Below are 144179 nucleotides of genomic sequence, written 5' to 3'. Positions count from 1 at the left end.
GCTTTTTCTTCCTATTCTACTCAGTATTAGAAATGTGTTGTTGTTATTGTTTTGTCTTATTGCCCCTCACCTCTAACACTCTGTCTATGGGAAAGATAAACACTATCAAAAGAATATAACTCCAATTATTTATTCTATTTCTTTATTTTCTAACTTAGCTGAGTTCATGAATTGAATATGTGCTCCTGAGATTTCTTTCACGTTGTGTTCTGAAGTCACTTTCTTTTTTCTCTCCAAAATTTTATTTTCTTCATAATACAATTTTATTTTAAGTTAATAAGTAAGTGCTAAGTAATATTTGAATGTAGCTATTATGGATTTTTTTATTATGGACTATTAGTTATGCACAAAGAAATTCTATCCTCCTATTTTCCTTTTTAAGCAACAATAAATTTTAAGGGCTTAGCACAAGTTAAATACTGTAGGCAAAGGGAAAACAAGAGTCTGGAAAGATTAGGAAATGAAGATTTATCAGGCATACAGATGCAGAGAAAGCTGATGAATAAAAGAGGAAAATGGAGAAATCAAAGGATTATCTGATGAAAATAACTGGATATTTATTTTCATTTAACTACATTGATAGCATAAAAAATTGGGCCTTTTCTTCTTCTTTAAAAATGAGCTGTTGGAAATGTATTGCTAAATGTTATATGCTTGTACAGTGTTGCCAGTGAAATACAGAAGGTCAGTCACAGTGTTTCTTTAAGAAGCTAATCTAAATGGAACCAGTAGCCAGGTATATGGCTATTGTGTTTCTAACATGTAGAAATATCAAATGGGTTATTTGAAATGCAGTGGGTGATACAATTTTATGCTAACGCTCCCCTGCCTATGAAGCTCTCTGGAGGCAAGAAAGTGGCAAAATTACCTATAGAAATCTCTTTTATATATTCACCATTTAAATGTTTTCAATGGATTGCTTTGTTGAGGGAAAAGAAAAAAAACCACTAAGCAAAATGCTTATCTGTTCTACGATATCTTTAATACTTCTGTCTTTATTCTTTATCCTCATCAAATTATATCAGTGCTTTCTTCCCTTTCAGACTCTGTACTGGGTTATGAACACGGATTTTGTTGTTATGTCTCCAGCATCTAGTGTTCTACCTTTCCCCTAGTAGGTACTCACTAATTAATTCATTGTAAATTATCTTGACCTCACCCAGCCATAAAAGACACAGTAGTTGGACTTTCCTTTCTATATTCTGTAGTGTTGATTTAATGCTTTAATTACTGAAATTGAAGATGAAAAATGATTGTTGAACTGAGTTGTCAGCAAAAAGTGGTATATGTTTAGTGAATAATAATTGCAATGTTACCTTATTTCACTGATTTAAAAAAAAAAAAAAAACCCCAATACACATTGTAACATCTTTGAAATTGAAATATATCTGTATTGACGGAAAAAACTAAAAAAAAAAAAGTTTTTTTTTTTTAATTCAAAACTCTTTTTTTTTCTACCTTGGTGACACATAATAAAGTGGCACGTTTTAGAATCAATGCAGACTTTTACTTGATGAAATAGCATAGCTACAATTTGTTGAACTCCTACTGAATATTAATGTACATGATTTTTTTTCTCTATGTTCCAGATGAGGAAACTAAGGGCCAAAATCTAAGTAATACCTCCAAAGTTATATATCTAGTTCCATTCAAAAGATCGTTCTTTTTACATAAATTAAAGATGTATGTGTTCACCATATGCAAAGTACACCTGAACAGAGCTCTGAAATTGTAAAAATAGAATCATACATGCTAGAGAATATTTAGGGGACCTCTATTCCTGCTCTACAATTTTTCACATTAGAATATAATTCCAGATAGGCTAAGTGATTTGTTATAGGCACTAAATCTAGAAATTTGTATACACAGGCTAGGTCAAAAATCGTGCTTTCTTTAAGTAGCAAATCCAAACACAACAGAAATGTATTAAAAAAGAAAACTCCCTGCATCCCGTTCTGGACAAATTCCATCCATCACTTAAATAGCATTTATCCTCCAGTCTTTTAAATAAGACTAAAGAATGAAGACCATGATGTTACCGTCCATAAAGCTCATACTTAAAATTATTTTGGAAGTCAAAAGGAAAAATATTGCTTTAGATACAACTCTTCAAAACTGTCTCCTGCTACCTGTATTAAGAGAAGAAGAATTGAAGCAGATAAGAAATAAAATGACTTTCAAAATTTCTGCTACGAATTAGGAACTCATCACACCTTAACTCATTTACTCCTCACCAGAAATTTTCTAGCTGAGAATTCGCTACTTTTGTTGTCATTCATGAATGAGGTAACTAGAATTTAGAGAGGTCAAGTAGCACAACAAAGGTTTGAAGGTGGAACAACTGAGTGCATTCAGATTTGTTGAGGATGAAGGTTTGTGTCACCACATAAGGGAAAGAATTACACCCAACTGAGATTATGGATGGAAGGACAAAAATGGGTAGTGGAAAAAAGGAACCCAAAGATAGCCATCACAGTCTTGTGGTCAATTACAGAAGCAAAGACTCATACAGCTTTGGATATTTTTATTTGACTTCTATATTTACGTTTACTTATTTGCTAACCAGTTTCTTCATCTCTTTCATTCTCTTATTTTTACTTTGAATTTACAATTTTATCTTTAGGTAACAGAATATGAAGTGAGGTTGTAACTGAATTGTGATGGATACAATGACTTTTGGGACTGTTTTTCATTTTGAGGAAAGGGTAGAATCTTCTCTTAAAAAAAGTATAACTATACGTTTTTACATAGTGATATTGAGGTGTTTTGTTTTGTGGGATTTAAAACGCGTGTTATGGGCAGCACATGGAGGCTGAGAGTCAAAGGAACCAACTGTACTGCTTATTTATTTATTGCCTCTTATCTCCAATCCACCCATTTTGACTACTCTGTGAAAATGGATCTGGGCCCTTTCAATTTTTTTTTTTTTTTTTTTTGCCAGCTGGCACACCATTAATCTTTGTTAGTGGAGGACGATGGAGCAACATTGTAGAAGGAAATGGTTTGGCTTCCTGGTTTTGGAGTTCTTGATCAGCAGTCTCCACAACATAAACAGCTTCTCCAGCCCTCACTTCCTACAGTCCCCGCAATGTGCATTGCTTCTTTAGCACTTGAAACCCGCAGAGTGGGTTGCTTCTCCAACACCCAGATCCTGCAGCGTATGGCAGCCAGCAGCACCCCAGTGACCAGTGGCTTCCCCTCCATGGTTTTGTGGTGGGAAGACATCGCCCTGTGATCGGCTCTCACAGGCACACCAGGGCACAGATTTCCAGTCAATTTTGCCAGTAAGAAGCCACAGCAACTTCTCTGCCATTCAGCGAGCCGCAGTGCGCCCAGCCCGATGAGGCCCGCACCCCTGGTAAAGGAATGCGGGTGGCGTTGCTATAGCATTCTACCTCATTCTTCGGGGTAGTGACTCCTTCTTTCCTCTGATGTCCATATTTCATTTACAGCTCTTTACTTCTCATATTCAATTTTTTGTGTGTTTTCTGTATCTGATTAGACCCCAAAGGGTCTGACTTCATTGTTCATGCCTTTATAATACTACCCTGAACTGCCACTTTTCACCATGAACACAGACAGCTTAGTGCTGATTATAATGTGGCTTTGAAGAATTTTTAAAATGATCAAAAATGAATACTTAAGGAAATAGAATCATACCATTTTAGAGCAGCAAAAAATGTTAGAAGTCATTCAGTCCAGTCATTTTGTTTTATAGATGTGGAAACTGAAGGCTAAAAACAATAGCTTGGATGATTATTTTGTCCATTTTGATACCAGCGTTGTCTATCATGGAGTGAGTATTTAGTAAATGTGTACAGAATTGGAATAAAAAAAAATGAGTGAGGTTAATTAGTCCGGAAATATTTACTGAGCTCTGTGCTTGTAGGTACATATGGAGTGATGACTGAAATAAACATGATTCTTGTGCTGAAAACATTTTCAGCCAAGTAGCAAATTGGAAATTAAGGCTATAACTTTGATTAAACCTAAGCCATCATCATTTTGAATACTACGTTCAAACTGAATTCTGGTTTGAACTTACCCGTACCCATTGCCCTCCAGTCGATTCTGACTCACAGCAACCCTATGGGCAGTGTAGAACTTCCCTATAGGGTTTCCAAGGAGCAGGTGGTAATTCTCGAACTGCTGACTTTTTGGTTAGCAGCTGTAGCTCTTAACCGCTGCCACCAGGGCTCCAGTTTGAACCTGGAAGCTTGGTTTCCTTTGTGTGGTCTTGGCACATAAGTCTTAAGTGTCTTAGGCAAGAGGGCTTAAGTTAGTTTAACTCTGACATAGTTTTTAGAGCCTGGTGTCTTCAGGAGCAAGAGTTGTATTCTTATTACTAACAGCTCAATTCCCAAAGCACGAATATGGTTACTTAGTTTCACTTTTTCTCTTATGCGGACATCAACTTTGTGTAAGAGGACAACACCAAAAAAACAAACCTGTTGCTGTTGTATTGATTCCGACTCACAGTGACCCTATAGAACAGAGTAGACCTGCCCCACAGGTTTTCCACGGAGCGGCTGGGGAATAGAGCTGCTAATCTTTTGATTAGCAGCCAGCTTTTAAACCCTTTATAGATTTTAATTAGGTAGAACTTCTTACTCTACTTCTTAGAATTGTGGTGCCGGTAAATGAAACCACAATCTAGTGGGATGAGATCTTGAATACCTTGAATATTTAGCTTATGTGATTTTAATAATAAGCCTTGGCTGACTTGGTTTATGAATTCTGATAACCTTTAAGACCTTAATAGATATCTATCTTTAGCATGTCTCTTCATGGACATATTTCTTTGATTATGTAGTTTGTGATAACCCAGACCATTTTACTTTGTTTCCCTCCTTTGGAAGAGAGGTTAGGAAGTACTAGAATCCATTAAGTTATATTTAAGACAAGTTTTAGTTGAACTTTAATCAAAAGGATTTTTTTTTTCTCTAATTCTGGGCATGGAGAATGGGGTATTATAACTTTGCCATCCTCACAAGTGGTTATGTTATCCTGTATTTTATACAAATGTTTTGTCCCTAATTGTTGGGAGGAATAAATCATACCTTTTAAGAAATAAAATTTCTAACAATTAAAACATATATTAGAGATGATTATTTATCTGATAAAAGTTTTTTTTTTTTTACATAACATTCATTAGCAGATAGGCAAATTAAGAGACTAGTAATTAAGTGGTTCTTATAATTCCATTTCATAATTTTGAAATAAATTAGAAAGCTAAGAAAAATGAAGCTATTGGGCTTTATATATATATATATATATATATATACAGCCTTTTCAAATAGTAGTTTTAATATTTCCTTGTTTCAAGTAACAGCTTACCATAAAATCTTAATTTTGACCATTCACTTTGTGCCCAATATCATCAACTTTTTAAAAAACATGTTACTACTTAAATTGGTGATGTAAATGTAATATCTAGGATATCATGAGTATTTTTTAAAATTATTGCCTTGTCTGCTTCCCTGCCCTCCTCTGCTTTGTGTTTCTGATGGCCACTTCTTGATGATTCTCAGTTGTTAAATTCATTTCCCCTGATTCACACTTACCCCTTGAGTATCCAGAGCTTCTGCTGACATCTAAAACCTCATGCCAGGTACAAATTCTACAGGAATATAGGAGATTAAGGAATTGTTTTCTTACTTCCACTGGTTTCTTCAGAGATTTTTCCTTTTATGAGGATACTATAAAAATGCTTACTGTTAAAAAATATTTTAAAGTACTATATGCAAAGTATATAAAAAATCACTTGTAATTCCATTGATGAAGTAAACCATATGTAACATCTTTATGTATTTCCTTCTAATTTGTTATACATTTTGGGGAAATAATTAGACTACGTTTTGCAAGAAAAAATGTATAATTTTATTTTATATTATATTTTGGGAATTTTCTTATCTATGAGTACTTTTCAAAAACCTGATTTTTAATAGCTTTCCCATCTTTTGTCATACAGCAGAATATCTTTTACTTGATAATGTAAGTGAATTTCTAAGTAACTGCATAGTTTATACAGGAGGTAGGCTGTTCCATAACGGACCTTGGGAACATGTGGGCAAGTTGCGTGTTCCTTGGGGAAGACAGCAGTCAGAACTCCTGCTTATTGCATTCTTTACTAGCAAGAACATGCCCCTCTCACATAATGATTGACCTGGAGGGATCTCGCATAATGATTGACCTGGAGGGATCTCACATAACGATTGACCTGGAGGGATCTTGCATAACGATTGACTTGGAGGGATCATATATGGAGAGACACAAACCTTCCTCACTGGGTTGTTTCATTCAGTGAGCAATGGAGAACACAGCTAAAACTTCTTATTCTCCCTAATGTGATAATTGCTAAAGATGGAATCCAACAAAAAGAGCAATGGAAATGTAAGGCAAATTATATGAATAATTAAATGGAATTTCCATCATTCACCTATCAAAGTAAATCAATATCATGTTTCGATCCTAATGCACTAAGAATGATGCAATCTTTTCAATCCTTTTTTTCAATTAATCCCCCCATACCTCACTTTTTACAATGAGGTGATACCCATCAAAGTGACCTTTAAGTTGCCAATGTGCCTGGCACACTCTAGATGGCTAATCAAGGTAAGAGTTAAATGTAGCTTTTCTCAAAAATGTTTATTTCCATAACATCTAAACTATTTCTTAGAATAGCAATGCTCACAATAACAAATCGAATGCTAAGCAGAAAGGGACTTTTCGAGGATGGAGCGTTTTATTTTCCTTTCCCGGTAATAACGGCAGGCAGACACTCCCGCCCAGTCTTCTTGTTGTCGGTAGTGTATGTACTGGTGTTGGGCAGCAGGCACAGACATGGTGGACATCAGTGAAGCTAGTAAGTATTTGAAGACATTTATTTTGCATATTTTAATACCTCATAATAAAAAAGCTTCTGTGACTAATGTTTAGATTTCCAAAGCCTTTTTATATGAGAAATATTAATGATTTTTTCTGGCCTTAGAGTTCACAAATAGATGATAAGCTATTTTGAAAGCAAAAACTAAAGTGAACATAAATGTATCTGTTCAAATGACAGAGTAATTTAATGGTTTTCATGAAATATATTTGAACTAGATTGTTTTGGGACAATGATCTATATTTACATAATGTGAATGTTATGTGCTTAATAAATATTTGAACTATTTGAGTTCCGGTGAGCATCTTTTATTGCGGTTTACCTAGATGTCTAAACTTAGCATTTGGAGTTCCCCTCCCTCTGCCCCTGAGGGGGTTGCCTTCAGACCTTGACTGTAATTTCAGTTTAAATCTTTTTGCAGAATTATTTTGAAGCTGATGTAATGAAGGAAAACAAAAAGCACATGTGAAGGAGAGAGAAAGATATCTAAAATGTTAGGCAATATTTTAAAATAAAGTTTATTAAGAAAAAAGGAAAAAAAAATGCCCAAAACATTAACAAACACCAATTACAACAACTCATGCAAGGATTAAAATTCTTATGCATTTATTCCCTATTATCCTTACAACGTGCAATAATTTTAACAGGAAGTATTTATTTCTTTGCTGGTTTGTTTTTCATTATAAGATTCACTTTGGGACCAATCATTTCACTGCAAAAGTGAATCTGTTTTAAAGGTATGTGGTCAGAGCAATAAATTAAAAAAAGAATATCCTTTTTATTGGAGACTACCTGCAATCATCTGTTAAACAAACAGGTAATAAAAAGCAAAAGAAATAAATTGTCGCTAGTTAGACTGATGTGAGCCACAAATCTTTATTAGAGTTTGAGTGAACTTAGAAATCATGTAGTTCAAGATTCTCCCGTTTACAGAGGAGATTACTACTTCCAGAAAGGTTGCCTGAGGGTCGTAAAAGACAGAATTGGGGGATGTGAGGTCTTTAGAGCCCCAGGCTGTTGGTTGGTTAATATGCAGTGAAGACACATTTGTTCTCTTTATTTTGTTTATTTTAAGCCCTTGTGTATTTGTAGACCTCATGCAAGCAAGTATTTTATCATAACAATTATGGTAAGTACTTTATCATAGCATAGATAATAGATTTATTATCTATTTCTAATGATATTCATCACTAACATTTATAAATCTTTTCATTTTCTATATTAGATAAATGGATCTCAGGGTGGCACAAACAGTTTGCACTCAACTGCTAAGCTAAAGACTGGTGGTTCGAACCCACCCTGCAGTCTGTGGAAGAAGAGCCTGGTGATCTGCTTTCATAAAGATTACAGTTAAGAAAACCCTATGGAGCACTTCTACACTGTAACACATGGGGTTGCCGTGAGTTGGAATGAACTTGATGGCCAAGGGCTTGGTTAGTTTTTTACTAACTGAAAGGTTGGATGTTGAACCCACTCAGGGGTGCTGTGGAATAAAGGCCTGGCTACCTGCTCCTGTAAGATTACAGCCATTGAAAACCCTGTGGAGTGCAGTTCTACTCTGCAACGCATGGTGTTGCCATGGGTTGGAATTGACAATACTTGATATGTTAGATAAGATTCTTCTTAAAATCATAATTTAAAAACAAAGTATTCCAAACGAGTGTATTTTAAATATCAAAATGAAGAAATAGGAAGATTTTGTTGGCATTCAAAAGCAGGCAGTGCTGTCCTGTGATTACAGCAAATAAGGAGCTGGGAATGCTGGCCAGATCTTCTCCTTAACACCACTTGAAATTTTTTAGAATGACTTCATGTAAGTGTATTAAGCTTTTAGTACTTTTGTTTCTTTATATGGAAAAAGGTGACAATAACTGTCTTCTTGTAGTTAACCTTTAACCAATATGTTGTGCACATATTGATTTCTCTTTTATTGTCAGGGTTGTATCCTTCCATCATACTTATTTAATCTGTTTGCTGAGCAAATAATCCAAGAAGGTGGACTATACAAAGAACAGGGCATCAAGATAGGAGAAAGACTCATTAACAACTTGTGTTGTTTATGACACAACTTTACTTTCCGAAAATGAAGAGGATTTGAAGCACTTACTAATGAATATCAAAGACCATAGCCTTCCGTATGGATTACACCTCAACATAAAAAAAAAAAAAAAATCCTCACAACTGGACCAATAACCAACATCATGATAAATGGGAAAAGATTGAGGTTGTTAATAATCATTTTACTTGGATCCACAATGAAGACCCATGGAAGTAGCAGTCAAGAAACCAAAAGACGCATCGCAAAGGGCGAATATGCTGCAAAAGACCTCTTTAAAATATTGAAAGGCAGAGACTTCACTTTTAAGACTAAAGTGCACCTCACCAAAGCCATGGGGTTTTCAATCACCTCATGTATGGGAAAGCTGGACAATGAATAAGGAAGACCAAGGAAGAATTGATGCCTTTGACTTATGGTGTTGGTGAAGAATATTGAATATACCATGGACTGTCAAAAGACCTAACAGATCTGTCTTGGAAGAAGTACAACCAGAATGCTCCTTAGAAGCAAGGATGACGAGACAGCGTCTCACATCCTTTGGACATGTCATCAGGAGGGATCAGTCCCTGGAGAAGGATATCACGCTTGGTAAAGTAGAGCTCATTGAAAAAGAGGAAGACCCTCAAAGAGATGAATTGACACAGTGGCTGCAACAATGGACTCAAGCATAACAATGATTTTGAGGATGGCATAGGACTGAGCAATGCTTCGTTCTGTTATACATAGGGTTGCTATGAGTTGGAACTGACTTGAAGGCACCTAACAACAACAACGACAGGTAATTTTGGATCCCTGATGTCACAGTGGTTAAGAGCTCAGCTGCTAACCCAAAACTTGGCAGTTAGAATACAACAGCTGCTCCTTGGAAACCTTATGTGGCAGTTCTGTTTAGTCCTATAGGGTCACTATGAGCCAGAAACGACTCAATGGCAATGAGTTTGGTTTGGTTTTGGATTTACAGGTAATTTTGATATATGCTGAAGTTTGAGAACCATTGGCCTAAATAAGGGGAGTCCTTGGGTAGTGCAAACAGTTAAGTGCTTGCCTGCTAACCAAAAGGTTGGAGTTTTGAAGCTACCCAGAAGTTCCCCTGAAAAACAGGCTTGGAGATCTTCTTCTGAAAGGTCACAGCCATGAAACCCTATGGAGCAGTTCTACTCTGGAACACGTGGGGTCACAATGAGTCAGACTCCACGGCAATTGGTGGGCTCTGAATAAAATTAAAAAAAAAAAAAAAAAAATTAAGGTAGACTCCTAGAAGTCGAATCATCTTGGGCTTGAGAACAAAAATTATACTTTACTGGGTATATATATTTTTGACATTCCCTCAGGAGGGTAAGAGACTTTGTATCAAGCCCATACGGATTGTTTACCTAACTTTAATATATCACTGAAAATGTTGAAATCAGCCAGGGAAATCTGACAGTTTTTTGATAGCCAAGTAGTCAGGTATCAAAAAAAGCAGATGGAGGTCATTAAGGGAAAGGTGGTTGCCAATAATATGCAAGTATCAGAAACCAAATCATTTTTATATGTAAAAATAAAAGCTAAGAAAGGATATAGAGCAGTCTAAAATATTTAGCACATGTGAGAAGATTAGGATCATCAGAGGATGTACCCATGTTCAGCATTTGTTTTTATAAATAAAAGTTTAATTTGGTATTAAAATAATGATAATTCTTGAGTGTGTTGTCGTTGTTGTTAGGTAGCATCAAGTCAGCTACGACTCATAGCGACTCTGCATACAACAGAACAAAACACTCTCCAGCCCTGTGCCACCCTCACAATCTTTGCTATATTTGAGTCCATTGTTGAAGCCACTATGTCAGTCCATCTCACTGAGGGTCTTCCTCTTTTTCGAAGACCCTCTACTTTATGAAACATAATGTGCTTCTCCTGAAAACATTTACAAAATACATAAGATGAAGTCTCCTCATCCTCCCTTCTAAGGAGCATTCTGCTGTACTTCTTCCAAGTTAGATTTATTTTTTCTGGCAGTCTATGCTGTATTCAAATTCTTTGCCAACATCACCATTCAAAGGCATAAATTCTTCATTGTTTCCTTTTTCACTGTCCAGCTTTCATATGCAAATGAGGCAGTTCAAAATACAATGGTTTGGGTCAGGAACACCTTAGTCCTCAAGGTGACACTTTAAAGAGGTCTTTTGCAGCAGATTTGCTTAATGCAATGCTTTGTTTGATTCCTTGACTGCTGTTTCCATAGTCCTTAATTGTGGATCCAAGTAAAATGAAACCCTTGACAACCTCAATAATTTCTCCATTTATCATAATGTTGCTTATTGGTCCACTTGTGAGGATTTGTGTTTTCTTTATGTTAAGGTGTAACCCATACCTGAAGGCTGTAGTCTCTGATCTTCATCAATAGGTGTTTCAAGGCTTCTTCACTTTCAGCAAGCAAGGTTGTATCATCTGCATATTTCAGGTTGTTAGTAAGTCTTCTTCCAATCCTGATGCCACATTCTTCTCATATAGGCCAGGTTCTCAGATTATTTGCTAGGCATACAGATGAAATAAGTATAGTGAAAGGATATGACCCTGAAGCACACCTTCCCTGATTTTAAACAATGTTCTTGAGTTTAGTTCCTTAAAATTAAGGTAATCAAAGAAGATAGAAGAGTTTGCTTCATTACAAATATTTAATGCTTTATATACTTTATACCGGTAACAACTTTTGTCATTGTTTTTTTTTTTGTCTTTTTCATGGAAATGGTGTTATAAAAGAAGGGTCACCATGGTGGACAGGTTTCAACTGAGCTTCCAGACTAAGACAGACTAGCAAGAAGGACCAGGCAGTCTACTTCTGAAAAGATTTAGCCAGTGAAAATCTTATGAATAGCAGCAGAACATTGTCTGATATAGTGCCATAAGAGGAGCTCCCCAGATTGAAAGGCAGTCAAATTACAACTGAGGAAGAGCTGCCTCCTCAAAGCTGAGACGGCCTTAGTGACATGGATGGAGTCAAGCTTTCAGGACCTTCATTTGCTGTTATGGCATGACTCAAAATGAGAAGACACAGCTGCAAACATCCACTAATAATTAGAATGTGGAATGTACGAAGTACGAATCTGAGAAAATTGGAAATAGTCAAAAATGAAATAGAACACATAAACATCAATATCCTGAGCAATAGTGAGCTGAAGTGGACTGGTATTGGCCATTTTGCATCGAACAATCATGTGGTCTGCTATACCGGGAATAACAACTTGAAGAGGGATGGCGTCGCATTCACTGTTAAAGACAATACTTCAAGATATATCCAAGATACAATGCTGTCAGCAATAGGATAATATCCATATGCCTACAAGGAAGACCTGTTAATACGATTATTATTCAAGTTTATGCAGCAACCACTAAGGCCACAGATGAGGAAATTGAAAATCTTAACCAATGTCTACAGTCTGAAATCGATTGAACATGCAATTGGGATTCATCAATAATTACTGGTTATTGGAATGTGAAAGTAGGAAACAAAGAAGAAGGGTTGGTGTTCGGGAAATATGGCCTTGGTGATAGAAACGAAGCTGGAGATAGCATGACAGAATTTTGCAAGACCAGTGACTTCTTCATTGCAAATACCTTTTTTCACCAATATAAATGGCAACTATACACATGGATGTTGCCAGGTGGAATACACAGAAATCAAATCGACTACATTTGTGGAGAGAGACAATGGAAAAGCTCAATATCTTCAGTCTGAACAAGGCCATGGGCCAACCCCAGAACAGACCTTCAATTGCTCATATGTAAATTCAAGTTGAAGCTGAAGAAAATTGAAACAAGTCCACAGGAGCCAAAATATGACCTTGAGTGTGCCCCACCTGAATTTAGAGACCATCTCAAGAATAGATTTGATGAGTTGAACACTAATGACCAAAGATCAGATGAATTGTAGAATGACATCAAGGACATCATATATGAAGAAAGCAAGAGGTCACTGAGAAGATGGGAAAGAAAGAAAAGACCAAAATGGATTTCAGAAGAGACTCTGAAACTTGCTCTTGAATGTGGAAATGATGAAGGAAGAAATGATGAAGTAAAAGAGCTGAACAGATGATTTCAAAGGGTGGCTCGAGAAGACAAAGTAAAGTACTATAATGGCATGTGCAAAGAGCTGGAGATAGAAAACCAAAGGGGAAGAACATGCTCGGCATTTCTCAAGCTGAGAGAACTGAAGAAAAAATTCAAGCCTTGAGTTGCATTAGTGAAGGATTCTACAGGGAAAATATTAAGTGACACAGGAAACATCAAAAAAAGAAGGAAGAAATACACAGGGTCACTATACCAAAAATAATTGGTCAACATTTAGTCATTTCAGGAAGTAGCATATGATTAGAAATGGATGGTACTGAAGGAAGAAGTCCAAGCTGCCTTGAAGTCATTGGCAAAAAACAAGGCTCCAGGAATTGATGGAGTATCAATTGAGATGTTTCAACAAATGGATGCAGGGCTGGAAGTACTCAATCATCTATGCCAAGAAATTTGAAAGAGAGCTACCTGGCCAACTGACTGGAAAAAATCCATATATACACCTATTTCCAAGAAAAGTGATCCTACAGAACTTGGAAATTACGGAACAATATCACACCCAAGTAAAATTTTGCTGAAGATCATTCAAAGTTGGCTTCGGCAGTATATCAACAGAGAACTTCCAGAAATTCAAGCTGGATTCAGAAGAGGATGTGGAACCAAGGATATCATTGCTGATGTCAGATGGATCCTGGCTGAAAGTAGGGAATACCAGAAAAATGTTTACCTGTATTTTATTGACTATGCAAAGGCATTTGACTCTATGGATCATAACAAATTATGGATAACATTGTGGAGAATGGAAATTCTGGAGCACTTAACTGTGCTCATGAGCAATCAGTACATGGATCAAGAGGTAGTCATTCTAACAGAACAAGGGGATATACTGTGCAGTTTAAATCAGGAAAAGTGTGCGTCAGAGTTGTAGTCTTTCCCCATATCTATTCAATCTGTATGCTGGGTAAATAATCCAAGTAGCTAGACTGTATGAAGCAGAATGGGGCATCAAGATAGGAGGAAGAGTCATTAACAACCTGTGTTATGCTGATGACACAACTTTGCTTGCTGTAAGTGAAGAGGACTTGAAGCACTTATTGATGAAGATCAAAGACCATAGCCTTCAGTATGAATTACACTCCAACATAAAGAAATAAAAAATCTTCATGACTGGATCTATAAGCAACATCTTAGTAAGGAGAGAAAAAATTGTAGTTGTCAAGAATTTCATTTTACTTGGATCCACAATCAACACCCATGGAAACAGTAGTCAAGAAGTCAAAAGACTCATTGCACTAGGCAAATCTGGTGCAAAAGACCTCTTTAAAGTGTTGAAAAGCAAAGTTATCACCTTGAAGACTAGGGTGCACTTGACCCTACCCATGGTATTTTCAATCGGATCATATGCATGTGAAAGCTGGATGATGAATAAGGAAGGCCGAAAAAGAATTGATGCTTTTGAATTGTGCTGGCGAAGAATATTGACTATACCATGGAATGCCAAAAGAACAAACAAATCTGTCTTGGTAGAAGTATAACCAGAATGCTCCTTAGAAGCAAGGATAGAAAGACTGTGTCTCATATACTTTGGACATATTGTCAGAGGGGATCAGCTCTTGGAGAAAGACATCAGGCTTGGTAGAGTGGAGGGACAGTGAAAATGAGGAAGGCCCTCAACATGATGGATTGACACAGTGCCTGCAACAATGGGCTCAAGCATAACAATGATTGTGAGGATGGCACAAGACCCGACAGTATTTCATTCTGTTGTATATAGGGTCATTATGAGTTGGAACTGAGTCAATGGCACCTAACAACAATAACAACAATTTAGTACTGGACAAAATTGTTTTTACAGTTTTGGTATTTTGAAATGTGTTGCTCATACTAGCATAGAAGAATGATATTGGGAAATGTGGCAGCTCAATTTGAATATTGCCAGCCGTATTTTATACCAGTAGTTTTCAAAGTGGTAGCTTTGGAGAGATGAGGGGTAAAATGGTGAGTTTGTCAGAATTACCTGGAAATCTTCTATTAAACTGCTCATGTTCCTACATCCCCCACCATATACTTAATATCCCATTCATAAAAACATAACTGCCTTAGATTAAGTGAAATCCAAGAAGAACTGGTCTTTTAGCATAAGTCTTAGTTATTTGAATTGTCTTTTCAAGGTAAGAAAAAACTATTACATATTGGTTAAACATTAATATATGTTCTATTAAAATGGAGGAAGGATGGAAAGCCAAATACTTTCACACTCACTTTTGGCCTCTCTTGTAGACTAAGATATCAGGCTTTTTCTACTTACAATGGGTTATTTGTCCTCTAAATACTTCCACATTTCAGTTCTTATCATGAAGTTGTAAAGGATATTAAAGAGACTATAAGTGCAGCAGAAGTTGCCAGCCTACCTCAGCCAATCAATAGATTTTTATGAGGAAGACTCCTTTGAATATGAAGTGACCTATTGATTATTTAAAACCCTGCTGTTGCCCCTAATCCTTTGGATTCTTTATCACTAATGGTGTGATATGTTTGTTAATATGCAATTTTTTGAGGATGCTGGTTTTGTGGAAAAAAAAAAAAAAAAAGAAAGTGACTGCTTTACACTGAGAATTTGAAGAGCTGATGTAAGAGAGCTGGAGAGATTCCTTAATCCAATCTTCTGTCAACTGTTGTCAGTGCCCTCAACTCTTGGTTAACCTCTTCTTGGCTGTCACCTCTAGGGGAACTTCTACCCACTCTTCTCCACTTCAACCCTAGTTAGTGCTCTGGCCAGGGCCTTCAGTCGCCTTCAGTTCTTGCCTGACCCTATGTCTTTTACTGACTGTCCTAAGCTCTGTTGCCAGCCAGAGGTAAGGAGTGCCCAGTGGCAATCTCTAAGTTCGTGTGTGGGGGATGTGTGTGTGTGGAGGTGTGGGGAGTGGGACGGGTAATTTGCAGTGTGGCCTTGTCTGATGCCCCCTTGAACTTGTGCCTAGGGGCAAATGCCCCTAACCCCACCTCCCACCACTATGTCTCTATCACCAGTTACCCTCTCTTTTATCAGTGCCTTCAGTTGCATTATGAAGTCAAATTGAGAATTTCTTTTTAAGCACCAACTCTGTCCCTGAAACCATACTAGATACAAATGTAATGCTGAGTCCGGGCATAGTCCATGCAGATATAGCAGATATAAAGTTTGAACTTGAACAATGTAATATAATTTCAGATACAAGATAGACACCATACAATGGTAGAACACAAATCAAATCATCTGGGTTGTTCTCTTAACATCCTACTTAGTTTCTCATTATACCTTTCTATCATTTTTCAACTAATTCACAAAAATATGTTTTATAAGGGAATTGTGGATATTTTGTTTATTGTACATAGACTGTGATCATAGTGTCTGATACAAAATAATAGTTCAATAAATATTTGCTGAAGGAATGAATGAAAGCAGTAAATAGTGTCACAGGGGAGTTCTCAGAAGGAAATACCATTTAGAGATGGGGAGGCAAAGAAAATGTGAAACAAGGTGAGTTTGAACAGGACTTGGAAGTATAGATTGTATATAGAACTGTAGGTTGGCTGATAATCTCAGAAAGGAAAGCAGCGTGAACGAAAGGAACAAGCTCAGCATGTAAGAGATGCTATGGTCAATCCTGGGCAGAAACTTCCTGTAAGGAATAGTAGAGGTTGAGGTCAGACCTGTAAGGTGAACAGCTGATGGAGGCCTTAGATCAACGGTGTCTTGGAACTAGCTTGAATCAGATCAGGAAAGACTGTTGTGAACATTTCTTTTTACCTTCAAGAAATCAGTCATAGTGTGAGTATTTACACCATGGGAATTGGAAAATGGTACATATCAAGGTTTTTTTTTTCCCTTCCCAGAGATACAGTTAGTAAACATTAACTAGCAAACTACTGCTTTGGCTATTAAGGTATACAGGTGGTACTTGTTTATAAGTTCAAGTACAGAAATAGTCAGATGAAATGGAAATATTTGTAAGAATAAAAGCCACCACTTAGTATCATAATGTGGAATTATTGCAATGAATAGAAGCTAAAAATAATGAAGCTAGTGATCTCAATCAGAAGGTAACATGGCAAAATTGACGGTTTGAAAAGATTTGCTTTTTCTGCCATACCTCGATCCTAATTTTTGCCTTAATTTTTTTTCTTAAGTTCCTTCAGATCAGTGAAAATCCTTGTATTCTCAGAAAATAAGCCTGTTTTAGGATAATATGATCCTTTAAAAGACTATGACAATGGAGGTTTACAATTTTATTTGCTTTTATATTTATACATTTCCCTATAAAAAGAGGAAATGAAATGGTTTTCTAAATAATAACACATTATAAAAATTGGATAATGTATATAGGTATAAAAGAGATTGTACTCATATAGATAAAAAAAAAAAGATAGCCATTGTTAATTTTTTTAAGAATAATTAAGTAATTTCAATTTCCATTCCCTAATTCATTTTTCTTTGTAAAATTTACAAATTTCTAATAAAATGCTTATTTGTCAATTTACTCTTTCTCCTTTGTACAGATTGAATTATGCCATCTCAAAATATGTGTTGTAAATCCTAATCTCTATGCCTCTGGTTATAATCCCATTTGGGAATGGATTGTCTTTGTTATGTTAATGAGGCAGGATTAATGTAGGGTGTGTCTTCAGTCAATTTCTTACAAGATAGAAAAGGAGCAGATTAAGGAAGCAGAGATAGAGGAAAATACAATGGAACTTGTGAGATCCAGAACTCCACGGGACTGCCTTGTTTTTCTGGGTCTCACAAGTATTCTGCGTTTGACAGAGTGCAGTTTTACCACTTTCCTATCACTCATTTTAGTGGAAAATATTTGTTTTTCTTCTTTGATAGGTTTCTGCCTTACACAGATTCTGGCTTTCCCAGGTTTTACTGTAGATGCCAAGCCACACAGAGATCTCCAAGGAACCAGGAAATAAACTGAACAGACAAGGCCCATAACGAACAGAGAAAGAAAGTCTTTCCCTGGAGCCAGGGCCTTGAATTCAAACTTCCAGCCTCTTAAGCTATGAGAAAATAAATTTCTGTTTGTTAAAACCATTCACTTGTGGAATTTCTGTTATGGTAGCACTAGATAACTAAGATATCCCTTTCTAGAATATACGATTCACGATGGCAGGAATTTTTGCCTGTTTATTCACTGCAGTATCTCTGATATTTATAAGTGTTGTAGGTAATTGTAAAACATTTGACTACTCAATGTACATATATTTGGAATATATATATATATACATATCAAACATATTTGGAGAGAAGTGCTGTATTCTGAAGATACAGCCTGAATGTGGAATGTGATAAAAAGAAAAGAGTTAAAGAAAACCCAGTAATTTTATCCTAAGCTAATGATGGAATTGGAATTGAAGCCACAGCACACAACAATACCAACAACAATGACAGAATGTTATCAATAGCAACGGAGAGATCCAGATGAAACAGATGTGTGTGCAACATATTTTCTTATTTTGATATTATATTTGTTTTTTCCAGTTAGCTCAAAAATTAGGGATTTGCTTTAGGACTCATAAAATTTGAAATACCTGCTAGACATTCCCACTACTCAACTGTCAGTTTGTCATACTGTTCCGGCTTGTGTGTTGCTGTGATGCTGAAAGCTATGCCACTGTTATTTCAAATACCAGCAGGGTCACTCATGGTGGACAGGTATTAGCAGACCTTCCAGACTAAGACAGACTGGGAAGAGAGACCCTGCAACCTACTTCTGAAAAAATTGGCCATTGAAATCCTTGTGGTTTGCAGGGGAACACTGTCTGATATGCTGCTGGAAGATAAGCCCCTCAGGTTGGAAGGCACTCAAAGTGTGACTGGGGAAGAGCTGCCTCGTCAAAGTAGAGTTAATCTGAATGATGTGAATGAAGTAAAGCTTTCAGGACATTCATTTTCTCATGTGACAAGACTGAAAATGAGAAGAAAAATCTGCAAACATTCATTAATAATTGGAATGTGGAATGTAAAAAGTATGAATCAAGGAAAATTGAAAGTTGTCAAAAATGAAATTGAAGATCAATGTCCTAGGCATTAGTGAACTGAAATGGTCTAGTATTGGCCATTTTAAATCAAACAATCATATGGTCTACTATACCAAACCCATTGCCGTCTAGTTGATTCTGATGCATAATGACTTTATCGGACAGTGTAGAACTGCCCCACCGGATTTCCAAGTCTGTAACCTTTACAGAAGCAGATAGCCACATCTTTCTCCCACAGAGCAGCTGGTGGTTCGAACCATCAACCCTTCTGTTAGCAATCAAGTGCTTAACCACCACGCCATTGGGGCTCCTTTATACTATGGCAGGAAAGATTATTAAAAAGGAACGATGTCACATTCGTCATCAAAAATAACATTTCAAGATCCATCCTGAAAAACACCTCTGTCAGTAATAGGATAATATCCATAAGCCTACAAGGAAGACCAGGTAATACAACTATCATTCAAACTTATGCACCAACCACTAATGCCAAAGATGAGGAAACTGAAGATTTTTACCAACTTATGCAGCCTGAAATTCATTACATGATAGAATTTTGCAAGACCAACAACTTCATTGGAATACCTTTTTTTCAACAACATAAATAGTGGCTATACGTGTGGACTTTGCCAGATGAAATACACTGGAATTTGAGTGGAGCCAAGATGGCGGACTTTTCAGATGCACTAAGCCCACCTACTGCAACAAAGACTTGAAAAACTGAGTACATAAGATACAGATATCAATTCTGGAACACTGAACCTTAAACAAAGGGATAAAGTATTAGATTAGAAGTCACTGAGAAGAATGAAAACTGAGAGGAAATGGAGAAAGAAGAGAAATACAGAATGGAAGTTCCCAGCCAAATGGCACGACCCAGCATGGCCATCTTGGAATAAAACCAAAAACTCTGCATTCAGAAGGGTAACTCCATGGAATTTGTAATAGGTGATAGAGCTGAGTCACCAGCCCTGTACATCTAGACAAGGTGGTGAAAACCATTGTGTTCATAGACAAGCAAGCAGCAAGGCATGCCTGGACCATCAGCCCAGATATAACCAAATAAAACAAAAAAAGCAGGACAAAATTAGCAAACCTGCAATCAATAAAGAAAACAATACCTAAATGTCTTGCAGACAGCAGAAAATATCAAAACATATGAAGAAACAAGACAAAATGGTTCCAGTAAGCAAACAGAATCAAGCAGCAGTTGACCTTCTGGCAGAAGAAAGGACGCTGGAACTACACTGATTGATAGGGAATTCAGAAGTCTAATATTCAGGGCTCTGCAAGAGATTAGGAAAGGGATCAAGGAAAATGCAGACAAAATCATGGAAAACACAGACAAAACCAACCTAAAAATAGCCAAATTCCAGGAAAACACAGACAAAAGAAGAATTCCTAAAAATAATAAAACAAAATTCAAAATAATCAGAAATCATATAAAAAACAGCAATTAGAAATCCAAAAGATAAATAACAAAATTTCAGAAATGGACAATACAAAATCTTTTAGGAGAAAATTTGAAAAAATGGAAGGCAGAATCGGTGAAATTGAAGACAAATCCATGGATGTTCCTTTGTTTAAGGAAAAATCAGAGAAAAGAATGAAAAAAAGAAAAAAAAACTAAGAACTCTGTGGGATACAATTGAAACCAAAAACTTGCATGTGATCACAGTTCCAGAAGAGAGGGAGAAAAAGAAAAACAGAGAGAAGATCATTGAAGATTTGCTGACTGAAAACTTCTCTAATATCATGAAAGATGAAAAGCTGACCACCCAAGAAGCTCAAAGAACCCCATATAGGATAAGCCCCAAAATAAAATTACCAACAAATATTGTATAAGATCACTATTATAAGAACTCAAGAAATAGTTTAAACAAGAACAAAATATTCTTTAATGGCTATGAGAGTGGTGAGGAGGGAGGGAGGGAGAGGCATGTTCACTAACTAGATAGTAGACAAGAACTATTTTAATTGAAGGAAAAGTTGGCACACAATACAGTAGAGGTCAACACAACTGGACTAAACAAAAAGCAAAGAAGTTTACTGAATAAACTGAACACTTCGAAGGCCAGTGTAGCAGGGCTGGGAGTTTGGGGACCATGGTTTCAGGGAACACCTAACTCAATTGGCAATATAAAATCTACTAAGAAAATATTCTGCATCCCACTTTGGAGAGTGGCATCCGGGGTCTTAAACTCTAGCAAGTGCCCGTCTAAGATGCATCAGTTGGTCTCAACACACCTGGAGCAAAGGAAAATGAAGAACACCAAAGACAAAAGGTAATTATGAGCCCAAGAGACAGAATGGGCCACATAAACCAGAAACGACATCAGCCTGAAACCAGAAGAACTAGATGGTGCCTGGCTACAACTGATGACTGCCCTGACAGGGAACACAACAGAGAATCCCTAAAGGAGCAGGAGAGCAGTGGGATGCAGACCTCAAGTTCTCGTAAAAAGACCAGACTTAATGCTCTGACTGAGATTAGAAGGACCCCTGAGGTAATGGTCCTCAGACCTTCTGTTAGCCCAAGACTGGAACCATTCCCAAAGCCAACTCTTCAGACAGGGATTGGACTGGACTATAAGGTAAAAAATTATACTGGTGAGGAGTGAGCTTCTTGGCTGAAGTAGACACGTGAGACTATGTGGGCAGCTTCTGTCTGGTGGGGAGATGAGAAGGCAGAGGGGGACAGAAGCTGGCTGAATGGACACAGGGAATACAAGGTGGAGAGAAAGAGTATGCTGTCTCATTAGTACACAGCAAGATGTACATAAATTTTTGTACAAGAGACTGACTTGATTTGTAAACTTTCACTTAAAGCACCAAAACAAAAAACAAAAAACAAAAAAAACCCAACTAAACCAAACCCGTTGCTGTCTAATTGATTCTGACTCACAGTGACCATAGAGTACAGAGTGGAACTGCCCCACAAAGTTTATAAGGAGCGCTTGGTGTATTTGAGCTGCTGACCTTTCGATTAGCAGCACTTAACCACTATGTCACCAGGGTTTCCGTTGGCAGCTAGTACTCTTTTTAAAACAGAAATCCTACCATGTCACACCCATAAAAAACCCTTCAGAATTTTCTCATCGTCTATGGGATAAAGTTTACTTTCCTTAGGTTAGCATACAAAGCCTTTTTGTGATTCGGCCTACTTCTCCTGCCTATTTCTTGCTATGCAGTGCCTCATACTTCAATTTCTAGGAAAATTAAGTGGCTTGTAAATTCAAGACACCGCACAAGAGAATTCTCAATAAATGCTTTTTAAATGGAAGAATGAGATGCCCTGTTATAACCAGGGTGATGATTCTACCCACTTAGCCAAGGACAGTCCCTGTTTACTCTTATCATCCCAGTGTAATTATTAATAGTGTCACCTTTTACTATCAAGTGTGTTCCAGTTAGGTCAATAAATTATACGGTCATTCTAATCAGTCATCAAATTAGTTTCTAACTCTTTCTTTGTCTCCTCTAATAGATGGCAAGTCTTTGAGGGGAAAAATTTTGTTCATTTTATCATTCTCATTTATTCACTGAACCAACAGATTGACACTGTTAGGTGCTGAAGGTATAATGGTGAATAAAGCAAACATAGTTACTGTCATGAAGTTTATAATCCAGCAAGAAAGGACAATCTAATGGGAAGAAGAATGCCTATAACACATAAAATGCCAGCATACGAAGGAATCATTAAGCATGGATACTTAAAAATTGAGAGGTTCCTAAACAAACATTCTAATCCCATGAAGTATAGAGACAGAAATAGTCATAAACATAGAACTCTAGGTTGGTCAAATTAACCCCTTATTTAAAGAGTTGCTAATTTAAAACTTTAAGTACAGAAAACAACATACTATTCAGATGCTACCTTAATGTTAATTATAAGAAAAGGGGCTATGAAATAATAGCAAGAATGGGACTTTGAGAATTCCGTGCCTTTAAATAAATAATCTGTCATCCTTTGGCTCTTTGCAGGGTGGATTATCAGTAGAGTATTCCCTCCCCCCTTTTTTTGTTGACATGAGAAATGTGAGTGTCAGAAACTGAGCCACAAAACAAAGGAATGACTTCTTGAACCATGGTTAGATTTTGTTTGGGCCTTTGCTTTCAGAGATAGGATAACCTACTGTCCTAGGTCTGTAACTTGTTAATCATGTTCCCACGGACAAATTATATAAACCCTGGCAACCTCAGTTTCCTTTTCTATAAACTAGTCATAAAATTATCTGCAGAATTAATCTAAGGATTAAATGAGATTGTGTAAAGGCATTTAATCTCACTACGTGGCTCCTAGAAGGTACTCAGGGAATGTTAGTTCCTTATCCGTTTTCCCTTCTAATGGTTCTGTACTTGCTGAATTAAAGGATGATATAAAATGATTGAAAAGAAAGAACTGTAATATAAACATCAATAAAATTTTTTATTCTCAAAAAAAAAAAAAGAAAATCACCAAGACATATCATAATCACACTCAACAAAACCAAAGAAAGAATTCTGAGAGCAGCTAAAGAAAAATAAAAAAATCACATACAAAGGGGAAACAATAACACTATGCTCTGCTTACTTGGGATAAACCATGGAGACAAAAAGGCAGTGGAATGGTATACCTAACACTTGGAAAGAAAAAATATTGCCAACCAAGAATAATATATCCTACAAAACTCTTTCCCAAATACAATGGCAAAATTAGGACATTTTCAGATAAACAGAAATAAAGGGAATTTGTAAAAATCACCAAATTTATAAGAATTTTTAAAGGGAGCCATTTAGTTAGAGAACCACTAACATCAGACAACAAATTGAACCTAGTCCACAGGTCAATATCAACCAAATACTCCCCTAGATAATGAACTTGCAAGATAGAACAAAACCAGTAGATTCAAAACAGGGAAGAACTACAGGAGTCAATCTATAAATGACAACAACTTCAAAACAATAAAAAGGGGACTACACAGTGTAGATATAAAACTTTCAAATGGAGATGAAGTCAAGACGATATAAAGAAATAAAAGACAGTTCAAACTTAGGAATATAAGAGTAATTTCAAGGTAATCACAAAGGACGTTAGCAAACCTACTCATTAAAATAAAGAAGAAAACTTAAAGTCTTAGTATACACAAAACCTACAACAATGAAAGAAATGGAAATAAATTTCACAAACAAAAGAAACTCAGCACAGGAGAGTAAAAGAAACAAAGAAAATGTCAACACTACAACAAAACAAAATAAAATAAAACAAAACAGAAAACACTACAAAATGACAGCAATAAACTTACACATATCAGTAATCACACTGAATGTAAATAGCTTAAATGTACCTGTAAAGAGATAGAGAGTGACAGAATGGACAAAAAACATGACTCTTGAACATTCTGTCTACAAAAGACACACCTTAGACACAAGGGCATAAATATATCAAAAATCAAAGAATGGAAAAAAGTATAAGAAGCAAACAGCAACCAAAAAAAGGAAGAGTAGCAATACTAATCTCAGATAAAATAGGCTGGAAGGGAAAATTCACCATAAAAGATAAAGAAGCATATAATATAATGATCAAAGGGACAATCCACCATGATGACATAACCATAATAAATATCTATGTCCCAACTACAGGGCTCCAAAATACATAAAACAAACTTTAACAGCACTGAAAAGAAAAATTGACAGTTCCACAATAATAGTAGGAGACTTCAACACACCACTCTTGGTAAAGGACACAATATCTAGAAAGAAACTCAGCAATGGTACAGAAGACTAAAGGCCACAATCAACCATCTTGACCTCATAGACATACAGAACACCGCACCCAACAGCAGCAAAGTACACATTTTTTTCCAAAGCACATGGAACGTTCTCCAGAATAGACCACATCTTAGGCCACAAAGTGACCCTCAACAAAATCCAAAACACTGAGATGGTACAAAGTACTTCTCTGATCACAATGCTGTAAATGTTGAAATTAATAACAAGAAGAGCAAGAAAAGAAATCAAATACATTTAAGCTGAATAACACTTTGCTTGAAAACCAATGGGTAATAGAAGAAAACAAAGGTGGAATTAAAAAAATTTTTAGAACCAAATGAGAATGAAAACACATCATACCAAAACCTTTGGGACACAGCACAGGCAGTGCTCAGAGGTCAATTTATAGCATTAGATGCAAACATCAAAAAAGAAAGGGACAAAATAAAAATGTTAACCCTACAACTCCAACAAATAGAAAGAGAACAGTAAAAAAAAGCCCACAGCCACCAGAAGAAAGAAAATAATAAAGATCAGAGCAGAAATAGAGAATAGAAAAACAATAGAAAGAATCAGCAAAACCAAGGGTTGATTCTTTGAAAAGACCAACAAACCTCAAAAACCCATGGTAAAGTTGACAAAAAAAAAACCCAAAAAACAAGAGGGGAAGCAAATAACCAAAATAAGAAATGAAATGCGGGACATTATGAAAGACCCAACTAAAATAAAAAGGACCGTAACAGAGTACTATGAAAAACTGTACTCCAATGAATTTGATAACCTAGAGGAAATGGGCAAATTTTAGGAACACACTACGTACCAAAACTAACACAAACTGAGGTAAAAAATCTGAACAGACTGGTAACAAAAGAAGAGATTGAAAAAGTAACAAAAAAAAAACCTCCAAAAATAAAAAAGTCCCGGCCCAGATGGTTTCACTGGAGAATTCTATCAAACATGCAGAGGAAAATCTGCACTAGTACTGCTCAAACCATTTCAGAACATAGAAAAGGAAGGGATACTTTCAAGTTTATTCTATGAAGCCAGCATAACCCTGATACCAAAACTATGCAAATATCCCTCATGAATATAGATGCAAAAATTCTCAATGAAATTCTAGCCAATAGAATTCAGCACCATATTAAAAAAAAATACTCCAAGACCTAGTAGGATTCATACCAGGTATGCAAGGATGATTCAACATTAGAAAATCAATCAACATAATCCACCACATAAAGAAAAGAATCACATAATCATCTCAATCGATGCAGAAAACTCATTCAATAAAGGCCACCATCCATTCCTGATAAAAACTCTCAATAAGATAGGAATAGAAGGGAACTTCCTCAACACACTCAAGGACATCTGTATAAAACCAACAGCCAACATCATTCTCAACGGAGAGAGGCTGAACCCATTCCTCTGAGAACGGGAATAAGATAAGGATGCCCTTTATTGCCACTCCTATTTAACATTATGCTGGAAGTCCTAGCTAGAGCAATAAAGTAAGGAAAGAAATAAAGCACACTCAGATTGGTAAGGAACAAGTAAAGCTACCCATATTTGAAGATGATCTGATATTATACATAGAAACCCATAAAGACTCCACAAGAAAACTGTTGGAACTAATGGATTCATCAGGGTAGCAGGACACAAATATACAAAAGTCAGTTGGATTCCTCTATATCAATAAAGAGAACTACAAAAAGGAAATCAGGAGAGTGATGTCATTTATAATAGCCCCTCAAAAAATAAAATACTTAGGAATAAATCTAACCATGGACGTAAAAGATCTATACATAGAAAACTATAAAACATTACTGCAAGAAACCAAAAGACACCTACATAAATGAAAAAAACACACCATGCTCATGAATAGGTAGAGTCAACATTTTGAAAATGTCAATTCTACTCAAAGCAATCTACAAATACAATGCAATCCCTATCCAAATATCAACAGCATTCTTTAACAAGATGGAAAAAGTATTCTTTAACTTTTTATGGAAAGGAAAGAGGCCCTGGATGAGTAAAGCACTATTGAAGAAAAAAGTAGAAGGACTCACATGCACTACCTGATCTCAGAACTTACTATACAACAATGCTGGTCAGAACAGCCTAGTCCTGGTACCACAACAGACACATTGACCTATGGAATGGAACCGAGAACCCAGATTTAAATCCACACAGCTACAGTCACCTGCTCTTCCATAAAGGCCCAAATTCCATTTTACGAGGAAAAGACAGTCTTTTTAACAAATGGTGCTGGCAAAACAGGATGTCTGTCTATACAAAAAATGAAACAAGACCCATTCCTTACACCATACACAAAAACTAATTTGAAATGGATCAAAGACCTAAATATAAAGCCAAAAACTTTAAAGATCATGGAAGAAAAAATAGCATCGACAATAGTGGGCCTAATATACAGCATAAAGAGGATACAAACCATAATTAACAACACACAAACACCAGAACATAAGCTAGATAAAGGGGGTTTTCTAAAAATTAAACACTTACACTCATAAAAAGACTTCACCAAAAGAGTAAAAAGAAAACCTACAGACAAGGAAAAAAAAAAAAATTGGCTATGTTGTATTGGACAAAGGTCTAACCTCTAAAACCTATAGGAAAATCCAATACCTCTACAATAAAAAGACAAACAATCCCATTAAAAAATGGGCAAAGGATATAAGCAGACCCTTCACCAAGAAGACATTTAGGTGCCTAACAGATACATGAGTAAATGTTTAAGATCATTAGCCACTAGAGAAATGCAAATCAAAACTACAATGAGGTACCATCTCACCCTGACATTAAAGACAAAAATCAGAAAATCAGAAATATTGGAGAAGTTCCGGGAAATTGGATCTCTTATGCACTTCTTGTGGGAATGCGAAATGTTACAATCATTTTGGAAAATGATATGGCAGTTCCTTAAAAAGCTAGATATAGAAATAGAGTACAATCCAGCAATCCCACTCCTAGGAATATATACTAGAGAAATAAGAGCCATCATAGGAATAGACATATACACACCCATGTTCATTGTGGCATTATTCATAACGGCAAAAAGATGGAAACAACTTAAGTGCTCCTCAACAGATGAATGGATAAACAAACAATGGAACATACATACAATGGAATACTATGCAACGATAAAGAACAATGATGAACTTGTGAAATATCTTGCAACACGGATGAAACTGGAGGGCATTATGATGAGTGAAATGTCAGTCACAAAATGACAAGCACTGTGTGAGAACCCTATTATAAAAGCACATGAAAATGTTTCCATGCGTAGAAAAACAATCTTTGATGGTTATGAGGGGGGAGTGGTGGGGAGGGAAAAACACTAACTAGACAGTAGATAAGTAGTGACTTTGGAGAACTTTAAGGTGGTACACAAAACTGGGGAAGTCTGCACGACTTGCACAGGGCAAAGTCATAGAAGCTTTACAGACCCCTACAAAGGCCCTTAGAGAATGAGCTACTGGCTGAGGACTGGGGAGGATGGTCTCGGGGGACATCTAGCTGAAATGGCATAACCTGGATTATAAAGAAAATGTTCTACATCCTACTTTGGTGAGTAGGCTCTGGGGTCTTAAAAGCCTGCGAGTGCCCATCTAAGATATATCTACTGGTCCCATTTCAGCTGGAGTGAAAGAGAATGAAGAAAACCAAGGACACCAGGGAAAAACTAGTCCAAAAGACTGACGAACCACAACCACCACAATCTCCACTATGCTGAGCACAGAACCACTTTATGGTGCCCAGTTACCACCACCGAATGCTCTAACAGGAATCACAATAGAGGGTCCCAGACAGAGCAGGAAAAAAATGAAGAACAAAATTCCAATTCACACACACACAAAAAAGTACAGTCTTGCTGGTCTGACGGAAACTGGAGAAACCTTGAGAGTACGGCCCCTGGATACCCTTTTAACTCACTGCTGAAGTCACTTCTGAAGTTTACCCTTCAGCCAAAGATTAGACAAGCCTATAGGGATGTTATGAGTCAGATGTAACTGGACAGCAATTTTTTTTTTTTGGATAGGGCCAACAGCGACACACAGGAGGGGCACGCTTCATACTTCAATCATGTATAGAGGCTGATGGGCAGACCAGCCTAAAAGGAAAGACAAGGAGGCAGGAAGGGAGAGGAAAACTGGCTGAATGGAAACAGGGAACCTGGGGTGGATAAGAGAGAGTGTTGACACATAGTGGCGTAGACAACAAGTGTCACAAAACAATTTGTGTATTATCTATTTAATGAGAAACAAATTTGCTCTGTAAACATTCACCTAAAGCACAATAAAAAAGAGGAAAGAAGAAAGAGAGAGGGGGGAGAGAAAGAGAGAAAGAAAGACAGACAGACAGAAAGAAAAAGAAATGCACAGGAATTAAATTGACTACATCTGGGGAAAGAGATGATGAAGAAACTCAGAATCGTCAGTGAGAAGAAGGCCAGGGGCTGACTGCGGAACAGACCATCAAGTGCTCATACGCAAGTTCAAGCTGAAGCTAAAGAAAATTAAAACAAGTCCACAGAAGCCAAAGTATGACCTTAAGTACTGTGGTCGTTAGGTGCCATCGAGTTAGCTCCGACTCAGAGCAACCCTGTGTACCACAGAACAAAACACTGCCTGGTTCTGTGCCATCCTCACAACGGTTGTTATGCTTGGGCCCACTGTTGCAGGCACGGTGTCAATCCATCTCATTGAGGGTCTTCCTCTTTTTCCCTGACCCTCTACCAAGCAAGATATTTTTCTCCAGGAACTGGTCTCTCCTGATAAGATGTCCGAAGTATGTGAGACATAGTCTTGCCATCCTTGCTTCAAAGGAAATTCTGGCTGTACTCCTTCCAAGACAGGTTTGTTCATTCTTCTGGCAGTCCAAGGTATATTCAACATTCTTCACCAACACCATAATTCGAAGGCATCAATTCTTCTTCGGTTTTTCATATTCATTGTCCAGCCTTCACATGCATATGAGATGACTGAAAACACCATGGCTCGGGTCAGGCACACCTTAGTCCTCAAGGTGACATCTTTGCTTTTTGACACTTTAAAGAAGTCTTTTGCAGCAGATTTTTCCAATGCAATGTTTTGTTTGATTTCTTGACTGGTGTGCTTTCATGGTCACTGATTATGGATCCAAGTGGACTGACATCCTTGATAACCTCAACATTTTCTCCATTTATCATGTTGCTTATTGGTCCAGTTGTGAGGATTTTTGTTTTCTCTATGTTGGTGTGTAATTCATACTTAAGGCTGTGTTCTTTGATCTTCACCAGCGCTTCAAGTCCTCCTCACTTTCAGCAAGCAAGGTTGTGTCCTGTGCATATCACAGGTTATTGTTGAGTCTTCCTCCAACCTTGATGCTGCATTCTTTTTCATATAATTCAGCTTCTTGGATTATTTGCTCAGTATACAGATTGAATGAGTGTGATGAAAGGATACATCTCTGATGCACATCTTTCTTGGTTTTAAACCATGCAGTATCCCCTTGTTCTGTTTGAAGGACTGCCCCTTTGTCTAAGTACAGGTTCCACATAAGCACCATTAAGTATTCCGGAATTCCCAGTTTTTATGATGTGATCATAATGTGATCCATAATTTGTTATGATCCACACAGTTGATTGCTTTTGTGTAGTCAATATAATGCAGGTTAACATCTTGCTGGCATTCTCTGCTTTCGGCCATGACCCATTTGATATCAGCAATGATATCCCTTGTTCTATGTATTCTTCTGAATCTGGTTTGAATTTCTGTCAGTTTCCTGTGGATGTAGTACTGCAACTGCTCTTGAATGATCTTCAGGAAAATTTTACTTATGTGCGATACTAATGATATTGTTTGATAATTTCCACATTCTGTTGGATCACCTTTTTTGGAACGGGTGTGAATATGAATCTTTTCCAGCCAGTTGGCCATGTGACTGTCATCCAAATTTCTTGACATAGAAGAGTGAGCGCTTTCAGAGGTGTATCTGTTTGTTGAAACATCTCAGTTGTTATTTCTATCAGTTTCTGAAGCCTTGCTTTTCATCAGTGCCTTCAGTGCAGTTTGAACTTCTTCCTTCAGTATCATTGGTTCTTGATCATATGATCAAGACCTTGAGTCTATACCACCTGAATTTAAGACCATCTCAAGAATAGACTTGACACATAGAACACTAATGCCTGAAGACCAGATGAATTGTAGGATGACATTAAGAAAGCAAAAGGCCATTAAAAAGACAGGAAAGAAAAAAAAAAAAAGATCAAAATGAATGTCAGAAAAGACTCTGAAACTAGCTCTTGAACTTAGAATAGATAAAGAAAATGGAAGAAATGATGAAGTAAAAGAACTGAAGTTTTAAAGGGCTGCTGGATAAGACAAAGTGAAATATGGTAATGAAATGGGCAAAGACTTGGAGTTAGAAAACCAGAATGGAAGAACACACTTGGCATTTCCCAAGCTGAAAGAACTGAAGAAATAATTCAAGCCTTAAGTTGCTATATTGATGGATTCTATGGGCAAAAATGGAAAGAAAAAGTGTTCATTAAAGGAGATGGAAGGAAAACACAGAGTCACTGTACTAAAAAGACTTGGTTCACATTCAACCACTGTAGGAAGGATATCATTGCTGATGTCAGGTGGAACTTGGCTAAAGGCAGGAAATACCAGAAAGGTATTTACCTGTGTTTTATTGATTATGCAAAGGCATTGTACTGTGTGGATCATAAAAAATTATGGATAATGCTGTGAAGAATGGGAATTCCAGAACACTTAACTGTGCTCGTGAGAAACCTGTACATAGACTAAGAGGTAGTTTAAACAGAATAAGGGGATACTGTGTGTTTTAAAAGCAGGAAAGTTGTGTGTTGCGGTTGTATCCTTTCACCACACTCATCCAATCTGTACGCTTATCAAATGTTCTCAGAAGCTGGAGTATATGAAGAACAGAGCATCAGGATTGGAGGAAGACTCATTAACAACCTGTGATATGCAGACGACACAACCTTACGTCCTGCAAGTGAAGAACACTTGAAGCACTCACTGATGAAGATTAAAGGCTATAGCCTTCAGCATGGAATATACCTTAACATAAAGGAAACAAACAAACACAAAACCTTACAATTAGACCAGTAAGCAGCATTATGATAAACGGAGAAAATACTGAAGTTGTCAAGAATTTCGTTTTACTCTGATCCACAATCAATACCCATGGAAGCAGTAATCAAGAAACAACTGACGTCTTGCATTTGGCAAATCTGCTGCTAAAGACCTCTTTAAAGTGTCAAAAAGCACTAATGTCAGTTTGAGGACTAAGACGTGCCTGACCCAAGCCACAGTATTTTCCGTCTCCTCATGTGCATGTGAAAGCTGGACAGTGAATAAGGAAGACCAAAAAAAGGATTGATGCATTTGAATTACGGTGTTGGGGAAGAATATTGAATATATAGTATGAACTAATAAAAGAACAAAGAAATCTGTCTTGTAAGATGAACAGCCAGAATGCTCCTTAGAAGCAAAAATGGTGAGATTTTGTCTCATGTGCTTTTGACATGTTATCAGGAGGATCCAGACCCTGAAGAAGGAAATCACGCTGGATAGCACCTAACACCAACATTAGACGTTCACAAAAAGGCTTTCAAAGTGGCATTTGAATCAGGCCGGGGAGAAATCTCATGTAATGTATTTGGATGCTTTTAGTATGAAGGCTGTTTTTAAAGCATTGGTACTGCACGAGGTCATCAAAAGATTGGGTGTAGGCAGATGAGAGAAGGGATCCAAAGCTAAGCTCTGAGGCTTTTCTATGTAAAGTCTTCAAGGAGGGGAGGAGAGATTAACAAAGAAGCTTTAGAAGTAGCAACTGGTGAGGTAGGAAGAAAACCTGGAGACTGTTTGGTATCCAACATGGCAAGTGAAGAAACTTTCAGAAAGGATAGAGACAAACTACTTCAAATGCTTGCTTAAAGTCCAAGTAAGAAGAGCCCTGAAAATGATCGTTAGATTTAATAATGTACCCCGCCAATGTCGACATGTAGGGAACTGTCAGAGTGAAGGCTGGCTTTCTAATATGATAAAAGTTTTATCAGTCAAGGTCCTGTCTTCATTTTGGGTTGGTCAATATGTAAATAATCATTTCTTGCTACATTCATAAACATAGATTTAATATTGGGGTTATTTTGATGTTACATAAAAGTTAGCAAGTAATAATCTTTTCATTAACTCTATTAAAATTCTTTCTGGGATTCTGTAACTCAGTGGTGGTGCTGTTGGGGTATGTGAAAGCTCAGTGCAAACATGGCATATCCAGACAGTTGATTTATTTCACAACAATAAATTAAAAACAATTTTTGTGTTTAACATAAGCACGAATTTATTGAGTAACAAAATAAAATTCTTATAACTTTGAAGATACAGAAAAAGACTTTATAAAATGGAGTTTTCTAGAGCTAAACACCCAGAAGACACTTTTATTTCATTCACTCACTTTTTCATATACATCGATCTACTTGGTATCAGACACTATGGTGGGCAAAGAAGATAAAGGGTCAGACAAGAAAGACAGATCTTGCCCACAGAAATTAAACATATTTCTTGAAAGAAAGGAAGGGAGCTAAATTCATTGAGCACATATTAAGTGACGGTCACTGTGGTCCAGACCATTAGCATGTCTTCATACAGAGTCACTGCTGTCTTCCTCACTGTTTAGTACACGGCCGTCCAGCTGATGGGCCATTAGTCACTGAATGCTTCTCTGGTTAAAAACAGTTCAAGAAATTTAGAGCTGCTTTTAAAGTAGGCAGTTTCCTGTTAAAGGTCAACAGTAAACTACATTTGAAATATTCATGCAACCTGAGTATTGCAGCACCTGGAAATACCAGTGCCAGTGTGATGAAACTTTATTTTAGATTTTACCTTTACCTTTTATAGAATAAACATTTAAGAAATGCTTATCGTGGAGAGTAAACTGGGATGTAAGATGTAAATGGTAACTTATTCTTTATTTAAACTTAAAAAAAAGCCATTATAATTGTTGTTAGTTGCCATTGAGTCAGCTATGACGTATAGAGACTGTATGAACAAGGTCCTGTGCTGTCCTCACAATCATTGGTACGACTGAGCTCGTTGTTGCATCTGTTATGTCCAAACAGCTCATTGAGGGATTGCCTTGTTGTCACTGACCCTCCACTTTACCTAACATGACCTCATTTTCTAGTGATTGCTCTTTCCTGATGACATGTCTAAAAATAAGAAGATAGTAATTATTCATTCTACAGAGAAGAGTTGGTCCACAGGGTTTTCTTGGACATAAAAAAAAAAAAAAAAACCTACTAGAGGCTAAATGGAAACCCTGGCAGTGTAGTGGTTAAGTGCTATGGCTGCTAACCAAAGGGTCGTCAGTTCAAATCCACCAGGCACTCTTTGGAAACTCTATGCAGCAGTTCTATTCTGTCCTATAGGGTTACTATGAGTTGGAATCAACTCGATGGCACTGGGTTGGGTTAGAGGCTAAATAATGCCAAACTTTTTTTTATCCAGAGGTTAATTACTTAGTTTGTGGACTATCCTGGCTTCATGAATGTAATTTTCTTTGCTTGACTTTTAATATTTTTTTTGATGAAGAAGAAAGCTGAAATTAATGACTAAAATGAGACATTTTGTTGGCATCATGTTTGTGTCCACATAACATATATATGGAAGTTTGTTGTTAGTTGTCAGAAATGACATTTTAATTATTGTGAAATCCAGATTTATGGGTTCCATGGAGAAGCAAAGATATCACTTTAAGGACTAAGGTGTGCCTGACCCAAGCCATGGTGTTTTCATTGGCTTCCTATGCATGCGAAAACTGAACAATGAATAAGGAAGACCGAAGAAGAATCAGTGCCTTTGAATTACGGTATTGGCGAAGAATATTGAATATACCATGGACTGCCCAAAGAACAAAAAAATCTTTCTTGGAAAAAGTGCAGCCAAAATGCTCCTTAGAAGCAAGGATGGCAGGACCACATCTTTGGATATGTTATTAGGGTGGATCATTGCCTGGAGAATGATCTCAATGTTTGGTAAAGTAGAGGGTCTTCAAAAAAGAGGCGGACCCTGAACGAGATGGATTGACACAGTACCTGTGACAACGGGCTCAAGCATAACAACAATCACGAGGATGGCACAGGACTGGGCAGTGTTTCATTCTGTTGTACATAGAGTCACTATGTACTATGTACACTATTGCCATGAAGATGATCTTTCAACCTTCACCCTTGAGGAAAGTGGTCTTCTAAAAGTCACCTTAATGTCAAACAATAGTATAGCTAACTAGTAAAGACCATTTTGCCTTAGGCATTGTGTCCTTTTGAAGAATTATATGCAGTCAATTTTGAGAAACAGAAATTCCAAAGGTCAGACTAGAACTATGTTTTAAGATAAATCAGTAACTATTTTAATTGTTCTTCAAGACAATGCTATATGGAATTCTACTGACTACAATTTTTTTTTTTTTTTTTTTTTTACTGGCGATAAGCTAAATTATAAGAATCTGTAAAGGATTTCTCTGCTTTGGAATATTTTGACTTCCTAGTTGAAATGCTTTTGACACCCTAGTTGAAATGTGGAGCCCTGGTGCACAGTGGTTAAAAGCTCAGCTGCTAACCAAAAGTTGGCTATTTGAATTCACCAGCTGCTCCTTGGAAACCCCATGGGGCAGTTCTACTCTGTCCTATAGGGTGGCTATGAGTTGAAATCGACTTTACAGCAACAGGTAGTTGAAACGTAGGAACCTTAGATGTGCAGTGGTGCACTTGTCCCATAACTGCAAGGTCAGTGATTTGAACCCATCAGAGGTTCCACAGGAGAAAGATGTGACAGTCTGCTTCAGTAAAGCCTTGGAAACCTTATGGGCAGTTCTACTCTGTCCTATAGGGTCACTACAAGTTGGAATCAACTCAATAGTTGAAATGTTACCACAATTTGCAAATTATATATTAAATAAACTTGCCATCGAGTCAGTTCCAAATCCTATTTGCTTAAAAGGGTTTTTTGTTTTGACAGTTGAATTTTTTCTATCCAGTCTCCTAGCTTTTGCATTGATGTTTCTCTTTTATTTTTTATTGTGTTTTTAATGAAAGTTTACACAGCAAGTTACTTTCCCATTTGACAATTTCCACACAAAATGCTCAGTGACATTATATTTTTTACAATGGGTCAACATCCTCTTTAACTGTGTTGTTCCTTTTCCAGTACTCTAGGTTCCCTGCCTCCTTGTCTTCTTATCTTTGCTTTAGAGTAAATGTTGACTTTTTGGTCTCATACAGATGGTATTTTAGTACAGCACCATCCTCATGCATAATACCCTTTATTTTGTGTGCCACTCTACTGTTTTTTCCCCTAAAAGGTGATCTGAGGGGAGAGTCTCTGTTTAAGGTTAAAATTGTGTCTCAGGGTGATAGTCTCAGGGAGTACTCTCATCTCAGCTGGTCCAGTTAGTCTGGGCTTTTTTTTAAGAATTTGAGTTTTGTTCTACATTTTTTTCCCGTCCTATCTGAAACCATATACTGTGACCCCAGTCAGAATGATCAGTGGTGGTAGCCTGGCATCATACAGTTCTTCTGGTCTCAGGGTAGATAAGGCCATGGCTCATGTAGGTTATCAGCCTTATAGGCTTGTTTCTACTCTGCCATTTTGGTTACCTTACTTACCCTTTTGCTCCTGATGAGTAGAGACCAATAGTTGTATCCTAGATGATTGCTCCCAAAATTTCAAGACCCCAGATGCTCCTAGTAAGCAGAACATGAGCTTTGTGAAATATATTGTCAATGACTGAGTTGTCCCATAAGACAATTATCCGAAGCTTTCAAACCTAGAAAACCAATCTCAGAATGTGTTTTATTATGTCTGAGGAGTATCTTTAGTTGTGTCTTCAATGAGTATATGTGCTTGCACACAATTTGTATTTACACATACATGTAGATACTTCTATCTGTTCCCACATATGTATACATCTGTACCTACCCATATATCCATATGCCTATACCCAACCATATTGAAATTTATGATTGTTTTTTGGTCTTTGTTGGAATTGTTGCCATCTTATATATGTCAAATTTTTTAGTACAGGCATCCTTTTCTCTTGATTGCTTCTCAGCAACATCATTTACTTTGGTCATGCTCTGCTTACTACACCCACATTTGGTGTTACTTTTCCCATCACCAAAAATAGCAGGTATCTGCAGTCTGAAGGATGCTCCTAACTCCCACCATGTTTCTCTTTTAGAAGGTATATTGTGTCATATGCAATATGTAGAAAAAAATTCACTTAAAGGATAATACTGACTTTTATAGTGTGGAAAGATGGATGATTTTACTTTTCAGTATTAAAAAAAAAAAACCAATGAGAATGGTATTGATTTTGTAAACAAAATTATATGCTTAAATTATTAAAATAAATCTTGGAAAGAAATAATGTATATCCTTTTAATTTTCTGCCAAATCCACCTAGATGAGAAATTTCAAATAATATTAGCTTTTTTAATTTTTTTTAAACAGATTCAAAGCACCTGTTTTGTTATTATGTTACAGGATTAACCACAGTTTTGATGCTCATTAGCAACAACATTATGGACTCATATCCCAATACAACCTTGAGAATGGTTTTTCCATTATGAAAGGACTTTAAATTCATGACCTCAATATGGAAGAAATGAAATTTTCCCAAATAGACAGATGTTTGCCAAGATTGTATTTCCTAGTCAATTGTCAGGGAGAGTGTGATAAATTGTGGAAATATCATTTTCACATGAATAGATGGGGATTTACATCAAGCTTAGAAAACCTGAGCATTTCCCATGATGTATGAGGTTCCTAAATCATTTTTCTTTTAAGTTGTTCACATTTTTAGACTAAATACAGATGCTATGTTGCTAAAGAGTTAAATATCTCTTTGTAAAGTTTGATTTTGTAAGTCACCAAAAATGATATGGAATACATAAAGATGGAAATCCTAGGCATTAGTGAGCTGAAATGGACTGGCATTAGTGAGGTGATGGACTGGCGTTGGCCATTTCGAATCAGAAAATTGTTTGGTCTTCTGTGCTGAGAATGACAAATTGAAGAGGAATGGTGTCGTATTTCTTGACGAAAAGGTGTCAAGATCCATCCTGAAGGACAACACTGTCAATGAGAGGATAATATCCATACACCTACAAGGAAGAGCAATTATATACCAGTATTATTCCAATTTAAGCACCAACCACTGAGGCTAAAGATGAAGAAATTGAAGATTTTTCCCAACTTCTGCAGTCTGAAAATGATCAAACATGCAATCGAGATGGATTGATAATTACTGGTGATTGGAATGTGAAAGTTGAAAACCAGAAGAAGGATCAGTAGTTGAAAAATATGGTCTTAGTGATAGAAATAAAGCCAGAGAGAGCAGTTGCAAGACCAATGACTTCTTCATTGCGGATACCTTTTTTTCAACAAACTAAATGGTGACTATACATGTGGACTTCATTGGATGGAATACACAGGAATCAAATCGACTACATCTGTGGAAAGAAAAGATGGAGAAGCTCAATATCATCAGTCAGAACAAGGCCAAGGGCTGAATGTGGAACAGACATGATGGCACCCAATAACAACAACATAATGAGGTTAACAGACCCAATGGCAAGTTTATTTAATATATAATTTGCAGATTTCTGATACAAACCATATAGCATTTTGATTAGGAGTGTGAACTCTAGAGTCAGGCTGCTTACAGGTTTCACCACCTACTAGCTGTGTAACGTTGCACGACTCTTCGTACGGTTTCCTCACTGGAAAACCAGGATGATAATACTCGGACTCAAACTCACAGAGCTTTTTAGGAAGATTAAATGTGTGTTGTGTGGGACTTCATATGTATTTGTGATCACATTTGTGTATGTGATTGTGTATGTATGTGTTTGTGCACGTGTGTGTATGTGTGTGTGCATATGAAGTGTCTGACACATAGTTGGTGCTCCATGAATGTTAACCCACCCCACTGCCGTCGAATCGATTTGGACTCATAGGGACCCTGCAGGTGTGAATATTAGTTATGGCTATATAAGTTATTGTATTGAAAGGAAGAGAAGAAATTGAAGGAGGGCAAGTTGTGAACATTTTAACTATAGCATGATTCTGGGTAAAATTAACACTCATTTTTTTTTTTGGAGTCCCTGAGTGGTGCAAAGGGTTAAGCCCTTGGTTACTCTGAAAAGTTGGTGATTCAAATTCACCCAGAGGCACCTTGAAAAGCAGGCCTGGTGATCTTTGTCCAAACAATCACAGCCTTGATCTACTCTAGTCAGAATAGACTAGACGGCAACTAACGACAACAGCGTTTATATTCAGAGGGGTGAGGGCTGGTTAGGAGGATGAATAGTAGGGGATTAATGTAAAAGCTGCTTAAGAAAAAAAAAAAAGACAAAGAGGCACAAAATAACCCCTCAAAAAAGGGAGGTGAATTTTAGTCTCAGATAGAAGCTTTTTATAAATTGATGAATGAGAAAATGATTTAGATCTTGTCTCTAAAAAATTTCCTTGATTTGATTCTAGGTCCTCTGCCCTTATTTCTCTAGTGTAATTCTCTTGATTCTTTCAATATGTTACTATGGGTCCATACGCTTGTGCTCAAAAAACATTTAGATTAAATGGACCTAGGGAGAAAATTCTGGAATTTTTCAACAGAACTTCAAAGTTCTATTTTTGCTTTATTTTTTCATCTGATGTCGCATTCAAAGTTTAGCTTACTTTAGAAGCAAGAATATATTAGTTTACTCTGCTGGCTTATGAGCTTTAGAGTTAACCTTGGACAGCATTTATTAAATGTTTGCACTAGAAGAATTTATGTGACTAGGAGTAGAGTAAATATACAAGTTAAATATACCAAGGGTGATGCACGATTGGTAACTACTTTTCTATTTGGTGCTAACTTTGCATATTAAATATTATCTAGATTCTAGATGCAGAACCGTGTTCTGTCAACATGTAAAAATGTACCTCATTAAACTTTTGTGACATAAATTTCTCCTATCTTGTTCTAATGAAAATTACAGAATAAATCCTCTGTTCCACAGAAACCTTATAAAATGAGTTCAAGCGTATTCGATTGATCTATTTATAAAGACAACCACTGAGGAAGAAGTAACAGCAATGATAAAACTTACATTCGCTAATTTTTTAAATGTCTAAAACGTGTTACATCCGTAACCAATTAGCTCAAATGTTAGTCAGTCATAGATAGTATTGTCTTAATCTCTTAGTTCAAGGCAAAGACCTGTGATTATTTAAAATGTTTCTTCTAAAGAATACAAAGTATTCCTGAAAGTCACCTAAATTCTGTATAATTCTCATCAAATCTGGTGAGTGTGGAGAATTAATATTTTCATATTACAGTTAGAGAACAGGAATGAACTTCAGGTAGAGTGACTTGCTCGGAGTAATGTACTGAATCGGTGGGGAAATGGTGATTTGGGTTGGCAAGTTCAATGACTGCATGAGTTAAAATGGCACCTTGATTGAGAAGGCTGGTGAAAGAAAAGGGTTCATTTAGACATAATTAATGCAAAAATTTGTGTGTAGCTGGCAATAAATTTTACTTGTGTATTCCTTTATAACATTTCTCCAACATGGGAAAATATTGCCTAGAGAATTCAGTACCAACTATTTAACTTTTTAACGTTGTTTTTTTATGCTCATTCTCCTTAGCATTTGCAAAGAATGCCAGAATGAAAGACAAATCCTAAATCAGGTTAGAGCACCTACCTTTGTGTCTCCCCTGCGATGCTTAGAAAGACTCCATTTGACTCCTCTGTTTTAGAAGGAGTCAACTTCTAACTACCCCTTCCACTGCGATGTCTGTAACAAAGACTTTCTTATGTTGTTTTAGTTAATCTGCCCAGAAATTTGGAGATTCTGATTGGTATATATAAAATAAATCAAGAGTAATTCAATATACACATCGCATATTAACATTGTCTGGTATGACGATTTTCTTATAATCTCATCATTAATATCAAGAACTATTAATGAAACCTTGAACGTCCGACTTCAGAAGGGTAAAGAACACAAAAAACAAGAGACACTGTTTTCCCTGAACCGGCTTACGATTTATTTGGAGAATGAGAAGATGTACTTAAAAGTATAACCCACCTAATGAGCTGACACGTGCTAAGTACCAGTAAGTCATAGACTCAATGAAAGTTATTGGAATTTAGTAGTGAGGTTAAAAAAAATTTTAAGTAATTGGGAAGCGTTTCATTTAAAAGACGGGAATAAAATGGACAGTGAAGGAAAAGTATGACCTAGAGCAGAATTGACAACTAGGTTTCAACTAGAGAAAAAAATTCTAGTTGAGAGGTAATGGGTTCCCAGAGTGATGTTAAAGATTGTGAGACTAACCCAGATCAATGGATCAAAATATGAACTTTATTGATGGGAAAATTGGATTGTAGAATGTGACTCTTACTTGATGCCAAAATATGGCTTCTTACTACTTCTTTCTCAAAAATTAAATCAAGGAACTTGCATATGGGAAGGTGTGAGTGCACAAAACAGATCCTAATCTATCCAGTTGTATGGAGAACCTCAAGATATTTCACAAACCTGGTGGTACAGTGGTTAAGACCTTGGCTGCTAGCCAAAAGATGGGCATTTTGAATCTACCAGCTGCTCCTTGGAAACCCTATGGGGCACTTCTACTCTGTCCTATAAGATCACTATGAGTTGGAATCGTCTCGATGGCAATGTTTTTTTTCTTTTTTACGAGGTGGGATAGAGAAATCCAGACAGAACAAGAGTGGATAAAGAATATGATCTATTTTCAATTGGACAGAGAAGGAAGAATAGGAAAGGAGTGCGCTCCTCTTATAGGCAAGTGAATTCCAGAGAAAGAACAAGAGTCAACATGCTTGGCCATGCATGAGCAGTACCCTTTATCTCAGTCCCACTAATCAGATAAATAATTCTTTTATTTATGGGAAGGAGCAAACAAGGGGCTGGAGAAAATAACCAAAGGTTTCCTCTCAATTATTTCTAAGACAGTAGATAGATAGATAGGTAGGTAGGGAGGTAGGTAGTTAGATAGGTAGACAGACAGACTGACTGACTGACAGGTAGATAGATGATAGATAGATGATAGATAGATAGATAGAGAGATAGATAGAGTGATAGATAGATAAGTAGATAGATGATAGATAAAATTTTCCCAGCACTTCTCATAGGGGAAAATATATTACGGGAGTTCCTATTTTATCAACCTACATATGAATGCACAGAGAAGAATGAGTGCTGTAGTGTTTGCCACGGGTGTGGGGTGATGGGTTGACAATATATTTGCTGAACATTTTCCATCGCTAAATAAGACTAGGAGGATATTCTAAGGTGTGCAGAAAAGGACAGGTGCTGCAATTCAGATAAAATAGTAATGAACTAGTTTACCTTGATTATGTGGTCAGTACTGAGAGATCCTGGAGGATATTTAAAGATTAGTTTTTACAGCTTTCTTCCTTCTGACAATGGGCTCAAAACTCTTATTCTTTGTTCATGTCTCTTCCCTTTACACTGTTGAGAGCACCAGTAATTGAATACTTCTCATTTTGAAAGAGACCAAGCTGTTTCTGTCATTCCCTTTTTCTTTTGCCTGACCAAGCTTGTTGTGGCTATTCCAGACAATTCTTTCTCCATAACGTGTCTTCTGGTTGTAAGGGGGTCAAGTGTTTAGAGGTTTTGAATGTAAAAATGTCGGAGAAGAAGGGTGACTAACTCAGAAAATCTCACACCAAAATTATCTTAATAGTTCTCCCTGTCTACTCATTTGTATTATAATTATGTATTAGACCATAAGGATTTTGAGGGCACTTGGTAGACTTTCTGGCATGGCAGGTTCTTAGTTATGTCTTGAAATATTTTCCTTCTTGGAGCAGCTTATCCATGTTTGTGTGCAGGAGGATGCTCATTTACAAAGCACTGGGATGATGGAGAGGGATGAAACTCTTCCTGTTACGTTTTTGCAAGTTGATGATACTACATCCATTACGACCTGAGTTTCCATTCTGACTACAACCCTTAAAAATCTGGGACCTTAAGAAAATCTTCAATCCTCTCTGTGCCTCAATCTGCTGAACTATTCATTAGGCATAACACTTTGCCTACTTCACAGGAGTTTATGAGATTGAAGCATAACAATGGAAAATTAGAAAGTGCGTTACAAATCTAAGCAACATTTTATAATCTCTCTGAGGTAATTAAAGTGGGCTACAAGATTATTGATTAGCTAATCCCTAATTAAGAAATGCCCTTTCCTCTAGGAACTTCATTAAACTGTATTCTGTGTTCACCCTGAAGCCATCCAAACATCACACATTCAGTGGGCCCTCTAGTAACACTGGTTGATGACAATTCAGAAATACCATTGTCTGTGACCTTTGAAAACATAGAGCATTAAAGAAAAACTAAAATTTATGGGGGCCAGTGCCCTTAACTTAATGTATGCGGAAGTATTACAAAGCTGGAGTTTGCTTTTGGTAGCCTATATTTTCTTTTTTAATTACAGAAAAATGTTCCAATTTTATGAGTGTTACTCTTAGTGAGATGTCTTTACTGTTGTTGTGTGCTGTTGAGTCGATTCTGGCTCATAGTGCCCCTACGTGACAGTGTAAAACTGTCCCCTTACGGTTTCCTAGGTTCTAATCTTTACAGGAGGAGATAGCCAGGTCTTTTTTAGACGCATATTATTATTTGATAGCTTTAGAGGTTAGAACTTATGTAAGGAGTTAGATGTTCAAGCCTAAATGGAAAATACAGCTCATATGTGTGTTTTCTAGCAAACTTGCCACTGTCCACATTGATGATATTAATGTGTTAGTGTTTCAACTCCAGGCTGCTTTCAACCATAAGCTGTATATTCTTTTAATGACTAGCCTTTATTCACACCTCTATTTTTAGTAGATATTGTTTAATCTTGAAGGGAACAAAAACCATAACACAGTCATCATTCTTACATACAGCTTGAAAAACACATTCCTATGAAAACATTCATTCTTCCCCAAAGTATACTTTGACACTGAAACATTGACTTGGGACCACATTGATAACTGGCATTGTGTTACCCTCACAAAAAATTATTTTTTAACTAAATATGATAATGTTGATTGTATGGTATAAACATAGCAGGCTCCTGAAGTCTGAGTTTTATTTTGTATTAAAATATTCTTTTCAAACGTGACTAATAAAAATCTTTCTTTAAAAGAGGTAAGAGTTGATCAGTATAAAGTAATCCATCAAGGATATCTATTTCTAGTACTTAGCACATATGTACATTCATCACTGTAACATGCTGCCATGTCAAAGTTAAAAAAGAAAATGCTACTGTGACACAACACTCCATTGAAGATTGTACTTTTGGAACTCAGAAAATTGAACTGGTTCTTAAAAAACAGATCCTGTTTTTTAATCTTTATCACAAAATATGAAGAACAAGGATCTATTTTCCCCTGAACTCTATTTTCTGTGAATTCTAACTCTTTAATTCCCAGGTCTGTTTGTGACCGCCCCAATCAATATTGTAAACGGCAGTGGCTAATCCCTGACTTTCCATACTCCCTGAAGAACACTGCACAGATGACCTTAACTCTTGCTTGTTAGAGATTAAAAAAAAAAGAGGACCAAATATATTGCACCAACGCCTATGTGACAGGGGACTCTGTTTAACACAGACTTGTTGCTTTGCAGAACCATGCAACTGCTGGGGTCAATGTTACAGAGCACTGGCTCCTTGCTGTACTCTGAAGGCAGAAAGTCAAAATTTAAATCATGCTGCAAGAGGAGTGAGATGCTAGGTAAGATCCTTGCATTCTTCAGAGATCACTGTAACCTGGGCCCAAACCTGGTCTCACCTTTTTCTCTTTATTGTTATGTGTATTCTTAAAAGTAATAAATGATTTCATATTGAAGCAATTCGTTGTTCTGATTGTTACTCTTATTTTGGGCAAACTTATAAAGAGGAAAAGTGAACCTGTTTGTTTGAAGAGAAAGAAATTAGTCAAAAATGAGGGCCTAAATCCTTGTAGCTAGGTAGCAGATAGGAGGAGCTAAGATCAGAATCAGGCAGCCTACGAAGAAATCATTATCAAGGTTCTCCTCAGTCAGGGGTATGTAAATATTACTATAAAAACCCAGAAAAAACCCAGTGCCGTCGAGTCTAAATGAGATAATTTTCTCATGGTATTTTTCCCCCTGGCAGAACTTTAACTCATCTTGAAAATATATCTACAGAGCTATGGTACACAAAAGTAGTGATAACATCCAAATAATCAAGAGATTAGCATTGCAAAGATTAAATCTATCAGTGATATCCTCTTTTCATTTAAACATTGCAGGAAACCCTGGTGGCGTAGTGGTTGACAGCTGCTGCTGCTAATCAGAAAGCTGGCAGTTCAGATCCACCAGGCACTCCTTGGAAACCGTATGGGGCAGTTCTACTCTGTCCTATAGGGTCGCTGTTAGTCAGAGTTGACTTGAAGACAACAGGTTAACAGGTTATATAAGAGCAGCACTCTTTAGAAGGCCAGACGAGTTCTCGGGAAACTATAGCCAATTTATTTTATATTTCTCTTTGCAGATATTTGGTTTCTCCTTGGAAATAGTTTCTTATAACTCAATTTTTGTCATTCAGTGATGACATTTAATCTATTTCATCTAAAATCACAAAATAATTGTTCCAGTTATGTTATTTTATTATTATTATTTAAAAGAAAACAGTGCCATAGCATAGATGATATGAAGATCTACCTAAAATTTACATAAAATCTTACATATTAAATCTACTAAAAAGGGGGTTATTTAAATTCTGATGTCAATTAACATAGTAATTCATTTCAGAGATATATCACACTTTAATTCTGGGTAACAAGTTTCTAAGATTCCTTAGGACAGTTTTTATTTCCAAAGTCACATAACTAAGTCGATTCATATAGATCCACGTGAACCCACATTCTACTGAAAGGTCATTGTTCTCTTAAGGATACAAAATAAGATCATCTACTTACAATATCACCAGCAGAGGAATATTTAAGCCTGGTTAGCCTCAAAGAGAAATAGAGAATGATATTCACTCACTGCGGTCTTAAGAGACTATGACGTCATTTCAGGACTATGTAGCTAAAGGCCAGACAAGGAAGAAAAAAAATAAAAAGCCAATTCATGGGAAAAAAAAAAAAAATCCAAATAACAAGGCCTCCAAAGCAGTGACCAGGAAATTACTTTTTGAGTAAGATGCTCTAGGGCAAAAGTCTTTCTTTAACAAATATTGTTTAAGGCAATGAAATTTGCTTGCCATCATTTCTTTCCTCCCAGGTAATTAAATACAGAAGAAAAACAGTGATCTGATAGCCACAGAAGCTATTTACTGAAAGTATATTCAATCACCATAAACATTTTTACAGCAAGACTAGCAAAAGATATTATAGGGGATCCCATAAAACATTTTAAAAAGGAGAAAAGTGATAGTTCCATAGATTTTTATGAGGTTTCAGAGTGACCTGTATGTAGCTGCTTCCCCCAAGTACTGCTCGACATTGCAAACTGGGGCTTTGGAGCCAGATGGCATCACATTCAGTTCCAAATGGGAGAGATTTCTGGGCTAAAGCATACGTTCAGGACTTAGCTTTGTTGTGTGACTAAGGATGATTTCTGATTATTCTCCCTTACTTTATCATCTATAAAATGAGATAATCTATTGTAATAGGAGCTCTAAATAATTGTAGAGTTTAGCCATACATATCGAAGAGAAATTACAAATAGTAAAACCTTCATGATGTGTTCTCAGAATTGCAATTTTGGCTCTTTCTCTTTCTTTTTTTCCCCCTTGACCTCATTTTGATGATTTGATATAAGTAATTCTGTAGGAAAAGACTATTACATTCACTTCTTGGGGTTCATAAGTAGAAGCTGCAAGGTTTAAGTTGAAAGAAAACAAGACAGAACCAAAATGTCAAGGTCCAGACTGACCTTACACCAGTTGCTAGCTTCCAGAAGTATGGGGCTCTGTAGAACGAAAACATAGCTAATGTGATGAAAAGTATTCACTTCAGTGGAGCTCAAATCCTTTATTGAGGCTGACTTAAGTGACTAGACAGATCTCTAATACTGGGTCAGTGTTCCTTACACTGTCCTTTGGTTCCGCTATATCTCCCTCGACCACTTTTTTTTTTAGCCCTCTCTTCCTGGTGTCACTTCATCTCTCCTACTTTTTCTAGTCTGGGGCTGGTTTTCCCTTTTTAAACCTCAAATTTCCCCATTAAGATTTAAATACAAAGACAATAGGAGACTCAAGAATATTTTTTATCAGCTCTGCAGTATCACTTCCTTGAGGAGATAAGCACAAAATTGTCTAACTCAGTGTTTCTTAACATTGGTTGCACACAAGAGTCATCGAGGGGAGATTTTTTAAAAAATACTAGAGTGTGGACCTCACCCCCTGAGGTTCTCACTTAGCTGGCGAAGAATATTGAATACACTATGGACTGCCAGAAGAACAGAAGAATGAACAAGTCAGTCTTAGAAGAAGTACAGCCAGAGTGCTCCTTGGTAGTGAGGATAGGGAGACTTTGTCTCACATATTTTGGACGTATTATCAGGAGAGACCAGTCCCTGGAGAAGTACATCATGCTTGATAAGGCAGAGGGTCAGTGGAAAAAAGGAAGGCCCTCAATGAGATGGATTGGTACAGTGGCTGCAACAATGGGCTCGAACATAGCAATGACTGTGAGGATGGTGTAGGACTGGGCAGTGTTTCATTCCGTTGTACATAGGGTCGCTATAAGGTGGAACTGACTTGATGGCCTCTAACGACAACAACACCAACAAGAACAGGGCAAGCAACGGTATTTTTTAAAAGCACTTCAGTGCAGCAAGGTTTGAAGACAAGGTTTGAAGACAGTTACGTAGCTATTTGAATGGAGAAAAGGCAAAGATGAGGGAGGAAATGAAGAAGACACGATGAGGACTAGTAATTGATATGTGTCTATTTTACTCCAAATGAAATCAGTTCTTTAAAAGATCAGGCACACCTTGAAAAAGATGTTTGACACTACTCAAAGTGTTCAAAAGGGTGTGTTATATAGAAGGCATTTCAAGGGTATTTTGAGAACCAGCAGCATTGCTAGAATGTGTGACATCTACTAACATAACTGTATTGAATGTGCATTGAGTAGGAATCCCATGTTAAGAAAGAACAATATTATAATCTTATTGATTTATACTGTTGTGTAATTAGTAAGCATTGTCCACCCCAATGTAGCATTTATATGGAAAATTTTAAAAATAAAGCCAATTCCAATTCAATACTTTTTATTCACTTTTTTTGGCAGGACTTAAAAGTTTTTATTTCTTTGTGAAAGGAATCATCTAAAAAGAACATATTTATGTTGTTGTTGTGAGTTGCTGTCAAGTCTGCTCTAACTCATGGAGACTTTGTATTACCTGGACCCGTGCCATCTTCACGATTCTTGGTATGTTTGAGTTCATTCTTTTCAGCTACAGTGTCAATCTATCTAATTGAGGGTTTTCCTCATTTTTGTTGTCCTTTTTTTTTTTCTATTTTACCAAACATGATGTCTTTTTCTACCAATTGTTCTTTCTTGAAGGAGTGTCCTGAGTGAGTGTAATGAAGTCTCACCATCCTCCCTGCTATGAAGCATTGTGGTTGTATTTCTTCCAAGACTGATTTGTTCCTTCTTCTGGAAGTCTGTGGTATGTTCAGTAGTCTTGGCCAACACCGCAATTCACATTCAACAATTCCTTTTCTGTTTTGCTTTTTTGATACTCAACTTTTGCATGCATATGGAGTGACTGAAAAGACCATGACTTGGATCAAATGCATCTTAGTCATCAAAGCAACATCTTTGTCTTTTAAAACTTTAAGGAAATCTTTTACTAAAGATTTGCCCATTGCAATGCTTTGTTTGACTTCTTGACTGCTGCTTCTACGGACATGATTTTTTTTAAAAAGTATTTTATTGTGTTTTTGATGAAAGTTTATGTGGCAAATTAGGTTCCCATTTAACAATTTCTATAAATGTTTTTTAGTGACATTGGCTACATTTTCCACAGTGTGTTAACATTCTCATTATTTTTGTTCCGATTATTCTGTTTCAATTAACACAGTTTCCCTGCCCCGACTCCCACCCCGACCTTCTCATCTTTGCTTTAGGGTAAAGGTTGACTGTTTGGTTCCATATAGGTGGTTTTTTTTAAAGGAGTATAGTACTCAAGAATGATATTGTCTATTTTATGAGCCAATCTGTTATTTAGCTGAAAGGTGACCTCTGGTAATGGCTTCAGCTCAAAGTTTAAAGGGTATCTCAGGGCAATAGTCTCAAGGTTTCCTCTAGTCTCTGCTGGTCCAGTGAATCTGCAGTTTTTTTTAAAAGTTTGAGTTTTGTTCTACAATTTTCCCCCATTCTATCTGGGACCATCTGTTGTGTCAGAATTGTCGGTAGTGGTAGGCATGCACCATTTGTTGTTCTGGTCTCAGGATAAGGAGGCTGTGGTTTGTGTAGGCCAAGACTATACTTTTTTAAAAGGGAGAAAAATGACAACTTTGATTACTATGCCTCTGAGGCTCAACCCACTGTGACTTGTCATGGAACACTCTCTCCTGGAAATTTATCTGAAATACCCAAAGTTTCACCCATTTTCTGACATACAGGTTTGCCTGATTCAATATGTGACATTTCCTAAGCTTTAGACATTGACCCAGTCTTTTTCTTCTTGGTGTTTTCCCTTAGAGTTTTTCTTCCTTTTCCGCAGTTTCAATTCTCATTGTTATTTGGATGACATTCAAACCTGTTACAGCCCCCATCATTGCTCTTAAATTCTGGTTTCTCACTTTCAATTGTTTGTTAAATCTTTCCAGAGGGAATGTATGCATGATACCATATGAGAGAAGGCAACTGATTCCTTTTCATATGGGAAGTTTAAGAAAATAAATTTTGAATTTTAACTGCCCCTCTTAATTGTTTTTGACGTAGTTGTCAGTGAAGCATCAGAGGCAGATTGCAATCCAGGAAAAAAAAAAAAAAAAAAGCCTAACCAGGACTATACATTATTCTTAAGTATATCAAATTTGTTACTTCAAAATCCTTATACTAGATTTGTATTATGAATTTTCTTTCAATATATTCAGAAGAGCCTGGACTATATTCATTGTACAAATAAACACAATGAAATAATAAAATTCTTGGATTTAAAAAAAGCATTAAGTAATCTTCTAATAAATATAAAAAAATCCTGCATAACGTTAATATTTATGTCCCCCCCCCCCACCCCCGGGGAATGTTCTGAGCTGCTGGAAAATAACCGATAATAGACATAGTACTTTAATCTTTGAACATAACATACAGAGAATTACATTTAAGAAAGTACACTGAAAGTAATCTTCTAAGTTTTTTTTCCTCCCAAAATAACAATTATTTTTCATCTAGAATAGCACTCCCCTCTTTTTTTCTTTTCCTGGCCCCAAACCCTAGCTACTGCTATATGGGAGAAAATATTTGAATTAGTTTTTAGGTTATTATTTACCTAGATACTTGTAATTGAAACAATTTAATAAGGATAATGAAATTATATTGGAAATGTGGGCATGTGTGTAATTATATCCCTAGATGCTAATATATCGAATAGCCTTTAAATAATAATAATAAAGATAAAATGAACCATTAGGAAAGGAAGGTCTTGCTTGATACTGCAGAGTTCTTAAATCTAAGCTAAAATTTTTTGAAGCCATGCCATTGCACAAAGGCATACTTGTATAAATGAAAAGTTAAGATGGATTTACTTTTATAAATAAATTGACCTTTCAGGCTTTATTTGTCTTGAAAAAGAAGCCACAACATATTTCCAACACTATTATAACCGGAGGCTGTTTTGAAGGTATGGGTACACACATGGTCGGCCTTGAAAAACTAGGCTGGTATGCCTGCTATTTTGTTCTTTGTAAGAAGATTGCTCTTCAGATAACGGAGCCGTTTTTTTGACTTGATAAACACTGACCTCCAGGATGAGGGTGTGGCCTGCACAGCCTGCCTTGGAATGTTTTCTTAAAGGGCCAAGAAAACAAGGTACTTAATTATGAAATGTCTGGTTTTGTTTACGTCACAGATGAGTAAATGCCGAAAAATTGAAAATAATCAGAAATGACTTCAACAACTTGGACCAATTTTTCTTCTTCTTCATTGGTTCAGATGGATGTGTGTTCCTCTGGCTTGTTCTTGCAATTCCTCTTTACTTTTGATATTCCTGGAATATTTCTTTGGTGACACGGTCAGATTCTTTGTCTCACGTCTCCATTCTGCTACAAGTAGAAGCACGTGATATCTGCAGCCATTTGAAAGCCAAATGGAAATGTCCCAAAAATTGTTTAGCTAGAGGAAGTATGAGATATTTTCACTTCCTCAAAGAAATGCAATAATAATGATGATGATGATCATAATAAGACAGAGAAAATATTTTGGAGTCAGAGACTGCAGAAACGAACCTACATTAAACTCGAAGAATATTGATCACAGTTGGCCACTGAGAGTCATGCCTGGCTGTAGGTGAGTATGTGTGTTCCTTTAACTTTTTTTTTTTTTTTTTTAAACTGTAGCTGGGCCCATGTGAATGAACAAGCATGCTCTTGCAAGAATTAAAGAGAGTCCCACATGGAGTCTAAAAAACCCATTGCTGTCAAGTCGATTTCAAATCATAGCGACCCTACAGGACAGAGTAGAACTGCCCCATAGGAGTGCCTTGGGAATTCAAACTGCTGACCTTTTGGTTAGCAGCTGTAGCTCTTAGCCACTATGCCACCAGGCTTTCCAAGTGGAGTCTAAGGGAAACACCAAAAAGCATACTCAGGGAAAGTGGGTAAGAAAAAAAATAAATTAAGGAGAAACTTGACTTCTGTGTCAAAAGAATAAGAATCACAAATAACTATGAGAAAAAAAGGTTATTGGTAAGTAATCAGGAATGATTTCAGCAGTTTTGTATTAACCTCAATTTGTACATGAAGAGATACTTCAACTATAAACATGCTTTGGAAACAGTTCTCTTAATTATTGTGGGTGGTGATCTAAGAACATTCTTTACGTGCAGAGCAGGAAATGTAAGCTCACGGTGGTTAGGTCTTTTCTTAAAAGTCTGGAGGAGTCTTTGCTTAAACTTCCTGATCCTACACTCTGGCTTAGACCATTTCAGAAAATCTGCTTCCCTTCCTCCAGTTATTTTCCTTTTAGTTTAAAAGAAATTGTATTTCCCATTTTCTTTTGAAATATCTTATTAACAAATGCAAAGTGTTTGATAGTAGAATAGCCATTAATTAAGTCAACTTACATTTAATTCCCATTTTGCTAAAAGGCATTTTCAAAAGTGTTTGTTCTTTCTTTTCTTACTTCCCTTTTTGAGGGTTTTTCAAGAACGAACATTTTAGTAGTGCTTTGAACATGATAACCCACCCAAAACCCATGATATGCTCCCAAAAAAGACATATGCTATGACAACTGTCCTACTGAAATGCGGTGAAATAAAGGCTGTTTAAAAGGTTGAAATCTGTGTTTTTGGATTGTTATAATCAGAATTCTGTCTCTGTGAAAATGATGTTCTAAGCAGGATTGGTGAAAACTTAACAAAATGTATATTCTGATGTGGGTAGAGCACCTCATTTGATCATTTTCCATCAGCATTTGAACATACGCAAAATTAATAACAAAAATATCTTCCCTCATTTCAATACCCCGCTTTCAGGCATCACTTCAATTTTTATCCGATTATAACTAACCGAAAGGTCATTGATTCAAATCTACCAGCCGCACTGAGGGAGAAAAGTGGCCTTGGAAACCCTCCAGGGCAGTTCTACTGTGCTCCATAGGATTGCAGTGGGTCAAAATCGACTCCACAGCAACGGGTTTGATGTGTTTTCAGGCACTACCACACCAGTGGAACAACTTCTAATCATGACCTCCATTTTGCGTTACCCTTTGGACATTTTTTTCTGTACTCAATTAGCTTGAGTTTTCTGGAACACTGTTGGAAGAGGCAATTTGCGATGGGCCCTGAGAATTCCTGTATGTTATCGCTGGGTACGTCAAGAATGCAAGGCCCTGACTGTTCTTTACCAGGGCCATTACTCCGTGAGTTTCAAGTAGGCAACCTTGAGGGACGAGATGTCTTCCACCACTCACTCCTCGCCCAGAGAGTAGGTTTGGTGAAACACACAAGCTCAGTGTTCCTCTGCTGTAACGCAACTGGCTGTGCTGTGTGCAGGCATCCGTCCTGGGCACTTTGCCCGTGATGACATGTGGGGAGGCAGTGCCAGCTTCACGCTGCCCATCTGGTTGTGATTTTTCCTGTGAGAAATCATGTTCTTGGTCTCTTACCCAGAAGTCTCATGTCTCCCGCAGCTTATTAGTTTGCATGCAGGTTAAAATCTCAGACCTTTCACAGCTCTTAACAACCGTTTAACATTATTGAGCAATCGACCTCTCTTGCTTGCCTTTTTGGTTTCCTTTGCAAGAGGTTCATTTTTTACCGTGTCATCAAATATTAGAGTTTCTTCAAGATCGAAAATAGACTCTTTTGTTACTTCATAATCTTTCCCTGGGAAATTTCAACACATTCACAGTTCTAGTCACTGTGGGGACGCTCAGATTTATTCTTTCCTCTGGAATATCAGTCTATGCAAATACTGACTTGATGTAATACTTGGGTATTTGAAGACATCACTAATTCATGATGTACGTGATCAAATTCACAGTTTTCCTCTTCAATTATTCCTTTTTACACTGAATGGCACCATCATTTATCTGCTTGCTCTGGCCAGCCCCTTCTGTATCCCTCACTCTTCATATCTAGTCTGTCTCCGAGACCAATTGGTTTTTTCTTCTCAACATCCATGGAATCTGTTTTTCTCTTCATACCTTCACTCTCCTCTTAGCTGCTGCTATCTCTTCATGGATCTCCTAGTGTGCCCCTCAGCATTCTTTCTGCTATCCCTCCAATTTATTCTCCACACTGAGGCCAGAGTGAACCATCACTTTAAGTCTCCTGTGAAATCAAGTTATCCCCCTGCCTAAAACCTTTAAATGGCTTCCCATTTTAATAAAAGTAAATATCACCAGTTTACCGATACTCATTCTCTCAGTCACAGCCCATGTAAAGCCTTCAGTAACTTCACAGTTAAATTGGGATCCTCTGTTGCCTGTTCAGATATAATCCTTTCCTTTCTTTAGAGTACTTTTATAGATGGTTGTTATGTATCCTTAGTGTGATGATTTAATTAGTGGTTGTGTCCCTCCCCAGAAAGCAAGATCTATGAAAGTAAAGACCATGTTTCAGTTAGCTCACATTGTATCCGCAGCAACTAATATAATGTTTGTCCCAAAATTCTCATTTAAATGTTTGCTGAGAGAATGAATACTCACTTTGGAGAAAGAACATGTACTTTTCCTTTAAAATTTTTATTGCACTTTAGCTAACAATTCACACAGAAGTCAAAGGAATATTTTAAAACTGTAAATCAGTCATGTCATCCCTTACTAAAAATCCTTATATTTTTCCATCACACTTAGAATAAATCCAACTTCCTTACCCTGGCTACAAAGTCCAATATGATTGTCTCCCTCCCATGAACTTTCTTATTCCTTCCCTGGCCAACTGCAATAAAGCCACATTGAACTTTTTTTTGTCCTTAAACATTTTTCCCTTGTTTCCACCCATAACCCCATGTGCCAACAAATATCTCCCTTAATCTTTGCATCCTTGGATCCTTTTGTCATTTAGATCTCATTTTAAACACCTTCTTTGCCTCCCTGTCCATCCAATCTTAACCAATGACTCAATTATTCTTTCCTCAGTACTTTTCACAATTTGGTATTTTTCCTGTTTGCTTGTGTATTTATTTATAGTCCATGTTCTATCACCCTCTCCCCCAAACACACACTTCATCCCATTAGAAATTCCTTGAATGTAAACTTACTTGTTCACTGCTGTTTTCCTAGGTTTAAGAATTGTAGACACATTGTAGTCACTCAATAAATGTTGAATAAATTAACAAAAATTGTTAATTCTTAAATCAAGGGGTTAGGTAACTAACAGCAATGGTTATGGTTTAAGAAGTCACAGCTGCTTCCTATAAGGCCAAATATGTGATCGGCGTGATTTCTAACAGAGCTCAAAACAATTTCTTATAATTTGGAGTTTTTCTCCAACAGTAGAGAATCAGTAGGTTTATGATTTTTCTGTTTGCTTCATCACTTATATTTACTTTGAGAATGAAATGTCTACACTCATTTTAGCGAAGTAAAATTGAGCTAAGAATTAAACAATGTGACAGAATGTTTGATATTCAACTTGGGGTCAGTGCAAACTTGGAGGAGTCAAAGGACCCACTAGCAACCCTCTGGTCTTAAATCATACCTTCCTTTTATACTCTCCCCTACGTTTGGATTTGGAAGCAAAAAAAAAAACGGGCTGTGCAAACACAAACATTTTACAAAATTGTTAAAAGCAGAACTTAAATATTTTAACCTCTTTATCTTTCACATGTTGGTTAGTAACTTCTTTTTCCGTTCTTTCTAGTTCTCTAAAGGTACTTTTGACAAGAGCCACTCACAGCTCATCTGCTTCTGCTTTTAAATGCATTGATATCACAACTATGAATTAAAGCTTGGAATCTATAAGACTCCAAAGCAAGAAGCAGACATATTTGGAATTAGGTTGGAACAAAAAGATTTTGTCTTTTTTAAGTGCCTTCATAAACATTAGAGGAAGAATATACTCCTCAAACCCAGCTTAGCACTCCTCCTTTTATCTACTTCCATTTGGTAAAATAAGGTGTAATTTCTTTTACACTGTTGACAACATTTCTAAGGTTTGTTTTGGCTTTTTAGGTTAACCTTAAGCAAACTTTCAAAATTTTAAAAATTATTCTCCTGGGTCTTAACTGTTGCTGTTAGCTGTCATTCAGTTGGCGCCCTATTCATGACTTACATTAGCACTCTCCTTTATTTTAATGTTATCAACCCATTGCACCTAAACCAAAAAAAAAAAAAAAACCCACAAAAAACAATTTTAACTCCCCATTTTTATCTTTCCTTGGCAGTGTGCCATGCTCCGGCACCTTTCCTTAACTTCTTTCTCCTTCTTGTCACCAAGGGCTTATTCAACCTGATCAACAGGCTCAATCTGGTTAGGAAATGTTCATTGGTTAATGTGTTACCCTTTCAAGTAATGCATTTCCATTTACAGCAAGATCTTCTGGGCTACATAGGGCCGCTATGAGTTGGAATCGACTTGACAGCACTGGGTTACTGGGTTATCCTTCACTTAAAAGTGTGACTCTGATGATCGTAAGAGTTTAAGACTTTGTGTTTTATTTTTTCATAGTCAAGTAAAAACAAAGCAGTTCATTTGAATTAGAAAAGACATATTAGAATAAAAAGCCCAACAATCACAGTCTTGTGGACAGGAAGACTATGATTTGGCAGATGTGTTAAATAGAAACTCCAACATGTTTGTAAACATGCAGCCACCTTAAGGGCCCCAGATAAGTCATGGAGACACATAACCAGGTTTGCTACTTCAGACATGTGAAATGTATTCAAAAACTTGGTGGCAAAGGACAATAAAACCAAGTCTGCTTTTTGAATATTAGTGAACCAAAAGGAAAACAAGCAAGGCCAACACCAGTTGCACGACGCAATTGTGAAGGGGAGCTGTGATCAGCTCTCTTGTGTGGTTGGCACAGCACAGCTTCATGTTCCAAGGTTAGGTGCTTTTTTAGGAGCCAGAATCCACATCGTTCTTATTCCAATGCAGCCAGGATGTGGCATCACAAAGGGAGGGCCCTTTGGAGACTCTGGCCCACCATATAAATAGAAACAGAAGTCCCTTGCTTAAAACTCGAGATCCAAGATGCTTTACTGATAGTTAAATCATTATTCCACACCCCTTCTCCTTCCTTCTTTTTAATTACACCTCAAGCATAAGTTGACATGAAATGATTATACAGGAAAATCTCCATGAGCAGCCTGGATAAATTAAGCAAGATAATGTCTATTTAGTTGCAGAGCACTTTGTGTGTCAATAGTAAGTGCTTTGTAAATGGCATCAATTACTTAAACATACTATTAGTAATAATAATGTGATCTTTTGCAGCTGTGGGTTAGACAGTGAGGTTCCATCTTTGATTTATAGAGAGAATCAGAGCCATAGTTTTGTGAAATAATGAGTGGTCTTTCAGTCAGAACTCAGTCTAGAAGATACTTTTTTCAACTGAAGCCATGGAGGTCAGTAAGACAGGGACGTAGAGTAGGTAATAGCAGAACCAAGGAGCCGTGGTGGCTCAGTGATTAAACACTTGGCTGCTAACTGAAAGGTTGATGGTTCCGGCCCACTAGCCCCTCTGCTGGTGATCTGCTTCCGTAAAGATTACAGCCTAGGAAACCATTTGGGGCAGTTCTATTCTGTCCTACAGGGCTGCTATGAGTTAGAATCTACCCAATGTAACACAACAAAAAGAACAAGAGCAGAACCACTTTGCTTTGGAGAAGAGCATGATGGATAGAGTTGACAAGTCTGGTTGGAAACAATATGGATCAGGGGTAAAGTAGGTGGTGTTTAACATATACTGGCTGACTAACGTGTACTAAAATATATTTTTTATATATATTATGGAGAGTCATTATAAAGATTGTTGTTATTGTTGTTAGGTGCCATCCAGTCGATTCCAACTCATAGCAACCTTTTGCACAACAGAGTGAAAAGCTGCCCAGTACTGCACCATCCTCACAACTGTTGTTATGATTGAGTCCATTTTTGAAGCCACTGTGTCAATCCATCTCATTGGCAGTCTTCCTCTTTTTTGGCGACCCTCTACTCTACCAAGCTTGATGTCCTTCTCCAGGGATGGGTCCATCCTGATAACATGTTCAAAGTAAAGGAGATAAAGTCTCCCCATCCTTGCTTCTAAGAAACTTACTGGCTGTACTTCTTCCAAGACAGATTTTTTCATGCTTTTGGCAGTCCACAGTATATTCAATATTCTTTGCCAACACCGTAATTCAAAAGCATCAATTCTTCAGATTTCTTTATTCACTGTCCAGCTTTCTCATGCATATGAGGATGATGAAAATACCATGGCTTGTAAAAAAAAAAACCAGGTAAATTGCACGCAGACAATACCGTAATGAGCCAAATTGTAAGAAAATTAATGATTTTGCCATGGTTATGATATTATAAGGTAAAAAGTGCTCCTCATTATTAGGCAAAGATATTGAAACTGATGGACTCTCCAGAAATTTATAGTCACCCTTGTATTTTCGAGCACTTTTTGTAAGTTATTGCCCAAATGAGTGTAATCTTAGGTTACTTTGTCAGGTAATATGGCCCCAATGCAAGGCATCAATATCAGCCAGCATATAGATTATACTTCACAGCAGTCTATGGTAGGAATAAATCAAAATTGGATTTAAAAATGTAATATCTGTGTTCTAGTGGTTTAAAATCAGATTGTATGTAAAATGGTCATGTCTACACCCTCTCCTCACTTATCTACATGGTTAGGTTCCACAGACCAGGTCATTATGAGAAATTGGTGTTATGTGAAAATAGAGGATGAACACATCAGATCACAAAATGAAGGGTGATCACATCATTACATACCCGGCAAATTACATAACTGCCAAACAACTCAGAATCATGGCCCAGACGATTTGACACATAACCTTAACCATCAAAGCCAGCATCACTCTCACCTCATGATTTGCCATTCATTATTGCCAAACGTACTTTTTTACTGCACAAAATAGTTGGGTAGTATGTTTTTAACTATTGTAGTAAATGCAAAATTTCGGATAACTAGATAGTAAGTGAGGAGAAGATTTATTTTCTGTATAATGAGACATTAGCTTACAGTATTACTATTTCAAATAACTCTGTCACCTTAACATCCACCTCCCTTGGGCTATATTTCCTACTTTGTGTTAGAAAATATCTAGGACTTTATTAGTGAATTATTTTAGGTCATGAATGGTTCTTATTCTTCCTACTTTCTACTATATGGCCTTTCTTCTCTCAGCAGAATATTCACCACATAGAATTCTTAAAAGATTTTTGCTCTCCGATGCTCCTCCTGGTTCCATCTCCTTCTCAGAATACATAGCCAGGGTATCAAAGAACATGGTAGAAACGTGCCTGCAGAGCATAAAATGTGGAAAGCTCCCTAGGTTCCTCTTCTAAAAGGAAGTTGAGTTGAAGTTTTCTTAAAAAGGGAATGGAAGAGAATTCTACACTACAAAGCAAACTTGTAGTCAGAATCTATGAAGTTTCCACAACTCATTTTCTTATTTTGTTATATTGACATTAAAAAATTCAGTAAAGCTTTTGGTTTTTTGTCTGTCTTCTCAGAGACTTCTATGTGCCTTGTGCTGGTTTGTTCATTCTTGTGGGAGAAACCGTTTTCTCTCACGTCCTACATGACATCAAAGAACGTGCTGATACTTAATAAATAATACTACTACTGGACTGGAGTCATTCTGTACAGGTGGAGATACAAATGCCTATTTGCCTTTATTTGTACCTCCTTTAAACGTCATTGCTAGAAATTTGGCTTATTAATTCAGTCTTACTCTGGAGTTCTGAGACCAGGTAGATCAAAGCTCTATATTTCCTTTCTTGAAAAGGAATATTTAGGAGATGAATACAAAATTCATAATTTGAAATCTTTCTGTTTTAGAAGATCTCATGTTATAAGTAGATGATTGGTCATGAATTTAGGAAAAATTGATGCTAGATGATTAGGGTAAAAAACAAAGTTCAGACACAAACCACTATGATAATAAAGAGAAGTAAAGGAGGAGCTATCAAGCAAAATGTTTTTGGATTATCTGTTTTGTGTATTATGAGGATTCTCCAGAGTAAACATTCTTTGTTAAGGAAATAAATTTTAACTCAACTATGAAAAACAAACAAAAACTTAGTAAAATATATAGTATTATATGCCTTGACAGGTTCTCTCGAAATAGCTGATTGGTCTTGATTGAGGGCTTTACTCATCAGTAGTGGGTTGGGTAAATGGTGTGAGTTCACTGAAGTAGTTCAAGAAGTAGATTGGGACATCGGTCAAGGACTTCATTCCACAAATATTTCTAAGCACATTTCTGTGATCTAAGTACCCCCTTTAGCTGTCCAGTTTCAGAGGTGAAGGTGGGGAATGCTGGGGGAACATTGTGTTGGTAGTGAGGAGACAAGGTGTATTGAACTGGCTGAGAGAATAAAATTTCCCTGACATTAAGCATCAGAGAAGACCATGCATCAACCTAAAGATGTGTACTTTCAGAAATTCAGAATTCTCCACTTGAATCTTGATCCTTGAAAATGCTCCATCCAACCTGTACATTTCTATTTCATGTCACCAAGTATGTACTTCGGGGCTTACACATGAACTCTGGATGATGGTAATGTCTGTGTTGTCCCTTAGAAGGGGCAAAATACAATAGAAAAAGTGACTCTGGTAAAAGAGAATGTAATAGAAAATGTTCCTTAAATTTGGAAGAATGTGTGTGTGTGTGTGGTTAGTCTAGTCTGAGTTTTAACAGTATCGCACTTAAATTTTAAGATGAACTTTTTTTTTTAATGTAATGAAAATACACATCACAAAACATAGAGGATGAACTTTTAATAAACCCTGTGATGGGTTATTTGTAATGATGACTGCAATAATTCTTCACATCTCTATACATATCCCCCATTGCAATGCAACTTACTACTTCTATCAAAAGTCACACTCTAATTTGCTGCCACTTGAATCTGGGCTGGCCTGTGATTTGCTTTGGCCAATTGGATGTGGCAAATGTGACATTGTGCAACATCTGAGTCTAGGCTTCCCTTGTCTTCTTTGAACACTTCCACCATAATATGAAAACACTCTATGTGGCTTCCTGTAGGACCAGAGCCCATGTGAAGCATAGAAAAGCTGTACCACCTGAGGCTTTCAAAACCAACTAGATGATAATCAGCAAATACCAGACATGTAGTTAGGCTATTTTAGATCACCTAGCCCCAGTTGCACCACTAGGCGACTTCTGTTGTACGGGTAATCCCAGAAGAGACCAGTAGAATAACTGCTCAGATGAACACTTAGCTAAAGTTGCATAACTGCAAACAAATAAAATAGTGGTTGTTTTAAGCCACTGCATTTTGTGGTTGGTTGTTATGCAGCACTAAATGATTGAGACACATTCCCACGATTTAGCTTATTAAATCTCATTCATTTGGTCTGTCAGACACCAACGTTTACCTCAAATTACTAGCATGCTAATGCATTAAATAGCAACCCTTGTTGAGTATTTTCTGCATGCTTGGTGTGATTCTACAGCTCTTGCTCTCTCAGGCATTATAAAAGAAAGTTACCGGAAGAGTCTTTGTCCTTACACATTAATATAGCAATATGATGCAGGGCACTTCCTTAAGAATATAAAGAATAATTTATGTTATACTCTGTATACATATATGGACATATTTGCCAAAGACCAAAGATTAGAAAGTCATAAAAAGAGGCAAAAGGATATCAGAGGAGGAACCCTGAAAGATGAGTTTGTCAGGTCATGTAGCAAGGAAAACTTGGTGAATGCCATTCTGAGTGAAAAACAGAGTCAAAGGGAATTAAAAAAAAAAAAGGGGGGTCAGGAAGGATTAGAAGTCTCAACATTACAAGTTCTTGTTAATAAGATTCCAACACAGTGTGTGTTATGTAACCTTTGTTTTATTCCCTGATGTTTGGACAATTGTTTCTACAGTAAAGTGTTGTCAACATCCCAGACAAATGTTATTTGGGAACAGGATCTACTTTTAACTTGGAAAAAATTGTCTTTTTGTTGAGTAAATCCCCTTAGCATTTACCATAATCATTAGAGAAACAGTTATGTATTTTACAGTGTTTAAAATTTTTTAACTGCCTAGATTCCCTCTCCCCCTCCCTTTATCCTACTTTCTTTCCTTCTACCATTTCTGTTTATTTTCTTTTTGTTCTGAAAGCTATTTGAAGAGCAGTAGTATATCACAATCACTCTTATTGTTAGCAAACAAACTTCTCTTTAGCAAGCAACTTAGATAGCATGTTAAGTTCATTACGTTAGCACAGGAAATGTAGGCCAAAAACAGTAATTATCACTTGCTAAAAAAAAAAAAAATTTTTTTTTTTTTTAATTAAAATCTAAAACACATCCAAAGTTGCTATTCGTAGGTTATAGGCCAGAAGGAAAGAGGTATTATTTACAAATGGAGAAATATCAGTGGAGCCACATTAATTCAACCAGGCTTCCTCTAACAGCATGGTTTACTCTTCCTTGTTCTTCTTCTCATTGAGGCCTCATTGCTAAGCACCATCACATGTGAAATGAACTGAATTCTGAGATTTTGGTGGCAGACTCAAAAAATTCTCATGATCTGTAATTTGATATTAAATGTCATGTATGTCTATATGTTTTTTTTTATGTCTATATGTTTGGGTTATGTGAAACAAACTTATTTCAGACCATATAGAGATTTTCCTGATCAAGACTTGGTCTCTTTCACGTTATAAAGGATTATGAACTACTCAGCATGTGTCATCTTTTAAAAATTTGAATAAGCAAATGTACTATGAACAAATTTAATGTTTTGTAGTTGTACAACTATTGATATATACGGTTGGGATTTTAATGATGAGGGACAATTTGCCAAACATTTATATAATAAAGGTGTTGGGAGTCAATTCTCTATGGTCTTTTGTGTTTCTCTATGTCTTGCAAGCAGAGGTACTTATTGGTTTTATCCAGACTATCTTTTCAAATATACTTGTATGGCAAAGAGTCTTGGAGTATAGAGATCATGTGTCTCTCCAGAGAAAAAATATAGATTTTACTGAAGCTTTAGAAGATAGAGATAGTGGCTCCCACTGGAGTAAAGGGCAAGCATGTTTACTGCCCATTATAAAACATTTGAGTTCTTTTCTTGTAATACAACCCACTGTGTGTGTAACTATCACCTGGTCCTTGTTATGACTGTAGGAACTGGAGCTTGGGCAACCAATGTAACAAAAAGCTAATATTCTGGCTACTTCTGTTTTCTTGAGTGGTGAAGGCATTAGTCTCTGATCTAGGCATCTTTGTGTCTTTTGATGGAATCTCTAAAACTGTGTCAGGCTAACTTGTAAGCTTGAAAATAATGTAAAACCTCAGATGCCTTCATGGTTCTTAACAGAGGTGCATTTTTATTGACAGTTAATAGTTAATATTACAGTAAGTTTAAGAAAATCTATTAGTTTAAAGAGAGAATCTTCAGCTCCTGATGTGATGATATCTTGTGAGGGTTTCTTTTTTTTCATCATTTTTTCCTCTTACTAAATGACGGAAATACTTCCTCTTCTTTCAAGTACTGGAAAAAGGAAATCCATAAGAAGTGCCAGGCACCTTGTTATAGAAAGGCTCATTTTTTAACTGTCTTTTTGAATGGTTGTGTGTATGATTAAGAATGTACAATTTGGGCCTTATTCTGAATTGTATAAAATAATTTGTTCCCTGTCAAAGAAGTTTAACCACCAGTCAAGACGTGAAGGAGAAGTTCATTTGGGTAGACTTCCTCTTTCCCAGAACCTTTAATATCATTACATTTATAACACACTCAGGCACATACATGGAAATTTTTTTTTATCTATACAAGTTAAAAATGCATAAATTTAGGTGAATGTCACCAATTATCCTCAAGCTCACATAGAACTAGATATGAAATGATTAAAAAGCATATTCTTAACCTTCTACTCCAGGGTAGGTTAAGAAGGGGAGGGCTAAATGTTGGTTGCAGTAACTCATGGTGTGCATTTTCCCACCCAACGGGATAATTTATTATTCTTCCTAACAAAAAAACCATGATTTTAGACCTCTCTGCCCTTCCTTTAGCCTGGTGAGAAAGTAATTACAGTGGCCAGAGAACAGCATGCACCAATTACAGGCACAGAGCAGGGCTGCAGCCTGTGCCTTCTGAGAGAGGCCATGCCAAAGATCATCGTAACAGGTGGCAGGCATTTATCATGGAGACTTCGAGGACAGCAAACTTCTTGAAATACTACTCACAAGAACAAGAGTGTAAGCAGCAATTAAGAATTTCCTGAGATTGGTAATGAGATTCTTGAGACAAGCTTGAAACCACTCCAGGAACCATTGCTTGGGGGCACTTAAAAGAGAAAGAGTAGAACATGGATGACTAAGAAGAGACAGTAGGGCTGGATGAGACATGGGAAGTTCTCTGAATCCAGCAGTGGGTTTTCATTACTTGCCAGCTGGGGAAATTGGAAATTAATGATAATAATAAACACTATTTATGACTCAGAGTTTGTATGTAATTATGAATTTGAAAACTACATTCATAATGAGGGTTCCATTACTTCACACTGATTTTTTTTTTTTTTTAATTGTCTTCATAATGTCTGAGGGTAAATTTTCTCTCCAGGAATTGCTATCAATAGCCATCACACTCTGTAGATGACACTGAAATGTGCAGTGCCCAGCGTGGCCAATATCGAGAAGGTAATACCTTGTTTACAAAACTTACTTATGAATATAGGAACTGCACATCGCACTGAGTTTAGAAACACATCTGCTTCAAAGTGGCTTCACTTAAGTTCCCACTACTTGAGTTATAAGCTTCAAGAGATTTCTTTATATTTTCAGCAAATACAAGAAAATCAGCAAGTTTAATTTATTTTTGCTCTCTCTCTTATTTCTCCTCCCGTTTTCTTGTTAGTGATATTATTTCTACATTTTTTAGAGCATTAAAATTTATGTACTTAAGTCCCTGGGTGGTGAAAACTGTTAATGTGCTTGGCTGCTAACCGAGAGGTTGGAGACACTTCAGAAGAAAGGCCTGGGGATCTACTTCAGGAAAATCAGCCACTGAGAACCTTAGGGCACACAGTTCTACTCTGACACACACGGGATCACCTCGATTTGGAATCGACTAGAGGCAACTGGTTTATCCCCCTTATCAATCTTTTAGTTTTAGTGCTAAAGACTTTATGCTGAAGCTTCTCCTTGATTCCGACCTAGGAATGTCATACACCCCTATGTCTATGAAGGTTTCCCTTGTTGTGGCTTTGCATATTTCCAAACAGATCAATACCTTCTTTACAAGACTTATTCTTATACAGTTAATATAATTCTTTACTCTTACTAATGTAATACTTTAGTCAACTGCATCTTAAACTAGAAGTAGCTGGTATATTTTTCTGTGTTAATTTTTTCTTTTGCTTCCACACTGACCCAATTACTCTAATTTTTTCAGTTAATTTTTCTGTTTTCCATATATATGTTTTTAATACCTGCAAATAGCCTACATAATATTTACATGATTTATTTTCTTTCATTGTTTTTAATAGCATGAGCTGGCACTTACAGAATTATATTAAATAATAGAAGTGGAGACACTGTGGATTCACATCAAACTTTTTTATCTTAATTGAATTTTTGAGAAAATAGTATTTTATTTGAGAAAGTTTCCTGTTATTACATTTTTCCGTATCATATTTAGTGACGATATAAAGAATATGGAATAACCTGGGGGAGGAGCATTATTAGAAAAATAGGAATTTATGGCCTTTGACCTATGTGCATGATTAGCTATATTAATTTGTTCATAAATAGTAACTTACTCTCGAATTCCTAGAAAAAACCCTATTTGTTCACGACATTTCCAAATACACATATTGTGTATTTCCATTAGTCCAATTAATTCTTGCTCATAGATGGCAGTGGCTCAATATATCATATTTGCTGTCATGTCTGACCAACTCTGTCAGACCCCTGAATTCTAACATATGCTACTGTATTAGAACCTCTAGTTTGGTTGCTTATGCTGAAATAGTTAATACTCTGCAGACTGATAGCCAGATCGTCCTTGGTGAGGGCAATTCTCTGTTTTAAGTTCATACCCAGGCTTCTTTTCTGCCACCAGGATTAATTTAATCATTAGCCTTCTAAGCAAGTATGGAGTGAATAGGAGAAAAGTTGGCATATTTATCTTGTTGATTTGGTTATTAAGTAAGTCACCTATTATGGTGGTCTTTTAGTCTTTTAGTGGGACACAAGAGCTGCCATCTTACTCTTGAGTGGTGGTGCTCAGGTACCTTGGGACTTGGAAGGAGTAAGATTAAAAAATGGGTGAAAAGGAGATTTGGGGAAAACTCTACAGTTTAAAGCTTTCAGAATGGCCAAGAATGCTCAAAGAAAAACAAAACAAAATGAAAAACAAACAAGTAAAAAACCGTTTCCTTCCTAGATTTATGAGTTGAAAGCATAGTTACTTTTCTTTTGACCTTTTTCCTCTCTTAGTATATGAATGTGTGTATAGTTTATATATAGCTGTGTAATTTGTTCCAAAGAGTTCTTTAGCAGCACCCTGCAGGATTTTATGTATAAAATTCTCATTAATCTACTTATATATATATGATTTCTAATTTAACTTGTTCTTTGTTTCCCAAGGCTTATCTAGAAGTGTTAATAAATTTTTAAGTGGAAAGATGATTTTTTGGCTAAATGTTACTTGTTAATTTCTAATGTTATTACATTATATTAAAAGAATGTGGCATAATTTTTTTTTCTGCAAAGAGGAATTTATTGCAATTTTGGCTTTTACATAGGACTGTGAAAAGGGTGCACATGTGTATGTGTGTGTACAAATACATTTTGTTAATGGTGCTGTCTAAATTATCTACATTCTTTTTTTTTATGTCCTTTGTTTCCTTGAACTCTAGATTTTTAGAGCTGTGTACTAAAACCTCACATTGTATGGCAATTTAAAATTTTCTTCTATCAATTGTTCATGTATTATTGCAAGTTATATTGTTAATGAATATTGGGTCATGTCAATATATATTTATAGAGGTATTCACCTTTTATTTTATTTAAAGTTTTCTTTTGGATTTGCATTCCATATCATCTGATATCAGCATTGTTGCATTAATTAATTTTGGCTGGCACTGACCTTTTATATATATATATATTTTTACCTCTCATTTTAAACCTTTCTTTGCTATTTTAAAGAAAAAGAAAGCCCATCCAAATTGGTAAGGAAGAGGTAAAATTATACCTATTCGTAGATGACATGATCTTATACACAGAAAGTTCCAAAGAATTCTCAAAAAAGCTACTGGAACCAATAGAAGATTTCAGCAAACTAGCAGGAGATTTCAGAAAACTAGCAGGATACAAGATAAACTTACAAAAATTGGTAAGATTCTTTTACACCAACAAAGAGAATTTTGAAAAGAAAATCATCAAATCAATACCAAGTACAATAGCCTCCAAGAAGATAAAGTACTTAGGTATAAATCTAACCAGGGTGTAAAAGACCTGTAGAAAGAAAAGTACAAAACACTACTGTAAGAAATCAAAAGAGACCTATGTAAGTGGAAAAACATACAAGGCTCATGAAAAGGAAGACTCAACATTGTGAAAATGTCTATTCCACCCAAAGAGATCTATAGATACAATGCAATCCCAATCCAAATTCCAAAAGCATTTTTTAACGAGATGGAGAAACAAATCACCAGCTTTATATGGAAAGACAAGAGGCCTCGGATAAGGAAAGCTTTACAGAAGAAGAAGAACAAAGTGGGAGGCCTCACACAAGTTTCAGAACCTGTTATACAGCCACAGAAGTCAAAACAGCCTGGTTCTGGTACAGCAAACACATAGACCAATGGAGATGTAAATCCATCCATCCATGAGCAGCTGATATTTGACAAAGGCTCGAAGTCTGTTAAATAAGGAAAAGACAGTCTCTTCAACAAATGGCGCTGGCGTAACTGGATATCTATATGTAAAAAAAGGAAACAATACTCATGCCTCACACCATACACAAAAACTAACTTAAAATGGTTCAAAGACCTAAATATAAAATCTACAACAATAAAGATCAGGGGAGAAAAAATAGGGACAATGCTAGAGTCCCTAATACATGGCATAAATAGAACACAAACCATAGCTAACAATACACCAACACCAGAAAAGAAACTGAAAAACTGGGAGCTTCTAAAAATCAAACACTTAAGCTCATCAAAAGATTTCACCAAAAGAGTAAAAGGGGAATGTAGAGTCTGGGAAAAAAAAATTGGCTACAACAGAGGTGATGAGGGTCTAATCTCTAAGATCTACAAGCACCTCAACACAAAAAGACAAATAATGCCATTAAAAAAAAGACAAAGAATATGAACAGACACTTCAACAAAGAAGACATTCAGATGGCTAATAGATACATGAGGAAATGCTTGTGATCATTAGCCATTATACCCATTGCCAAAGAGTCAATTCCCACTCATGGCGATCCTGTAGTACAGAGTAGAACTGCCCCACATGGTTTCCAAGGAGCTGGTGGAATTGAAGTGCTGACATTTTGGTTAGCAGCCAAACACTTAACCACTACACCACCAGTGCCCCATTAGCCATTAGAGAAATGTCAATCAAAACTACTGTGAGATACTATCGTACCCCAACATTACTGGCACAAATCAAAAAAAAAAAAATAGAAAAAACAAATGTTTGTAGAGGCTGCAGAGAGACTGGAGCTCTTATGCACTGCTGGTGGGAATGCAAAATGGTACAACCATTTTGGGAAATAATACAGCGTTTCCTTAAAAAGTTAGAAACAGAAATATCATATGATTCAGCAATCCCAGTCCTAGGAATATATCCTAGAGAAGTAAGAGCTGTCACATGAATAGACATATGCAGACCCATGTTCATTGCAGCACTATTCACTGTAGAAAAAAACAGAAACAACTTAAATGCCCATCAACAGATGAGTGGATAAACAAATTGTGGTACATACACACAATGGATTACTACACAATGATAAAGAACAATGATGAACCTGCAAAACATCGCACAACATGCATGAATCTGGAGGATGTTAAGGCGAGTGAAATGTCAGTCACAAAAGGACAAATATTGTGTGAAACCACTATTAAAAGAGCTCAAGAAAAGGTTTACACACAGAAAAAGCATTCTTTGATGGCTACAAGGATGGGCAGGGAGTGGAAATCACTAACTAGATAGTAAACAAGTGTTAACTTCAGTGAAGGGAAGGACAACACATAGTATAAGGGAAGTCAGCACAATTGGACCAAAGCAAAAGCTTAGAAATTCCCCGGACACATCCAAACACTTTGAGCATTGAAGTAGCTGGGGCTGGGACTTGGGGACCACAGCCTCAGGGGACATCTAGGTTAGTTGGCATAACAAAGTTTATAAAGAAAGTGTTCTGCATCCCACTTTGGTGAGTAGCATCTGTGGTCTTAAAAGCCTGTGAGCAGCCATCTAAAATACATCCCACCCGGATTAAGGAGAATGAAGAAGACCAAAGTCACAAAGAAAATACTAGCCCAAAGGACTAAAGGAATACATGAACCAGAGACTCCGCCAGCCTGAGATCAAAAGAACTAGATGGTGCCTGGGTACCACCAACTATCGTTCTGACAGGAATCACAACAGAGAGTGCTAGACAGAGCAGGAAAAAATATAAAACAGAATTCAAATTCACGTAAAAAGACCAGATTTACTGGTCTGACAGAGTTTGGAGAAACCCCCAAAACTATGACCCCCAGATGCCCTGCTTCCCCAGAAGTGAAACCACTCCTGGAGCCCCCTTTTCAGACAAAGGCTAGGTGGGTAAAACAAAAAATAACACGCATGAAGAATGAGCTTCTAAGTTCAATCAAATATACGAGACGGAATTGGCAGCTCCTCTCCAAAAGCAGGACAAGAAGGCAGGAAGGGACAGGGACTGGATGAGTGGATACAGGGAAGCAGTGGTAGAAAGGGGGAGTGTGCTGTCACATTTTGGGGATTGCAAGCAATGTCACAAAACAATATGTATAAATTTTTGAATGAGAAATTAACTCTAGCTGTAAACTTTCACATAAAGCACAATAAAAAAGAAAAGAAAGAAAAAGAAAAAAAAATTAACGTGAAAGTCTCTCAATAGAAAAATGTACTTCTTTCACATTTTTGTTAGCATGAATATATTTGGACTTAAATATGCAGAGTTTTTAATGTTTTCTGTTTTTCATGTTTTATTTCTCCTTTTTTGCTCCCTTTTGTTGGATTCAACCTGCTATCTAGCTTCATTTTTCATAATAAGTTTTGAAAATTTTTAATGTTTTTACTAATTGCCCTTAAAATATTATATATTTATTTTTAATAAGTGTATTAGAAAGATTTAGATTAGATTTAAGTGCTTACTGAGGATCAATCATGAACCCATCACCACATTCAGTGCTTTTAAATAGTTCTGTGTCCCCAAAGTATACCACTGGTGATATGTAAGGTAATTTTAAGTGCTATTCTGATAAATACTATTCTAATAATTTAAATGTTAATTTTACTGGAAATAGAAAAAAAATATAGAGAATAAGAATCATAATTTTATGTATATTTTTTGTACATAAAATCAAAATTTTTATTCTCTATATTGTTAAGATAATACAGAAAAAAGCTTGGAGGAAAAAATATAGATTACTGCATAGTATCTACACAGTAATATTTTTTATTTTGAAGATAAGAAGGTTTATACTCAGTGGCTATGCTAGTATCTGAACAGGATTTTTAGAAAATATCAGTAAACAGAAACAAAGAAAACTGCTGCCTTCATGGCACCTACCTCCTAGTGGAGGGATACAGACAACAGATAAAAAGCCTTGTAAGTAAATGATTTACTGATATAGTTTACTAGAAGGTGATAAGTGCTGTAGAAGAAAGAAATAGAACAGAGTGAGGGGGATTGGAGAGTGCCAGGGTTGGTGAAGGGGAGGGCAAGCCAGTTGCAAATTTTTCTCAACTTTTTATTTTGAAATTTTCAAATCAACACCAAAAAAATTAACAAAAAATAAAAATTAAAAATACAATGAAAACCCATATATTCTTCACCTAAAGTCACCAACTGTTAATTCTCTCTTCCTCCCACACACACACACACACACACACACACACAGTCGTATTTCACCTATGAAATATATTCTTTTATTGTATATTTTATTTGTTATGGGGATAACAGTTTCCTCTCTCTTCAGCATTTTTTTTTTTTTAATAATAATTAGCTCAAATTCTTGAAAAGAGTCCTAAAACTACATCCCGTGTAGTAATATCTCAAACATTCTATCACTTCCATTTATTTGTTAAAGACATTGCTTCCGCCTTCCTTCTGATCTGGACTACCTGTACTCTTGGCCTGATTCTCAGAGGTTGTCCTATCTTTCACTACCGTTCTACGAATTCTATTAATTTTCCTCCTTCTTTAGACCCTCTGTTTTCAAGGTAACTTAGAGTTATACTTCGCCTTTGATTCTTGAAACACCCAGTAGCTTCCATAGACTGTCTGGTGGAAGAATGCTTTTGAACACTTGTATATATGCAGCTTCTTTGTTCCATCACACTGCACTGCTCTGATTGATTCCACATTGTGCATACGTTATCTATGCTGCTTTTCTGAAGTTTTAGGTTCTTCACTCAATCCTCCTCTATTTTGAAACATTATAATATGCTTTGGTGTCATTCTTTTTTCATTTATTGGTCTGTTGGGGATTTTAAATCTGGAAATATCTCTTTTGGGGGAAATCTGAGGTATTTTCTTGTTTGATGTCTTTCATTACCTCTTTTCCTCCATTTTTTCTGTTTATTCTTCCAAAAATTTTATTTGGATGCTGAACCTCTTAGAATGATTCTTAATTTTAATTATCATTTCTACTTTTCTTTTTGTTGTGTTTATTTTTCTTCTCAACTTTCTCAGTGATGTCATCAAGTTTATCTTGTAACTGTTCTGTTGATTTCTTTGTTATTTTACCTTTCATTTTCTTTCTCACAAGTTTTTTTTATCCTGTACATGTTTCATGGGTATCATATTTTTTTTGTATCACTTTGAGGATATTGATCATATTAGGTTTGTATCTATTCTTTGTTTTGCCTCAATGCCCTCTTTTTTTTTTTTTTCTCTTTGCCTTGATGTCTTTTGTGTTTTTATGTTTTAAGTTAATTTACTTTTTGAAGTAATTCTAAGAGTAGGGATGATTTTAAACTCCACATACAAATGAATAAAATATCTTGACAAAATTGTCACATGTCATTTGGTAGGCAAGTGATTCAGGCAAGCTATAAACATAATCCCAGGGTCTGCTTTCTTAACTTCTACGCTTTATTATATTTACATTTTCCACACTGATAATGGAGGATTGACTATATTAGAAAAGCTGGGTGTAATTGGAGAGAAAAGTAAACACAGTTCAGTGATTATATTTTCAAAATTGTATAATGCTTATGGACTTTCAAAATTACAAGCATTAAAAAAGATACAGCTGCTACTATAATGCAGATTTCCATTATCATATAAATTATCTACGGGCCAGACCAAACAATTTCTGGTAGGCAGATAATTGGCATGACCTTCGGTTCAAAGGTTAGGTGTTTGGTATGTGCCCTCTAAAGCAAAATTACTGTGAGTGGTAAGTCTTTACCCTGTGTGTCATCCACTGACAACTGAAGTCTTCATGACAGAAAAAATAGTGTTTTGATATAGTTTAGGTGGTTGGAAATCCACCTACCTGAGGAGTATAAAATTAACCTAAATTCTGGAGCATTTAGACTGTTTTCTAAAAGCTGATTTTAGCGAATAAGGAACCGCTGAGTTTGTGCGAGTCTACATCAGATTGTCCAGGGAACACCAGTTGCACCAAGAGTTGACAGGTGATAGGGGCTATGCCAAGGAGGGCCCATGAACAGATACTTAAGGAGAAATACTTGCATAGAACCCTGGGTTAGACAAAGACTCTGCAGGACTCTGCAGCACTTTAGATATGGTGGTATGCATAGCAGTTATCCAAAAAAAGATACAAGGTACACAATTTCCCAAGTATATTTTAGGTATACTGTGCCTTTATTGTTAAAACACCAAAGGATATTCAGCCTCCTTTCAATTTTACAGGTGAAGAAATTAAAAAATTGAAAATATTAAGTGCATTGCTTGAGGCCCCACAGCTGGTTAACGGCAGAGATGTGATTTGAATGGCAGAGGTCTGGTCCAGGTTGCTTTCCTCCGGTGCCTCCTTCCCCAAAGTGAGTACTTTTTTTTTAATATCAATCATTATTTTTTTCTTTTAGGGAACTATGTCAGATCAAAAGTTCCAAAATTTTTGATGTTGGGAATTTGGTAACAGTCAGTGAAATATCAAATGACATGACAAGAATAGGTAGAAAATTATTTAAGATCTTCCTACTTAGGGCCTGCTGTATAATTTGTTGGGCCAGTATAAAATGAAAATGCAGGACCGAGGTTCAAAAAGCATGAAGAAAAAATACAAAGTACTAAAATATAAATCTCTCCAAAACATTTCATTACATACAAAATGTAATAGATGTAATAGTGATATGCGATAGCAGCATAAACTTAAAAATTACAGAAAGAATAATAGTTTCGTTTTGTAATTCACATGATACAATATATGATAACACTTTGTTAAAGTAATATCTTGGTGTTTCTGGCTTGTTTTTCTAAACTGTATTTATTCAGTCATAAGTTTAAACTTGTAGCCACTTCATTTTTAATCTACATAATTGAAAGCAACATCAATTGTAAATAGTTATCAAATAATTTTTGACAATTTGTAATTTTGAGAAGGGTCTGTCTGCAGAAGCAACTGTTGGAGGTGGATAACACTGATAAATTATTTCAAAATATAAATTTTAGCATATCTAGAACTAACTATTCTTGCATAATCATTTTTCAAAAAAAGACTTAATTCTTCATTTTCATATAAGCCTAAATTTGGTTTTAAACATAACCAAACATACAATGGGTTTAATGTTTCCTCTGACATTTTCTGTAATTTTGCAAAAAATCAAAAGTCACTACATAATTTGTATATAATTCAAAACGTCTGTTTATGTGTTCTATTGTATCTCTGATTACAAGAAAAATGGATTTTAAAACTGTCTTCCTCATTAATAATTGATTCATTTGAAGCGTCATATTAAACTAATGTTCTTTTCCGTCATATATGACAATCATTCCATTCAATCTCTATTTCTCTGCCCGTGGATACATGCTTTGCAATGCGGCAGCAGTTTTTGAAAGCAGATTCTGAGTTCTTTGAAGAATTCTATTAACCCACTGATATGCTTTACTGCGATGTCCATGTGTACAGTTTTATTTTGTAATAATTTCCTGGCAGAATTTTCTGGCTTAGCACTGCAGTTCCTGTCTCGGCACTCAGGCTGGAGAGTTAGTATTTCCGCAGACGTGGCAGGTGTGGGCTCTGGGGATGGATGGGCAAGCTGATTTCCTATTGCTGCTGCTGCTGCCATTTGTTTCTGCTGCTGCCATCACTACCAGCTTCTCCTCGAGGCTCCACGGTGCCATGGACTGCCCCTGACATGCATCCCAAACACCCTGGTCACCTGGTTGGTGTGCATGCCGCCTGGTGTGCTCACTGGCCTGAACTCTGTGTGTGTGATGGGTGCACGTCCATTGTCCTCATGTGCGTACTCCATTGTCCTATCAGAGTTCACACACAGAACACAAGTTCGAAGTTAGAATTATGAAGGATTTCGGGACAGTGAGAAGAGAGCATTAAACCAAGTGCAGGGCCCTGTGTGACTGCACAGGTTGCATAGCCATGAAGCCAGCCGTATCTCTTTGTATTCCAATGGTCGGCCTCATCTTATTTCCCAGTGTACTGAAATATTTGAACCTTAATCCAAAGCCTCTGAGAATGCCTAGACCTCAGAGATGAAGATCGAAGATTAGACTATATTCAAATTTCTCTATATAAACCCCTTATGTATTCTTCCCACTGTCACTCTGGAATTGTTTTTGTCCTTTTTTAGGATTATCTTGGGTGTGGTTTGCAGACAATGAATTTGCAAGCATCAGTGGTTATGTGGAAGCCAAACTTGATTTATAAATGGTGACAGTTTCAAAGAATTGTAGTTAATGGCTGTTTATGACAATGATTTATTTCTGAAAATTTGGTGACTGAACTTTTTGGAAATTAACCTTAGAATTTCTACTAGATAAACTATGAGTTGGAATCGACTCGATGGCACTGGGTTTGGTTTGGTTTGGGGTTAATAATATTAACAAATCACCTAATTTAAACTTAGGAGAGTGAATACTATTCTTTCTAAGAGCTATGTGCTTCTATGCCATCGGGCCAGACTTTTGACAGGACCTTCTTCTCCCTATGACTGTGTCTTCAGACACAGACACTCACATATTAATCTTCTAAAGAACTGATGGATGGGGTTCAATAGGTATTCTATCTTGTGACAATTAGATTTTAAATTGTAATTACATGTACAAATGAACGAATAAAATACACTAACACATTATTTACAATTTAATAACAGAGGGGAGGATGTTGTGTTAGGTATAAATAGTTGGGAAGACTGGTCACAGACATTTATGAGATAACATTTTTCAACTTAAGTTACCCAAGGTGATTAACTGCTATTGTTCCAGTACATGAAAAGATAAATGAGACATAACCCCTAGTTCAAAAGTGCTTAAAACTCAGAAACAAAACAAAACAAAAACTTTGATTAAAAGGATCTCAACTTTTATTATAAAGAGAATAGTTGCTAAAACCCAGCAACATGTCACAAAGAATAACCTTCTCTAATTTTTTCTATGACTTGCCAATATACTTACTAATATTCACTAGGCTGACTATAACATTTAGTAGGTGCTTTTTTCTATGAAGACTAAGGAGCCCTTGTGGCACAACAGTTAAACACTCGACTGCTAACCAAAAGTTGTCAGATTGAACCCACCTGCAGCTCTGCAGAAGGAAAAACCTGGTGATCTGGTCCCTTCAAGATTACAGCCTAGAAGACCCTATGGGGCAGTTTTGCTCTGTCCTATAGGGTCCCGATGAGTTGGAATCAACTCTACAGCACACAGCAACGAAACTATGAATACTCACTCCAACTGTGGGCAGGGACTTTAACACAGGTTATCTTGCTAACAATCACAACAAGTGGATGAGGTATACGTCATTGTCTTCTCCATTTATAGAGGAGGAAACTTCCTGAGAGATTTAAAAATTGCCCTCAGGTAATTTAGTAAGCAAGTTGCATAAGTAAAACATGAATTCAAAAACAATTCTGTTTGACCCCAAAGCCCTGTTCACTGTGCTGTGTTGGTCTTATGGCTGTGTTCTTCAGCTTATAACACTCTGAAGGACCAGAGTAGAACAGACCTTCTAATCTATACACTGCGGTGTATTACCTAGAGTACATACTCCTCAGTGTATAGATTAGAAGCATTCTAAGGAGCAGGGTGGGGGCAGGTGGAGGTCATTAAATGGAAGAATGGGGAGAAGTTGTGGTCATATGTCTTAGTTAATGAAGCATTCTTTTACTTCCACTGGAAACTCACAGATATGTAATAACATGAAATGATCTAAGATGCTGTGCAATATAAGAAAGTAAACTAGTTGTACTTGTTCAGACAGCACATATACCAAAAATTGTAGAGAAACAGAGAATAATAACATAGCAGTTGTATAGGATGACATATAATTTGGAAACACTTCATATTTTTGTTTGTCTTATCTTTTTTAGGCTAAATTTAAAAACAAATCTGATGAACTTTGTTTAACAGTTCTTCTCGCATTTTTTTGATTGTGTATCTTTTCATTCTAAAGCACTAATTCATCCAATAAAGCTTTGGGGAAAATGATGTGAAGATGCAGCTCCAGAGAAGATGTACAGCTATTTAGGAGGGTTAAACACCATCCTATGGACCATCAGAGTAACACCTAAATAAGTACCTCATAAACAACAACAAGAAAAAACCAAACCCATTGCAGTTGAGTTGATTCCTACCCATAGTGACCCTACAGGACAGAGTAGAACTGCCCCATAGGGTTTCCAAGGAATGGCTAATGGATTCAGTCTGCAGACTTTTGGTTAGTAGTCAAACACTTAACTACTAAAAATAGGGCCTAGACACAACAAACTTGTAGATTAATCACTATTCTCTTATAATTTTGTATATTTTTTAAATATATCAGGATCTAGATTCCTCTTTTACTTTTTACTATTTTTGTTGTTGTTCTCTCTCTTTTAATTGTCATTGATGTTTTCCTTTGGTCATAGCCTTTTAAAATTTAAACTTAGTCCAGCTATTTGTTGTTTTTTTCCCTTCAATTTTAACTCTGCTTTTATATTGTTGCTACATTTCTCATACTCAGCACAACTTCCTCAACACATTCTATTATTTTTCTATTATTCTATATCACTACTCCAAAGGCAACCACGTCACAAAGAATAACCTTCTCCAATTTTTTCTGTAATTTCTATAATTTACCAATATACCTACTAATATACACTAGGCTGACTATAGCATTTAGTAGGTGCTCTGTGAAGACTAAGGAGCCCTCGCAGCACAATGGTTAAACACTCAACTGCTATAAGTCAGAATCGACTCGGTGGCGATGAGTTTATGAGGTTTAACAAAATCTCTCTCTGTGTCTTTTTTTTTCTGAATGTGAGGAAAATAAGTCTTCATGTTTGCTCTGTTTCCTGTAACTGTCCCTGGGTCATGAAAATGATTAACAGGCTTGGCTACCAAAAAAATGTTGGAGGAGGTTGAGTTCACCTAGAAGTGCTGCAGAAGAAAGGCCTACTGGTGATTTACTCCAGAAAATTAGCCATTGAAAAACTCCACAGTAGACAGTTCTCCTTTAACACATATGGGGTCTCCATGGGTTGGTGTCAACTCGAGGGCAGCTGGTTATCTGGTTATGTTTGCTGCATTCTCCAACCTTCCTTGGCTCCTGACTGTTTATCTCATCCACTTAGGCTATCAATTTATTTTGGAAAATAAGCACACCAAAACAAATCATGGTTCTCAAACCTAACTGGGGATTAATGCACAGACCTGTTGTTTGCCTTTGACCTGGCAGTTACCTTTTTCAGAAGAAGTTTCCACCCAAGAGAATCTTGGTAAAGTAGGTCTTTTTTGATATCTCTGTAGATGACATATCAACTAGGCTTGTACAAAGTAAAAATTTGAAGGGCATACATAGGGAATGTTCTGAGGAACCACAGGATTTAGTAAATATATATATATATATATATTTTAAAGAGCACTTGTTATTTAGCAACTAGCTCATGTATTTGCTTGTGGAGTATCATGCTGGGCACCAGAGGGGGTATGATAGGGGCAGCAGGGTTTGAAAAATTTCTATTGCTTTCATGCCCTGCAGCAATCTTTTCAATGGGGCAGGTATTTTCAAAATAACACTTGCCTAAAAGAATCCATGGTATTTGTCAGAGTATCAGCAACTTGAAAACTCCCTGACCTGAGTCTCATTACTGGAAAAAAATCCAAATGAAACTTCTGTTGAGAGAATATAGCCACCACAGGGGTCCTGATGTGGATTTCTTTATAAACGAAATGAAGGTAGGCTGCATTTGAGATCTCATTAATTTCCCAACATCTGCTTCTTATTCCATTTCCTAGATCCAGGATTCTTTTTCCTTAATGCCAAATGTATATTAACTTTATAAAATAAGCATGGAAAGGTATATACCCATGTGTATTTTATTTGAGGGTAAAAATATGTATGGGAAATAGGGTAGAAAAAATAATTAAAACAACATTGTTGCTGTTTAATCGTAAGAGAAAGATTTCCAATTATTAAATTTGAACAAAGATGCCTATATACATTGAGAAGATTATAAATCCAGAATGAATATCTTTTTTTAGTCTTGAATAATAAGTAATAAATAATAAGTAATAAATAATAATTTGACCTACTTAGAATATATCCTTACTCCATCATCATAATCTGTGAGAGACGGAGATAAGAATACATTGTGAAGTATTCTCAGTGCACGGTTCAGGCATCTCAGTAACAGACTTAATCACCCAATATAGTTCTTAAAATACAGATTACTGGGTTCCTCTCAAGTTTTATATATCAGATTCTGCACGGGGTAGGAGGTGCTCTGGAAACTGCATTTCATAGATATTGTTCAGCTAATTTTATATAATAAACTTTGTTAATTTCTACATTAATGTTGAAGCAGGGATAATTTTCTAGTAAATTTAGTCTGAAGATTTTTTTTTATGAGATATGTACAATGCATATTGTCAGTTACTTAATTCCTTCTATAAAACTGGAAAAATTTAAGAGTAAAGCATATCAATTCAGTGACCTCGAAAAAAATAAAATTAAAAACAACTCTAGATTTGGAAGTAATTTCTTTCCAGAAGGAGAGAAACTTTATAACACAAAGGATAAATAAGCAAGGGAAAAAAAAAGCTTGAAATCATTTTGGATTTTAGCCATGCTAAAGGGGGTATAAATGTCCAGTCTTGACCTGAATTCAACAAGCAGCAATGGAGGGTAGTAGTGGAGGGTAATGTCTTGTAAAGGACAACTGAAGTTTGAGAAGCTGCAGAGAAAGTCAGGCAACGGCAGGAAACTCAGAAACTGAGGTTTCGGCAAAAAGAGAAAAAGTTCACTTGGTTAATTGTTTAGCTAGGGATTAAAGAAACACAGGACTGGTTACTGGAAAGGTTCAGGTTTGATTCCTTTCTCTAGATGGTTGAGGATACATAACTTATCTGATATTTAAGCCCTATATGCAAAATAAGATGATACATTAGCTTTTTATTGCTGCATAACAAATAATCACAAACTTAGTGGCTTAAATCAACACCCATTTACCATCGCAGTTTCCATGAGTAAGAAATCTAGGCATAGCTCAGCTATGTGTCTCAAAAGGCGGCAGTCAAGGTTTTGGCTGGGCTGTGTTCTCATCTAGATGATCAGTTGGGACTAGAGCTACTTCCAAACACACATAGGCTGTTGCCAGAATTCATTTTCTGGAACTTACGTGGCTGAGGGCCCGGGTTTTTTGTTGACTGTGGACTGTTGGCTATTCTCAGGCCCTGCAGTTTCTAAAGGCTGCAGTTTCTTGTGACATGGGCTTCTTCAGTGTGGCTGCTTAATTCTTCAAGGAAGCAAGGAGAGACTCTAGCTCTATTCTGCCAAAACAGAGGTCACATGTAAATAACATAACCTAAACAAGGGAGTAATATTCCATTATCATTGCTATATTCTATTAGTTAAAAGCAAGTCACAGATTTCTGACATGCTTAAGAGGAAGGTATCATACAAGGGTAAGGCTCATTGCAAATACCTTTCAAATTCATTACAAATACCTTTTTTCAACAACAAAGACGGCGACTATACAAGTGGACCTCTCTGATGGGTTCCACAAGAACAAATCGACTACATTCATGGAAAGAGATGATGGAAAAACTCAATATCATCAGTCAGAAGAAGGCAAGGGGCCAGCTGCAGAACAGATCATCCATTGCTTATATGCAAGTTGAAGTTGAAGTTGAAGAAAATTAGAACAAGTCCACAAGATACAAATATGACCTTAAGTGTGTCCCACATGAATTTAGAGACCATCTCAAGGATAGATTTGAAACAATGAACATTAATTATCAAAGACCAGATGAGTTGTGGGCTGACATCTAGGACATCATATATGAAGAAAGCAAAAGGTCATTAAAGTGAGAGGAAAGAAAGAAAAGACCAAAACCGATGTAACAAGAGACTCTGAAACTTGCTCTTGAACGTAGAGTAGCTAAAGTGAAGGCAAGAAATGATGAAGTGAATCAGTTGAACAGAAGATTTCAAAGGACAACTTGAAAAGACAAAATAAAGTATTATAATGACATCTGCAAAGACATGGAGTTAGATAACCAAAAGGAAGGAACACACTCAGCGTTTCTCAAGCTGAAGGAACTGAAGAAAAAATTCAAGCCTTGAGTTGCAATATTGAAGGATTCTTTGGGAAAAATACTGAAGGATGAAAGAAGCACCAAAAGAAAATGGAAGGAATACACAGAGTTACTGTACCAAAAAGAATTTGTCAATGTTCAATCATTTTCAGAGGTACCATATGGTATGGTATTGAAGGAAGAAATCCAGAGTGTATTGAAGGCATTGGTGATAAACAAGGCTTCAGGAATTCAAGGAATACTAATTGCAATGTTTCAATAAATGGATGCAGCACTGGAGGTGCTCACTCACCTATGCCAAGAGATTTGGAAGACAGCTACCTGGCCAACTGACTGGAAGAGATTCATATCAGTGCCCATTCCAAAGAAAGGTGATCAAACAGAACGTGGAAATTATGGAACAACATCTTTAATATAACGCATAAGTAAAATTTTGCCGAAGGTAAGTCAGAAATGATTGCAGCAGTACATCAATAGAGATCTTCCAGAAATTCATGCAAGATTCAGAAGAGGGAGTAGAATGAATAATATCATGGCTAATGTCCGATGAACCTTGGCTGAAAGCAGAGAATATCAGAAATATGTTTACCTGTGTTTTATTGACTATGCCAAGGTATTTGACTGTGTGGATCATAACAAATTATGGATAATGTTGGGAATAATGGGAATTCCAGAACATTTAATTGTATTCATGAGGAAACTGTACATAGACCAAAAGACAGTTATTCTAAAAGAACAAAGAGCTACTGCATGGCTTAAAATCTGGAAGGGTGTGTGTCAGGGTCCTATCCTTTCACCACACTTATTCAATCTGTATGCTGAGCAAATCACCCAAGAAGAATGTGGCACCAGGATTGGAGGAAGATTGATTAAGAACCGGTGATATGCAGATGACCCAACCTTGCTCTCTGTAAGTGAAGAGGACTTAAAGCACTTACTGATGAAGATCAAAGACTACAGCCTTCACTATGGATTACACCTCAATATAAAGAAAATGAAAATCCTCACAGCTGGACCAATAAGCAACATCATGTCAAACAGAGAAAATATTCAAGTTGTTAAGGCTTTCATTTTACTTGGATCCGCAATCAACGCCCACAGAAGGAGCAGTCAAGAAACCAAAAGACTTCTTTAAACTATTAAAAAGCAAAGATGTCACCTTGAGGACTAAGGTGCGCCTGGCCCTAGCCATAGTATTTTCAATTGCCTCACATGCATTTGAAAGCTGGATAATGAATAAAGACTTGAAGTCTTTGAATTAAGATGTTGGCAAAGAATATTAAATACACCACAGACTGCCAGAAGAATGACCAAATCTATCTTGGAAGAAGTACAACCAGAATGCTCCTTAGAACCTGGGATGACAAGACTTCACATCATGTACTTTGGACATGTTGTCAGGAGAGACCAGTCTCTGGAGAAGGACGTTATGCTTGGTAAATTAGAGGGTCAGCAATAGTGAGGAAGACCCACAGCAGGATGGATTGCCACAGTGGCTGCAATTTTGGGCTCAAACACAGTAAAGATTGTGAGAAAGGTGCAGGATAGGGCATTGTTTTGTTCTGTTGTACATAAGGTAGTTATGAATCGGAACTGACTTGATCCCACCTAGCAACAACAACAACGTGGCTTATTGGGAATCACTCTTTGGTGTGTCCACCCCAAATGACAATACCTATCAGCACGACCCTTTTAGGTTTAAATGAGACACTACACATAGAGTTCCTGGCACATATTGTATACTTCTTACATAGAAGGCATTACTGAATTCCACTGACACGTCTAGTGAAGAAATGGTCTTCTGATGCTGTATCTGAGATTTTGACCCTGCCTCATCTCAAATAGGCTCCATCATGGAGCCCAAGGAGTATACTCTGAATGTCTGGACAGGTTTCATACTTCTTTCTTATGATCAGTTTATATTAAGATCTTAGTCTGGGATGATCTTCTGGGGGAAAAAAAAACTATGAAGATGGAAATAATAACAAAAAATTATTTCCCAGTTCTAGTCCAACTCCCTGTCTCAACACATGCCTTGATAATGTAGTCACATATCTTGATAAAGTATCTCTACCCAACCTCCAGGGACCTTACGCCATTCTCAGGATGCTCTGGAACCCCCTTAGGTACTACCCTCACGTCCATTCTCCTTAGAAAAAGAATCACATACTGTAAATCAAACTAACGATAAGCTTGGCTTCATCACTGTCCCCAGTTGCACCCTGAGTCCTCCTACCCAGATAGCTATTGAAAAGATGAACGTAATTCAGCTCTAGGTATTTGAGTCTCTCCAGAGACTAGTCTCAACACAAAGGAAGGGAAGTAAATGGAGACTGAATGACCTTGGAAGTAGGTGGATCCCCAGTCAAGCCTTCAGATGAGAATGCAGCCCAGCCAACACCTTGATTATAGGCTTATGAAATCATGAGAATGAGGACCCAGCTAAGCCAAAGTCTGAACTACACAAACTATGTCCCTAGTGTTAATTTTCAGGTATTGTACCTGGCCCATGAAATAAACATTTCATCACAGCAAGCCCTTCTTACCACTCTCAAATCAAACAGCAGAGAACTTCCTTCAACCAGTGTATTTTTCTTTGCTTTGGTTTTCCCAGTGCAGGCTTAAGTTACAACATACAAACCAATAAATTTTAAATAAACTGCTCAAGGTCTAAGCTGACATTTCCTATAAATGTGTATTTCTTAGAAATGAACATGAAATAGTCACTCTTAGAAGAGTAATAAATATTCTATTACTCTTCTTGGCTTACAAGACATTTTTAAATATATTCTCTTGATCCTGACATCATGTATGAAAGACGTTTGATTAGTGGTTCTTTAAGTGAGTTCTGTGAGTTACTTTAATGACGCTTAAGATTGTCAGAAGATAAATATAAAAATACACATAAAAAAGAGTTTTTAAAATTTAATGTGTATTTTCAATAGAAAATAGGCTGAATCTATTTTAGTCGATAATTAGAGTTAAATTGCACCTTGCTTTGAGAGTGAATGCCCGGTGGCTATTTAGTAGCTGTTGGTTAGTAGGAAGAGGTAGACATCTGTTGCTTTACTAAAGTGGTTCTTGTATTGGAATGTTTAAGGTAAATTGAGTTAGAAGAATGTTTCCAATGCCCCATAACTTAAGAGTATGCAGGAAGTAGATGTTTAATTGGGTATATAGTGTTATAGTTCAGTGCTTTAGGTACTGTGAACCACAAGTAGGTGAATTAAGCAGATCTGGCATGTTCAGAAACCAGCTAGTGGCCCTCAGTCACCTCCAGGAGATGTCCTATCAAGCATGAAGCTTCCAGCCTTAGATGTGTCTCTGTGCATGACAGGCGGTGTTCAGGGTTGGAGAGGAAAAAGTTTAATTGAGTCCTTTTTCACTGCTTGAATCAGCTTCACTGAACCGAATTGATTAACTGTAAAAATGAAAGCATCGGTTTGATAACGATTAAGGCATTTACCCACCTTTAGCATACATTTGATTGTAAGGATGAAATGAGATATAATATAGTAAGCAGTATGGATGGTACCATGGCGTGAACAGCTGAAGTCCACCCTTCTTACTCCCTACCTCTCTTCCCACCTCTAAGCTAGAACTCTTAATGTATATAAGGCTTGATCATTCAATTAAAACAAAACAGAAAACTTAATCATAAAACTTAAGCTTAATGCACAAACTTTAAGCCAAGCCTCAGGACCAGCTACTTAATTTGCAGGGCACAGTCGAAAAGGAAAATGCAGGGACTGTTTTTCAAAAATTAGAAATCTCAAGATGGAAATAGCAGAGTGTTAAGTGTGGACCCTTCTGAGCACAAGGCCTGTAACACTGCATAGGTAACATATCACTAAAGCCAGCTCTGCAAAATCCTCTCTGTACCCTGCAATCTCCCAATCAGCACAAGAGCTGTCTGGAGGGTAGAATAAATATCAGTCACCAACCTGTACCTGATTGCTCTTTAGAGGAAGAGATGGGATCTAATGAGGCTTGGAGAGTGAGACATTGATGCTCCCTGTGAACTGGTATCCAAAACACCTTGAAGTTCTTTATGTTGGCTCTGGCTCTCTGGCCCAATCCAACTACACAGACACTGATCCTACACACACACTGATCTGTGCTTTCTTTTCTCTTTCTTTTATTGTTTGATGTTTGTTTCAGTATAAATAAACATGTATTAAAAGGTTGACAGGCAAAATTAAGATTTTCACTGGTCCTAAACCCCATTTCTTTTTTAAACCCCATTTCAGGTATGGAACTGGACCTTCACGAAAATAAATAAATATTTGTTTTCTTTTGTTTCTTGGAAGAAGCTATATAACTGTGTCCATGAAAATGTGTTAAAGTGCACTTATGAAAGCGCCAGCTTGGGTCTCAGACTACTGTATTTTTACACGTAAATAATGTGCAATTTCTACATTTATGTGCCAACTGCTTGCTCTCCCCTCAAGGTGTTTTCAGAAACACCTCTATGTCAATTTTTTTTACATGTTGCTGAAAAAAAAAAAGTAGCATAGTACACTTACAAAAATACCTCGAAGGGGGGAGAGAGTGGTTGACAAACAAACATAGAAAGCATAAGTTATTTGCGTAAAAAAAGGGTATGTAAGTTTTCTTCCAGGTTCTGCTACTTCTGGGTTGTCTGATCCTTGGCAAATTATCTGCCTTGAGTCCTCGTTTTCTAATGTAAAATGACAATATAAACACTTATTTCATAAGGCTGTTTGAGCACTAATTGAGGTAGTGTTTATAAAGACAAGGGACCACCGGATTATACTCAAAAAATATGAGCAATTCATCTCACTTTTATAGTTTATAACCACACTTTGTAGGCAGTATCTATTAGATGTATCTCCACATAAAGAGTGTGAAATTCAGAAGCACGGAACTGGCGAGAACTTCAAAGATTTTCAGGATTACTAACTTAAATTTTGGGTGGTCATTAATCCTTTTAAATTTTGATGAAAGGTAATGGACCCTCTTTCTTCTAAAAAACTTCACATAAATTTGGCATTCATCACTGAAGCTCATCATTGGAATCTATGGATGCAGTTTAAAAAAAAAAGAGTGTATCAGACCTTGTGTTATGGTGTCGGATACATGAAACAGTGCTGGGATGGGCCCCTGAAGATGCAGCTCTCTATCAAAAGCAACCGCCTTCACGGCCTGTTCTCTTCCCTGAATATGGATCTATTTTCTTCTTTTCCACAGAAATGCTGAGTGCATCCTGGAAACTAATGAGAGCATCAGATAATGACACAGTGTTTTATTTCACTGAAAATCATTGCCCTAACTTTCCTTTTGAATCCCTCTGTTCTTCTGAGAGACCCTCAGTTCTGCGAAGTTCTTGCTCTTAAGTGAGTAAATCTAATGTGCTTTGCTCACAACACTAACGGTTTTGTACTTGGGCAATGACTGAGCATAACAGCTCAAGTTTTCAAAGGTAACAGAGTTATGTGGACTGTTTGACGTGACTGATTGTCCTATTGATTTCTATTTTGCTTTCCCTTCTTAAGGGTTTTTTTTTTTTTTGGTTAATTCTATTTACGCAGCATCCCCTGGGTGGCACAAATGCTTAAATGCTCGATTACCAGCCGAAAGATTGGTGGTTCAAACCCACCCAGAAGTACCTCTGAAGACACAGCTGGCGGTCTGCTTCTTAAAGGTCACAGCCTTGAGAGCCCTGTGGAACAGATCCACTCTGCACATGTAGGGTTGCCATGAGCTGGAATCAACTTGATGGCAACTAACAACAGCAACAACAGCAATTCAATTAATCTTTTCCTCCTCTCATGTGAGGCTTGGAACCAAGTTTGCACATCATTTTAAATAGTTACCTGAGCAACTAGTTGCTATGTGATCATCCAGGTTTGCATTTGACTGCCCATCTTTACTACAAATTCTTCCCTCCTATTTGGCCACTTACATCATCGCTTAGTACACAAAAAACTTCTGGCAGCAGCAGACACACTGATATCCTCCACAGAAAGCACATGAATATATAGCCAAAAGAGAATAGCAAGGCAGCGTTCTATCATGTCAATTAGGCTCATGGACTGGATCTCATTTTGCTTTCTGTATGGATTTATTTGACCCACCCATTCCATTCTTTTTTTCCTAAGCACGTATCCCAGGGTTTATTTTCTTGACTAAAAGATACATGTAGACAGTATGTAACGAATAACTCCTAAAATGACTGTCAAGTTTCTCTTTATGGATCTTTTGGCTCCATGTCATCTCCACATTCCTTCCAGCCCTAGATCAAGTTGATGTTGAAAGGGAAGCTATCTTGATTGTTTCCTCATTTCTTACAATGATATTGCAAGGCAAAATCCAGGGGGAGTAGAAACATCACCTGTCATGTTTAGCCAGGATGAAGTTATATGACATTTGAAGTGCAGAAGCAGGCCTGCCAACCTGGAAGTTTCTAATCCCCACTCCTGAACCGTTACAGAGATGCCACGCTAATCCCACAGTGCCCTGTCTGCTGCGGACATGCCATCTGCTCTTGTTCATTTTGGATGTGATCAGATGTGAACCTCAAAGACCTTTTTGAAGATAACCCTTATTTGATTCCTGAATCATTAACTGTTATACAGACTCATCACATTTTGCCGTCTGCCCACACAGGTTTTGTTTAATAGGGAAGAAATTGACATGTGGCAGGTAAGAAAGATATTCTCACAGAAAGAAAGTTTAAGCGTACATTTCTGCAGGGTCATAGAACTTTGACAGAATTTTCCATGCTTGTATAATTCATGCATATTTTATTTTTAAAAGTTGTTTGTGAACTTGCAAAAATTTTTAGTTACCTTCTCCCCTAGTAATAAAAAAAGAAAAATGATTCTCATGTGAGAAGTCAAGTTTCCTCAGTGGGAAAAGCATAGATGGAAGCCTTGTCAGAGCTTACCTCAAGAGAAAACAACCAGAAACTATTTGTTAGGAGTTGAAGTTTTTTTTTTTTTTTTTTTTTTTTTTATGGACTTTAAAAGCAAATACTTTCAAGAAGAAAATTTAGGCTCAGGAACTGAGCTACTAATAGCTAAAGTGACTAATCCAGGGTTGCATTAAAGATGCCCATGCAATATATATATATTTTTATCTGGGCTAGTTTATATTGCTTAAAATACATGAATCATTTGCGGCAACTGCATCACTGTAACTGTATTTGAGCTCGCAGTTCCTTTATATTTCTAGTAGTATTTGAAGTGATCTGCTGGGGTGGCCTCTCTATTCAGTGGAAGTCAATAGGGAAAATGAAGCATAGCAATGCTATTGTTCAAATAGGAAAATAAAACATGAGATTTCTTCTTGGGAAACAGAATTCTGTGGGTTAGAAGTGAGACACAAGTATGACAAAGTTGATTCCGAAAATATATTCCTGGAAAGAAGACTAAACATAACCTATTTCAGTCCTAAGAGTATAGGTTACATTTATTTTTCTAAATTTATTTTTGTTGGAACATTAGGAGAAAGCAGTATACTAATGATTCCAATATTTTCTGAACAAAAAATATTGGCCTCCAGTATTTATAATTGTTACTAATGGTATGGAGCAACTACATCGCATGTGACTTTATGTTTACTGAATCCCATTTATAAAAAATATAAAGTTACATAAATTGGGCTTGTTCAAAATATGTAGAATATATGAGTACCGTTGATCAGAGAAAAGTTTCTGAATTTTGACAGAATAAAAAAAGTTAATAAAGAAAAATAATGAGGGGATATAATATTATTCTTTTTTTCTGTATTATTTTCTAAAATAAAGCATTTTAGAATCTAATTTGATAGCCCAGAATTCAAGCTTCTAACCAAAACACTCAATAAGATGTATAAATTATTGCTTTCAGAATTTGCGTGTCTCCTAATTTCACTAATACTGTTTATCTGATGATGTTTACTAAAGTAACACTCATTCCTCACAGGGTTTTGGCTACTCCAAGCCAACGACAGTGGAATGGCTAGAACACAAAATTCTCAGAAGTTTACTTAAAAAAAAAAATCTGCTAAAGACAAAATTGTTGTTTTTCTGTGACCTTTAAAAAATTGTGAAGAACTCAGATTGTAATGAAAAATGGTGAAATGCCCTCTGGACAAGGGCAATAATAATCTATTAGCCGCGAATTTTATGTGCTGGTTCCAAACAGGCTCACCCATGTTTCTGAATGAATTATGTTCTTAAGGGTAGGCAAGAGAAAGAGGGATTCATTGCTTAGGGACCGCTGAGCGTTCTGATAAGGGTGACAAAAAAGTCTGGAAACAGACTGGTGATGGTTGTACAACATGATGAATGTAATTAAGGTCACGGAATTGTACATATAAAGTGCTGAAATAGAAAATCTCTTATATTTACAATTTTTTTAAAAAAGAGAAAGTAAAAAATTTGCATTAATCTTTCTTTTTAGAAGTGATGGACAATGAATTAAGCATTCTCCTGTTTTCCCTCCAAAACATTTACGTTAGTTCTTAAAGGACAGTTCTAAGATAAGCAGCGTTGGTCACTGTGTTGGGTGCTCCATGATGGCCATTTCTGAGGGAAAGAATAACAGGTAAAGGCAATGGCCGATTATAAGCTAGTGAAGGATCATGACTGCTAGGCTGGTGTTATTTTATTGTTTTTGTGTGTTTAAAGGAAGTTAAACCTAAAGGTGGAGATGATGTAGCAGTATTCATAAAGAGAAGACAGTGGATTTAATAGTGTATGTCACTTAAAATGATAGAAGACTAAGGTTGGAGTTTAGATTCTATTTCTTACAAATACAACCTAGATCAGTTCACTAACTCTCTGAGCTTCATTTGTGTCTTTACTAAAATCTATGCCTGTGCTTTTTAGGGCAGTTCAAGTATGACTATGCTGGAATCTAGGCATCTCAAGGCTGAGAATGTGTTTCAGTGATTTATTGAAGCATAAGAAGCCATTGCAAAATTTATTGTTCTATAACAATACAGTTATTTGTCACACTTGTGTCGGTTGGTTGAGTGGGCCTTCTGCTGGTCTCACCTGGGTGATACATGTACTTGCATTTTGCTCTGGGATTACCTGGGGGGAAGGCTCGGCTGGGTTTTTATCCAGGTTGACTCTTGTCCTCCATGTTTTTTTTTTTTTTTTCCCCTCATGTAGCTGTTGTTAACTGCTGTTGATTTGGCCCTGACTCACCATGACCTTGACTCATGGTGACCCTATGCACATTGGAAGGAAATGCTGCTTCATTCTGCATCATCCATATGATGGGCTAGAGATCAGACCCCTTGTGATTCATAGGGTTTTCACTGGCTGATTTTTGAAAGTTGATTGCCAGGCATGTTTTCTTAGTCCATCTTAGTCTGGAAGCTCCACTGAAACTTGTTCAGCATCATAGCAACACAAAACCCTCTACTAACAGACAGGTGGTAGCTGCACCAGTGGTTCATTGGCTGAAAACCAAACCTAGGTCTCCCACAGAAAGGGTGAGAATTCCACAACTGGACAGCCCACATCCTCATTTCCAAGCGGTATCTTGGCTTTCTCCCTGCATGGTGATATTAAGCAGTGCTCCAAAGGGAGGATCTTAATACTGCAAAGACAGAAGCTCAAAGCTCTTAAAGCCTAGTGCTGGAAATTCTACAGCATCCCTTCTGTTACGTTATATTGGGCAAAGCAAATCACAAGGCCAGACCAGATTCAAGGGGTTGAAAAATTCAGTTCCACTGCTTGATGAGAGGAGTGGTGGAGTCTCATGGCAGAAGGTATGTAAGGTGAGATATTATTATGACAACAATATTTGGAAAAAAATTTACCAACGGAAGAGAGTGCTAAAGTTGAGACTTGCACATCGAAGAGTGCTGAGCTACAGAGACTGGTAGCAGCCCCCTCTCTTCAATGGAAGCCCAGTGGTTTAAGTTGCAAAGTCCAGAGATCATGCCCAAGCAGGGATTAATCAATTTTTTTTAGTTAAAAGCATGGGTTCTAGAAGCGAAACAACTTTGGCGCTCAAATATAGCTAGACTATTTTGTGACTAGCTTTTTAAGCTCTTCTGTACTTCAGTTCCTCATCTATAACATAAAAGAGAATAAAAGATTAAAATAATTACTATATAAAATCAGCTTAGAAGAGTGACTCACATAGAGCAGATACTTCAAAAAGTGTTATTATCATTATTATTATCTATCTAGATATACTTTGTGAGTGGGGCCAATGTGAAGTTATCAAGGAATTTTAGAGCTACAATTGCAAATTCAAGAGGTGTTGGTTAGGTTCAAGAAAGTGATCTTTCTGCAGAAATACTGTTGGGGAGGGCATGACAGAGACACACAGTGAAGAGTAGCTGGACTCTTGGAGGGAGCCCACGCAGGAGGTAGGTGACCTGTCAGTGTCAGGGACGTAAGGCAGGACCCTGATCCTGGGGCTGTGAATTGCAGGGCCCAGTAAATAGACAGAAGGAATAGAGGGAAATCTAATCATGTGCATAAATTTATGAAATAGGCCAACTCTTGGCTGCAGCTTTGTAGGGACAAGGGTATCAGGTCCCTCCTGGTAACATGTCCAAAGTATGTGAGACAGTCTCACCATCCTTGCTTCTAGGAGCACTCTGGTTGTACTTCTTTCAAGACAAATTTATTTGTTTTTCTGGTAGTCTATAATATATTCAATACTCTTCTCCAACACCATAATTAAAAAGCATCAATTCATCTTTGGTCTTTCTTATTCATCTTCCAGCTTTCACATGCATATGAGGTGATTGAAAACTCCATGGCTCAGGACGGGTACACCTTAGTCCTTAATGTGACATCTTTGATTTTTAACATTTTAAAGAGGTCTTTTGCAGCAGATTTGCCCACTGAAATATGTACTCTGATTTCCTCACACTTAAAATGTTTATTTGTCCACAAATGACTCATGGAATGCCAGAAAACCCAGATATCATGGCCAAACACTGAGCCAAAGATACATGGCTTAATTCTAAACTCCAGGAAAATATTATTAATATTTTCTATCACTCTTCATTGGTGTAGAAGCTGATCACATCTTTGGGATATAAGTGGGGTCCTTTAATTAACTAAGGCCTGGAAACTAGGGAGAAAAAGTAAATGAGGGTGCTCTCCCCCAAGGCTGATTGCTTACCTGGTTGAATAGGTATGATAATCAAATGGATATTTCTATAAAGGAAATTTGTACATTACTATTACCAGGAATAGCCCCTGGTTCAAATAATTTATTTTTGAAATAAATGTACCTGCAAATTTTTCAAACTAAACATTCAGGAACAGAATCCACAACGTCATGTTAAAATGAAGGCTGAGTTTAGCGTCAGGCAATCTAAGTCAGGCAGGACAGCTTAAGCTGCAAAATCTTTGAAGAGCAGCCTTCAAGACTTAAGTAGTCATGAAGGAAGAGGTGGAGAATGTATTGGGACTGGGAGATCAGCCCTATGAATGTGTGGGTGGACACCTCACTCATGTGTGCAGCGGAAATATGACAGCCAATCCCATGATGAGGTTTGTAATTCCTCCGGCCTGGTTTTAAGCAGTCTTTCTGATGTGGATGGATGAAGGCTCACAGGTGTGTGCTGAGCCCCAGAATAAATTCTGCAGGTGCTGGTGATTGCAGTAAAGGTCTAAGTCCCTTTAGAGAGTCTTCACCATGTGAACAAATGAAATGATTTTGAATGCTTCTGCTTGCTACAGAGAAATTTATAAAAAGATGGCATGACTTAATGCTTCTTTGGATAGCTTTTTAAAAAAGACCTGGGCCAAGAAAATTATTCTCCAAAAGCCAGTTAAATTTTTATAATGGAAAAAAAATGTATCCCTTAATGTAAGTAACATTAATTTTCTGTTAAATTTACAGTAGGGAAGAGTTGAAATTTTTATCCAGCTTGTCTATTCTTTTGTGTAGGCAGTATCTGGCAAAGATGTCATCATGTACTATTTTAAAATATGAAACTTAAAAATGTCATTTATTCATTATATCTATTGTTATATATCATATTGACAATTAGGAATGTGACACCAAATTTTAAATATTCTGTAACAAAATATGACCTTATTTGCAAAAATAAATTTCTTGAAAAAGGTTGAAATCCCCCAAACAGCTGAGATTGTATTCAAATGACTATTTTCCTCCTTTTTCGCTGATCTTGGCTTCTCCTTACATTAAAAGGATGATTCCCATCCTAAAAATTAACCAGTTACATGGTTCTTTTTTCAAAAAGTGGCATTAATTAAGATAAAATCAGTTTCAATGTTGGAATAATATCATTTATTCAGACTCATCTTCATAATTTGAACATTTATAATAAAGTTGTTCCAAAAGTAATCTTCCTTTAATAACATTTTCAGGTTCATGCGATGGTCCTAAGGAAGTTGGATATTTAAAAGCTGGTGGGGGTTGGGAGGCTGAAAGTGAAATGCAAAAAACAAAAACAGAAAACCCAAGAAACAAAATACACTTTGGTGGGTAAGAAGCAAAAGCTAACAGCAAAGTGATAAGGCATGAGAAAGGTGGGAGTTCAGAGGTTTTATGAAAAGAATCATTGAACTTTCATAAAATGATGAAAAGTACATCTTGACAGAAAAAAAGTTCACAAACTATTCTTTTGGGTTATACAGTAGAGTGAATCTGAGAGATACTCATTTCTAGATGCAATGTTGGATTAGACTTAGTTTAATTGAGGTGGGAAACCTTGGTGGCCTAGTGTTTAAGAGCTACGGCTGCTAAGAAAAGGTTGGCAGTTTGAATCCACCGGGTGCTCCTTGGAAGCTCTATGGGGCAGTTCTACTCTGACCTATAGGGTCACTATAAGTCGGAATCGACTCGACGGCAGTAGGTTTTTTTTTTTTTTTTTTTGGTTTTTAACTGGTGTGAAAAATTATTTTTCAGGCTGTAGCGCCTCCTATGAAAAATCATCAGCCATTTTAAAGCAGGCTGAATAGCCTTAAAGGGATTTGTATTTCCTGTAAGCACACTGATGCAGCTGAAGAGAAAAAAATAAAAAGCCCTGTACCTTACTTCTTTGTTGTTGTTGTTGTTAGGTGCCATTGAGTTGGTTCCGATTCATAGCGACCCTACGTACAACAAAACGAAACACTGTCCTGTTCTGCGCCATCCTCTTGATCCTTGTTATTCCTGAGCCCGTTGCTGTAGTCATTGTGTCAGTCCATCTTATTAAGGTGAGGGTCTTCCTCTTTTCCACTGACCCTCTTCTTTAGCAAGCATGATGTCCTCCTTCAGGGATTAGTCTCTCCTGATAACATGTACAAAGTACGTGAGACAAAGTCTTGCCATCCTTGCTTCTAAGGAGCATTCTGGCTGTACTTCTTTCAAGACAGATTTGTCCATTCGTCTGGTAGTCCACGGTATATTCAATACTTTTCTCCAACACCATGATTCAAAAGCATCAATTCTTCCTTGGTCTTCCTTATTCATTGTTCAGCTTTCACATGTATATGAGGTGATTGAAAACTCCATGGCTTGGGTCAGACACACCTTAGTCCTTAATGTGACATCTTTGATCTTTAACACTTTAAAGAGGTCTTTTGCGGCAGATTTGCCCACTGAAGTACATACTCTGATTTCTTGACTGTTGCTTCCATGGGCATTGATTGAGGATTCAAGTGAAATGAAATCCTTGACAACTTCAATCTTTTCTCCGTTCATCATGATGTTGCTTATTGGTCCAGTTGTGAGGATTTTTATTGTCTTTTTTTTTTTTTTTTTACGTTGAAGTGTAATCCATACTGAAGGCTGTGCGTGGTCTTTGATCTTCAACAGTAAGTGCTTCAAATCCTCCACACTTTCAGCAAGCAAGGTTCTGTCATCTGCATAACATGGGTCGTTAATGAGTCTTCCTCCAATCTTGATGTCCAGTCAAATGCCTTTTAATAGTCAATAAAACAGATAAACATATTTTTGGTACTCTCTTCTTTCAGCCATGATCCATCTGACATCAGCAATAATATCCCTTGCTCCAACTCGTCTTCTGAATCTAGCTTGAATTTCTGGCAGTTCCCTATCAACGTTCGGCTGCAACTGCTTTTGAATGATCTTCAGCAAAACTTTACTTGATTGTGGTATTAACGATACTGTTCGATATTTTCTGCATCCTGTTGAATCACCTTTACTTGGAAATGGGCACAAATATGGAGCTCTTCCAATCAATTGGCTAGGTAGCTGTCTTTCAAATTTTTGGCATAGGCAAGAGAGCACTTCCAGCACTGCATTTATTTGTTGAAATATCTCAGTTGGTATTCCTTCAACTCCTGGAGCCTTATTTTTTGCCAATGCCTTCAGTGCAGCTTGGACTTCTTCCTTCAGGGCCATTGGTTCTTGATCATATGCTATCTACTGAAATGGCTGAACATCGATCAATTCTTTTTGGCACAGTGACTTGGTGTATTCCTTCCATCTTCTTTTGATGCTTACTGCATTGTTCAGTATTTTCCCATAGAATCCTTCAGTATTGCAACTTGAGGCTTGAATTTTTTCTTCAGTTCTTTCAGCTTGAGAAATGCTGAGCGTCTACTTCCCTTTTGGTTTTCTAACTCCAGGTGTTTGCACATTTCATTATAATACTTTGTCCTCTCGAGCCACCCTTTGAAATCTTCTGTTCAGCTCTTTTACTTCATCATTTCTTCCTTTTGCTTTAGCTACTCTACATTCAAGAGCAACTTTCAGTATCTCTTTTTGCATCCATTTTGTTTTTTTCTTTCTTTCCTGTCTTTTTAATTATCACTTGCATGCTTCATGTATAATGTCCTTGTTATCATTCCACAACTTCTCTGGTCTTTGGTCCAATGTACACGAATATGCACCATGTGTCAAATTTAGTCTTGAAAAAGAAAGGTAGTCTCTAAATTTGGGTGGGATATAATCAAGGTTATACTTTGGCATTCGTGGACTTGTTTTAATTTTCTTCAGTTTCAACTTGAACTTGCATATGAACAATTGATAGTCTGTTCCACAGTCAGCCCCTAGCCTTGTTCTTACTGATGATATTGAGCTTTTCCATCATCTCTTTCCAAAGATGTAGTCTACCTGATTCCTGTGTATTCCACCAGGAGAGGCCTACTTATACAGTTGCCATTTATGTTCTTGAAAAATGTATTTGCAATGAAGTCGTTGGTCTTGCAAAATTCTATCATGCAATCTCTGGCATCACTTCTATCACCAAGATCATATTTTCCAACTATCAATCCTTCTTCTTTGTTTCCGACTTTTGTATTCTAACCACCAGTAATTATTGGTGCATCTTGACTGCATGTTTGATCAATTTCAGACTGTAGCAACCGGTAAAAATCTTCAATTTCTTCAGCTTTGGGATTAGTGGTTGATGTTTAAATTTGAATAATAGTCATACTAACTGATCTTCCTTGTAGGTGTATGGATATTATGCTATCACTGACAGAGCTGAACTTCAGGATTTACCTTGAAATGCTCTTTTTAATGATGAATGTGATGTCATTCCTCCTCAATTTATCATTCCTTGGCATAGTAGACCATATGATTGTTGGATTCAAAATGGCCAATATCAGCCCATTTCAGTTCATGAACACCTAGGATATTGATTTTTATGTATTTCATTTCATATCTGATGACTTCCAATTTTCCTGGATTCATGCTTCATACATTCCACGTTCTGATTATTAATGGATATTTGCAGCTGTTTCTTCTCATTTTCAGTTGTGCCACATCAACAAATGAAGGTTCCAAAAGCTTAACTCCATTCATGTCTTTAAGGTCATCTCTACTTTGAGGAGGCTGCCCTTCCCCAGTCTTATTTTGAGTCCCTTCCAACCTGAGAGGCTCATCTTCTGGCACTATATCAGGCAATATTCAACAGTTATTCATAAGGTTTCACCAGCCAATTTTTTCAGAAGTAGACTGCCAGATCCTTCTTCGTAGTCTGTCTTAGTCTGGAAGCTCCACTAAAATGTGTCTGCCACGGGTGACCCTGCTGGTATTTGAAATACAGGTGGCAAAGTTTTCAGTATCACAGCAACAGACAAGCCACCATACTACAGCAAACTGACCTCTTTGGAACCACCTAATTCAAGTGCTTTACCAACTTTTAACAAAAAATTAAAAACAAACAAAATAAAACAGCCTTGTGGTATATAATCAAGATAATATACAGTATTGGGTTTATGTCTCTATACTCAGTCAGAATAATCTAATATTAAGATGAATGTCTTCTTTTTTTCAGGCTTTATTTTCTCATTTGTAAGTGAAAATTCTCCTTATGTGTCAGGCACTCTTCTAAGTGCAGTGCTAATATTACACATTCAATGCTCATAACACCTATATGAAGTAGATACTATTATTATCTCTGTTTTACAGAATAGGAAAACAAGCACAGAGAGGTGAAGAAATTGCCTGAGTTCCCACAGCTCAGAAGAAGTGGTGCCAGAATAAAAATTTAGGCAGTTTGGCTTCAAAGTCTATGCTCTTAACCAGTGATATTCTTATGCAGCTGCTCACAGAGAACATGCCTTAATAGAGAATTTAAACAGAGAATGTCACTGATTAGATAGGACTCCTAAATGTCAGTCGGAGTTCCAACTACAAACATCTCTCTGCCAGTTGCCATTTTTATCTGTATTTTCCATAATCTCTTTACACTAAGATTTTCTAAACACGGACTGATTTATCTTCCTACCCAAACATGTTCACTCTACATATCTTGTATTGGATAATGACTCACCAATCTTTCAGTATCTTAGGTCAAAACCTAGAAGCCATTCCAGAACTCTATCCATGCTCGACATCATCTGATTTGTCACCAAATGTGTTATTGATTCCTCCTAAATATTCTCTTAACTTGCCCCCTCTCTCTGACCCATTGCCACTTTTCAGAGCTTCATCATTTTATGAGTGGCTATTTAATTCTTGCCAAAATGGCCTCTTTTTCCCTAAGTTTTTTCCATTCTAGCCATCTTCCACACTACTTGTAAAGTGGTCTTTACAAAATGTTTATGCATCACGCTTCTCTTCCCCCTACAGCACTTCACTCTCTCCATGTTTCCTACAGGATGAAAACCAAACTCTTTGATATAAAATACAAAGTAGCTTTTGATATGATCCCTCTCTTATTTCCTGCTACTTCCCTAACCAAACTCTAGAACTCGTCAAATACCAAGCATTGTGCTGATTTTGGCCTCTTGTCTTTGCACACGCTATCCACTCTGCTTCGAATGCCTGACTCACCACTTGTCTAACTGAAAAGCTCATATAAATGTCCAATAATCACTGATCTGGGTGAAACAGCCTGTTGTGTCCCCGAACAATGAGTTATGCACTTATTGATGCCTCAGTGGTTGCATTTACCACAACCTATCATACTTATTTTTCTACATTCTACTTTACCCTCTGAACTCCTTGAGGGGTAAAAAACAAAAACAAAAACAAAAACTCATTGCCGTCGAGTTGATTCTGACTCATGGTGACCCTACAGGACAGAGTAGAAATGCCCCATAGGGTTTCCAAGGAGTGCCTGGTAGATTCGAGCTGCTGACCTTTTGGTTAGCAACAAGCTTTTAACCACTATACCACTTAAGGGGACAGTGCCAATAAATGTTAGTGGGATAAATTAATTGTGGATTTCTATTTTAGTTCACTTTAGTGTGAAAGATTTTATGCTTTCAGAATTGGAGAGATTCGAGAAATAATATGTTCTAACACTCACTCATGTCTAAAGAGGAAAGATCATAGAATATAATGGATTGAAAAATTAGGGAAGAATGCAAGGTTTTGTTTAACCTGATGAAAGAATCAGTCTTTTTTGGTCTATATTCATTTTCTTTTCTAAACTGGCAAGATCAAGCTTTCAAAATATTAATTTCTAATTTAGTACAGCTCTACCTGGTGTCATCTTGACATTCCACTGTGGAGTGCCAGTTGGCTGTGCATGCTCACACTCTGGTGTGGCCCCAATAGTTATGCCAAGCAATGCCAGCAGAAACCGAGCTTGTTCTGTCTTCTCAGTAATTTCAGCGCTTTCATTGATTGACTCTCAAGTTTTATACAGCTCCTCTGCATAGTGCTATTTAATACCCAGAAACATTTCAATTATTGGAGTGATAGAATTAATTTTGTACATGTATCGTTTGAAAGAGTAATACTAAAGGCATCTTAAAAATCATTTATTTTACTGGCAGATTCCTATCACATTTTCATAACCAAATCCTGGCAGTACAGACAGAATTTTAACCTTCTAGCACAATAAGATGTTTACATATATATCGGTAAATTTCATATTAACCCAAACTTTATTGTATAAATCCTGAAATATAGTTCACAGATTTTAAGTCTGGATTTGGCCTGGCATTTAAGTTTGTACTAACCAAACATTGTAATTCATTTATCGGAATTTAGAATACTATATTTAAACTATTTGTGGCCATCTCCTTAAGAAATCTTGACTTCATTAAAGCTATATTTAAGCAGTGAGTTGTTTTGTTTCTCTTACGATAACCATTAGAGGATGTTTCAAGAGAGTTTTAGAAAAAAAAAAAAAATGAGGATAAATTTCCCCAAATGGGAGGGAATATTTTCTGGATAAGTCTATTCTATATTTTTTTCTTGGTTTCTGAGGTATTATTAGCATTTATTCTGGTTGTCTATATACCTTTGCTGACCAATATTTTCTATTTAACACCTGGGATGAGTTGAAGCACTGCAGGCTGGAACAAATGGAGTTGGTCAAGCAGCTCTCTCTTCTTATAGTCTCAAAATCTCTCCGTGGTATTTCTTTATGTGTTCTGTCCACCACGGTGGTTTCCTGGGTGGTTGCAGTTCAGGGCCTAAGAACCCATTCTCAGAAAGTGAGGCCTTTGATGACATATCCAAAGAAATAGGCGAGGAAGCTTTATGATTTTGCCATATTCTGTTGGCGACACATGTTAAGCCCCAATTCATCCAGGCAGTGGTCTACACAAGGGCATAAATATCGCAAGCATGGGACACTGGGCAACAATTCTGGAACCAGTCTATCACATTTCTATAGTGTTCTTCCTCCTTATTCTCCTGCTTTTCCTCCTCCTCCAGATTCTTCTTTACCAACTCTTTCTCTTCTTCTTCCTTTTTTTTCCCCCTTTGGTATGATTGACATATACAGTGAAACCTGTGAGAGGTGGAACTCGATGGGATTGCCTTGTTTTTCTGGATCTTGCAAGTTTTTCACCACTGACAGGGTGCAGTCTTACCACTTTTCTATAGTTCTCTACTAGTGGAAAATATTTGAGTTTTTTCTCCTTCTCTGACAGGTTTCTGCCTTACACAGTTTTCAGTATTCACAGATCTTACTGCAGTAGAATTTTGAAAAATGTGTACAGTTATGTAATCACCACGACCATTAAGATATTGAGTATTTCCGTCACCCAAAACATTCTTATGTGTCAGTCCTTGTAGTCAGTCCTCTCTGCCCACTCCAAACAACTGAAAACAACTTATAAGTGCCTAATTATTTTGCTCATGTTTATTGGGCTGTTGGCTGTTTGTTGTTTAAGTAATATTCATGTATTCTGAATAAAAGCCCAACCCAACCCAACCCACTGCCATCGAGTTCAACTCATAGTGACCCTAAAGGACAGAGTAGAACTGCCCCTAGTGTTTCCAAGGAGCACCTGGTGAATTCAAACTGCTGACCTTTTGGTCCAGTCCCTCATCACCATGGCAGTCAAACACTGTCTTATCTATAGTTTGTCTAAGCAGAAGTTTCTTTCCCTTGAACTATCAATAAGAGACCTCTACTCTGTATCAGTAGAGGATCTTAGGTCTATGAGCATTTTCTAACCTCTTCCAGAGGTAAAGAGTTTGTTTTTCTATTCTTCCCCTAACCACAGAGTAGCTCTCTGTGCTCTGGGTGTGATAGAATTTGTTGCCCTCTACCAACAGGCTTAAAGCTTTTGCTTCCTAGGAGAGAAGGATCTACAGGTGTGCATGTGTTTTACTACCGTTCCCTCACAGCCCCCAATTACCTTTACCTACCTGCATCATTCTCTCAGAAACCCTGGTGGCATAGTGGTTAAGTGCTACGGCTACAAACCAAAGGGTCGGCAGTTTGAATCCACCAGGCGCTCCATGGAAACTCTGTGGGGCAGTTTTACTCTGTCCTATAGGGTCACTATGAGTTGGAATCGACTTGATGGCACTGAGTTGGGTTTTTAGTTTTTGTATCATTCTCTTTTTTTATTTTCTCTCTAATGTTCTGCCCGTATTCTCTCTTGTCTCACCTGTTAGAAGCTTATGAAAAAGGTTTTTTAAAGTAAGTGTAGAGATCCCTTGTGGCTGAGACTCAGCTATTTCATATTAACAAACTTGCCTACACTTGAACTCTGACATTTCGTTAAGATTTTAGCTATTTTCTTTTCACCTGCTTGCATTGTGCATGGTGTCTCTTCATCCTGTACTCTCCAACAAAAATGGCAGTTTTTCTATCTTGTCTCTCTTTGAAGAAACTTGTTCCTCTTTGGTTGCTTTGAGACCTTTGCTATCTGATAGGCTCAACAGAAGTAGTAATTTTGTAGTTTGTCCAACTCTTTTTCATTGCTAAGTAAGCGTAACATTCTTTGCAGCTTTTTGCATTTAAACCCGAGAATCAGTTTTATATCTCTTATCTCTTGACTTGTTTATAGAGAGTGCAGGTTCATTGGTCAGAAGCTAAATCACATAGTAAAATTATGAAAATATTCAAGCTAAAGAATTTTATTCAATTATTTTCTAACACATAAAATAAATTTTATTTTATTTCCTGAGAACCAACTATATACAAATACAAAATCTCATTTGATAATCATAGCCACACAATTAGATAAGTGTTATAAGCCCTGCATTAGAAATAATTGCACTAACTAGGTAGTTAAATTATTTCCTTACAGCTTGTCAGTGTTGAGCCTGGGATTTGAATTCAATGAAAGAGTTGAATTTTCAATGTATATCTTTACGGTTTGAAATTTTATATTTTTTTCTGCCATGCCATCAATGATTTTCCAGAAATGGAGCTAAGTATCTGGGACATAAATATATAGACATTTCCTTCAAGACAAAGAGACATATAAGAAAATAATAAATGGGCACTATGAGTGCTACAAGAGAGGCACGAACAAAGTTATGTGAAAACACAGAGTGCAATATCTAATTCTACATGGGACGGACTTGAATGAATTTATGTTGGAGGATTTATCTAACCTGTGTCTTTAAGGACTAATGAGTTTTTAAAGAGAGAAAAAGTGCTGAGATGCTTTTGTTAACGGGAAGATACATATTTGTACAAAGCGTGTGTTGTATGCAGGGGGCACAGGGTATTCTGAGGTGGCAGGATGCCATACATAGTTGGGTAGGGATGAGGCTGAAGAGGAAGAATGGAATCAGCGTGTGAAGGTTTTTGTTGACAAGCTAAGGTTATAGTAATAAAACATCAGACTGTTTCAAGCAAAAGGGTGACAAAATAATTTTTATGTTTAAAAATATGCTTATGGTGTTAGTAGGACCAATGAGAAGTCATGTTTATTGACTGTAGGCATGATGAATAATAAGAATAATAATATTCCAGACAAGTCCTAGGCTAAGGAAGATCCAGAGGAGATGAAAAGCATGTGAAGTCTCACAGACTTTTGTCAGGTAAAATTTTACAATAAGAAGGAGAGACTTATTAAAATTTGGAGTCATTTCTAACATACGAGATAGGACGACAGTGCTGAGGTACATTTAATCTTCAGTGGTGCCAAACTGAATTTGTGGTTGTTATGATAGATTAAAAAAAGTCAGTAGAGACTGCAGAAGTCTACACATGTTCATACCACATGATGAATCTATATTTACTGGTTACCTGTGGAATGCAGAGCAATAGTTCAGGTAATTTGAAAGACATGCAGATTTATCTACCCCACCCCCCACAATTGTATCCTCCAAAAAACACAATTGATTGCGAGAGATAAGACAGAAACTTGTGATTAAAAGCAATACTAGAAAACAATAGAAAAGATTTTTCAAAGCACTACTTGATTAATTGCCTAACGATTTACACAGTTTAAGAGGAAGGAGGTTAATTAAGGGTGGCTGGGAAGAAATGTATTGGGAGTTAGAAGAAGTATTCAGTATGTCAGTGTTCTTTAAGGGAAAGCAAAAGAGTACCTGACAATAGGGTTTTTTAAAAAGATTTTTTTGTATGTAATGAGATTGAAATTTAAAATGTTAAAGCTTGAAACTTGCCATTTTGGGGTTCACTGGAAGTTCCTGTGATCTAAGTGGAAATTGGCCTTTGTATTGGTCTACATTGAATGAGGATCTTCACGCAGCAGTTAGTCTTTCACTCACACATGTATGAAACAAGCACCTCCCCTTTCTTTACAGAGGTACCCTGAAAAAGACAGGTGGTCCAACTACAACTGCTTGCAACCAAGATGTGTTTCGTTGAATGATACGAGTTGGGTGGATCTTACACAACACTGTGTCCCTGAAAAAATAGAGAAATGAGTTTTTTTTTTTCTTGAATCTGGATTTATTCCATCTCACAACTAAAAAGCAGTATTTATTCTTGGGAGAGGGTTAAAAAAAAAAAAGTATTTGCTTACATTTATTGAAAGAACAGATCACTCCGTGAGGGACACTTGAGACTGATACTGTCTTCATCCCACATTAAAATTGCTGTCAATCTGGATTGATGATGTCACAGTGCAACTTGTTCTGTTATCCTGATGTGCCCCATGCAATGCTATTCAAGATTTGAAAATTCGGATAAAGTAAATACAGGGTCAAGTAGTACAATTGTCTTGATTCCCAGACCTTATTTTCTAGTTAGGGATGAGTATTTCCCTAAAAAAGAATTAAAAATTGCCTCTCCTGAGAAGAGTTGCATCTGGGTAAGAAATGATGAAGTCTTGGATTGAAGCAAAGAGAATTTCTTTCTAATTCTCAAGTGGAAGCAGAGTTGGGCTGTGACTCTAAGGTGGGGGGGATAATTTTGGTGGAGGCTGAGCTGTCTTTCTTGTGTTTGCTAAGAGACAAAAAGAGAAGTTGTCAAAATGGCTGCACTTCTCTTATCCCTTGGTGAAAACATTTTAAAAATACTATGATTTGAGCTAAGGCATGGTTTGGCAAATGAAAAAAGACGTTATCAATGCTTGTATTGAGTGAGTGGCAGGAGCCCCAGGATGCCTGGTGCTAGTTACAGGAGTTGGCCTGAAGGGTTGGGGAGTATCGATGATCCAAAATGAGAGCAGGCAGGGTAGGTGACACGAAGTGGAGAACTGAGGTATATATGTGCATGCTTCAGAGGTTTACAGAAAATGAATGGAGAATTTAATAGAAGAATGAATTTCCTGAAGATTATATTTATATATATATTTTTATGGTATATGGCCTCTGACTAGTATGAGCACTGAAGAAAAATTGAAAGTCAACAACACGTAGGGTATTGTTGTAGAAAAATACAAAGCTTTATTTTAATGGGCAAAAATTCAAGAGGCTCCTTTCTCACCAGTGGGGCATTCATACATAAAATCACATTACAGTTAGTTTCTCTTAGTCACAAGCATCTCTTAAAATGGAGTGAGCTCTATAAACCATGTGAGATTTTTGTAATTATTAAGGCTCATACAACCAAGCAATTAATTTCAACTCACTTCCATTTTTAAAAATGAAAAAGCAGGGCATAAAAACAGATTATGGAAATGAAACAAAATACTTGAATAAATTGAAATGTTGAAACTCAATATTTTCCAAAACTAAGGTATATATTCTTCACCTACTCAGGAGATTTTGAAGATGAACCTGATATTAATATAGGTTTCTCTGAGACTACTTCAAGTGTTTGCTTTAGCACTCAATGAGGCAATATCTCTATAGCACTGATTTAATTAATGTTCTGACTCAAAAGACTAAATAGAAATGAAAGATTAGTGGTGGCTGTGGTGACTCACGGAATAGCTCTAGCCTTCTAACTGGCACAAGCATATGATGCGATTATTAATGGTGCTTCAAAAATGTTCATCCCAGCTTTCTCCCTTTAGTGACACTTGAGACTACAATGTTTTGATATGTGTTATTTGAACCCTTCTTTACTTTTCCTAATTTGTAGCCTGTTACTTCCAGAATCTGACCTAGAGATATCGTTGCCTGATCACCCTCTTTGTACTTCAGTTTTTCTTGATTCAAAATGGAGTAAACACCACTATACCAGGGTGTTGAAAAGTAATGAAATAGGACAGATCTCACTATATATTGCTTGTATACCAGAGACTTAGTTAAACAGCAGGGAGAGTCTTGATTAAAAATTTACTCATGGTTCATTTATCTCATTATTAGTTAATCAAAATAGATGAAAACAAAAGTAATTCCCCCTAACAACTCTAAGGCTGGCATTTTTACTTAACGTTAGTGGATGTATAGAAATGTATTGCATCTAAATTAAATGGACAAATTTAAAAATCAAACAATTAATTAACCCAGTCATTTAATTAATAAGTGATTTTGAGTCTACTAATTTTCAAACACTGCGTTGAGCCTTGGGAATCTAATGATAAACAAATGATGATTCCACTTACAGTTTGGTGGAGAAGACAAATATTAAAGTAGAAATTACAAGTGTAATGTGTTTCAAAAGTTGAAGCGTAGGCCAGTATGGGAACATACAAGAGAATAGGGCTAACCTAGAGTGAGAATTCATTAATGGCCTCCTCTGGCAAAGGCAGAGAGGATTTATAGGTAGAGAGGCTATCATAAAGCCTTAAGATAAGGGGTGGTGAACAAAGAGAAAGAGAAAGAGGGAAGAAGAAAGGGAAGGAGGGAGGGAGGGACATTCAAGAGACTGAAATTAAAAAATACATACTATACTTATAGAAAGGGTAGCATATACAGAGAGATTGGAGTAAAAGGAAGGATTTAAAAATGTAGAGCTGTATATAATTATAAGGGTTTTGGCCTTCATCTTACATTTTCAATCTGAAACCATTAAAAGATTTTAAAAAGTTAAATAATGAGATCAAATTTATACTTCAAAAAATACCTTTCTGGATAAATGTAAAAAGAAGATTGAAAAGGGCTAAGAGAGGGAGTGTAGACTCTTTAGAAAAAGTAATGATGGCTTGGACTAACACTGGTAGAAGGGAAAGGGGAGAAAGAATACTTTGAAAAAAAATTGGCAGGTAGAATTATAGAACTTGGTGATTGATTAGATAGACAAAGGTGGGAAAAAGGAGAGTCTGGGGGGGACTTTAGATTTATTGTTTTATTATTCGATAGACAGTATTATCAGTTACTAAGGCAGCAAACACTGGTGGGGGGCAGATTTTGCTATCGTGGGATTATTATTATTATTTTTGAGGAGGTGATGAGTTCCATTCTGGTCATGTTGACTTTGAAGGCTCTTTGTGATATGCAAGTGGAGAAAATAATTTGGCGCTTGTCTATATAGTTCTGGGGTAAAAGAGGGATATGGAACCCAGATACAAATTTGCATGTCATTAACATGTTAAATTTGCTAAGGGATAATTAATGTGTAGAATAGGATAAGTGTTTCTGGAAAGACCCCTAAGGTATAGTAAGAGGTAAGGGTCAACTAGAAGAAGAATTCTAGCAAAAGAGATTGGGAAAAAGAAGTTAAGAGGAATGTAAAAACAATGTCTCTGAAATCAAGGACGCATTTTGACAATCTTAAGTAGTTAATATTGTAGAGTACTACCAACTAATGCCCGCTTACAAATACATACGTATGTAGTAAAATCCCGCTAGTTTGGACTAAATATTAGAAGTCTAGGTTTATTGTCTAACTCCAAAATAATTTCCTGATCCTCCTTTTAGCTACTGCTTATTTCATTTCCACATTTATACATTTGAAATCTCTGTATTTTGGAAGATTTTGACCCCCTACACCTAACCGATTGTGGTATCTACTTACACCAGGTCTCTTCCCTTTCTTCTCTGTCTCCACACTTATCCAGGGCCTTACAGTGATTTTCTCAGTACTTCTTGCCTCGTTCCCTTATGTCTCATCACTCCCTGCTTTAATGCATCCTATGTACTAATGGATTAGTCTTCCAAATTTATAATCCTGATTTAACAACTACCCTGCTCATAGTCTTCAATGGCTCATTTTCTTCTTAATTTATGGTAAATTCCTATGTGTGACAGGTTTAAGGGGATATATGATAAATTATAAAATCTTAATACCCCTCTTCAGCCCATTTTAAGGAAAATGGGTTTTTGCTTGCTCTGCTTTCTTATATAATGCTTGCATGGGTAGGAGAAAGTGTAAAGAATCAAGAAATGTAAAGGTTATACACATCAACATATATATATATATCAACATATATATACAAACATATATATATACCAACATATATATACCACATATGTTGAGCTATAGCTATATCTATCTATATCTACATATATATAATTTCAGTGATTTGAATGAGAGCGAAGGCAGGACAGAGAGATGAAAACCTGTATGCTTTTATGCTTATTTTACAAAGATGGGTTTGGAGAATTGAAAGAAAAATGAAGAAAGAGATGTCTGGGGGTCACTGTGGTATGTGTGTAAATGGAGAATGAGAGAGAGTGAGAGATGAGAGTGAGAGGGAGGAGGGAAAATAATTTTATGAAGTTTTAAATTAGTTTCATTTTGATGTTTTTTAAAGAATGCAGTAATTATTTGAATTTCAATTTTAATTATAAAACTGTTTATATTCACTTACGAATATGGCTTATACCTTCTTTTCTAGCTTTAAACCCAGTGTCTTTTTCAGGAATCATAAACTACAGTTACCTTGAATTTCAGCTCATCTCATATGTTTAACATTTTCTCATTGCTATGTTTTTGCTCTTGTTTTTCACCTGAGAAACATCTTTACTTCCACTAAAAAAGAGTGTTTGTGAAATTCCTACTACACTTTCAATGATACCCAAAGGCAGTGTCTCCACAAAATAGTACTCCACCCTCATACTTGGTTCATATCTCCATTTTTTGAGACAGCAAACAGAACTTTATTTTTCGCATGCGTCAAATCAACCTTACTCTGTATTCATTACAGCCATTGTGTGCCTGCATGATCTTAATTCTCTCTGATACATTAAAACCCTAAAGAGTGAAACTATTTTTTGTTTCCTTTATATTATTCTTTACTGTTCAGTACAATGGTCTCTAAAAACTTATCATCATCTGACCTCCTATTCTTGGGACATGAGCCAGCAGCCAATGCCTGACCTGTGGATTTTGGGATTTGACATCTCCCAAAGCCCTGTGAGCCAATAGCTTGCCATCTGCCCTGCTGATTTGGGGTTTGTCATCTCCTGCAACCATCTGAGTAAGCAGAAGCCTCCAGCCTGTTGCCTGATCCACAGGTTTGGGACTTGCCATCCTCCACAACTACCTGAGCCATTTTCTTGAGATAAAACTCTCCCTCTCTTTCTCTCTAAACTGGTTCTCAAATCTGGCTAGTCTTAAAGGCACTGATGACTCTGCCTCCAGTAGTAAAGAGGGTACTGCTAATCCATAGTGTGAGGTGGCAATAGAAATTTGCAAAATATCAACACCAATGGATAAAAAATTTATGAGATACAAGGCTCTGGGTGATTGCATGTTTGACACTTTTCTATAATTTCATCAGAATGAGAAATATAAGGAAACTCATTGGTTGGTCCTACTATCACTAGACAAAGTGGTAAAAGAAAGCCTTGTTTCTTGTAGTAACAGAGTTGATGTTGCCAAAAACCAAACCCACAATCTTATCGTAAGAGTGGCTGAATGACACCGTCAAACGAATCCCTAACCTTGAATGGTGTCTGATATTAAAGTGAGGGGATTGATTGGGAAGAAATGGGATCCTGATACTAGAGATGGGTACATACAGGCAGATAATCAGGAAGCTGGGGACACTGAACGCTTAAATTCCATTGAATCACTCCTGCCAAGAGAACAAGCCCTCTCAACCCCACCTGGAGAGGTTACTCCATCTTTGTCTTCTAAGCTGCCCTCTCCAGTAAAATCATTATCCCTTCTAAACCCATCTGATATTAACCCAGCTGTGCCTGAAGGATTCCTTGAGATATCATCTGGGGCTGCACCTATGGCATAGCCTGTGGCATCACTTGAGGAAGATGCCTTAGAAGATATTGCTGAATGTCCCTAAGACCCACCCCCAGCACCCATTTTTGCATCTGGAACTATAATTAGACTTAAGTCTCAGCAAGCCCCAAGAGGTGAAGTACGAAGTGTGACCCAGGAGGAGGCACACTGTACTTCGTAAGAATTGCTTGATTTTTCTAATATATACAAATAAAAACCTGGGGAATAAGTGAGGGAATTGTTATTAAGGGTGTGGGATAATGGTGCAAGGAACATAAATTTGGATCAGTCTGAGTTTATTGATATGGCCCACCAAGCACAAATTCTTCATTCAATGCTTCAGTATAAGAGGCTAGACAAGAATCTTTTATTTGGTTGGTTCACTGAGGCATGGATTAAGTGGTGGCCTACACTAAATCAAGTTGAAGTAACAGACCTGCCTCGATATACTGTAGAAGAAGGTATCCATAAAAAAAAAAAAAAAACTAATTTTTTTTTTTTTTTGGTGAAATTGGCATGTTAGAGTGGATTTATCAGGGTGGACCCACAGACCCACCCATGGAGTGCCCAGAGGACATACCTTTTACCACAATGGTGAGGAAAAAAATTATAAAGAGAGCCCCGACATCCTTGAACACTGCTGTGATTACCATTTTATGTAAGTCAGATTCGACAGTGCGAACTGTTCTAACTGAATTAAGATACCTAACTACAATGGGGCTAATTGGACCCCATGGAGTTAGGGGCCAAGTGGCAGCATTTAATTGAGAAAGATGAGGTCGGCATGGTTATCAAAATGAACAGCAAAATTAAAGTGGTAATCAGAACAGTCTGACTCCTATGGGCTTATGGTGTTGGCTCCTTAGTCATGGTATCCCTAGGAGTGAAATAGATGGGAAATCTACTAAATATTTACTTGATGCATATAAATGGAAGAATTCTAGGTCAAGTGAACAGCAGTCTAAATCAAATTGCCGGAATAGAGAGTCACAGCCCTTCAATCAATTCCCAGACTTGAGCTAGTTTACAGACCTACAACCCCTTAAATGAAGGGGAAGCTGGGTCGCCTGGAGGTAGGATCCCACGAAACTGCCAAAAATTTATTCTGTTTATTTTTCTCCCAGCCCTCTTCAAAGGGATCTAAGGCCTTTTAGGATAGTGACTATTCATTGGGGAAAAGGAAATAATCAGGCTTTTGGGGGATTACTGGATAATGCCTCTGAACTGACACTAAATTCAGGAAACCCAAAGTGTCTCTGTGACCCACCAGCCAGAGTGGGGCCATATGCAGGTCAGGTGTGTCCCAAAACCATCCTATAGTGATTTCCACAGTTCCAGAATGAATAATTGGAATGGACATATTAAGCAACTGGCAGAACCCCCACATTGGATCCCTAATAAGTGGAGTAAGGGCTATTATGGTAGAAAAAGTCAAGTGAAAGTCTTTAGAACTGCCCCTGGCTAGGAAAATAGTAAACCAAAAGCAATACTGCATTCCTGAAGGGATTACAGAGATTACTGCCACTGTAAAGGACTTGAAGGATGCAGGGGTGGTGATTCCCACCACATCTCCATTCAACTTGCTTATTTTGCTTGCACAAAAAACCAGTGGGTCTTGGGGAATAACAGTGGATAATCATACAGTTAACCAGGTGGTGACTCCAATTGCAGCTGCTGTTTTAGATGTAGCTTCATTGCTTGGGCAAATTAATACATCTCCTGGTACCTGGTACACAGCTGTTCTAGCCAATGCCTTTTTCTTGACTCTGGTTTTGAAGGAACACCAGAAGCAATTTGCCTTCATCTGGCAAGGCCAGCAATACACCTTCACTGTCCTAACTCAGTGTTATATCAACTCTCCAGCTGTAAGTCAAATTTAGTCCTTATTTACCTTGATCACCTTTTTTCCACACGACAACTCACTGATCCATTACTTTGATGAAATTATGATGATTAGACCTAGTAAAGAAGTAGTATCAATGACTCTAGACTTACTGGTAAGACATTTGCCTGCTAGAGGGTGGGTAATTTGTCCAACAAAAATTCAGGTGCCTTCCATCTCAGTGAAATTCCAGGCATCCAGGGGTGTGTGGCACATAGAGATATTCCTTCTAAGATCAATGATACGTTGTCACATTTGGTTCCTCCTACCACTTAAAAGGAGACACAATGCCTGGTGGGCCTTTTTAGATTTTGGAGGCAACATATTCCTCATTCAGGTGTATTACTCTGGCCTTTTGTTGAGCCCATTGTTGCAGTAATTGTGTCAATTTATCTCTTCGAGGGTCTTCTTTTTCGCTTACCCTCTAATTTACCAAGCATGATGTTTTTGTCCAGGGACTAGTCTTTCCTAATAACATGCCCAAAGTACGTGAGACAAAGTCTTGCCATCCTTGCTTCTAAGAAGCATTATGGCTGAAATTTTTCCAAGACAGATTTGTTCTTTCATCTGGCAGTCCAAAGTATATTCAATGTACTTCAAAGACATCATAATTCAAAGGCATCAATTCTCCTTTGAACTTCCTTATTCATTGTCTTGCTTTTGCATTCATATGAGGCAATTGGAAATACCATGGCCTGGGTCAGGAGCACCTTAGTTCTCAAAGTGACGACTTTGCTTTTTGACACTTAAAAGACATCTTTTGCAGCACCTTTACTTAAAGCAATATGTAGATTGATTTCTTGAATGCTGCTTCCACAAGAGTTGATTGTGGATTCCAGTGAAATGAAATCCTTGACAAGTTCAAACTTTCCTCCGTTTATCTGTTTATCATGATGTTTATTAGTCAAATTGTGAGGATTTCCCTCTTTTTATGTTGAGATACAATACTGATGGTTGTAGTCTTTGATCTTCATCAGTAAGGTTGTGCCATGTACATATCACAGGCTGTTAATGAGTCTTCCTCCAATCCTGATTCTACATTCTTCATCATATAGTCTGGTTTCTCAGGTTACTTGCTCAGCATACGTATTGAATAAGTATGGTGAAAAATACAACCCTGACGCACATGTTTTCTGATTTTAAACCATGTGTTATTCCCTTGTTCTGTTTAAACAACTGCTTCTTGGTCTATGTACAGTTTTTGTATGAACACAATTAAGTGTTCTTAATTGTACACTTGGAATGGAATTCTCATTCTTTGCAATGTTTTCCATAATTTTTTATGATCCACACAGTCAAACGTCTTTGCATAATCAATAAAACACAGGCAAACATCCTTCTAAGGGTGTGGCATTCCACATGTACAAAGATTTTCAGCCTCGGAAACCCTCTGGAGCAGTTCTGCTCTGTCCTATAGGGTCATTATAAGTTGAAATTGACTCAGGGGTAGAGGTTTTGTTTTGGTTTGCAATCATCTTTCTGGTATTCTCTGCTTTCAGCCAAGATCCCTCTGACTTCAGCAATGGATTTCCTCATTCCACGTCCTCATCTGAATTCAGTTCCTCTGGCAACCATTGTTTGAATTATTTTCTGCAAAACTTTACTCGTGTATATTAATGAAATTGTTTGATAACTTCCAAATTCTTTTGGATCACATTTCTTTGGAATAGGCACAAATATGAATCTCTTCCAGTTGGTCGGCCAGGCAGCTGTCTTCTAAATTTCTTGGCATAGATGGGTGAGTGCTTCCAGCATTGCTTCTGTTTGTTGAAACATCCTAACTGGTATTCCGTCGATTTCTGGAACCTCGTTTTTTCCCAATGCCTTCAGTGCAACTTGGACTACTTCCTTTAATACCATTGGTTGGACATTGACCTCTTGTTTTTGGTACAGTGACTTTGTGTATTTCTTCCATCTTCTTTTGATATTTCTGGAGTTGTTCAATATTTTGCCCATAGAATACTTCAATATTGCAACTTGAGGCTTGAATTTTTTTTTCAGAGGCCCTTCTTACCATCCTCATTTTGCCCAGGATCACAGCTACTTAGTGGTGGAGCTGGTCCTCAGCAAGTTGGCTCCAGAGCCTGAGCTGAAAATTTGATTCCTTCTCTGTGTGTAGGATTTTAGCTCCTGTTACCTTGCAGACACTGAATTCCCATCTGTCACTGCTTATTTCTGAACCTTGAGCCCAGCAAGCCCCACTCACCAGTGTGAAATTTATTACATTCCTTGTTTACAGAGATCATTATCATAGTTTTGAATCATGTTTTCCTTTGGGAATTTTGCTCTTTATATTTTAATCTATCACTGCAACTTGCCTTGGGTAGAAGAGCATATCACTGGATTAATTTTCTGTGTCCCAAAACACAGAAATGAGGTGCTGGAACACGGATTGGCAACTCAGACAAGGAAGGACATTCTCTAAAGATTAAAAGGCTGACACTAAATATAAGAAACTGTAAGCGGATTTTGTTAGACTCTCACATACATGCTTTCTTTATGTAATGTAGCTAACTATCTCTAAATAGCTATTTGTCTCTCTCTTTTCTTTTATCTATCTATCTGTCTGTCTGTCTATCTATCTATCTATCATCTCTCAGTCTGTCTGTCTATAATCTACCTGTCTGTCTATCATCTATCTATCATCTCTCTCTCTATCTATCATCTATCTATCTATCATCTATCAGTCTGTCTGTCTATAATCTATCTACCTGTCTATCATCTATCGATCATCTATCTCTTTCTATCATCTATGTATGTATATAGTATGTATGTATCTATCTATCATCTATCTAGTCTGTCTGTCCTTCTGTCCACCTAATCTATCTGTCTGTCTCTCTCTCTATCTATCTAATCTATCGTCTGTCTACCTACCTACCTGTCTACCTCTCTCTCTCTGCCTATCTATCAATCTGTGAATGAATTTTAATGAGATTTACTAAATACTGTTTAGGTATTATCGCTAATTCAGTTCTAAATTATAACTTCCTATATTTGAATTTATCAGTAAATGCCCCCATATTCTCATTTTATGATTCAACTTCTATTATTTTTCTTATGCTTTCATATTTTCTCATAGTATTTTTCATCACCAATATTTGTTCCAGTCTAACAAAATCCACTTACAGTTTCTTATGTTTAGTGTCAGCTTTTTAATCTTTAGAGAATCCCCTTCCTTGTCTGAGCTGCCAATCCGTGTTCCAGCATCTCATTTGATATTTTATTCAAAGAATATCTTTTCTAGGAATTCTCCCTGGATTCACTCCCTACACCACTCCTATCAAGTCTTTCATTTTTATAGTAGATTGTTCTTTACTGGCTGACAAATTGATTTGTAGCTGCTCTCTAGATATATTCAGTAACTTTGTATTCCATAAGTAAGTTTTAGTCTCTTGGAGGGCAAGAACCTTATCTACTAATAAATTTTAAAAATTTTCTTAGAAACTATAATATTATTTTGCATATTAGTTTCCACTTAATAACTGTATGCTAATTAAATAAGCCTTTTTAAAAAATCTGTAATGTGGATAAAAAATGTAATAAAAAACAAAAAATGGCAAGTGAAGTGTCTTCCTTTTAAGTGTGTGGCAGATTAAATTCAAGGTCAAATAAACATTATTCATTCATTTTTTTCAACAAGCATTTTTTCCATGAGTTCTAGGTTCTAGGTTGTTCTAGCAATTTGAATATCATTATCAAACAAAACAGACCCATGGGGCTGTGATAGGGGCCTCTGGAAGAAGCAGATGATGAAATGTCTCTCTTAAGAACAGAACATGGAATAGAAAGAACACAGTTTAGCAAAACACAAAAATCGACTTTTTAATTAAGCTCTGAATTTTTGGTGGAAAGTTAAATTATCTGCCTAAGAAAGTCAGATGACTTGGGTGGTTGCTGTGGGGTAGGGATCTTTAAATAGGAAACACAAGGAGTTTAGGGGTTATGGTAAAGTATCAGCACCACTTCATAAAATCTGGAATTCTTCAATGCAAGTTTGAGAGATGCTTTGAGGTTGTGTGTAAGGGCTGAAGTTTGGGAGAAAAAGATCAAGGAAAAGGGACTGTAACAACGACAGACAGAGAAAACGTAGCCTACCAGGGACAGTGATTGTGATACGTTAGATGATATGAATTACCAGAAGCAGAAATTTGAAGGAAAAATAATAAGAAACAACATAAACAAATTCATTTATTTTCTAAATCATGGTTTTTTTTTTTTATTTTCTTTTTCCAGATGACTGATGTTAAACATCTTTTCATGTACTTATTATGTACATTAGTATGTCTTTGGTGAAGAGTCTGTTCAAATCTTTTGGCCTTTTAATGTTGTTTATGGTGTTTTTGTGTTTATTGAGTTGTAAGATCCGTTTGTGTACTGTTGAGTTGTAAGATTTCTTTGTATATTATAGATAAAAGTCTTTCATCAGATACATGTTTTACAAATATTTTTCCCAGTCTATGACTTGTCTTTTCAATATATGATTAGTATATGTCGAAAAACCCAAAACCTATTGCTGTTGAGTCGATTCCAAGTCATAGTGACCCCACAGGGCAGAGCAGAACTGGCCAATAGGGTTTCCAAGGAGCAGCTGGTGGATTCAAACTGCCGGCCTTTTGGTTAGCAGCCATAGCTCCTAACCACTGTACCACCGGAGTTCCATGTCTTGAAAGGCAATGTTTTAATATTGATCCGTTTTGTGAACTTTTTTCATTTATGGTTTGTGCTTTTTGCTTGTGTATAAGAAATTCTTGTACAACTCAGATCACAAGATTTTCTCCTTTTGTTTCTTCCAAGTTTTTCATAGGCTTTTACCTGTAGGTCTATAATTCCTTTTTAGCTAATTTTTTATGTAGGCTATGAGGTTAGAGCCAAGGGTATTATTATTTTTTTCCTTGTCAGGTGTTCCAAAACTCTTTGTTGAAAAGACTGTTTTTTTCCACTGAATAACCCTGGAAACTTGGTCAAAAATTAATTGACCATACATGTACTGGTATATTTTGGATTTTTTATTCTGTTCCATTCATCTATGTGTGCATTCTATGTGTGTATTATACTAGATTGATTATTGTAGATTTATAGTAAGCCTTGTCTTGTTTCCAATCATAGAGGTAGAAACCATTCAGTCTTTCAACAGTAGGTATAGTATTAGCTATATGTTTTTTGTGGATGCCCTTTATTAGATTCAAAATCAGTTCTCGGTTTTACTGGTTATTTCTGTTGATTTTATGATATATATTTCATTGATATTTGCTCTTATTTTTATTATTTTCTTCCTTCTAACTCCTTTAGGTTTACTTTGCTCTTCTTTTTCTAGTTTCTTAAGATGGAAGCTCTGATATTGAACTTGAGACCTTATTAATTTAAGACTTTATTTTCTAATATAAGCAGTCAATGCTATAAATTTCCCTACAAGCACTGCATTAGAAGCACCCCCACACATTTTGATATGTTGCATTTTCATGCAGTTTTCTCTTGTAATTCCTTTTTTAACCTATGGACTTTTTGTGGGTTCAAGTTCTAGTTTAATTTCATGGTAATCAGAGAATATGACTTGTACGAGTCCAATCCTTTATAACGTGTTGCACTGTATAGCCTTCAATGTGGTCTATCTTGATAATTGCTCTTGTGTACTTACAAAGAATGCATTTTCTGTTGTTGTTAGGTAGAGTGTTCTATTTATATCAATTAAATAACATTGGTTGATAGAGATTTTCCAGTCTTGTACATACTCATTGATTTTGTCTATTTGCTCTTTCTACTACAGAGAGAGGAGCTTTCAAATCTTGTTGTAATTGTAGATTTGTATATCCCTTTTTTCATGTTTTTCACATGTTTTAAAACTCTATTTTTATGTGGTATATATACATGCATGATTATTACTTTTTAATGTAATTCAATAACATTGATTACATTCTTCAAGTTGTGCAACTGTTTCCACCCTCATTATCTGTTACGTTTTCTTGATGAATTGATATCTTTATAATTTTTTTAATATTCCTCTTTCTCCTTGGTAATATTCCTTTTTCTTAAGTATGTTGTTGTCATTAGGTGCCATTGAGTCAGTTCTGACTCATAGTGACCCTATGTATAACAGAACGAAACACTGCCTGGTCCTGTACCATCCTCGCAACCTTTGTTATGTTTGAGTTCATTGTTACAACCATTGTATTAATCCATCTTACCAAGGGTCTTCCTCTTTTTCACTAACCCTCTACATTACCAAGCATGATGTCCTTCTCCAGGGACTGGTCCCTCTTGATAACATGTCCAAAGTACATGACGTGAAGTTTCACCATTCTCACTTCCAAGGAACATTCTGGCTGTATTTCTTCCAAGACAGACGTCTTCATTCTTCTGGCAGTCCACGGTATATTCAATATTCTTTGCCAACACCATAATTCAGAGGCTTCAATTATTCTTTGGTCTTCCTTATTCATTGTCCAGATTTCACATACATATGAGGTGACTGAAAATATCATGGCTTGGGTCAGGTGGACTTTAGTCCTCAAAGTGATAACTTTGCTTTTTAACACTTTAAAGAGATTTGCAGATTTGCCCAATGCGATACATTTTTGGATTTTCTGACTGCTGCTTCCATGGATGTTGATTGTGGATGCAAGTAAAATGAAATCCTTGACGACATCGATCTTTTAATTTTATGTTAGGCCAGACTGGCTCAGTGTCACTTCCACTTCACTGCTGTGGTAAAGCAGATTGCAGCACCACCCCAGACTGAAGGAGCGGGAATGACACAGAAGACGCTAAAAGAAGATGATAATCGTTGGGGTTGCCGAAGTAACCTTCTAACAAACTCAGAAGAGTTTTTGAATAGTGTTGTTATAATCCTTTTCTTAAAGATGTAAGAAGAATTAATCTGTGAAACCATCTGATCTGGCACTTCTTGTGATGTAGCTTTCAATTAAAAATTGAAATTTCTATTGTGGTTATTGAGTTTTCTCTGTCTTATGACCATAAATTGAGCTTATTTTTATGTAGAACAACTTATACAATTTTCTGATTGTTCACATATAATTTTAATGAAATATTCTTTTAGTTTTAAAATATTCTTTATTTTTGCAGTAATTTTCATTTCTAATTTTAAGCGTGCTTTTTTTTTATGCTAGGTGTGGCTTATCTAGTTAATTTTTTTTTCTCCTTAAGAACTGCTTTTGAGTTTAATTTAAAAATCCTACTTTTTCCTGTTTTCTAATTTATAATATTCTTGTTTTATCTTTATTATTTTTTCCTCTAGCCTTCCTATTTTAGTATCTTTTTACTTTATTGATTAATATGACTATGACTAAATATTGACATTTTTCCTTATTCAGAAATTTGTGTTTAAAGAAGTTAATTTTTCTATGGTGAATTGCCTTCTATATGTTTTAATATGTTGTGTTTTCATTATTGTTGATATCTCATTATTCTACAGTATGAGTTTTTATTTTTTATCTAATAGTTTTTTAAACATTATTTTTGTTTCTAATATTTTGTTTTTTACTTTTTAATAATTAATTTCTAATATTCATTTATTTAATTAAAGAAAATAATTAAGGCATATGGTTTATATTGTCCTAACTTTTTGGGATTTATTCAGAAATTCTTTGTGACCTTATATATGGCCCTTTTTAGTTTTTTAAATCTTCATGGCTCCCTGAAAAGATTTATTCTTCATCCCTCCCTCCTTGCCTTCTAACCTTTCTTCATTCTTCCCTCCTTTCTTTCCACCTTTAATTTTGTTTTTATTTCACTCTTGCTTTTCTTTATTTTTTTAATTTTTAAACTAAAACTTTGTTCATTTCAGTATGTTTTGAAGATGGACAGATTTGTGCCTGAGTTTTATGGCACCATCTGACCCTACTAGTCTTTATCTACATGAAATTATTATTTTTATAAATGTCTTATTTGTATATCGGTGTGTATATATATACACATATGTACAAATATATATATATACACACAATATATATAGTTAAAAATGACCCTGAGGGGAAGGTGAAATTATCTAGTTGCATTTTTTCTCATCAAATATGTAGTTCCAGGCACCATGTTGAAACCACCCAGTGCCGTCGAGTCTATTCTGACTCATAGCGGCCCTATAGGACAGAGTAGAACTGCCCCATAGAGTTTCTGAGGAGCGCCTGGTAGATTCGAACTGCCGAACCTTTGGTTAGCAGCCTTAGCACTTTACCACTCTGCCACCGGGGTTTCCATACTAGCTGCTTGGAACCAAAACTTAATGTTAAAGATCCAAACAAAAAGCCAGCCCGTTTAAATACAAGTTAGACTAAAACCATGTTCTATAACCACCCCCCTTTATTTTATAGGCTATAAGTATTATTCAAGGCAATTTAAATTTGTAGAATGGAAATAATTTGGTGTTCTTGAGGCACTAATAGAGATTAAAGTGTCATGAAAATGGTATGGAGAAGGAAAATGAATGAATATGAGTACTTTCAATGCAAAATCTGATGTCAAATAAATATCTAAACACTCTATTTCCACAAGTGATTGATTTTGGCTTATGTTAATAACAATGAGTAATTGTATCTTTTCTTATTGACAATCTATTTTGTGTAAGGTTCTCTTAGAACAGCCTGATGGCACTATCGATAAACCACCGTAATGTTTCTTCTGTTTCCAGCCCTAAGTGACCAACGTAACTCTGTCTACTCAGTTATTATACATCACCGACCACCTTCACTCTGAAGCACTTTGTGGACAGACACGTTCAATCAAATGTAGGCCAGGAGATGCAGCTCTGCTGACTAAGCTGATTCTTGTATTTCCCTCTAGGACACAACCTTAAAACACAACCCGAAACAACATCTTGTTATTTAACTCATGAGCAGAAAAGTGGTTATGCTGAGATGAAATACAGTTAGGACTGCCTAGGTTAACATGATCATTTTGTATTGATAGCGATTAGAGTTTGGATTGATCAACTGGTGTTTCAAATAAGGCAACAAATGGCAGTGCTGACAAATTTGTGAATTATAGTTGTGAGCATACATTCTGATACATTGGATGGAACCTACACTTGTGGCTTTAGAGTGAGGAAAAGGGACCATCAACCTCGGCATAGGAAGGCTCGAGTTTTCTCTGAGGAAAGAAGTTACAAACTTAAGTCATAGTATTCAGTACTTGGATCAGCAGAAATAACCATTTCGGTGCCCAGTCAGAGTTACGGTACTTCTTCACGGACGTGCTTCGCCCCAGCCGGTGAATCTTTATGTCAGCTTAATCATGAGTCCATTGCCGTGACTTCTTCCCTCACCACTTCCACATTGTTTACATGGTGTTGGAAGTGCCTCATTTGGGAGCACCAGGAAAGTTTTTACTAGTTACTTCTGCTTCCCAGTATCCAGCACTGAGTTTAGTTGTGCAGATGAGGTTGTTTTAATATTTACTGCTAATCACCATCAGCACTGTTCTATAATCTCTTTCTGCTTATTTGCCTCTCTTATGCTATTAATAAACTTCATACCTTGCAACCAAATTACTAATTTAGTCACCACCTTAGCCACATGCAGCTAAAAAAGAGAGTCTGTGTTTGCATTTCAAAATGTACCTGTTTAATCCTAAAATGTTAGTTATCTATAACTGTGGATAGAAAAAACCCTTCTGTTCACCTAATACCTTCCTTCTATCTTCTGTGTTTGTACTTTGTTATAGACAAGTGGCTCTACCGTAATGATTCCTCATCCTAGACCGTCTAAGCCTGCCAAAAGTAGAAATCACAAAAAATACAATGTGATGGCAACTTCAAAGACAGGGTTACATTCTACTCCCACTGAGGCATGGTTTGCAAAAACTGTTGAGATGGTAGGGTTTCTCACAGCACTCTCGAAAGTTCTACCTGATATATGAGGAAGCATTTAACACTTAATGCAAGTCCGCCAATTTTTTTTGAGTGTGAGACTGCATATTTATCATCATATTCTCTGGCTCTGACTCCTTTCAGTTTTTTACTACAGTTTCCCAATATAAGTTCTGGGATAAATTAGGGAGTAGTAGCAGGCTTTCTGGAAACCCTGGTAGTGTAGTGGTTAAGAGCTACAGCTGCTAACCATAATGTCAGCAGTTCAAATCCACCAAGTGCTCCTTGGGAACCCTATAGGGCAGTTCTACAGGGTCACTATGAATTAGAATTGACTCAACTGCAAGTTTTTTTTTTTTTTTTAAACAGGCTGTCTAGAGCCCTGGTGGTGCAGTGGTTAAGAGCTCAGCTGCTAACCAAAAGGTTAGCAGTTCAGATCTACCAGTTGCTCCTTGGAAACCCTATGGGGCAGTTCTACTGTGTCCTATAGGGTTGCTATGAGTCAGAATTGACTCCATGGCAGCTGGTTTTCAGGTTTTTTGTTTGTTTTTGTTTTTTAGCTGGCCCTCTTAATTCTTAATGATTGAAGGGAGAAATTTGGATATAGACTAAAAACCCTAACCAGGGACAAAGTTATGTCTACCTTGCCTCCTGTTTGTTGCTCAGCCTTTTAAATTACTTTTTATCTCTATTCCTCTTTATAAAAGAAAAAAAAAAGCAAACCCATCACCATCAAGTTGTACTCATAGTGACCCTATAAGATAGAGAAGACAGAGTAAAACTGTCCCACAGGGTTTCCAAGGAGCGGCTGGTGGATGTGAACTGCCACCAAGGCTCCACATTCCTTCTATAAGGTGACTGAATTACGTTATGACAACCTCTCCATAACTGTCTTGTACCTGTGGCAAAACACTTCCTTCAAGGCACCTTAGTCACTAGATCTTCAATTTTGTTTCTGTCCAATATTACTTCCTATTATTTATTTGGAAACCCTGGTGGCGTAGTGGTTAAGCGCTACCGCTGCTAACCAAATGGTCGGCCGTTCGAATCTGCCACGCACTCCTTGGAAACTCTAAGGGGCAGTTCTACCGTCCTATAGGGTCGCTATGAGTCGGAACCGACTCGATGGCACTGGGTTTTTTGGTATTATTTAATTAAATTTCATGCTAATGTGCAATCTCTTTTTCAGCTAGTTCAGAATAACAGAAATATAACGCGTCATACCATTTTGAAATCTGATAATTAAAACATGTGGAAAAAAATTTTTTTTGGCTAAGTTCAAGAGAGTCTAAAGCCCCATTAGAAAACTTCCTTTTGTCTGACTAATGATGTGTAAGAACAGTGAAAGTCACGGGTGATGGTTCCTCTTGGAAGAAATTAATTACTGTCTCATCTGCTTGCGTCCTCTGGGAATAAAATGAATGCCAATGCAATTCCACTTGGCACAAAACCTTGCAACAACCTCCCTTTTTTGGGTAGCACCTGAGAACTTTTCAACTGAAAGAAGGCACTAAATCTTTTGTTTACATAATTTCTTCTCTTTCCCACTTCTTTCCCTGAATCATAGAAGAAATGTAACTTACACGGGATTAATATAATTCAATTATTATACTCTGTAAATTTGATTGACTGTATTTGTAAGAATTTCAGAAAAATTTAAATTATCTTTTGTTTCCTAGCTTACTTAAAAAAAAATTCAATTGGATAGCTCTGAAGTAAACTTAAAATTTTCAATACGTATATAAAATTTGAATCTTTAGCTGATGTGATGGGGCTGGTGAAGAAAGAGGACAAACTCATGTCTCTTCTCCTGTATTGAGTCAGCCAACCCACCTGTCTCCCCAGACTTTGCACTAAGCTAAAGCTGTAACTCTGTCAAATATGAAAATCATAAACAATCGGGGTATGATGTTTTTGGCACAAGTAATCCTAGAAGAATACTTTGGAGGGGGGTACTAAAGATTCCCTTTCATTGGATAATAATTTGGTATAGGTTCGGATCAACCATGCTATCACATACTTGTCCCTGGCCAGAAATATCTATCCATTTTGAAGAAATTTTGTTCCTCTAAGGCCACGAAGGAAACCCTGGTGATGTAGTGGTTAAGTGCTGTGGCTGCTAACCAAAAGGTCGGCAGTTTGAATCCACCAGCCACTCCTTGAAAACTCTGTGGGGCAATTCTACTCTGTCCTATAGAGCTGCTATAAGTCAGAATCAACTCGATGGCAACAGGTTTTTCTTTGGTTTAAGGCTATGAAACTTCCCGCTAAACTTGGTGTGGTATTTAAAATCAATTCAAGTAAAGGTAAAACAAACAAATGAACAAAAAACTAAAAAGAACTTTATATACTAAATAGACAAATGAGTAAAGGAGATTTGTAATGCAAAAAGAAGTGCTGAGGATTACATAAACTAGAAATTGCATTACTGTATAAAGCCATGTAAAATCATCTAAAATAAATGAGACTGCTTTGGCTCACCAGTTTGCAGTCTCTGGAGTGTGAATCGGTATTTTCCAGGATACATTATAAGAAACATTTTTTCATTTCCTAGAAGAAAAGTTATGTGATTGCGTATGTTGAAGGAATTCTGCATATATCTGCCGTTGCAGATTTGTAATTGGCATCGGTATATTGAAGCAGCGGTCTGTTGTAGCAGTGGTACATTGTCCCAATGGTTGTCTCCATACCATGAGTTACGCAAGATGATTCATTAGGAAGGAGATAGGAAGGAAACATGAAAACACCCTTTTATACTTATTTTATAACATTTTTGTTTCTTTTTCTTTTTTTGTGTTTTATAATGTATATGCCCTGGTGGCGAAGTAGTTAAGTGCTACGCCTGCTAACCAAAGGGTTAGCAGTTTGAATCTGCCAGGCGCTCCTTGGAAACTCTATGGGGCAGTTCTACTCTGTCCTGTAGGGTCGCTATGAGTTAGAATGACTCGACGGCACTGGGTTGGGTATGCCATTCATATATATAATTTCCATATGAATAGAAACATCTATACTGGAGATATGTGCTCAAAATTGTTCTTGATGAAGTGTATCAAGAAAAAGTTTGCAGACTTCTACATTAAAGAATATTAGCCATTTTTGCAATAAAGAAAACTTGCTTTGAACATCTATCACCATGGAGAGTGACTTTAGGCGTACTTGCATGACATCGGTTAAGAGCCAATGAAACAAACACACTTTGTGAAACACTGTTTTGAAGCCAGATGCTTTTTTTTTTTCAGACTGTGTGCCTGCATTTACTATATCTGCTGAGAGGGAAATCGTAATGATAGAAATTTTGTAGTGTGCTTTGCAAATTCAATTAGTCCTGGAAAATTTCGATCAGAGAGAACAAAACTAAGAAAAACTATCAGCTAGGAAAGGTCTGAGTTTTATCTTCACTTGCAGCCTAACAAGTTAGCCTGCCCGACTTTAATGAAAGACATGAAATCCCTGTGTCAGAGACAAACGTGGTAACCAGAGGATCAGCAGTTTTCCTGCCAGTTCTCCGAGCCCCAGTTCCCACAGGGAGACATGTAGGGGGCCGATGACACCTACACACATAGTGAGCTACATTATAGGGGATGACGCCTGAGCTGAGGAAACCTGAGTTTCTATAAGTAGAATTAAGCATGCTTACCCTTTCCTTTGGAAGAAGACGCTGTATCCTTGAAGGTTGTTTTCTATACAAATATTCTTGAAAACTGTGTCTGGGACTAAAGGAAGTCAGTGCTTTGCTTGCAAGATATGCAGCAATAAATGCAAGATGGAAAAATGCCTCCCAATAAAACTGCTGTTATGTTTAGTTTACAAACGGTAAGCCAGTATGCCCTGCACTTAGCCAGTGATCTCTGGTCAGTCCTCACACACGGACGGTCTTCATGGACGCACAAACAGTGCAAACACCCAAGGCCTTATTTTCAGAAGTGTGCCTCTTATTCTGCAGTTTAATGGTGGTGGTTGCAGTCTTGAAAATCTTACTGATGTTTTCTTTGAAGTGTATTATATGAGTGAAGTCCAACGGGAAAATACAGCCTGCAGCCTGAGCATAGGGTCTTAGTTCATGTGTGGTCCTGTTTTCTGTCACGTCCCTGCCTCCCGTCATCTGCTTCTCTGTCATCTGCTGCCCTTGGTGCCCCATAGGTTCCTAGGCTCTCCCACTCACATAGCATTCGCCCTCTCCCTGGGTCAGTGACTGAGTGGTGATGTAAGAGGGAGGCCCACGTTTATTTTTGCCTTCCTCCCCTGGTGGAGGTCTGGGTATGAGAATTCGGCATGTACCCAGAGAGTGACCAGCCCACTGGAGCCTGTCTGGGCAGAAGCAAACATCATTCACCCATGATCCGGGTACTGAGTGCATCCCAGCAAGCTCAGAGACTTAAAGACCCTGGGGATTGCCCACTTGCTGTGGTTAGGGTGGCAGTCCTTCGGGAAGGGAAGATGCCTAACTGGACTTCCTCAGAGCTCCCTGCAGCCAGGGAGCAATAATTCAGTCTAGTAGCTAACAGGAAGGGGAGCCCACCCAGCATGACCTTAGTCACAGAGTGGTACCCTCAGGCACCTGGGAGGGTCTGAACTTAGCTGGTGAATTCCCCAGTACCCAGAGGAACACTCCCTCTGCTGACTCCCTGCCTGAAGGAGCCATCAATCCTGCCTTCCAACCTTCCTGAGTTTAGCTTGTCTGCTCTAGCCAGTTTGAGGCACCACTGGGGAAAACACGGAATACAAATTGTATAACTTTGGTAATTATTTAAAGTAGTTAACTGTTCTTATATTTGCAGTTAAAACTGGCATTGCACAATATAAACATGAATGGTTAAATTCATGCAAATAATTTATTGTTTTAATTTTTAATTGGTTAGAGTGACATTACCAAAAAAAAAAAAAAACGAAAACAAACCCACTGCCTTTGAGTATATTTCGACTCATAGCAACCCTATAAGTGACAAATTAAAAAACAAACAAACATGATAATGAGTCAAGAGGGAGAGAACTGCAGAAGAAAGAAAAACATTCATATTTTAGTACCTTTAACTGTACTTTTTTTCCTGCTTTTTGAATAAAAGGACCAGGTATTTACATTTTGCACTCAACTGCCACCATTTCATAGCCAGTCCATCCATCTCACACAAGATGTCTCTGCTTCACCTCACCCCATACCAATGACTTTACCTCAGCATTCGTTGCATTTGAAAACTATTAGAGAAGATGATACCCACACTTGGCATCTGTGTCATACCCTTTTCTTCCCACTTTTTACCATGGAAAAGGAGTTCCTGCTTCTATCCGGGGCCACCCTAGTCACTTATATTCTGCACCGTTACTGCACCCTGGCAATTATCTTCTCTCACCTCAATCATCAAATCTTCAACTTTTTAATCTCTCCTGCGTGGTTCCCATTAGTATGCAAACATGTTTTAATATCTGCTTGTTAGTATCTTTAACATATACTACTAACAACTAACACATGCAAAATAAGAAAATCTTCTGACCTCACAAGCCAGCCTTTGCTGCCATTCCATTTCTCTGCTCTTCTTCACAGCAAACATCCTCATGAGCTGGGCACACTCTCTACCTCTGTGTTGTCACCTCAGATTCACTCATCTTCCCGCTCCACTCCAAACCCTGTTCATCCCCCTCTAATGAAATGGCTTGTTAAGTTACCAATGATCCTTACAGTGCCAAATTCAACGCTCACTTATCTAACCCTCATCATAATTGAATTTTCAACAGCATTCAACATAGTTGGCCACTCCTTCCTTCTTGAAACTTTTGGTCTGTGGCTTGTCATTCTCCTCACTACTCATCCACTTCGCTGGCCATTCATCAAGCTGACTTTACCGACTCCTTCTCCTCTACCAATATTTAAAATATTGAAATGCATCCAAATTTTAGTACTTGTCTCTCTGTTTTTTTCTATAAACACTCTCTTCCTAGGGTGCCTAAGCCAATCGCAGGGCATCATATCTTTCTCTATCCTTTACATTTATCATCTAAATCTACATTTTTAAGTTTGCATTTCCAAATGTGATCATTCTCCTGAGCTCCAGATTATATATCAAGGGCTTCATCTCAGATGTCTAAAAGGCATTTCAGAATTAAGATGGCCAAAATGTAAGTCTCGATTTCCCCCAAGTATGTTGTGCTCTGTCTTTTTGAGCTTAATAAGTGATATCATCATTTAGGCAGTGACTCAAGCCCTTGATCCCTTGATTTATCTTTCTGTTGCTTTCACATGCAGTCCATTAGCTGGTACTATTGGTTTGACCGGTAAATCTAGATGGAATCTGTTTTCTTTTTCCCATCTCTTATACACCATTATAGTCTAACCTACAAATACCTCCTTCTGGCATCAGGCCCTTGGTTGGTTTCCTCATTTCCATACTTTTCCCCCTACAAATCTTATATCTAACAAAGTGATCTTTTTAAAAATCTAAATTAGATTATGTCACTTTTCAACTCATACTATGAATGGCATGATTTATAAAATCACACATTACTTGGGCCCTGGCTACATTTCTAACCTACTCTTGTACTGCTTTCCCCAGACTATTCCAGGCACACTGGCTTCCTGGTTCTTCTCCTAGGCTGAGAGTGATCATTTTCTTGGGGTCAGGCACCTTAGAGCACCAGCTGGCATCAAGAAAGTGCTTGGCATGGAATGTTTAACAAATGCCTGTTAAATAAATAAATATGTTATTTACCCATCTATCCATTCTTCTTCCAATATAGATTTATTAAGTCCTTGTGACAATATTATTTGGGATTAAATTTTAATATTTTTATATTTAGAAATACCACAAAAACTTTATGAGACACATACTTTCGTATCTAATAGTCTCTGTTTTTAAAGTTCTTCATTTCATTCCCTTTAGCAGAAATACTTGTTACAGAAACACTTATTACTTTAATGCTGTGGCTTGGTTGTTTCCTTTGCACTATTAGTGTAATTGATTGGTAGAATTATAGTTGTGGGAAACCATGCAGCTTAATGGAATTCTTGAGGACCAGGAATTAAAATCCATTCTGACTGTATGCCTCTATTATTCTTGACCCTGCACACATTCTTCTCTAGAGAATGGCATTAGTGTATTATCCATAACAAGGATAAGCAAGTCTACAAAGCAAGGAACCATGTAGCTCTACCCCATTTCTGGTAAAATCAGAGTGAATAATAAATATGAATACATTTTCTTCCATTCCTCTCCATTTTGGAGATTTCATTGTACTAAAACATTTTCTTTGTGTGAATTTGGATGTCTTCTTGAGAACCACCCAATCGCATCAATTTCTGTTGCTGTTGAGTTGATCCTGACTCATGGCAACCCTATGTGTTACAGAGTAGAACTGCTCCATAGAGTTTTCTTGGCTGTAATCTTTAAGGAAGCAGTTTGCCAGTCCTTTCTTCTGTGGTGCTGCTGGGTGGGTTTGTAGTTGAACATAAAACATTTGCACCACCTAGGGACCTAATTACATCAGTAAGACTACCAAATCATCTCTTGATTTTCTATGATTATAAGTATCAAAAAAAATAGGGTAAGGGTTAGCAGTAGATCTTTTTTCCTTTTTTTTTTGACTGAGCAAGGTTACGACTGATAGTGGGTGGGGAACAGTGGACAGGAGTCCCTTTTTGTTTGTTCTTCCAAACCTGTATGACTAAACCCACTCATCTTCTAATCTCAATTTCCCTGGGGAGCCTTCCCAGATTGGTCAAATCTCAAATTCCCTTATCAAAGTGCTAATTGTGCTGTACTTTTTTTTTTTTAACTTGTATGTATCTGCCATTGTTATAACCTCTGTGAGGGCAAGACCTGTACATGCCCTGATTAAGCTATTTCCCTATGTAATAAACAGCTCACTTAATGTTAAAAGCAATAGTTCACTACCATATGGAATAATAGTAAGATGATATAGCAAGAGTTTGTGAGAGACCTTTCCTCAGAATTGACCTCTTTTATTCGAATCAGCAGATTCTGTTGTATTATTTGTTTGTATTATTTGTACCTTGAATGGGGCAGTTTGCTATAGGAAAACAGACATGGTTTTGGACAATGAGAAAAAAAAAAGAGAAAGAGATAGAGAAAGAGAAGATGGGAAAATAAAAAACAAAAAACACCTCATGGTCAAAGTTCAAATCCTCAACTTTACCTTTCTGTATGGTTTTGGTTATGTTTTATATAAGTATAATATCTGACTTGAAACATTGATGTGAAGTTAACAAAGTTAGCAAAATATTAGCTACTCCTTAATGGTAGATATTATTGGATGTCAATCTGCAAAAGTTTTACAACAAAATTTAATATTGTGACTTATTTTCATTCTCCTTCAGGACTTGAAAATCCACCCTTAGGGTAAAGCAATGATCTTTAGAACAATGTATAGAATAAAGCAATTCTCTTTAGCAGAATCCCAACAAATGATTAAAAACCCAAAAAACCAAACCCACTGCCCTCGAGTCAATTCCTACTCATAGCAACCCTATAGGACAGAGTAGAACTGCCTGATAGAGTTTCCAAGGAGCGCCTGGTGGATTCGAACTGCCGATCTCTTGGTTAGCAGCCGTCGCACTTAACCACTAAGCCACAAGGGTTTCTAATAAATGAGTAATGACTTGAAAATTTGCTTATCCAAATATCCTCTTGTAGCTGGGTTTTTTGTTTGTTTGTTCCTGTATCAGACTTCTATGTTTAAGTTCCAAGGACCAAAATTAGAATCTTTAGTTGCAGTTGTACTCTGCATCTCAGCACTCACACCATTATTTAGGTATCTTTGAAAAAAGAATAAGAGAGCTTTACTCCTTTTAAAATTAACAAAAATGTCCAAGAAATTTATTATTCTAGACAATGGCTCAATTTAACACCTGCTTACACTCTTGACTATATCCTTGTAGGAAACATTATTGGTCATACCCAGTACATGTCTTTTTTTTTTTTTTTAATACCATTTCTAGTATCTCCTCAGTTTGCAATTGGAGCTTATGCTGCATGAGGTCATCTGTCTGGATAAAAACAAAAAGCTGCTGCACCCTAACCATATGCATAAGACTTTTTCCCCCCCTTTGGAATTAAATCTTACATACTTGTTAGAAATAACCATATGTATTAGTGTAAACAGCAGATTCAAAAAGAGATTAGGATCTTGTTTTTCAAAGGGTTTAATGGCTAATGGGATTTGAAAAAAAAAAACTTTTCAGTTGTGAATCACTTGTTCAAACATAGGATAAGTTGGAAATTCACAAAAGTTATTACTCTCTGAATGTTGAGTGGTGAGTTTGGTTCAGATCCTAGTTTCCCCATTATACTAACCTTAGCATTGCCCTGGGCAGCCTCCTCCAAGAGGGGACACTTGAAATGGTCCCTGGGGTCTAGTACTTAGGAGCCTTCCTAAGTAAAGGATGTAGAGCAGCTGAAAATTTTGTAGTACCCTTGGCAGCTTCTTAATATATGTCATTCTCAATTCAATTCCGTTTGATTAAACAAATGTGTGTCAATAATGTACAAAGGACAAAGAAATTAGTAAGAGTTAAGAAGCACAATTCAGAGGACATTGACTTGCAGACCCCCGTAAGTTTTTTCTGGGGTTCTGTAGCTTTTTTAAGGAGCCCTGGTGGTGCAATGGTTAAGCACTCAACTGCTCACCTAAAGGTTGGCTCTGCAGGAGAAAACACCTGGTGATCTGCTCCAGTAAAAATTTCAGCCTAGAAAACCATGTGGGGCAGTTCTAGTCTGTCCTATAGCATAGCTATGTGTCGGCACAAGAACATAGCCAACAATTAGTGACTAAAATAACTGTATTGCTACCTGTGATGGTTAATTTTATGTGTCAGGTTGGCTTAGCTATGATGCCCAGTTATTTGGTCAAATACTAGTCTAGATGCTGTTGTGAAGGTACTTTGTAGACGTGATTAACATTTACAATCACCCCACTGTAAGAAAAATAACTTGGATAGTTCTCACCTAATCATTTGATCTTCTTAAGGTCAAAACTGAGATTTCCCAGGAAAGAATTCTGCCTGAAGATTGTAACATAGATATGGGGTTGGAGTTTCCAGGCTGCCTGGCCTATAGATTTCAGACTCTAGATTGACAGTTTCCAGGTTACCATCTGCCCTTTGGGTTTTGGACTAGTGCGAGCCAATTTGGTAAAATCTCTCTCTCTGTATAAGCATATCTCCTGTTGGTTCTGTTTCTCTGGAGAACCATAAAACTGGTACCTAACCCTTCGCCAATTTTCTCTCCACACAGTGTAGATTGGGCCGCAGTTGAATTATTCAGGGAGACTTGATCCTTCCTTGGGTACTGGTATGTTAATGCTCGTTCTTAAAAGTTCATCAGAGTCAAGCACTTCTTTGATAAACAATGCATAACTGTTTTTATCAAAGTTGAGTAAAGATACCTGGGAATAAGTAAATAATTACAATATGAGAGTAATTAGAAATCAAATATTAGCTAAAGAATTAGAATTTTAAGTATAGATATCATTATTACTAAATGTTCCCTGTATGGGTTTACTTTTGCCCAGGTATGCCCACCTCTACCACACTTGCCCTCATGTTTAAACAGTCAGTAATCATTTGTTCCACCACCTGTCTGTCAGTTCGTCGTGCTCTGGTGACTATGATGCTGGAAGCTGGGCCACTGTTACTTCACATACCAGCAGGAACATCAGTGGTGGACAGGTCTCAGAGGGGCTTCCAGACTGACCAAGAAGAAAGGCCTGGCAATGTCCTTCCAAAAATTAGCCGTGAAAACCCTATGAATCACAACAGACTATTGTCCAATGTAATACTGGCCGATGGGCCCCTTAGTGCTTAGCACTTAGACTACATAGTGGATGCAACAGAGACTTCACCCTGCCGATGACTGTGAAGATGGCACAGGACTGGGCAGTGCTTCATTCTGTTGTAGGTGGTGTCACCATGAGCCAGGACCCACCTGATGGTAACTAGCGGCAATAGCACTTGTCAGGTCTGTATTCTAGTCTGTCTATGCAGGTTCTAGACTTACAGTTTTGTTTTGTTTTGTTTTTAGTTCCTCGGTCTTTGTCAATTCTCTTGGCTGAGCTGATAGAGGCTTTTTGCAACATCTTTGCTCATGTTATGCACACATTGGAGGCCCTTGATGCCTCCCACATCTCCAGGCAAACCACGACCACTTCTGCGCTCGTTTACCGAACTGCAGGTCGTCAGGCGTTCCTTTGCTTTCTAGTCGTTTGCTTTCTTCTCATGCTGTTGTTTTTTTACTTATCCACACTTGCCTAGTTTTTCTCATTTTTCTTACCCATATGTGGACTAAAAGCTCTTTATGTCTGAAGTTTATTCTTTCCCACTGTCTGAATGTGGAGGGGAGATTTATCCAAAATTTGGGGGAAAATTCATCATCGAAGTAGGAAAGTTCTGGCTGTACGCAGTATTGCTAGGGAGTGTTATTGTTATCACAGAAATGGAAATAGTTTTCTAAGACTCCTTTTTTTTTTAACTTGCCTTCTTTCTTTTCCTTAATTTAAAAAGTAGTATACATTTTATTGAAGAAAAAAATAAATTTTAAAGCACAAAAAAGAGCTTAAATCAATGCTCAAATCCTAGAAAACAAACTTGTTAACTTTCTGCTAAACTGCATTCTGATATTTTCTCAGTGTGTGAGTCCTCATTTGTATACACTTGAAAAGATTTATATAAAACACAATTTGTATATACATATGCTTATATACACATACACATATATTTGCATACTTGGGATCATAGTGTATAAATAGTGCTTTACCCTGTTTCTTGTTTATTACACTGTGAATAATTCCCATGTCATTAGCCATTCTATATAAACAGTCTTTTTAAAACTTCTTTGATATAAGATGAAACATGCTAATTGTAGAAGCATACTAGCCATGACCAAGTGTAAAGAGAAAAAAACACTCAGAAACCACACTATCCAGAGATACCTTTCACTCAACATATTGGTTGAATTCTTTCTAAGATTTTGCATATATAAAATATCTTAACATTAAACCCTTGTATTATTATACTTTCGGAGCCCTGGTGGCACAGTGGTTAAGGGCTCCGGCTGCTAACGAAAAGGTCAGCAGTTCAAACCCACCAGCCACTCTTGGAAACCTATGGGGAAGTTCTACTTTGTCCTGTAGGGTCAGTATGAGTTGGTATAGACTCAATGGCATCAGCTTTTGTTTGTTTGTTTGTTTATCATAGTGTATGCACTCGGTTGAATAGTGTTTCCCAGAATTCATGGCCACATGAATGTTAACTTATTTGGAAATAAGGTCCTTGCCAATGTAAATAGTTAAGTTGAGGTCTTCCTGGAGTAATTGTTGTTAGGTGCTGTCAAGTCAGTTCTGACTCATAGTGACCCTATGTAAAACAGAGCAAAACACTGCCCTTTCCTGCGCCATCCTCAAAATCATTGCTGTTTGAGTAGGATGGGCCCTAAATCCAATGACTGATGTCCTTATAAGAAGGCCATGTAAAGTTGTGCTTCTACAATTGAAGCACTTACAGATAAAGAAGGCTACATGACGTTGGAGGCAGAGATTGGAGTGACGCAGCTGTAAGCCAAGTAATGTCAAGAATTGCAGGCAAATACCAGAAGCTAGGAGAGAAGTGAGAACAGATTCTGACTCAGAGCTCCAGAAGGAACCAACCCTGCTGACACCTTGATTTCAGACTTCTAACCTCCGGAACTGCCATCTGTTTTTTTAGGTGCCATTGCGTATCTTCCCACTCATAGTAACTCTGTGTACAGCAGAATGAAACCCTGCCCTATCCTGCACCATCCTCACCATCTTTGCTATGTTTGAGCCCATTATTGCAGCCACTGTGTCAGTCTGTCTCATTGAGGGTCTTCCTCCTTTTCCTGGTCCTCTACTTTACCAAGCATGATGTCCTTCTTCAGGGACATGCCCAAAGTATGTGAGCTGTATTTTCACCACTGTCACTTCTAAGGAGCACTCTGGCTGTACTTTTTCCAGGATAGATTTGTTTATTCTTCTGGCAGTCCATGGTATATTCAATATTCTTCGCCAACACCATGATTCAAAGACATCAATTTGTGGTAATTTGTTATGGAAGCTGTAGGAAATTGATATACTGTACAAACTCTTTTGTTGCCAACTTTTAAATTTAATATGTTCTTAACTATTTTTCTGTGTTTAAAAAATTTTAGATGTAAACCTCCATTTTAAGTATCTGCATAATAATCTAATACTTCATTCTTAAACTTTTCTGCCAACAAGGCCAATGGTGGTTATGCCTTGTATTCATCCACTGGCAGAAGTACCGCCCGGCATATTTTATTTTTAATAATTTGCTGTTTGCTGTGAGTTTTGTAAGGTCCATAAAAAAATGAAGAAAAAGGCATAGAATAATCTCAGCACTTTTCCCCTTCTCATTTTGGAATTCAGTATTGTATTATAAAATTTTATCGTCATTATTTTAATTGCAATATTTATTCAGCAATAAAAATATTAAATCAATTATGGGCTGACTGTTGATATCTATATAATATTGTAATTTTATTTCTTTCCCTATAAATAGAACTCTTAGTTACATAAATTTGGAGATAATAACATAAATGACATAAAAGTTGATTGACAAGTTGTAACATGGTATAACGTATAATTATGTGCTTGGAGGAAGATGAGCTTGTAAGGGAATTGTAACTTTCTTGAACTTCAAGTTTAAGTGCATCGTATGGAATTAAGTACTCTCAATGAAAATTGAAGCTGTCAAGGATTTGATTCCACTTGCATCAACAATCAATTCCCATGGTATGTTGTATTGAGAAACTGTACTGCAAAAGATCTTTTTAAAGTGTGGAAAAGCAAAGATGTCACATTGACTACTAAGGCACACCTGGCCCAAGTCATGGTATTTTCAATTGTCTCATATACACATGAAAGCTGGACAATGAAAAAGAAAATCAAAAGAAAATTGATGCATTTGAGTTGTGGTGTCGGCGAAGAATATTGAATATACCATGGAATGCAAGAAGAAAAAACAAATATGTCTTAGAGGAAGTACAGCCAGAATGCTCCTTAGCAGTGAGGGTGGCGAGACTTCATCTGGCTTTCTTTGGACACATCATCAGAAAAGACCAATCACTAGAAACGGATATCATGCTTGGTTAAATGGAGGGTAAGTAAAAAATGACAGAGACCCTCAATGAGATGGATGGACACAGAGGTTGCAATAATGGGCTCAAACATAACAACAGTTGTGAGGATGGCACAGGATGGGGCAGTATTTCGTTTTGCTAAACATAATGCTGCCATGAGTTGGAACTGATTTGACAGCAACTAACAACAACAACAATGAAGTAGGAAGTCACGGAGAAGAGTAGCTCGTAGGGGTAGGGAGCGGGGGTGAGACTAGGGATGGAAATACCAATATAACAAGAAATGGTGCAATATCATAGGAATATAGTAATGAAGAGTTGTTACCACCCATAAGCCTGGCCCCTGACAGGTCGTAGCAAGAGCAAATCCAAGTTTTATGGGGTTTGAATCTTTTATCATTTTGTGTGCCTATCATTAAGAGAAAAATACTACAAATTATACAATTGTACAATTATGCAATTGGATATGAAAGTGAATATTTAAGACGATAAATAAAAATAGGTTACAAATTATAAAATGCTAAAATATGCCCTAATCATTGCCAAATCCAGAATAATAATCTAATATATTCTTTAATTAAAGGTCTCACAGATACCTGTAATCATTTTTCCTACATTGTTGGCTACATACCCTTTGATTGCCTTTTCATATGATAAATACTTTGCAATATCATTTTCAATGAAAAATAGAAAGATAATTCTTTCTTCCAGCATGGCTAATCCAAAATTGTTCTTTATTATTGATTGTTTAGAAGTTTTTTTTTTTTTTCTTCTTCTGCTTCATAATTCACTACTGATGATGTCCTGCAATATTTTAGGATTGTTGTGAAGTTTGAGAAAACCTGTCCCTAATACCTTTCAAGTGTGAAAAGGACATTTAAAGTCTGTGTGTGTGTGTGCAATGAGTAATTTTAAATACTCCTTGCATCCATCCACAATATTCATAAACACTCAGTTATCAGTGTCATATAAATGCCCTTGTTTTTGTGACACATTATGTTACCTTCATTGACCTAAGCATTTCATGTCAAATCAGCAAGAAATTCAAATATTTTTCAAATGATTCATTTCTTTCATTACTTAAATATTAAAAGAAAAATTTTTTAAGTCTGTCATTAATTTTATTTGAAATTTCTCTCTTTCACTTAATGACAGCTTTGTTATGTTCTGATGTTTTTCTATTGTTATAATTCACTTTCCAGAGTTCTCACAATATGCCAAGGATGAAAAATGAAAGTAACTTTGTTCAGGTCTATAGGTCTCAGTAAATAGTTGACATTTATCCAGCAATGTTTTTGTAAGTTTTATTACTTACACACTGATTGAAAAGGAGAGGAAAGGCTAAAATTCTATCTTGGCCCAATTCTCCCTAAAAATTCCTTCATCCTTGAATGAGATGACAGAGAAATATCTTCCATGCCTGTATAGCTCCCTCAATGTGTCATGGGAGGAGGGAACAAAGGGATTAAAGGGCCCAAGGCTTATAAATTTGGAAGGGAGAGGAAACCACATGGAGGGGTCTACATGCTGAGGAAAAGGGAAAAGGGAGGAAGGGGGAGGCTCCTAAATGCAGTCTGGACTCAAGTTGCATGGCAGTCTTGTGGTCAGCTTTGATAGCACTACAGAAAGAACATTACCTCCTTTTCTGGAATCTAAGATTAGACCCTGACAGCATGCAATGGTATAGTTAATCATATACCTTACCACTAAGGCCCTATCATTGCTGATGTCAGATGGATCTTGGCTGAAAGCAGAGAATACTATGTTTTTTGACTATTCAAAGGCATTTGACTGTGTGGATCTTAACAAGTTAAACATAACATTACACAGAATGGGAATTTCAGAACATTTAGGTGTGCTCATCAGGAACCTGTACATAGACCAAGAGGCAGTCATTCAAACAGGACAAAGGGATACTCTGTGTTTTAAAAACAGGAAAAATTTGTGCCAGGGTTGGATCCTTTCACTGTACTTTTTCAATCTGTATGCTGAGCAAATACTCCAAGAAGGTGGAGTGTATGAAGAAGAATGAGGCATCAGGATTGGAGGAAGACTTAACAACCTGCGATATGCAGATGACATAACCTTACTTGCTGAAACTGAAGAGGACTTGGAGTGCTTATTGATGAAGATCAAAGACCACAGCCTTCAGTAAGGATTACACCTCAAAGAAAGAAAACAGAAATCCTCACAACTGGACCAATAAGCAATATCATGACAAACGGAGAAAAGATTGACGTTGTCAAGGATTTAATTTTCTTGGATCCACATTCAATGCCCAAGGAAGCAGCAGTCAAGAAATCAAATGATGCAGTGCCTGCTTTCCCCTGTTGTTGTTGTGTACTGCCCGAGTTGACTCTGACTCATAGACACCCCATGGGACAGAGTGGAACTGCAACACAGGGTTTTCTAGGCTGCAATCTTTACAGAAGCCAACTGCCACAACTCTCGCTCATGGAGTGGCTGGTGAGTTTGAACAGCTGATCTTTCGGTTAGCAGCTGAGTGTTTGACCATTGTGCCACCAGGGCTCCTTCCACTTCCCCTGGGGTGCATTTTTTTTTTTCCAGTACAATTTCAGTGTAAGAGCCATGCAGGAGGTCGTGGGAGAAACTGATTTCTGGTGTTCTACAGTTAGAATTATTTTATTGAAAAAAATGTTTGCATACAATAAAATGCAACTATCTTAACTGGACAATTCAAAGAGTTTGAGAAATACGTACGTCTATATTACCAACTCCTTGATTCTGATATGGAGACCGTGGTGGCGTAGTGGTTAAGTGCTATGGCTGCTAGCCAAAGGGTCAGCAGTTCAAATCTGCCAGGCATTCCTTGGAAACTCTATGGGGCAGTTCTACTCTGTCCTATAGGGTCGTTATGAGTCGGAATCGACTCGACGGCACTGGCTGGCTGATTCTGTCATAGAGCATTTCCATGAGCCAAAGACTTACCCTGTATTGCTTTCTAGTCCCTTTTCATCTGCGATCCTTGTAGGTAACGACTGTTCTGCTTTCTTACATCACAGATTAGTTTTGAACTTCATGAAATTATGTTGTGCACTGTTTTCTCTTTTGTGTATGGTTTTGTGTACTGAAAAAAATTTTTTTTGAGATTCAACTATGCTCTTACATGTAACATTCTTTTTTTTTTTTTTTAATTGGTGAGTAAAATGCCTTTGTATGAATGAATGTATTATATACAATAATTTATCTCTTTTCCTTCTAATGACCATCTGGGTTGTGTTCAGTTACTATTATATTTACCAAGCTGTTCCAGCACTGTTCGTTGAGAAGATTTACCCTGTTAAAAGACTTTTTGTGTTTTAGATAATCAGTTTACTATGTGTATAGTAAATTTGGAGAGTTTATAATCTCTATCCTGATTCACTGAACTATTAGTCTATTCTTACACCAATTCCACAATGTCTTGGTTACTGTGAAAACCCTGGTGGCATAGAGGTTAAGAGCTACAGCTGCTAAACAAAACGCCGGCAGTTGGAATCTTACCAGGTGCTCCTTGGAAACTCTATGGGGAAATTCTTTGTCCTACAGGGTCACTGTGAGTCGGAATCGTCTGGATGGAAATAGGTTTTGGTTATTGTGGAGTATGAATCCAGCTGCTCTACACACTCTTGTACGTCTCTTTTTGTGGGGAAATATTTTCTTTTCAGTAAAAACTAAGGAGTGGAATTCTTGGTCCATAAGGTAGGTGTATTTTTAGCTTTATAAGAAAATACCAAACAGTATTTCAAAATGATTGTATCATTTTCACCTCTCATCTTCAATATTTGCTGTTATCAGTCTTATTATTATTTTTCATTCTAGTGGGTGAATCTCACTGTTTTAGTTTTCATTTCCCTGATCCCAAATGATTTTCATTTCCCTGATGGTTAACGATGTTAAGCACCTTTTTCTATGTTTGTTATCCATTTCTATACGTTCTTTTATGAATTATATGTTTACCAAACCCAACCCAAACCCAAACCCAGTGCTGTCGAGTCGATTCTGACTCATAGTGACCCTATAGGACAGAGTTGAACTGCCCCATAGAGTTTCCAAGGAGCGCCTGATGGATTTGAACTGCCGACCGTTTGGTTAGCAGCCATAGCACTTAACTACTACGCCACCAGGGTTTACATCTTTTGGAAATCATTTTTTTTCTTCTTTATATTTTTATTGGTTTTAAGAGTTCTTTGCATGTTCTAAATACAGGCCATTTTTTTGATATGTGCTTTGGAGATGTATTTTTCCTAGTTTCTGGCTTACTTTCCTTTTCTTCAATGATTTTTTTTTGAAGAAGCTTTCGATATTTATGAAACTTAGTTTGTTACCGTTTTATTGTTGTGCCCTCTATAAAAAATTTTTACCTACCTACTGACCTCATGCTTGTATCAGACAACTAATATATTCTCATGTGTTCTTTCATAAGCTTAATGGTTTTGGCTTTTAGATTTAGAGCTATGATCCACATTGAATTAATTTTTGTGACTGAGGTGAAGCAGAGTTTCAGGTTAATTTTGTTCCAACTTTTATAAAATTATTAAAGAAACATTTACTGATAAAAACTTCCATTTTCCCATTGAATACTTTGGTGTATTTGCCTATAATCAGTTAACCACTGTGTACCTCTTTTTATAATATCTATTTTTTTCCTTTGATGTATGTGTTTGTCATTACACTGGTTTCACACTGTTCTTATTGCTGTAGACTCTAAGCAAAACTTTAAATCAGCAGTATGAGTCTTTCAACTTTGCTGGAATCACCTTTAGATTAGATTAGATTTTTTAGAATAGATTTTTCTGAGAGAAACCCTGTCAGGATATTAATTGGAATCGCATTCAATCTTACTATCATCTGGAGGAGAATTCACGGTTTAACAAAACTGAGTCTTTGAAGTCATAAACATGATAGATGTCTCCATTTGTTCAGATATTCCTTTACATATATGGGGAGTTTCTGGCTGGTGCGAGCGGTTAAGTTCTAAGCTACTAACCAAAAGGCTGGGGGTTTGAGGCACCTCAGAAGAAAGGCCTGGGAATCTACTTCCAAATGATCACAGTCATCGAAACTATGGAATGCAGTTCTACTCTGAAACACATGGGATCACCTTGTGTCAGAATCAACTCAATGGCAACTGGTTTGTTTGTGTTTTGGGTTTTATACATATTAGATGTTGTCTTAGTTTCCCAGTGGTGCCGTAATAAAATACCACAAAGCGGGTGGCTTTAAAGAACAGAAATTTATTTTCTTACAGTTCTGGAGGCTAAAGGTTCAATCAGAGTCTCAGCCACGTTGGTTGCTTCTGTGACCTCTCTCCTAGCTTTTGGCGTTAGTCTGAAACCGTTGGCATTGCTTCGTAGACGCACCCGCCTCGGTCATCACATACCTCCTGTGTCTGTGTGTCTTCACGTCTGTTCTCCCTTCCGAAAGCACTCCTCAGAAGGGGTTAGGTTTAGGTTCCACCTTACTGTGATAGGACATCATTAACATAACAAAAATAAAACCCTATTTCCAAACAGGATCACATGTGCATGTACAGGACTTCAACATATGTTTAAAAGACACAATTCAATATATAAAAGATACGTTAGCTTTGAATTTGTTATAAATCTATTTTGAAGTTTATTCCTAAGTATTTGATGTTTTTACAGTAAATGATAGTTTTCTAAACTTAATTTCAGTTTTCAGTCTTGCACAGGTTATATAGAAACACAAGTGATTTTTTTTTAAATATTGACTTTTCATCTAGCAATTTACTATATTCACTCATTAGTTCTATGAGCGTTGTTTAGATTTCTTATGATTTTCTATGTAAGCATTAAAATTGTCTCTTAATAAAGAGAGGTTTTTATTTTTTTTCTATAATGTTGACAGTAATTGACATGGATATTTTTGCCGTATCTCCCCCCTTTTTCTCTTTTTTTTTTTGAGGTCACATGTTTTTTATTCTCTCACATGTACCACCCTGGGGCGTTGTATAAGCTGAAAAATATTTTGAGGATACTGATCAATTTTTTGGCACTCATTTGCAAAGATAGTTCCAATCAGAAAAGTTTTTAAAGCTATTTTTGTAGGCTTTTGCATGGATTCATCCCAAGGAGTGAGGGGAGTGATAGAGTTGCATTTTTTCAAGCGTTCATTTCTTTTCTTCCTGGATCTATGTCAAAAATGTAATTCTTAGCTTTATGACTTCTTCCTGAAAACTGCCGTTAGTATTCCAGATTCATCAGGTCCTCCAAGGACATGTGAAATAATCCTAATGGGGGGTGCTCTCAGCTGACACTGCACTTACTGTCTCAGGGTTCTCAAAGGTTCCTTTGAACCCCTACCCTGTTATCTCTAAGGGACATTTGCCCCTGCTTCATTTTGTGCTTCTTTGGACATTGAATTGGAGTGGTATTACACTATCTGTCTGCCACACTTCATATACTCTGAGTGCTTTAAGGACAGGGTCTCTAAAAATTATTATGACATTAATATATGCTCAAAAAATCAAGCACTGATGAAGTAAAAAATTCCTAATGCCCCATCCCTTCATTTCTTTATTTTTATAATTTTATTTTGTTTTAGGAGAAAGTTATAGTGCAATTAGTTTCTCATTCAAAAATTTATACACAAATCGTTTTGTGACATTGGTTGCAATTCCCAGTGGGATTTGTTTATCCCTATGAATAAACAAATTATGGTACATACACACTATGGAATACTACCCAACAATAAAGAGCAATGATGAATCTGTGAAACACATCACAACGTGAATGAATTTGGAGGGCATTATGCCGAGTGAAATAAGTCAATCGCAAAAGGACAAATATTGTTTATGAGACCACTATTACAAAAACCCAAGAAAAGGTTTCTACACAGAAAAAAGCAATCTTTGATGGTTATAAGTGTCAGCACGCTCCCCCTTTCCCTTTACACCTGGATTCCCTGTGTCCATTCGTCCAAGTTTCCTGTCCCTTACTGAATTCTCATCTTTGCTTTTGGGCAGATGCTGCCTGTTTAATCGTGTATACTTGATTGAACTAATAAGCACATTCTTCATGTGTGTTGTTGTTTGTTTTATAGGTCTGTCTAATCCTAGGCAAAGATGTCACCTTGAAGAATGAGGTGCTCCTGACCCAAGCTATAGTATTTTTAATTGCCTCATACACGTGCAAGATCTGGACAATGAATAAGGAAGACACAGAAGAATTGACACCTTTGAATTATGGTGTTGGCAAAGAATATTGAATGAACCATAGACTGCCAAAAGAACGAACAAATCTGTCTTGGAAGAAATACATCCAGAATGCTCCTTAGAAGCAAAGATGATGAGACTACCTCTCACTTTGGACAGGTTATCAGGAGGGATCAGTCCCTGGAGGAGGACATCATGTTTTGTAAAGTAGAGGGTCAAGAGGTAAAAAAGAGGAAGACCCTCAAGGAGATGGGTTGACACAGTGGCTGCAACAATGGGCTCAGTCATAACAACGACTGTGAATATGGCACAGGGCTAGGCTATGTTTCATTCTGTTATACGTAGGTTAGCTATGAGTTGGAACTGACTAAATGGCACCTAATAACAACAACAATCTTTGGCTGAAAGGTGGAATTGAGGAGTGGCTCCCATTCTGAATTAGCAGAGTGTCTGGGGCTGTAGACTTGAGGGTTTCTCCAGTCTTTGTCCGACAAGTAAGTCTGGTCTTTTTTTGTGAATTTGAATTTTGTTCTACATTTTTCTCCCACTCTGTTTGGGACCCTCTATAATGATCCCTGTCAGAGAGGTTCGTGGTGGTAGCTGGACACCATCTAGTTCTTCTGGGCCCAGACTAGTGGAGGTTGCGGTTTATTTGGTTCAGTAGTCCTTTGGACTAATATTTTCCTTATGTCTTTGGTTTTCTTCATTCAACTTTGCTCCAAACATGATGGCACCAATAGATGTATCTAAGATGGCCTTTCAAAAGCTTTTAAGACCCCAGACTCTACTCACCAAAGTAGGATGTAAAACATTTTCTGTAAGAACTATGTTGTGCTAATTTAACTAGATGTCTCCTGACAGCACAATCTCCACCCCTCAGCCCTAGTAACTTGGTCTCTGAAGTTATTTGGATGTGCCTAGGAAGCTTCCATGGCTTTGCCTTGATCAAGTTGCGCTGACTTCCCCTATATTATGTGTTGTCTTTCCTTTCACCAAAGTTAACACTGGTCTATTTGTGGTTAGTGATTTCCCCTCCCCACTCTTCCCTTACCTTGTAGCCATGAAAGATTGCTTTTTTCTATGTATAAACCTTTTCTTGGGCTTTTATAATAGTGGTCTCAAACCATATTTCTCCTTTTGTGATTGACTTATTTCACTCAGCGTAATGCCTCCCAGATTCATTCATGTTCTGATGTGTTTCACAGATTCATCATTGTTCTTTATTGTTGGGTAGTATTCTATTGTGTGTATGTACCATAATTTGTTTATCCATTCATCTGTTGATGGCTACTAGGTTGTTTCCATCTTTTTGCTATTGTGAATAATGCTGTAATGAACAAGGGTATGTGTATGTCTATTGGTGTGATGGCTCTTATTTCTCTAGCATGTATTCCTGCAAGTGAGATTGCTGGATCATATAGTATTCCTATTTCCGGCTTTTTAAGGAGGTGCCATATTGTTTACATTTTACGTTGTAAATGTAGTGATCGTAACATTTTACATTCCCATCAGCAGTGCATAAGAGTTCCAATCTCCTCACAGCCTCTCGAACATTTGTTATTTCCTGTTTCTTTGATTAGCGAGTGCCAGTAATGTTGGGGTTAGATGGATGGTATCTCACTGTGATTTAGATTTGCATTTTTTTAATGGCTAATGATCATGAGCATTTCCTCATGTGTCTGTTAGCTGCCTCAATGTCTTCTTTGGTGAAGTGTCTGTTCATATATTTTTTAACCACTTTTTAAATGGATTATTTCCATTTTGTTACTGCGGCGTTAGGCCCTTGTTGGGTATGTCAGAGCCAATTTTTTTTTTCCATCTGTAGGTTCTCTTTTTACTCTTTTGACATTGGTAAAGTCTTTTGATGAGCATGGGTGTTTAATTTTCAGGAGCTCTCTGTTATCTAGATTATCTTCTGGTGTTTGTGCTTTGTTAATTATGGTTTGTATGGTATTTATCATATTCATCATGATAAATACCATACAAACCATAATGAGTATGATAAGTTTGGTATTTATGCTTTGTATTAAGGCTGCTAGCATTGTCCCTATTTTTTTTCCATGATCTTTATCATTTTAGTTTTTATATTTAGGTTTTTAATCCATTTTGAGTTAGTTTTTGTGTATGGTGTGAGGTATGGGCCCTGTTTCATTTTTTTACAGATGGACATCCAGTTTTGCCAGCATCCTGTGTTAAAAAAGACTATTTTTTCCCATTTGTTAAAAAAAGACTGAACTTTGGTCCTTTGTCAAAGATCGGCTGACAGTAAGTGGTTAAATTTACATTTGAGTTCTCAATTCTGTTTCGTTCGTCTGTGTGTCTCTCACTGTAACAGTAACAAGCTGTTTTGACTGCCATGGTTGTATAGTTGTTTCTGAGATCAGGTAGTGTGAGGTCTCCTACTTTTTTCTTTTCTTCAGTAGCACTTTGTTTATCCAGGGCCTATTTACTGTCCATAGAAAGTTGATGATTCGTTT

At 36.9% G+C, this 144179-nt stretch overlaps 1 long non-coding RNA gene across 2 annotated transcripts; it reads left to right on the top strand.

The window, feature by feature from the left end:
* The first annotated feature begins 51185 nt into the window (after positions 1–51185).
* Positions 51186–142868, top strand: LOC126061611 (uncharacterized). Of its 2 annotated transcripts, none has more exons than XR_007513849.1 (3): positions 51186–51378; positions 72821–72951; positions 141591–142868. It is a non-coding gene; the product is annotated as an uncharacterized LOC126061611 (long non-coding RNA). The 2 variants fall into 2 exon arrangements; XR_007513850.1 differs by lacking the exon at positions 141591–142868 and adding an exon at positions 81960–83300.
* The last annotated feature ends 1311 nt before the right edge of the window (positions 142869–144179 follow it).

The sequence above is a fragment of the Elephas maximus genome, chromosome 18, assembly GCF_024166365.1.
Source record: "Elephas maximus indicus isolate mEleMax1 chromosome 18, mEleMax1 primary haplotype, whole genome shotgun sequence".
Classification (NCBI taxonomy): Eukaryota; Metazoa; Chordata; class Mammalia; order Proboscidea; family Elephantidae; genus Elephas; species Elephas maximus.
Note: the sequence above shows the minus strand (reverse complement) of the source record. Positions and strands in the feature narration are given on the sequence as shown.